This window comes from Drosophila innubila (genome assembly GCF_004354385.1).
Source record: "Drosophila innubila isolate TH190305 chromosome 3R unlocalized genomic scaffold, UK_Dinn_1.0 2_E_3R, whole genome shotgun sequence".
NCBI lineage: Eukaryota > Metazoa > Arthropoda > Insecta > Diptera > Drosophilidae > Drosophila > Drosophila innubila.
Genome location: NW_022995380.1, coordinates 26,536,262 through 26,679,611, shown reverse-complemented (window position 1 = coordinate 26,679,611; position 143,350 = coordinate 26,536,262). Strand labels below are relative to the sequence as shown.

The following is a 143,350-nucleotide window of genomic DNA, read 5'->3' as shown; positions in this document are numbered from 1 at the left end:
AAAAACTCCAGTATTTAAAAATTTATTTATATCTAAAATAACAGGTGCTGACTAAAATATTTAATCAGTATTTCCAGCCCTGATGATTATCATAAATTATCACATAGCTCAAATATAAATTTGGATGATTTTACCTATTCCGCACCTGTTCATCGAGAAGTAATTTTTATGAACCAAATCACTTGACCGCCAATCTTTCAACAGAAAACAAAACAAAATCGGAATCGGAATGATCTGCCCTGACAGGCAGCAAATCTTGCTTATCTCAAGAGGCTTTCGAAAATATCAATAGGTTGTCGACAACTTCAAACAAGGGACGCGTTGCTCATTACGAGAATATAAAATGTTGTTGTTGTTAATCGACAGATAAATACTTACTCGCAGCAGAGCAGAGGGGGGAGGTAGGGGAAAGGCAAGCAAAGCTTAGCTGGACCAGAGTTAATTGTCTTGACACAGAACAGCTACCGATTGATCTTGCACTTGAGTTTAAGATACTCGTAGAGCAGTCTACACAGAGAGCTGAAGCAATTGAGAAAAACTTGCATATAATTAGTTTTTTATATGAATTTATATTTATTTATGAATGAGATGCCGAGTAATTACGTAACTCGGATAAGCGCATCTTTGCCAAGTTCGTGAATTTATTGCTATTAATTCGCCAGATAGTTCATTTTTAATATCGCACCAACAGTCGAGCGTGGATCTTGAAGGGGCAACAACGTGACGGATCAACGGTTAAACAGATTAACGGACTCAACAATGAGTCAAAGTATAAACAATCATCAGATTTAAACAGATTCTGACAGAAGTGGAAGCAATGCATTGGCAGTTTTTGCTTATATTCAATTGCTGGCCAGGACTGGAAGTGTTGGCCCTTGTAAGGCTCGCTGAGTTGGCCAACACGACTTGGAGAAGTGTCCAACTATTCCCTCAACTGCAATGGCAGCCAAGGAATCATACCACATTGAAACCCATAACAATTACACAATACGTGCAGCTGGAGTTGGTGAATGTCATGAATCCCAATGCATATTGTGAGGCAGAGGATTTTCAACATGGCTACGAAATGGAAGCTGCGAATGGAAGTCGCTTTATCAAGTTGCATGTGAATCACTTTAGACGTACGAAAATAGGAGAGTTGGCGACAATGCGGGACATGTGCTTGGACAACAATGGAATGCCAGTGCGGAGATTATGCGAAGCCAACAATGCAACTGCCACCTGGAGGCAGCTCGTCAATGTGACTTGTCGAGCGGGGAGCAAGCTGAGCAGAGGGCTCAACCAGCTGCGCGAAGAGATGCTCGGGGAAGTGCACAAACCGGTCATCTTGACCAAGGTCACAGACTTATTGAGTCAGGCTCTTGGCCAGCTGGCTCCCGTTGATGTCTACACTACGGCGCAAATAATTGTTTTGCTCGTGGATCAGCGGGTGAATGATGCAGCATTGAGTGCGGATTTGGTCAACATTTGTAGCCAGCTAATGTCCAGTGATAAGCATGTGCTGCTCTTATCAGCAGAGCTTAATGCGACCAACACACTGCTCAACAAATTTGAGGATTATATGGATGCACTGCCGCAACAATTCGTGCCCAGGGAGAGCTGTGGCAAGACGATTCTCCATGAAGGTATTGAATCAGCTAATGTTGCTGTGCAAATTGTCAACTATGCGAATATTGGCGTACAAGCTCTGATAAGCAGCAATCTGAGCGTATTCTATGTGAATCCCACGTGTGATAACATTACTGGAATGGCCATTTACTCAGCGACATCTAAGGACCGAAGATCTGCGGGTGGCGACTTCTGGTATCGCTTTCTATATGCCAACGAGAGTGTGCATAGGTTAAGGAGTGAGTCGGATCTGGAGACTGCCACATATCTGCCAGAGCAGCTGTGGCGCCAGTTGCGAAACAGAGGCGCCTCCTATTTGGTCTTCAAGATCTATGCCCACGATGCGCTGTTTGTGGAGACTTCAGAGCAGCGCATTCGACGACCAGGTGGTAAAGTGTTATCCATAACAATTCCCGGATTTGAGGGTGAGTTGAAGCAGTTGAATCTCTGTTGTTCTTTCGATACACTCAAAAAAATATGCCATCCTAAAGTTAGCTACGACCGTACTTGAATTTATACCGTTTCTTGCTTAAAATTTTAAGATTTCTGTGTACTAAAAATCTTGAATTAAGTATGAATCGATCTTAAATTTAGAATTCTGACATCACATTCCTATGGCAGCTATAAGAAATAGTAGTTCGATTTTATCCAAACTTAGTCAGTATATATAAGACCATGGCTAATATCTAATCCGTGAGTCTCGTAAAGTTGCCTCCAGAAACAACTGAGTTATTTGTACTAAACGAGTCTAAGATTTTTTTGTACTTAAAATAGTTTTTTATTAAAATTTAAAGAAAGTTAAAAATAAGAACGTTTCGTATTAAAAACAAGTACGTTTTGGGATATTTCTTTTTCATTGTCGAACTTTAGAATTCTCAACTGGTTCTAGCGACGCAAATATGACGTTAAGCTTGGATCGCTGCTAAAATCAGCACCTATTTCAAAAGGTCGCTAAACAAGAAAATACACAATAATTTAATGGTATTTAATTTTGGTATATTGCTTAATTTTAGTGGACATACTAGTGTATGTTTAAGATTAAAATTAATTAACTATGACAATGTTTTGTACTAGAAACAGGTACGTTTTGGGTTTAGTTCCAGATTTTTCTGTACTTAAAGTAGTATGTAAATTTTTTCAGACTTGAATTAAACCCAAAACGTACTTAACGTATCCCCGAAAAATCTCATTTTAAGATTTACGTACTTGCGAAAACGGAACTTGAAATAAGATTTTTGTTCTCAACTTAAGAAATTCCGAACTTAGACAGCTTTTGAGATCGATTGTAATTGTAAATGGCCTGTTTAAGTACGGAAATCTTGATTTTTTTTCTGAGTGTACGATTTATGCGTTCTTTTAGCAGGTGAATTACCCGGTGCGTTGCCTTTTGTGCTACGTAAGCCAGAGCAGTTGGACGCAGTTGGTGGCTGTGGCTACTGGAACTATGAGACGTGGTTGGACAACGGCATCACGACTTGCAACGACAGCAATGAGTGGGACACCACTGTGCTCTGTCAAGCCCAACATCTGACGCAATTCTCCTTTTTAATTGGCGGCAGTTACTGGCAACAGGAGCAACAGGATGATGTCCAGCTTCAGTCACATGAGCAGCTGCTGGACATGCTCACACTTGTGGGCTGTGGTCTTTCGCTCTTTGGCCTGCTGGGAATCTTTTTAACTGCGGCACTGGTCAAGAAGTGGCGGGATCAAGCCTCTACGAAGGTGCTACTACATCTATGCCTAGCACTCTCCCTGCAATTGTCATTGTTTGGAGTTCTCAGTGTTGACGATTGGACGGCGCAAATTTCACTGGAACAGGACTGGAATCGCTGTTTGATTTCGGGAGCAGCTCTACAATACTCAGTCCTGGTCATCTTCAGCTGGATGCTCATCATAGCCTTTCTGCAGTTCCAGCGCTATGTCACGGTAATAGGCGTGGCCCGCCCACAACATTATATTCTCATATCAGCGATTGTAGCCTGGACTCTTCCACTACTGCCCACATTGTTGGTCGTGCTGCTGGACGATAAATCGTACAAGCCAACGGAGTATCAGCTGAATTCCCACACAGCCATGTGCTATCCCTCGGGCTATGGCTTGGCCTTTGGTGTTGTATTGCCCATCGCTCTGATAACTATTGTCAATTGCTTTATGATGATCTGCATTGTGTATAGCATTTATCAGGCTTTGAATCCCCGGCGCCAGTTAATTGTTCAACAGCTGCGTCTCTCAGTGTTGCTCTTCTTCTTATTGGGACTTAGCTGGATTTTTGGTCTTTGCAGTTATCTGCACCTTGGCATAATATTTTCATATCTCTTCTGCCTCACGGCTACACTTCAGGGATTTGTGCTCTTTGTCTATTTTGTACTATTAAATACGGCTAACAGACACGCTTGGCTAAAACTCTTCTGTCCCAATCAGATGAGGATGGACGTGCCGAGGCGTTCAACGGAATTAAAGTCGATGACCACATCTTCAACTAATTTCTCAAGAAGAACTCAGTCATAATAGAGTTGTACCGAATCGTTCGGACTAAGGATCTATTGAACTAATCCCCAAAGTGAACTAATCCCCTTAAGCCGAATGTTGCCACTCCATTAAAAACTTCGTTCTGATATGATTTTTTTTACCTAAAAAAGTTAAGTAAATTTCCCAAAAGAGGTATTCGGAATAAACCTTTAGTAAAATGTTTACTTAATTCTGTCTAATTTCGAATTTTTAATTTTCATAGAGTTTATTAATTTTTTTTGGGATTTTTTCGTTTTTAAATTTTAAATTTGCAAGCAGCGCACTGCTTTCTGCTGCATTCAAACTGCTTGCACTGTGAGCCTGGAAACTTAGCAAAGACACAAATCCAAGCGCACAGTTCATGAGTCACTGTATGCTAAAGCGTGGACACAAACCAGTTTGCGATTTAGTTATAGCTTCAACGTTATTTACTTATTAAGCAAAGACACAAGCGTTTGAACCGGTTTGAAGTTTAGAAATCACTGTGATAAGAATATGTAAGAAAAATTTTGTTTAACCAGTAATTTTTAAAATAAAATTTACGCAATTCCCATCTGAAAGTAATTAATTAAGCCCAGTTTTCTCGGGAGAAAGAAGTTTTAAGCTCTTGGAAGTAAAATCAATTGCTTACATCTTGAGTTCGTTTGGAAATAAAAGAAAGTCTAGCATAAAACTGAATAAAAATAGAAAATTCCATTTAGGTAAAGCACTTAATGATAAATTAATGCTGCTGGTCTTTGCGTATGTTGCCAAGCACGACCTTATATGGCAATTTACTGCAATTCTGTGCCGGGCTTGTTTTGCCGCTTGTCCGGTTGTCGTATCGTTGTCCGTGCCTTTTAATTTATAGCTTCTAAATTATGTAAATGATATGACAAAGTTAATTTTTGGTGAATGTGTTTCTGTATTTTTGAATAGTCTGTGAACATTACGCGTGGTGCGTGGCTTCGCCTTTTTATTATTATTTCTCATTCCGTTGCTTCGAGGCTGAAAACTAAAAAGGCCGTAACTCATGATTATTTTACGTGTATTTTCGTACATTTGTATTTGTGGGGCACAAATTAGTTTCGACTTAAATTAGAATACCGACTGTTAAGCTAAGACTTTACTGTATAATGAAGAATTAAAATATCATTAAATTATATTATATAACCAGCAGTAGGATTCGAGCAAATTAAACTCATTTACTGGTTGCCGCTGCTCAGAACCGAGAACGGCATTCCGCAAACTGAAGCCTCATTTGAATAACAGACGATGCCGACGCCGCTGCTGCTGCCGACGTCGCAGCCGCTGCCGGTTGACGTCTCCGAGTCAGCGTATCAACAGCAGCCGCAGCGGTATGTATGAGGTTCCGGGTACCACATCCCTGCCCTCCGGCAAGAAATTCATTGCATAGTTCTTTGGCGTGGGTGTATTGGGTGGCACAGCATAGTCCAAGCTATTCAGCGAAGCGGCAATCACTGGCTGCCAATAAGGTTGTCGCTGCACTTCCGCTTTTCCCTGCATCATCAGCGTTCTGGCGTTCTGTCTATCCGCCTCCTGAAAGCGCTGCAGATGTCCCAATACGATGCGACGCAATGCCGCCATAGTGTTAGCACTGGGCGCATTATAATAATATGCCTGTCCCTGTGCCTGTGTCTGGCGGTGTAAGTAGCTCAGATTGGCGGCAGAGACGACGCTCAGCACAGATATCAGCTAAAAGACAAATGACAGTCCATACAATGACAAATTGCTGCCAAACTGTTATACAACTTACACAGAAGCACGTCCTATACATGACTCACTCAATGCCGTTTGTTATGATTCACAAAATTCTGGAGCACTCGACACTCAACGCTCAACACTCAAATCTCAACTCCCGACACTCGACAATCGGCAGACGTTCTCCCAGCCGCAGACTAGTTGGCTCAAACGCCGTTAGGTGACTGAAACATTCGCTCCGGATGCCAACGCGTTTCAAGTTCAGGGGCTCCGAGCAGCGGCAAATGCATTTACATAAATTTCTAAACTGGCCAGTGCCAGACAACAACCATCTCCATCTTCATCTTCATCTCCAACTTTATCTACTTCGCCAGCTCCATGTTCGCATCAAAGTTGTTCAGATAGTTGCTGTCGCTTTATTTTTAAAAGTTAATTCTTTTTTTTTTTGGGCTGCCAACGCGTCACGTGATTTATGCAAATATTCCTCTCAAGATCAGTTTTTAATGTTGCTTTTTATATTTCATTTAGCTAGCTTCCATTTCAGCTTGATCTTGTTTTGCCATTGTTTTTGTTTTGGTTTTTATAACTTTGACTTTATCAATTGAATTTAATGGATCAATGCGCGTAGCTAATTCCCAGGTCTCAAAACAAAGCCCGCATAAAAACACAATGACAATCACTGAAAATTTCACAGCTAACGTGTTCAGATTTGAGACAGATTTGTATTATCTGCAGATCTATTTTGGAAATACTCGCAACTATGATCTTTCAGTGAGCTTAGACATCGAGGCGACGGCATTATAATTATGCAAATAGCACTTAATGTCTCTGCATATATCATTTTTGTGGCTCTGTGCCTTTAACACGCCCATGTAGGTATTAATTTTCAACATTTAATTTACATAATTTTTGATTTCTTTTCATATTTCAAAAGACGTGTGTCTACAGGTTAACACTCCCTTTGTAGAGCTACAATAGCGATCAATCGATGAACAAACATATGTATTTTTATATTGATTTTTAATCGCTGCCTCTTTATATTGTCCAACAAACAAAGAGATTTGATTCGACATCTATATCTAGAGCTGAATTCGCTGCACATTATTCACTATTCACTCATCGACTAAATTGTTAGTCGAGAAGTGTGTTTGACAACTTAACCATATTAAGATTGTTATTATTTTTTTTTTTTTTGCCATTTTTGGCTATAGTTTGCTCATAATTATATTCATATGCCCAATAATAATAATAGATACTCGTATTTATTCATTTCGAAGTTTTTATTTCAAATATTATGGGTGTATTTACTTTAAAGTAGACTAAATATGGCAACATATAGACATACTAAGTTGTTCTATGGAAATTAATGATGAAATTTGATATTTATTGTCTATGCTATTGTTATTGATTTCTATAAAAGCTTATTAAACTTAATGTGAATCAATTTTAAGTTTAATATCCATTTATATGCAATCAATAGTTAGTTTTGTGCTAATGATGATGCTCTTAACGATTTTATATGATGCAAATAAAATTGTAATTTTAGTTTTCATATGAAATATGTGCTGAAATTCAAGTAATCGGATTTTGGCATTTAAATTGCATTTATTGATATCGCACATTACAAAATACAATTACCTAATGGCATTTGTCTGAATTGTAAGCAATCTCTTCAATTGTTTCCCCTTGTTACCGCAAATGAATACGTGGGTATTGTGGCAGGCACTTTGTCTGTCTGTCTGTCTGTCTGTCTGTCTGTCTGTCTGTCTGTCTGTCCGTCTGTCCGCCTGTCTGTCAGTCTATTTGTCCGTTCATCGATCCATTATTCTAGTCTTTCTCCGCAACTCATTAACTGCTACAGACGCAGTTTCTGCTGGAGGTGTGAATCCTTGACGCAGTTGAAAATCAGTTGGAAAAAAAAGGCAAGGAAAATAAGGAAAACGGAAAGCGGAAAGCGGGTAACGGGTAACGGGAAACGGAAATGATGCGCAACGATGGCGTCAGCCATGACACTTAATTAAAGCGCTGCATTGGAATTGATTTAAGCGAGTGTATTACGTCGTAATTAGAATTTGCCATCATCTAGATTGTGTTTCGTTAAACATGCCAACTACTCGTCTCGTCAGCTGCTCGTCTGCTCGTAAGTATGCAATGAATTGTGGAAAGTGTTATGAAAGCGATCAAACGCACTTAATTGCTATGTAAATTATTTGTGCAATTAATTTAACAGCTACCTCTCATCCTGGCATACATGATGATGTATTCTCGCATCCTTCGACGCGTTCTTGTGTGTGTCATATTGATGAGGGTCCTGTCTGCACAGACGCCCAGCAAATAACCGAGGCAATACTCATATATATTTCATATGATACACAAAGCGCAAATCATAATTATCGTAAAGCTGAAGCTGTCTGCTTTTTTTATGCATCCATTTCAAGGGAAACTCCTTTAAATGGGCTGACTGACTGTGCTGTAATGAGTTAAATGGGCTTTTGAACTAAAGCCAATTGAAGAGAGGCATTTTATTTGATAGGGATACGGATTTGCCAGAACTGATGAGGGCCTTAAACATGATGTGGCGAATGGAATGGCAAAAAATTGAGGCGGCCTTAGCACGCTCATATTTTATGCATGACCAGTTCTTGCTGGAATGTGGAGTGGGCGAAATGCTTTCCAATTGACTGAGCACACTACTACTCATCCAAGTACTCACGTGCAAGGACTCAGACGCAAAATGTTGGCCATGTTGGACAGTCGACCATCTCTGGGTGCGGTCAAGTTGCGATTGCCATTTGTTGGGCGCGTCCAGGACGCGTTCCAATAAACTTCAAGTTATCGGGTTAATCAAATGGATCATCGATTTTATGTTACAGCGACACGAAATCCTGCACAGACAAAAACTCATTACTCTCCAAGGCTCTGACGTATTTGACTGCGAAAAGGTAGACAAAAACCAAAGAAGACCCAAATAAGCAGTGAATCAACACTGAAAAGCTAATTAAAATAGTTGCAACGACTCAATCGGATAGCTGACAAAGGCAGATTTACCTTTGACCTTTCGACCTGCGAATAATTAATGGTGTGCACAGGTAAACATCATTCATCATAATGTGAATTTTAAGTCAAACTCTTGACGTTTTCATTTCAATTGTTTGGCGAATTGCGAGAGTATCTTTCACTTAATGTAGTATATATAGATATATAAATATGAATATATGCTGCTCATTTGACATAGTTCCCAAGAGTCACGTTAATGCGGCATTTGTTTACCGGCTCAAAGCACTCACTTGGCTTTTAGCGACTCTCGTCTCTCGGCTTATACATAAATACATTAAATATGCAAATTCTGAATATATAGCGACTCACTGCTGTGTTTATCTATGTGTTGTATGTATATCATGTACTATTTGGCAATTTTGTGTTGGCACACTTAAAGCTTGAATCAAATTGCGGGGCAGCTATTGCACCACCTTTTTGCTTTTCAGGATTTCCACTGGTTGATGACCCTCTTGTGTATTTGGATTCTGTTTTAGTTTGCTGCAAACTTGTCCATCTGAAATTGCTAAAGTTTTGCACTGAATGTAAAAAAGTTTTTCATGTGTATTAATCTATGTGTATTGTTGTGCACACCTCAGATAGTTTAAGCTTAGCTGAGAAAATCATATGCTTGAATTTTAAAATATCTATTTAGTTGTAAATGAAAAACAGTTTTTGAAATTAAATAATGCATTTAGATGCATAAAAAATAATAATAATTAATTCAAAAATAGTGATAAATCTAGATAAATAATTCAGGGGTCCAATTCTATTGAACAAATGTGATTTGTATAGGATAAAAATATGACTTAATTAAATTTGTTTCATGCTATTGCCAATTAAACATTGTTTGAATTTCAATTGAGCTTCAACTTTTAGAGCAATGCTCTTTGACACATTGAAATAAGTCTGAGTAGAAAGTTAATATTTATTATTTATATACTACTGCGTCAAAGTTTGATTAAAGAACAAAGTTCGTAAATTTACATAAAATGCCAACGACAACATTCTAGCCAACTGTTTCACTTGGTCATAATCATCATACAGTGCCGCATAAAAGTAGGCAACTTGGTCGCTAGTCCAACGCCTGAGGACTCGAGTGTAATCAAATTAATATCATGCTCGCACTTAAGCAAATAAAAGTAATATGCTCTTGCTCTCTCGAAATTATAGCACTTATGAAGCACCACTTTGGCAGACAGCTGGGAGACAGAGAAAGGGAGACTGAGAGAGCGAAAGGGAAACAGAATGCAGCAGTTGTTTCTCTTATTTTTTTTGTCGTATGTATTTATCTTGTGTTGAAAACCTCATCAGGCTTAAGCACAGCGCTTAATTACCCAGCAGCAGTGTGTCCTTTCAGTGTGTGTGATGTGTGTTAGTGTGTCTCTGTCTCTGTCTCACCATCCTTTCCATCTTCCGTGTCTGTGCGTGCTGTATTACTTAATTTGCCTACCCATCCGTCACGTAGACAAACAAAAGCAAGTGTTGCCGCAGAAACCGCAACGACACGAGCGTAAGACTCGAGAAAAATATATAAATAAAAACAGCGAATCAAACCGAAACAAATCTAAATTACGGTTTCGGTCCGGTGCGTACCAAAATATGAAAGGTCTCAGGTCTTAGCATCGAAATCAATATTTGGTAGAATATAGACGATAATATTTTTTTTTAAGAATTTAATAAAATTTAAATGAAGAATGATTTAAAATGCCAAATCAACACCAAAATGACATTCCGCTTGAAAATCGGTTCAGTTTTGATCAAGTTATGACAGTATGAAATTGGTCAGACTGCGGACTTAGCCAATTTACAAGTCAAAATTTTTGTTCAATTTCACATGATTTTTTACAAAAAAATGAAAGGTCTCAGAATCAAGTTTAAAGTGTTGTTTTATACTAATAACGATATAAGGAGTTGATTAAAAGTGAAAACTTGAGATTTAAAATTTTGAATTTTCGAAATATCAAAGGGGGGACCCTTAGCATCGAAATCAATATCTAGTAGAATCTAAAGGAAAATATTTTTTTTTTAAGAATTTGATAAAATTTGAATGCAGAATAATTTAAAATCCCAAATCAAGAACAAAATGGTATTCCACTTGAAAATCGGTTCAGTTTTGATCAAGTTATGACAGTTTGAAGTTGGTCAGACTGTGGATTTAGCCACTTTACAAGTCAAAATTTTTGTTCAATTTCACATGATTTTTTACAAAAAAATGAAAGGTCTCAGAATCAAGTTTGAAGTGTTGTTTTATACTAATAACGATATAAGGAGTTGATTAAAAGTGAAAACTTGAGATTTAAAATTTTCAATTTTCAAAATTTCAAAGGGGGGACCCTTAGCATCAAAATCGAATCTTGGTCGAAAATAATAAAATTTTCTAAATGAACAAAAATTGAATACAGAATGAATTTAGAGGCCAAATCATGATTAAAATGACATTCCGTTTGAAAACCTAATCAGTTTGATTAAGTTATGACAGTTGGAAGTTGGACAATTCTTTGACCTAGCAACTTTACCACAACCATACCGGTACGAACGATTCGGTATTCGGTTCTTGACTGAGAATTTTTATTCGGTTAAGGTTTTAGTTCCAGTACTAGAAATGAAACGGTTAGTTTCGGTTAACGTTCCAATGTTATTCCATGAATAAAATATATAAAATAATAAATGTTTAATATATACCGTATTACCTAAGTTAAGTTAGGCTTACGGGTCACGTGTACGTAGCTCATTAAAAGTCAAGGTTTATTCTGGTTAATAGTTAAACCGTTGACCTTTTGGACGACAGGTGCCAAACAAAGCCTTCACCATAATTCTATTTGCAGTATCAACTTTAAGCTATTTTTAGGAATCCAAACGGGAGGTCAATGTGTGTTTTTTTTTTTGCTCTTCTCAAGGTATTTAAATGGTGCTGCTGAGTTTCCCTTTCCTCTTACAGCCTGTCAATAAAACATTTTTATACGAATTCCCTGCCGTAATTCTTTCCAAGTCATTTACCTTGGTTAAGCTTTAACTTTTTAATTAATGCACCAGCTGGCGAGCAACTTCTTTCTTTAATAACGTTTTTATACTAAAGGCGAATAAATTCAAGCTTACAAATTGAACAAACATACATACATATAGAAAATTGGAATTTCTTATAATTATTCCCAATAACTTTGCTCTGCACAGATTTCAATGTAGAATCTTCCTTTGACTTGTTCAATGGATCCCTACAGGTTCCATTTTAATGAATACGTCTACCTGTGATTTTGCCTTTGTCTGTGTATCTGTAGCTGTGTATGTGGGTGTTTGTCTGTGTTACTTTTTTTTTATTCAATAAAAGCAAATGGGACAAACCCATTTTGAACGCATTCCCATAAAGTCCTTATGGTTGACGAGGCGTTTAAGTACTTAAAAGTCAGCGTAACTTTTCCAATTTTTATCGAGCAAATATAATGCGTGTGCTTAAATATAAATGGTGTGTGTGTGTATGTGTGTGTGTGTGTGTGTGTCACAGTCGTTAAAAGTGCTTAAATATCGATACGGATCATTGAATGGCAGTGACAGTTAAATTTGATCCGTGTTCAGGCTTTACAACACTGGAGTTTTGTTGAACTTTGTTATTGCTGTTGTTGTTGTTCCTGTTGTTGGCTGGCACTGAGTACCCGACACTCGAAACGGGGCACTCTTACTTATTTGTAGCCCCAAGTTCTGTTGAAAATCAACCCTAATCACATTTACTCGGCCATCTAGCCGAGCTGTTAACCTTGTCAAGCGGCAATGCAACAATGCAGTAACTCAGTCAACGTTGTGGTTAAGCGCTCTGGGAAATTTATTACTTACGCTGGTCGCTCGATCCCCGTGACCTTTCCCTCGAACTTGCAACAGTTGAAGGCTTGCTGAGTGATTTCCTTGGCCGCGTAACATCAACTTGTTTGCGCAACGTAAATGAACAGGCTGTCGGATTGCCGGATTGCCGGACTGTCGGTTACTTGTTGCTCCCACTGTCTGGTCTGGGTTATGGTTATGGGTTATGGGTCATAGTCAATGGAATGGTATGAAAGGAGCTCGACATAGTTTATTGACTTGGTGGCTTTGCAATATAGAAATCTTAGCCGATTGTTGAAGTCACTAATTGGCATTTGGTTTCATTAATTAAATACGATTTCAACACTTTATTAGACGCTTTTGAAATCCGGTCCTATTCATATATATACACTAAATAAAAAAATAACCAACTTCTATAATCAAGAACATTCATCTTAAGTATTTTGTTTTTAAAATAAAAACATTTTAAGACCATTTTTACTATTACTTGGAATATTAATCTAAAAAATCAAAGTTCTTAATACAAGTATAAAAATCTTAAATTATTAGGAAAGTATAAATATGTACTATTTCATATAAAAACAAATGTTGATGCTCTGGTTAGAGAAACTGGTTCGAATTTCACTCGTACCAAATTAAAATAACATTTATTAAATTACCAAGACAGAATAAAATATATAAAAGTCTAAAAAAAATAAAAATACATATAAATTTAAAAAATCATTTTTATTTATTCATTATTATAAGAATAGGAACTTGATCTTGTTTAAAATGTTGTCAAAAACAATATGTGTTTTCTTAATCTAAGAGTTTTATGTTCTTCACGCATTTTTTAGACCAAAATTCTTAGTTCTGAGACCAAAATCTTGATTGTAAAACAGTTTTTTTTTTATCAGTGTATGGCCTTATCCGTGTATATTAAAAATATTAAGATTCATGGACATGCCTATGCTTTGAAGACATTTGAAGCGAGTGAAGCCACAGAATTGGATAATTCGCTTCGCTTTTGCACGTCTGACACATGGATAAATTTTCTCTATGTCAGCAATAAAGAAAAGTGAAAATGCCGAGCAATAAGTGTGACACTTTTGATTGAAAGCAAGGACATGTGTACATAACCATATGTGAGTGGGAACGTGAATTGTTCTGACTGCAACTCAATCAAATTCATACCGACAATAATGTATATAAATAAGAGTTTGTACAAATAAAGCATAGAATCGTCAAACTCGTGGGCGTCTAGTCAAAAGCTTTTGACTGATAATTGAAAACGTGTCAACAACTTAACAAGTTCCGCATATAGAAAACTCTGCGCACAGCTTTTATGTCCTTGAGAAATACGTGCCATGAGACGCTGCTATAAAGATTATTGAGAGAATGCTCCTGCTACCTACAAGGATTAGCCAAAGGCATTGAACAGTGGATTTTCTTGTCGCACAAAATGCTAAAATCTAATTTTGTGATTTTGTAAAAAATTATATCTTAACATAAAACAACGACGATTTAACATTTAAATATAATGAATGTAATATTACAATATATATAACTGAACTTGTCATGTGTGAATTGATTATTTAATAAAGCTTTTGTGTAAATACCCCCCTCGGTGGGGAGCAATTACAAACGTGTAGTTTCCTCTTTTGTTGAAATTTGCAGTTTTGTGCTAATGACAAATCAAACAATCGATTCGAACTCGTTTGAAGTTCGCACCAAACGTTATCAGGGGCAAAGATAATACCAGAAACCGCGAAATTTGTGGAATTGAATTAGTAATGTTCGAAAGTATTAACGTTCGAATGCGATAAGCGATCGGGCCGGCAAGAGATAACAACAAAACGAAAACGATCCACAACCGACTGAATGACTCTGAGTTACAATTGTTTGACAGTTTTGCGTGATATTCACAGAGAGTCGGACGCGGTAGAAGCTCGTTTATTGGTGACTGTAACTACCAGACAGTTGTGCATTTATCGGTACCTGAGTCACACTTGGACAATGAATTTTGTGTTTGCCGCGACGCTGTTGGCATTGGCCATGACCTTGACAATCACAATCGGAAGCACCGAGAGCAGTGAAAGCGACGAGGAACTGGACGACTGTCCAAAGCAACAACTGCTCTGCCGGCTACAAGGAAACAGAAGTAAACCAGAGCGTTGTCTCGACAAGCGATTCAGATCAGACACAGCTGGTCTGGTCTACTGCAATTCAATGCACTGTAAGCCAGAAGAATTCCAGCATGATTATATTGTGCGCAATCACGACCAGACGCCGCACAAAAACAAATGGAAACGGGCCAGGATTGGCGAGTCAGCCACTCTACACGATGTCTGTCTGCGTCGGAACGGTCTTCCCGTGACCCGCAAGTGTCAGGTGAAGGATATGCGTGCCCAGTGGGAGCCCATTGATCAATGGTCGCGAGTGGTTTGTATGCGACGCTTCCGACAGCATTCAATCAGTGTTGATCTAAATAGTCTACATGATGACATCTTGGAGGGCAAGCGACTTACCAACAATACTCAGGGACGTCGCAGTACGACGGCTCTTATGAGAAACATGTTTCAACAGCATGATAGGACAGTTCTTCCAGCTGATATCCATTTGACTGGCCAGGTGTTCAGTGAACTCATGGAGCAGCCCAAAGATGGAGCTTTAAGTGTTGATCTGGTCTGCATTTGTCGCGAGATCATGTCCAGTGATGAAAAAGTTCTACGTTTATCAGCAGAACTCAATGCGACCAACTCCCTACTCAATAAATTTGAGGACTATATGGATGCACTATCTCAACAATTCGTGCCCAGAGAGAGCTGTGGCAAATCGGCTATTCAAGCGGCAAGTATATTTGGTGAATCAGCTGAAGCCGGTGTGGAAATTGTCAACTATGCGAATATTGGCGTGCGAGCTTTGATAAGCAGCAATCTGAGTGTATTCTATGTGAATCCCTCATGTGAAAACATTACTGGCTTGGCTATTTACTCCGTGCCAGCTCCAGACCGAAAGCATTCCGACAGTGGCTTCTGGTATCGGTTTCTTTACTCCAGCGAGAGCGTGGATAAGTTAAGACGGGAGTGGGATCTAGAGGTAGCGACTTACTTGCCAGATCAGTTGTGGCGACAGTTAAAGAACAAAGGCGCCTCCTACCTCATTCTCAAGATCTATGGCCATGATGGGCTCTTTGTGGAGACTTCACAGCAGCGTAGTCGACGACCACGCAGTAAAGTACTATCCATATCAATTCCCGGACTTGAAGGTGAGTAAATCGATGATTTATTCCTGTTTCTGGGCTAACAATCAATTATTGCTGCTCCTGCCAGCTGTGACTTTGCCCCAAGCACTTCCCATTCTGCTTCGCAATGAAAATCATCGACAGCCGGATGAGAGGGCGAGAATATCAGGCAGTGGCTGTGGCTATTGGAACTATCAGACCTGGCTGAGTGATGGAATAACGACCAGTGATGCAGCGGATATGCTACGGGATCCAATTATAGTCTGTCAAACGCGGCATCTGACGCAGTTCTCATTTCTGGTGGGCGGAAGCTATCGCACCGATGACCTGGGCAATGAGGTGCTGGTTAGTCCAATCAAAGAGCGAGTTCTCGATATCATATCCATTGTGGGCTGTTCCTTGTCCCTCTTTGGGGTGTTTGGCATCTTTCTGACGGCGGCTGTGTTCAAGAGTTTTCGCAGTCAGGCCTCCACCAAGGTTCTGATGCATCTCTGCCTGGCAATGACCCTGCAAATGGTGCTCTTTGTCTTCATCAACACGGACGACATTTCGGAGCAACTGGTTACGCAGGGTTATATCACTCCCTGTGTAGTACTAGGAGCTTTACTTCAGTACTCTATACTGGTACTATTCTGCTGGATGCTTATCATCGCCTTTCTGCAGTTCCAGCGCTATGTAACTGTGATTGGCATTGAGAGACCAAAGCACTATATACTGAAAGCAGCTTTAGTAGCTTGGTTGTTGCCTCTATTTCCCACTTTGCTGGTGGCCTGCATCGATCCGCAATCGTATCTGCCATCTAAGTTCCAACTTGATACAGACACGGGCATTTGTTATCCCTCTGGCTATGGACTCACTTTCGGGGTCGTACTACCAGTTACGCTTATAACGGTTGCCAACCTCGTCATCTTCGTCTATGTTTTCTACAGCATTTCCCATTCTCTCAGTCAGAGCATTCATCGAGCCGAGCGCAAGTTGGTCAGCAAGCAGATTCGCCTCTCAATTTTACTCTTCTTCCTGCTGGGTCTCTCCTGGATCTTTGGCATTTTTGCCTTCATGCAGGCAGGCGTCGCATTCTCCTATCTCTTCTGCCTCACGGCCACAATGCAGGGATTTGTTCTGTTCATCTACTTTGTTGTGCTTGATGAGGTCAATCGCAAGGCTTGGCTGGGACTGATTTGGCCAACCAAGATGAAAATGGATGTGCAGAAGCGTACGACGGAGCTGCAGTCGATGACTACAAGCTCAACCAACTACTCAGGCAGATCGGTGCATTAGGAACTGGTGCCTGCTTCATCAACATATCGAACAAATTGTCATTTGTAAAGTATTAGTAAATTAAAATTTATGTTAATATTAAATGTTATTTCTATTGCAACGAAAATGGCAGCCTTGACATAGCACCCCAACGTTGCCACTGTAGTTAAGAGTTGCCACACAAGTTAAGCTAAGAAGCGACTCTGCAAGCTGGCAATATGGCCTCCTTCTTTTTATTCTTCCTCTTGCCGGTGTTCTAAATAAGTGAAATCTTGAGAAATAAACGACATTCTGACTTAAACATTACCATTTGTGTACTTTTTGATTTTTCAGGACCCTTGGAAGTAGGTTTTGTGTTTTTGCCTGCTGGAACTTTTTACTTTTACATTATTACTTTTGTTACATTATTATTATTCTAAGTGTTGACCATTAGTTTCCACTTATCAGCTTGATTAAGCCTAAAAGATTGTAGATTACAGATGAAAAAGGAATTTTAATAGGAACCAATTTTAAATATATATTTACCGTATATTAAGAAAAACCTCGGCATACTTTCAGACTGATTAGTTAAATGAGAAATATTTTACACAAAGCTCGTCATACTTAAGGCCTATGCACTTTTGTTATATTACCTGATATTAAATGTTATTATTAAATGTAATTGTAGATTACAGGTGAAATGGAAATCTTAATGAAAAGCACTTTAAAATATATATTCACCATTTATAGAAAATGAGCTCGTCTTGCTTTCTGAGTGCTTAGTCAAATGAGAAATGTTTAACCCGAAGCCGTTCAATAGTTCAGCGTTATATATATATTTTTTTTTTGTATTTTTATCTGAAAGTGCACACATAACAACAGGAAAATTTTATGTATCACTCTTAACATATTTTCTTTTTTGGTGTTTGAGATGACGACATTTGCTTTATGGGCGACAGAAAAAACACACATCCTGTTAGCATAACATGAAATGTACATTTACTGCACTTTCGCAAACTTTACTTTTTGACAAATGGGCAGCTCCTATCTTGATGGCAAAGACAGCATATGTGAAGCTGAAAGCAGCAGACAGTCTGTTAAATGTTTATATTAATGTGTGTCTTAAAATAACCTGTGTTTTGGGTTTAAAAATCCAATAAAATTTTTGTATGTTGAAATAATGCTTTTGTGGAATTTTTGAAGCCAGCAAAGTCAATGAACTCGACTGCAAAAGCGAGCCAATACCTAAGTCAAGTTGAGCAAAAATTGGCAACAAGTCAACAATGTACAAACAATGTCTTAGATGTGTGCATTAAAGTCAACGACTCGGCAAATGAATTGCAGGCCAAACAAATTAAATTCACCCTGACATAGCAACAAGGCAACAAACATTCTCAGAAGTCACAATCTTTTGCTATCTAATTACATTACATTTTGATGGCGACCCCTGTTAAACGCTGCGTATGAGTTATATTTGACGACAAGGCTCATTTTATTATCGGACTTAGTTGTGACTTGCCTTTTCCTTGGCTTTTCAGGTTATTCCTTGGCGTTCGTTGACATTAATTTTGCTCATTATGCGATTTATACGTAATTTCGGGTTGGATCAACACTTTGATTGCCTCTCTACCTAAGTCTGGGACTATATTTATAGCTATTTCGTGCAACGCTTGAATTAGCCAATTAATATAAATAATGTTGCAGATACCTTTACGTAGCCAATTATATGTATTATATAGTTTTAGCTATAAACTCATGGCATTAAAATTCATATAAATTTGTTTCTAGTTAGTTAAAACTTTTTTTAACCGTGTTTAATCTCAGGGACAGCTTGAAGTTTGACTGATGCTGCTCTGGGTTCACAAAAGTCTTTGTTTCAATAGGAATTTATTTTGTAAAAAGAAAAGCACATGTTCAGTGTTTTTATTCCCAGTCTCAGAGGCAGCCTCGAATCGCACAGTTATCTAAGCATCTTAATTGCACCTTTGAGTTTAAGTGTGCCTGCTCACGTATGAAAATGTGGCACTTGCCCGCAAAGTTGGCCTTACGCTTGTTGTTCTATTAAAATCAACTGATTACAATTTCAAATTTTTAAAGAGTGCCATTAAGAGAGAAATCTTATATGGCAGGCGATGTTTTAGATTTAATGCGCATGCGTTACACTCTCTTAGAGTCTTATGCCCCGCCTGCATTTAATAACGTCAAAGTTATACGTTAAGTATACGACACGTTGCCGGCCCTCGAAAGGACAGACAACAGTTTGTGAAGCCCAACGCATTTCCACGGTGTTTAGACGGAAGTGCGAGCTTCAAAAGTCCAATCAAGGAAAGAGAGAGTTGAGGAAAATAGGGAAGTAGGGAAACGGCGACTTAGAATCTTAAGATAAAGTGACTGATTCCGCTTATGCACTAAGGTCAGCTAATGGCACGACTTAATCGACTTTTATGTTATATATTATATACTAAAACGCAATTATTTTACATGAAAGTCAAAAGAAGAGCATGAATTATGTCTAGTCGTCCTTCTTTTAACCTTATAAATTGCTCTAGACGTCGCTTTAATGTGCATACAAATTCTTCAATTAGTCCCTTCTGCTCAGGTTAAAAAACCACACAATACCAAATTTTGTTGCTCTTACCATGCCAGCTGCAGTTAAGGAATTCGTTTTACCCTGCGGCTCAAATAAATTGAAATCTTTTGGCTGCGTCGCTTTAGGTGCCTTCTCAGACAACAGGTTGCTGAAATTTAATGAAATTGGGCATCTTCTCAGCAGTAGCAGCTGCTCTCGTCTCAATTCGGCTTAAATGCTTACAGGGTTATGCATAAGTAAGCAGATAAACAGCCACATGAGCTTACTTTTATAGTCTTGAGTTCAGACATATGATACTTAAAATTTTAAGTAGCCTTTTGATTTACTTTTGACGAGACAAGCATCTCTTCCGACAGGTTTTCTATTCAAATATTAACAACTTCTTATACCCATTTATATAAATAATAAATTGGTTTGATACTATAACTTTGCAGTTTATTTATATCAGGGAATAACATTGTAGCCGGTGTCGGAGCCCCTTAACCGGAACTAACCGTTTCATTTTTAGTACCGGAACTAAATCGGTACCGGTACGGTTGTGGTAAAGTTAATATGTCATAGAGTTGACAAACTTCCAACTGTCATAACTCGAAGAAAACTGACCCGATTTTCATTCGGAATGCCATTTTAATCATGATTCGGTCTCTAAATTCATATTGCATTTAAAATTTTTGCATTTAGAAAATTTTATTAATTTTCGATCATCATAGCCATGGCTCCACGTTAATGGTAAGGGTCCCCCCTTTGATATTTTGAAAATTCAAAATTTTAAATCTCAAGTTTTTACCTTTAATCAACTCCTTATATCGTAATTACTATAAAACCACCATTTAAACTTGATTCTGAGGCCTTTCATTTTTTTGTAAAAAATCATGTAAAAATTACGAAATATTTTGACTTGTAAAGTTGCTAGGTCAGAGCTGTGACCATCTTCGAACTATCATAACTTTAGTAAAACTGTACCGATTTTCTAGCGGAATGTCATTTTGTTCATGGTTTGGCCCCTTTATTCATTCTGTATTCAACTCTTGAACATTTTAAACATTTTATTATTTTCCGACAGTCGAGGCCATGGTTCTAACTTGATGGTAAGGGTCCCCCCTTTGAAATTTTGAAAATTCAAAATTTTAAATCTAAATTTTTCCCTTTTAATCAACTCCTTATATCGTAATTAGTATAAAACGACACTTTAAACTTGATTCTGAGGCCTTTAATTTTTTTGTAAAAAATCATGTCAAAATTAAGAAATTTTTTTACTTGTAAAGTTGCTAGATCAGATGCTTGAGCAACTTCGAACTGTCATAACTTTGGCAAAACTGTACCGATTTTCAAGCGGAATGTCGTTTTGAACATGATTTGGCATCTTCATTTATTTAGCATTAAAATTTTATTAAATTCGTTCAAAAAATTTAATTTCTCTGAAATAAAAAACGAAAACTGAAATATAACCTTTTACAGAAATAGTTGTTTCGAAACGTACCGAAACCGAAACCTTAATCTTTATTGGTTTCGTTTTGATTCTCTGATTCATATGTATTCTAGTGAAAATATGCTTATAACCTGGCTTCAATCAACAGTGATGGTTAATTTTAAATAACACAGACAAGACTTTATGAAGAATATAAAACAAAAGGGATTATCAAACAAAATATGATATTCGGTGGTATCATAAGCCAATTATGTGTCGAATGCTGCTCACTGAGGCTCTACCATTTACATTGTTGGTTAATATAAATTCCGCTGAGATTGTGGAGCAAAAGAGAAGCTGGAGCTAATAACCACACAGGTGGTACCATCAGTTAACTCTAATTGGATTTCTGCTGGATATGGACCACCCTGTATGAATGCCGGATTAATCTCATATGGGTTTTACAATTTTTAGCTGCCTTAATTTCACACAATTTGCATGGCAGCAGACATTATTTACACACATGAAACGCGAACTTTGACACAGAAGCAACGGCAGGAGGTCGAACTAGAAGGGGATACCAAAGGTGGCATATAGCTCGAAAGCACACATGCGGCCAGTCAGACAGTCAGCTTGTCTTAAATCTGTGTGTGTGTGTGTGTGTGTTTTTGGTAAGAGTTGGGCCAACTTTACACAGTTTAATTTAATTAGAGCGTGTGTCAGTCATGGCTGCTTCAGCTCCGACAGAATCTAATTTCATTTGATGAAGAGGCCAGGCCCAGCAGTTGCCATGCTTCGACTGACTGACATATGATGCTGTTTGCATAAAGTCTTAACTATATTAGCTAGCTTATTTCAAGTGCAGAGACTGTACGCCACAACATTTGCATAGACTTGACTGCAGCTTTTGATTTATGAGCTGATTCAGTTACATTTGATAGTTGAAGTTTATCATTTTAGCTTGAACTTTTCAAGACACACTTCTTTAACTAACCGCAATCCCATTGGCATTTGTGGAACTGGGATAGTGGCTGATTGAAATGGGAATTAAAATCCTTGACGCTTGTTTCACTCGCTGCAATTTTAATTAATTTCTAAAAGCTCTGAATGGTTCGTGAGCCACTCGCATATCACATGCTCTACAACCTAAACAAAAAGATTCAATTACAAATTCGTTTTGCTTGTTTTTTGTACCAATTTTCCACTGAGTGGGAACTTTTCCATGTACGCAGACTGCAAAACAAAGTTGCTCAAAAAACAAAAAGTTCGACAATAGAACGCTCTGATAATGCAGCTCAAACATTTCAAATGAAAAACCACTTAGAATAAGACAAAGAATTCTACTTGGAAATACAGCAATGACGGACGATAAGTTCAACATCCGTTTAGGGGTTGGCTTTCTAATGGCACAATAAAAGCTTTCCAGCCTTTAAGCCCAGCATAAACTTTGATGGCTGCACATGCATTTTGTAGCTTGTTTAACGACGGAAAAATAGGTAAATCGAGCGACTGAAGATTGATACGTGCGGTCACGTGGCCGGATTTACAATTTGTTGTACCCGCAAAGCGTAATCCATGGACATCAAGTTGTCAACACAGTTGTACATCAAATAGTTTGATTTTAAACCTGAAAACATTTTAGCTTGATGCTACAACTTTTAATTTCTCTTCATTTTGAATACCTTAAATGGGCACAATTGGGTTGAGTTAAGTTGGTAGCTCAACAACTCGTTCAAGGCAGGTAATACTGTACATCGTTTTCCTCTTTTGCCTACGTGACGCTGTTTAACGATGTTGCTTTACTTGTTCTACACGTTCTTTGTTTAACTTATTTTTACATGGCGTACATGTCGTATGTGTAATGCGATTCCTGTTGCATATAAGTAAGTAGATAAGTTCAACAATCATTTGACTCTTTTATGACTGCTGATGGCCAATTAAATTTCAATGATATACCGTAAATACAATTACATATACGCAACTCTGATCAATTGCATTTACTTATGAACAATTTTTTAATTACAATACATTATGCTTCCAGCGCATTCAGCGTAAAGGCAAACAAAATGTCCAACAGCGAAGCACAATAATCGACACGTGGCGCAACCGTAATTGCCACAGAATAAAATGTTTAATGACAGGGAATACTCAAGGGCTATTAATCTTCCAAATAAGGTGAACTCTTTCCTCTTGAAGTAGCAAAATTCTAATTAGACCCAAAAAAGATAGCTATAGCATAATACTTTCGTGGAAATTTGTTCTTTTTATAGCTTCTGCTCGTCCTTTTCAGTCATAGGGAATAACATAGGCGACTATATTTTTCTATACTCAATTTATTTAAGGTTTTTCATGCATAAATGTTAAATGTTGCAAATTGTCAATGTTTCTGGTTAATTCCGAGAGGCCACATTTACGTTGCTTTTAACAAGTGTACAATCCGAAAATTAATTTATATGAGTCCCTGAAAGGCCCTTTAAATGAAATGCCATTTTAACGGTTGAAAATGTTGGAAACATACTCGTAATGTCTTAAGAGCCTTTCGCACTCTGGATGAACTTTGAGTGTGCTGCAACACTACCAAACAGCTGATGCATTTTTGATGTTAAATCATTTCATAGTATATGTCTGCAGCTTTTATCACTTGCTTGTTTCACATTTTACTGCCATTTAAATACAATGAAAATGAACGATGAGAGATGCAAAAGTAAAGCAGATAGCGAAATATAATACGACTACGGGAAAGGGCAAGGAAAGGCACTCATGCTAGTAAAGTTGACTTCAAGGTTACGCAGCACCTTCTTCCCTCCACCCCTCTCTCATTAACTGCTGTTTGCGGTAGCTGATGCTGCACTAATTAGGGCCTGGCTCTGTCTTCTAATTAGAAGAGTAGCAATCAGATGCCAACTATGTTTATTCTAAAAATGGGATGACAAATTAAAGTAAATACAACTTTTTATCGGATTCTGAAACGTATAAAAATTGGACACTTTTATTACTAGTTCATGCTTAAATACCACCAACAACACAGCAGTTACTTAATCAAATGAAGTACTATTTGCAAATTTGTAACAGCACACAGTGCACACATCAGTTCATAGGTCAAAATAGCACTCATGCCATACCACATGTGTACTCTGATCTGGTGTTGTATATGTATGTGTATGTGCTGCACATAACACGCTTAGTTTGCCGCCCAAAGTTTTTCATATTAAAGCTTTTAATACAATTTATTTATGCCATGGAAATATTTACTAAATTGTTTGAATGCTTTGCTACTGCTGAAAATTCGCTAACGACAATCTAATATATATTTATCAAGAATTTCAAACATAACACGATCTAAATTAGCAAGTGCTCTTCTGAATAAACGAACAATTTTAGTTTAAATATTTAAGAGCAAATTCCATTGAAGTAAATGTGCATATTTAACTGAATAACATAATGAAGCTAATGGAAGATACAAGAAGTTTAAAGCATAGACAGACATAAATATTGTGTCTGTAGCAAGTTGAATTCAAATTTGCCAACATTGCCCAAATGCTAATGACAACAGTCGGCAAACACATTTATCTCACAGACAGAACTCTGAAATGTCAATCCTTTTTATGTACGAGGACATTCTCAAATGAAACAACAGTTGGTTCATTAATTTTTGAGCACTTTTTTGCCTTTTGACTTGCTACATGACAATACAAGCTCAAAAAAAAAAACAAACAAAAAATGCTTTGCCAACATACACTTCAGTTTCTGTTCCCAAATTGACTCAAAATCAGAAGGTCTTTTTGGCACCGAACTGTTTGATAAGGGTGTAATAAAAATGGAATAAATACAGACAAAGCATAATTTAAAAATAACATATAGTCAAATATGAATTTCGATCAATAAATATAAGTTTAAAGAAATCGTTTATTATGTGGTACAGGGTGTCTTTGCGGCCAGCTCGCTCTGCATTATTTGCATGTTTTTTTTACAGCTTTTGTACTTACATTACGTATACGCCATGTATGCTAAGTTCTTTTTCTCGCTCTGTGCATTCGACTTTGTTTTTGCCTGCCTGCAGCCAAAAAACCAAAATAACGTTGGCTTTCATTTTTTTACTTTACTCCTGTGGCTGTTTTGGCCAAACAATTCAGAGTGAGTTGCTGTTGAATCTGTTTTACTTTTTTATGTTGTTTTTGTATTCGGTTCTGTGTTCTATTTACTGTGTTCTGGAGCATTCATTACAGTTTCGACATTTGCTTATTTAACTGCAAGCCAGAGCAGCCTGTAAATATTGATTTTCCTTGTATGACTGAGTAAAATAATTTAGCAGAAAGAGGTGCAGCCTGTGTAGTGTAGACTGTTCAGCAATTGAACAGTTAAATCCTGTCAAGTCGCATGCCAATGCCAAGCTGAATTTGCGGCAGGCCGAGTTACACAATGTGAATTCAATTCACTTTTGTTTGTGCTCTGTATTCTACACCCACACACACAAACACACACACACCCACTTTTACACAACACAAATGAACTCTGCTGACAATGCGAATGACAATACGAAAGACGCAATATGCAGCATGCATTATTCAAACAATACAGGTGACTGCAGCCGGATGCTGAAGCGGATATGTAACCGGATATGGCGTACACTTAACCTGATTGCACTCAATCCGTAAGCGGCTGAGCTTGGATTTGTGGCTGACCACAGGCAGCTTTGCAAATTTGCTCAACACTACAATATTCAACTCAAATTTGTCACCAAGTTCTAATTGCCTTTTAACACTATGAGCAAGTGGACCTACCAACATGCTTGTTTTGTATAAAAAAAAAGCTATATTTGTAGCAAATATTTAACATTTAAACGCAACTGTCACAGGTCACGAAAGCGATTGCTCAGCTGTTGTCTGTTTGGTCAATAATCAATTGTGCCAGCTGCTCAACTGCTAAATATACAAATTTGGTGCCTTTCGTGTCTGTCAAATGAGCGACACGCCCAAAGGTTAAGCTGCAAATCTGTCACCTGGCAATGTTGTTGTCGAAATAACTTGTGGTATTTTATTTTTATTTATTCTATTTATTTTTGCTTTTATTATTATTGCGTTCGCAGAGGTGGAATAAGCTTAATGTTGCGTGAAAAGCGCGTGCAAGAAAATGAATGGGAGAAAAATCAACTTGAAAATGGCTTTGACAGCTTCATTTGCACATTTCAGTGAGCCCCATCAATAATTCAGTCAGTAATTTGTATTTTTTTCGCTTTTTGCTTTCACGATTTTCCCACTTCTCGTTCTATAGAAAATTGCCTTTTAATTTGACATGGCAACTTTTTCCCAAATGAATTTGTTGCCTCCTTACCTTACTGAATAAATCAACAATTTGCTGACCAACTAGCACGAAATTCCAATTAATATGCAAATGATAATGCGACATTCCGGCAGAAAAAAACGTATTTTGCTTTTCTCTCAGCTCATTTCATAATTAGAAATATTATACATTATATATGTGTTTCGATTGCTGCAAGCTAGTTGTTGATCAAAAAATTACGTATACGTAATACAGCTATGAAGCTGCCAATGATCCCATGGCATTTTGTGAAATCAATTTGACAGCTATTGGATGTAAATTCAACTGTCAATTATGATGTCATTTTGACACTGATTCTTAGCCTTGACTTTTAAGCAAATTGCCTGCATTGATGAGCAATTGTTTGGCCTCGAATTGTCCCCGAATAGGCTTTGTGTGACCAAATTTCTAATTTGAATGCAATGTGACATTGATTTAAATGAACTGCATAGAGCAATTAGCATTATAGTTTTGAAGGACAACCAATCAGATGGCACGACAAGAAAATTTCTGTCAATCAAGTTAAAAGAGATTCATGATGAACCATTTCTTTTATCGCCCACATTTTCAATTACGTCGAGTGGCAAAAACAGGCAAGATTTAGGCTCTGTTGAAATCTTTATTTGCCAAAAGTCTCCGCAACCCCAAAATCGAAGTCGTGACAAATGTCTGTGGTGGCACAAAAATAGATTTCCATGGTCGTTTATCAAAAACAAAAGTCGCTGAGCTGGATCCTGGTACCTGAAATGACATGGCGATAATCCGCCCCTCTCTCCATAGAGCTGAAGCCCAGCACCCGGAATTTAATGTAGCCATTTTGTTGGGCTCCTTTGTGGCAGCTTTATGCTGACTGTCGAAACCACGTAGGTCATTTTATTGTAGTCCATTTTAGTCCGCCGAAATCAGTGTGTTGTGCATATTTAATGTATTATGCAAATGCGAAGGGACCCATGTGAAAGGCTTATTTATTTATTTACATGTTGGTGAACAAGTACGAGTGTTATCCACAGTAACATCAGGATGACAAAACCAAAATATTCTTAACTGCGCATTTTGTACGCATTTTTGGGTCCAAAGCAAAGTTGAAAGTTCGTCCTGATTGGAAGCATATTTGTGGTCTTCTATTAGTACAAATATTAAAAGAGAGGCAACCTTTTTGTCCCAGCCATTTATTTTACATTGATTAGGAATAAGGCTAAACTTAAAGACTTGAGCCTTTGAATCGAATTGCGCATTTGGATTGAAAAGCGAAATGGCCCATCTCATAATAGATGGATGGGCTTCTTAGTGGCGTGTTTGATATCAAAGCGAGTCTCAGTTTCAGCATGGGATAAGCCGACATTTTGCCAGGGTCAACTGTCTGTTTCTCATTTGAAATGCGAATGTGAATTAATATCAAATTACTTGTATATTGCCTGTGGCAGATAGTGGATATTTTGTCGATATGAATTCGCATTATTCGGTTCACTTGCAATTAAGTCAAGTGTTCCAAATTCAAAAGCCCAACAACTGTAGACCACGAACAGTTGCTCTTTAAATCAATCGATACGGAGTTAGCAGTTAAAATAAATTAATTGATTTTTCTCTACTTTGCTAGCACTCAACATACAGACTCACACATACACAAAAGCATTTCAATCGCAATCAATCAAGATATTGAAAACCCACTCAGGTCCTGGCAACTAAAAAGTTTGCATCCTGAGACAAAACCCCAAGGCCATGTCCAGGGTAACTGCAGAAGCAATACGGGTAAAATGCAATTTGAGTGCTTCGATATCTTGCAAGTTCGTCTCGCTTCTTTGCCTGCACTTGATGCAATAAATTCTATTGACATTGAGTCTTGTTAAAGTGCATAAAGTACTATATGCCACTGAATAATGCTGGGCACCTGGTCGCTTTCAGCAGCCATTAAAACTTGAAGTGAAAGTTAAGTCTTGACATAGAATTTAAGTCAAATATTTGTATTCTAAAAGGGCAATTTTCAGCTTTATTTCGTTACTTATTTATTTGGTTGAAGGTTAAGCTGCAATTGAAATGAAGTGAACGAGTGCTAGTTGTTATTTGACCCCTTGGTGTGCTGGTTTAGTGGCAAGTGCTGTTCGACAATCCTAATCCATTTGCAACAGCAAATTGCACTCCCAGTTGAGCTCTTAAGCCGCTTACAACAAGCACAAAACCGTAGCATATTTTTCAGCGAACGCCATTTTATGTTTTTCGGTTGAGAGTAGCGGCAAATAAGCGCAAGTTGAGAATTGAATCATTGCCTTCTTCAAAGCAATAACAATAAAATAATACAAAAACTTTCTGATATCAAATAAGAAAAAAGTATTTTCTTGTGTGTGTAAAATATTTTTTCACAGTTAAAAACGTGAAAAATGTTAGCAATACATAGGTGTAGGTAAGGATTCGTTTGCCAGATATTCGGTACGTGCTCTCACAGGATAAACTCATAAATATGTATTGATTTTTCATTCGCCTATTTCTTTTCATGTTCCATACAAACGAACTCACATCGGAGCGAATGCAGTAAGTGCTTTCACGTGCTGGGTTTATCAGCAAGAAGCATATGAAATTGAACACAGCGTGAAATGCCAGACAATGGAAATAAATAATGGCAAAAGACGACAGAGTTATGATTATGAAAAGTTTATAATGCTACAGAATTGTTACAATACTCGTGCGCGTTTTGTAAATATGGAAATTCAGAATAAATACGAAGGATTTGCTGCAATTTGCGACGCATTTCAGAGTCATTGAACTGTATAAATGTTATTCCTAAAATTATTTATCAGTAGTCTCAAAGCAAACTCTGCTAGCACTTATCACCCCAAGTGGCAAATTGCATCGAAACATGCTAACCGAATGCAGTAAACTGTGGAAACTTTTGCCAGAAGAAAAAGAAAAACACAACCAAGAATAATGGCCTTCAATGAAACACAGACTTGTTTACATCATGAGTTCATTAATTTACCACAATGAATATATATAGTATACTCTGCTCAGTTTGTTTGAAAAACATATTCCTATATACGTTATTGTTACATTTATTCTGAGTAATGAGCAGCGAGTTGTGCGTGTACAATCTGAGTAAAATTGTGAAAGCACTCATAACAAATATGTTAAATGTGCGGAAATTTGTCAGGCTAAAAAGCTGCCAGCAACGAGTACTAGATATGCTATAGCATTTTGATGCAGAAACCAAGTAAATTATAAACCGTGATCCATGAGAATACTTCAATTATTTGATTATGTGTTTAACTTTGTGTATGTTATTCACTTTAATATACTACTGCTAACAATTTCCATTAGTTTAAAGTCACTCGTCGCTGCCATTAATAATGCCCAAGCCACCGCAAAATGCAGCTGGCCATTTGGTGCTGTCATTTATAGGCTTACTGGCCGCATTTCGTGGCCCATTTCAACAATTAGCTAACAAAATGAAAAACAGCAAACAAAAATAAATAGAAGCTCGTGGCAAATTCTCGTGCAGCAACAAAAAGCCGATGTCCCAATTAAAAAGGCAACCGATGATTCAAAAGGTTTGGGTGCTGAATTGAAATTTATAATTTAATGGTACCGGAACAGCTGCAATGGCTTAAAGCGGCTTAAAAACTTTGAGTCTGTTGATCCCATTGCGCTAATTGCAAATATTCGCTGAAAAAAAAACTCATTTCCAAAGGGTTCTTAATATTTCAAAATATGAAAAGGACAACGATAAATTGGGATTGCTGTCAACGACAATTTAATTATTTAATGTATCCTTAAAAGTTTTTTGTACACATAATACAAAAAAAAATTGAGCAACAATGAATATAAATAATAATTATTTTGTTTGATAAACTGCTAAGCAAACTTTCCCATTTAACAATTCTTCTAATTTGATCTAATTAGTACTCGTACCAGAATCCAATTGACAAAGCCGAAATAGAACCTTTAACCGAAATAGTTGATTCGGGACAACAATTAGATAGAAAGGCCTATTGTCTTAAAATCTTGTTAAAAGAAAATAATGTTTACATTGTTTTTGACTTTGCAGGCTTAAGTTAAGTATAAATCAGCAGCATGAGAAAATGATAAAAATGTGAATGTTAAAAAAAGTGTATGTATAATACATATATAAACCGAAAAGGGTCCAGTGTTATTTACGGTCTTTTCAGAAGGAAGGGGAATTTAATTTAAATTCTAAAGCAGGTACCCAACCAAGTTAAGAAAAAAGTAAAAACTAAACAATTGTCGCCCACTTTTTTGCACTTCTGGCCTTTTCGTCATTTCAGTTCGAAATAATTAAGGCTCACAAAAATGAGTTTAGGCACGTGCTGAGCTAAAGAAATTGCTTTTTCTTCGTCCCTTTCGACACTTGACTCGTTTTGTCTTTGAACTTTTATGTGTTTCGTTGCTTTTTTCTTTTAATACTCTATGTGCTTGGAATGGAGCAAAGAGGTATCTGAAGGATTGCTTTAATGATTACTTTTAGTTGATAATAGGCGTAGAAGTTATTAGTTTAAAAAATTTTAATATTACACTAGTCGGCAGTAAGGACTTTCAACATAGATTTGTTACTGCAGGGTATTTTTCAGTACACTTCCACCCATTTGCTTGTTTTGTTTAATTTACTCAGGCCGGCTTGACTGTTTCTGTTGTCGTCTTGTGTCAACAGCACAAAAGCCACACACAGGGCAAACATTTGCCATGGCACATTCCTGTTTCATGTTGCTCGACGCCATCTCGACGACAAGAAGTACTCGTTAGACAATGGCTGCTGCATGAACTTGTTTCATATCTGCATCATATACTTTGCTTAAATACCGAGAATATCTTTTAAACTGCCAACTTGGCCCAAGTGGGCTCTCTCTCTTTTGTTAGTCAGATACAATGAAACGCTGGCGGAAAAGTTTACAATTAGCTTGTCAACAAATGGGGGCAGCATACGCTGCGTATGCGTAATGTGCGCCTTGTGGCAGACAATCTAGCATATTATTACAACTATGCAAAGCAGTTCATAAAAACCTCAATTCAGCGTTGTGATCTCTTCATCATACAATCCCAAACCTCATCCGCAAAACCAAGCTGGAATTCCAGAAGAAAAAAATAGTTACAAAATCATTTTGGTAAACTTTTAACCACTGCGCAAGTGGAAAATTAAAGCTGCTGAAAAAAACACTTAAAGTCTTTAACTTATATTTTATACTTTGTTGCATAGAAATAGGTAAAATAGTCGAGAGGGTTGTAGTTGCTTGTGCTGTAAATTGTGCTCAAATTGAAAGCTTACAAAAAAAGAAACCCCAAAGTTGTGGAACTGAAACAAATATGCAAAGCAGTTAACAGCTTTGGATTTTTAATTGCTTCATTTTAGCAAGCACTAATGAATGATAATTACCATTCAAAAGGTATCATTAAGTTAATCCAACATATCTTTATAACTGACAAATGGTGATTTTAATAATACTATATTTGCAGCATCTCTACAAGTATGTAAATACAATATATATATGATATATTGCGGAGAGTTCTTTTCACAAATGCACGATTATATAAACCCGTTTAATTGTTCAAAATTACAACTAAATTCACTTGCAATGAACCAATAAAAGCTTATAGAAAACGTTTATCAGCTACAGTTGATAGACGTGATCATGTGTTTAATTTGCTATTATTTGAATAGCTCAACAAAATCTACACAATTGATAAAATTAATTAATATATGATGTGCTCGTCGTATTTGTATTACTACTGTTAGATACATTTATTATAATTCCTACTATAATGACAAACAGTTTTACTGTGAGGTAGCAGCGAACTTTCAATAAAACTTTCCTGATAAATTAACAACTAAAATACCGACAGAATTTTACTATAAATAGAAACCGAGCTTTAGCTGTAGCTGTTCATTCCGTGATTTCAACTGCATCGAGTTCGTTGTTGAGTTGTATTCTGTACTTGGTTCGTGTCAGCTCAGTGATTAGTTGAACTAGCGAAGCGATAACACAATTATAGAGCTTGAATATTAAATATTCGCAAAATTATAACAATTACTTTGCAGATGAAAATCAGTCAAGGTCAAAATACAGATCGATTCGAAAACAAATCATATTAAAACTGTAACAAAAAACTGGAATACGACTATAAAATAAATTTAAATGGTGGAAAAAGCTTTATTTTCTGGTGCCATCGAGCGTCTGACAACTTTACCATGGCGACAATTATTCTATATGTTTTATATAGAACCAATTGTATTTACACTGATATTTTCGCACCTGCTGTCAGGTAAGACAACATTAAAAAGAATGCATGTGTTATGAGAACTATTTGATTCTTTTGGATTATAGGCACTATTATGCGAAATGAGATTATGTATCAAACGTGCAAGGTTATCTTTCATTACAATGAAACCGATTGCAGACAGTTGGATAATAAAGAAGCGGGCCCTGAGATACACGTATGTAATTTGTTGGCAGATGGAAAATTATTTAAATTTCATTAGGATTGCAGGCCATTGAAACTGATATACAGTCATATGTCGCCGATATGTTTCTGAGTCGCACGTTGCTGGAGAGCATTGTTCCAGCCATATGTGGATTGTTTTCCGGATCGTGGTCGGATCACTATGGCCGCAAGCCGTTGCTCATTGTCTCAATGATTGGTACTTAGAAATGAATTCTTTATAATTTTTAATATATTAATATCAATTTAAAAATTATCTCACAGGTTTTACAGGCTCTGCTGTGATAACGACCATCATTTGTGCTCTATCCAGATCTTATGATATCAATCCCTGGTGGTATACACTGGCAGCAGTTCCTCACTCTTTCCTGGGTGGCATGTGCGTCTTTTCAGTGGCCGCCTTTTGTTTCTTATCGGACATAACAGATATTAAAACAAGACCATACAGGTGGGCAGTTACTATTTAAGGGACTCTCTCCCATATTAACGATTTAGCCATGTCTTTCAGAATGATATTCATGGAAATGCTGATCTTTGTAGCCATCAGCAGTGGTTCCTTACTATCCAGTTACGTGTATGCAGCTACAAATGCTGCTATAACCCAGGGAATTTCTGCATCCCTTATTACAATAGTTACAGTGTATATCGTATGCTATTTGCCAGAGAGCTTGCACATTCGACTGGAACAGGATGTGCGGGAGAAGGACGAGAATAAAGTACACAGTTCAGTCTGCGATAACCAACTGAAATGTGTTACTAGTGATTGTTCTAATAAACTGACGAGCGATGAAAAGATTGAGTTGGGAAAAGTGCATTTGGATGAGAAAATAGAAACTAAACAAAGGAGTCCTGAGGAGTCAAAAGAGAAGACTGAGACGGAGACGGATTCAAATAAGGCTACGCTCTTTAGCCTGACACACTTAAAGGAAATGTTGGTAACTTGCTGCAAGCCACGTGAACATCAAGCACGTGGCATCATTTGGCTTGTGACTTTGACCATGTTTATGACCATGTTCGTATTGGGTAAGTTTAACAGATGTCACATATGATGGGCTTATATATTTTTAATGCCAATTTCTATAGATGGTGTTATGACAGTGATGTATTTGTTTGTGCGTCAAAAGTTCCATTGGTCCGTCAGAGAGTTTACATTCTTTGAAACTGTTGGTCAGCTGGTGCCCATGCTGGGGGCTTTAATAGGTTTTCTTATATTACGCAAGGTAATTGTAAATTACACACCTAAACTTTTAAAAAATCATGCTTATTAAATATATATTTATAGGTATTTGGCTTATCTGTAGTCGTGTTGGCATTATTGTCGCTACTCTCGGAAATATTAAGCAATCTCGTTAAGGGTTTTGCCGAGTTACCTTGGCACATGTATCTATCGATTGCTTTGGGAGTATTCCGATCTATCGGAGGGCCAATGTGTCGCACCATTGTCTCCAACATAGTTCCTGCTTCGGATTTGGGTAAGCATTACAAATCAAGTTCATTAGAGCTCTATATAATTATTAATTAATTATTTGCAGGTAAAATATTCTCCATCAAAAATGTGCTACAATCATTTGCGCCTTTTGGTATGCTAACTTTTCATATGATTAATGCTTAAAATATTAAGTTAAAATGTGTTTTATTTCTATAGTTGCTGCACCGCTTTATACTTTTATCTACCAACGTTCTTTGACCTTTTGTCCGGGTCTATTCAACTTTCTTAGTGCGGCACTGTTTTTAGTGGCATTCGTGGCCATTGGGTGAGTTATTGACACATTTTTGAGCATAATACAAATATTGACTCATTTTTATCAAATTTTACAGCTGCGTTCTGCGCATTAAACTTAAACACAAGCAGCATTATGCCGATTTACTAAAGTGATTAGATCTATTTTACATCTATACTTATGAAAAAGTACAAATAAATTTGAATACGGAAATTTTAAAACAAAAAAGTAAGAAATTCAAGGCTAATCTAACACAAAGGAAACTGTAGTGCTCAAACCGTGCAAGATTTATTGAAGTGCTTCAAATTGACAATATGAGTATATAATAAATGTTGCCGAATTACGCTTATACTATGAGAACATTGTTAGGATTCATCCGACGCAAGTGCCACTGTATATAGAGACCTTCAATGAGCAGGACGAACAGACTCAACAATATACCCGTTGCATAGAATTGAAAGGGCACAGTAAAGTATTCCAGAGGCAATGTCACTTGGGTTGGAGGCTCATATGGCGTTTGTCGTATTAACTTGGCTCTCTTCAATTGCTGTAATCCCAGTCGCATCCATTTCTCCTGGAGACCTGTTTCGCGTGCTTGACCGATGAACCTTTTTAAAGCAAATGTATAGGGAATATCCGGATGTATAGGTAGCCTTAAATGAAGCTCCACGCTGCACAACGGTTCGGATGCCAATTTTAGTTTGGGTTGCCGCAGACGCTTCTGAATAAACTCGAATTGGACCCATCTGTGAGTTTCTAATATGTAGACATAGCTGTCGTTTAGGCTGTTCAAATGATGATCGAGTGTACTCTGGTCTACAAAAATCATGCGATCAAATAAAGCACGAGGCAGCGAGTCAATTTGCAAAACTTTTTCAATCTGAACTGTAGAAGTCATGATGCTTATGTTATTGGCCACAAACGAGTCAATGTCAACAATCTCAGGCATATTAAAGCCAAGAGTAATAGCCGTTGTAACAGCGCTTCCAAATATGCTTATGGTCAACAAACTGTAGAGTAACGAACAAATCATCATGATCTTTTCTGATCGGCTCATGCGACGAATCACTCTATTATGGACTGCCAGTCCCCAGGAAAGTTCAAATGCTTCGAAAATAAGTAGGCACAGTGGCATACGGGGATTAGTTAATCGCTTGATCACAGCATTGACCATAAAGTAAAAAATAAAAAACCCTGTCATGGACAAATTTCCCCAGAGACGTGGTACATAATTCCGAAAGGACACTTTACGTTCATAAGGCACGACCAGACAAAATTTTGTTGATGTTACCCAGGGACTATAAAGGCTCAGATTAGTATTCGATACCAGATTCGCGCCGATATCAATACTTTTCTCGCCTATACGGCACTGTGTGCTATCGGGACAATAATCTTCACTTGACATCTGTAGAATTTGCATAGTTCCTTTGGCAAAGCGCAAAAATTCGCATATCATTATGCCCGTTTGACCACCAAGGCTAACATTGTCTCCGGTTAAGTCACGCTGCTCCGTAGAATTGTACTGAAAACAGTGCTTTACAATTGATGGAAGTTAGACAATGATTTAAAACAGAACTTACCACAAATGCATATGGTGGACTCTGGAAAACAGCAATTGATGCTTGATACTCATTCAAAAATCCGATTTTGGCGTACTTTAAAGTGTTTATATGCCATTCTGTAATTCGAAATATGAGCATAGTAGATCTGACCACATAACCCCATAGTTCATAGTCATTGTTGCGTTTGAAAAACAGTATTGGGTTAAGTAATTTGATTTTCGAGCACCAGCTAAAAAAGGCTTCTATTGAATCAGTTGTTGGTGAAAAGCCATCTTTTGACTTGTATACAAACAGTACCGGAAGTAGATTTTTTTCACTCAATGTTTTCTGAACCACCCTGAGTATAGGATCTTGTATGCCACTGAAGAGAACCACCGCTAAATTGCGTATTCCAATAATATTATGAAATACACCTGTTTCGGAGCCTGCAACAATCACCGGACGTCCAAAAGTCTCCATTATGCGATGCTCAATCGAAGGGGTAATTTTAGATTCTCCTTCTCCAACATCCAAGTCTCCAACGAATGTGATAAAGCTCTTGTAGTGCATGAAATCATCATATTTCGATATTATTCGAAGTATATGTTCATGCTCGTTATTTTTTTCCACTACGGGTTTTAGCTGGCCAATAACCGCGGCCAGATTCCAGCAGCACCAAAGATAGAGGCTAACACACCTCATGGTCACAGTTGCTCAACTGTTATCCTGGCCATGCAGGTTACCTGGTTTTATGCCCTGCCTTCCTTGTTTGCTCAGTTATTAAATGACATTAATGTGAGAGTCCAACTTATCCCCAGCGTGGCATCAAATATTGTAGGCCATAAAATGTAATTGTTCACTCAGTCAGAATGTGACGTACAAGATTCACAAACTGACCTTGTCATCGAAAACCTAACATTTAAAGCTTCCACATTTATCCTAATGGTTTTGCTAACAGCATATATATTAGAGTGAGTTTTTTTTCGCGACAAAGCGGGTATGAAAATCGTAATCTACAATAAATTCTAAGATGAATTACCCAAGAAACTATGGGTCTAAAATCAATATTGAGCTTTGTGCATTTTTTTACTCCATACAAATTGACCATATGTAATTTATTATGGCATACAAAGACTTAAATAGTATTGAAAATAGGCGTTGTAGTTGAAAATTCCATTATGGACAATTTGAGCCAAATAAAACAAATGGCAAAAGAGTGTTTACGGCAAGATTAAATTTTGCTCACTGGCTTGTATCTTTTAAAGTTATAAAATATTCAAAACTAAATATTGATTGCCCTGGGGCTCACTATTTGGCTTTTGCCCATATGTTATTAAATTAATATTTAATATGCCCAATGCCAAAAGCTGTAAGCTTAATTTGGTAATTTGAATCGCCAATTTACAAATGCTTTAATTGATAATTAATGAACAATTTCTATGTTTGAAATAAATCAATTGATAATACTAGGCAACAAATTCAAAAGAAAAAAGTCCAAATTATTTGCCTAGTGAAATTGTTTGATATTGCAATACAAATTAATGAAATTGATGCATGCTGCAAAATCAGGTAATATTATTAATGTACTCTAACAATTTCATAACAAAACAGGCATACAAATTAAAGGCACTAACAAATCTCTAACTGCTAAAATGTTATTTGTTTATTGTGTATGTATTTACATATATTTCAGTCGAATATTCGATGGACTTTCTAGGTCGTTAACCGCTTTCCCAAACCGCGAATCATAATTTCGAAATATCAAATTACGCATTGAATATTCGTATACTCGTAGGAGTGGAAGTTCAAACAAACCGCACAAATAAGCACAGTCTATGTCATCAGAATGCTTTTCATAGGTTGCTTTAAATTGTTTGTGATATTAAAGTTGCGACAACTTGCAGGACATGAACATTTGGTTGAACTTGTTTTGGGCAAATATATGACTGCATGGCGAGTGTGTGGTGCCATGGTTTGAGTACTACGAGGACCTGGTTCTGGACCTTAGAGACTTTATGGGCGTGACATGGTGCGTGCCAATGTGGCAAGCAAACAGACAACTTTAAACGCTGTTGACGGAAGTATCCGATCTTCCGGGTCAAGATTGATGGCTGTTTTAGTGCAACAGTTGAGTTTAAAGCTCCATTAAACGAATTGTCAACCCAGCGCGCATACACCATCATTTACGGGAATTAAGGATTAACAGTAAAAAAAAAGCGAATACCCAAAGAACATGCAATTGTTGGCGAAGGTCAAGTTCAGCATTTAGCATTTAGCATACGAGCACAAGTTGCAGCAAATGACAGAAGTGGCGACCGCGGCATAAAATGAGCAGTCCTTAGTATAACGTTACGTAGTGTAACGTTAACATAGGACGTAAGGTACGCTCTCTCACTCTCGCTCGCTCTCTTTTTCTTGCTCTCTTTTTGCTGTGGTATAAAATGGCAGTGGCTGTGTCAGTGACAGTCAGTTTGCTGCAGACAACGCGACGATTCGGAACAGTTGCCGAGCAGCTTTTGAGCAGCGCTTTTCATCCTTGTCGCTCGTTCGCATTCACATTCACGTTCGCGTTATCGTTTGCTCCTTCGCTTAACGGTTATTTGTGCATTTTTTGGAAACTGCTTTTTAGCAGTGACGCTAAAATGCCGTCGCTGCGTTTCGCATAGTTTACAGAGTTAAAAAACCAAAATTAATAAAACTTAACATATCAGATATCAAAGAACAACAACAATTTGAACATGTTTTGGATTTTACGTCGCACGGGCGCTGCCAATTTTTTCAATTCCTTGAACAACAATTGCAGCTTCAGCAAAAACAATGGAAATGGAGGCGCCGGCGGCAATGGCAACCACAGCAACAACACACAGGGTAAGTTCAGCCTGCAGGTGGCAATTACATTATTATATTTCGACACAAGACCATAATTGATTAGGTTGCCTAATTAGTGAAACATGACTCGACACAAATGTGCTCAAATTGACGTTGAACTTCTCTAATCACAGTGGACCAAGAAACATAAGACTTGAATTGACCAGACGCCATTGTGCTCGAAAATCCATATAAATTAAAAATGTTGTTTGTACGAATACTCAGACTGCCATGTTAAATGATTTCGACATACAAGGATAAGCCATTTTATTTTCATAAACTTTACTACAGACTAGGGCTGCAAAAACATCGATACTCTTAAGCATCGACATGTATAATTATAATTAAAAATATACACATACAGTGATTGCAAAACACACATTTGCGACTAACTGTATATCTATTTTAATTACTCACTGAATTTATAAAAATCAGTGAATCGGCTTTTGATATTTCTAAAGTCAATTTTCAAAATAATCGATGTTTTTGCACCTCTTCTACAGATGCCAAAAATATACCTTTGGCATCTAATAGCCTATTTCCACGACAGCACATTTGGCACATTCGACGCCATTTTCATCATTCGGCCCGAATGTTGACTTCATTTCAGTACAAAATCCGAATGATCATTTTGGCTCATTCATAATGAATGTTAAGATTTTTTGACATCCGCCCAGACGAATTTCAGTATTTTTTATCGAGCAAGCCATGTTTATCGATAAGCTCGTTAAAAAAGCAATTATCACCTTATCAAGCTGTTTTCTTCAATAAAAGCCAAATAAATCCAATTATAATATCAAAATAAATATTGAAATGTTGTTATTGTCAGCATTTTATAATTTTTGCACAGAAACCGAACAGCTTATGAATGTCAAAAAGTTTCACATTTGGTCGTGGAAAGCCAAAAATGTGCCACATTCAAATGTGAGCAAATGTGGCAAATGTGAATTGTCGTGGAAATAGCCTATAACATAATACTCCACCTTGTGGACTTTTATCAGAATCAGTTAATTAAAATTCCCATAATGGTCTGAGCATTACATAATATATAACAATATATTTTATATATACACTCATATACTCAAGTACGCACTTATTCGTATTGTTTGCACAAAATCCTCTGGCATATGGCGAGCTGTCGATGCCCGATGGAAAAATGCTAGGATGCTGAAGTAAAGCAAATACGAGTAACCTATCTTAATAATAAGCTCGTCCTTATGGCTGTTGTTACGTACGTATGCATGTGTGCCTATGTGTATATGTGTGTATGTGTCCATGTGTGAGCGTCTTAAACGTGCCACGGATGCGACTGTCGAAAAAAACACTTTAGGCGTTGTCCCAAGATGCTTTTGTCTAAGCGCTAAGACTTGCGCCAGTTTCAACGCCAGGAAATCGTGATAAAGTGAAAAGCAAAAGGATGCCCAGGAAAGCAAAGGCTCGTGATAACAGTACTACTGTTGTTGTAGCTAACAATTGGTATTCATACACATGTCTCCGCATAGAAATGTACTACAGTTCGACAGACAAACGACTTAAATTATCTATTTAATTAACAAATGGCTTTATTTATTGAGTGACAGCTTGCAAGTCTAAATTTAATGGAAACGCAATAATTAAAGAAATTGTTTCTACAAATATTTGAGTTCTTTAATCAAGTCAAAAAAAAATCAATTGCATTAAAATTTAGTTGCAGTTGGCTATAACAATTTTAAATCCAAAAAAAAAAACGTTTAAAAAATGTATATTGAATTACTAATTAGTTTGCTTAAAAAACAAAAGCGAATTGCTAATTTATTCAGTTCGTAATGGAATTAATGGATAAAATTGATTCCACTCTTTTGGCATAAAAAATTCCACAAAAATATTTACATTTCCGCTCAATCAAAAAAAAATAGCTGAACTAATTAGTAAAAAATATTTGATTAACGTGGAATTTTTAAAATATTAAATATTTACATTTTATTAATTTAATTTGGTGAGCACATGTTCACTAATTAAACCAATATTTTAATGGGAATCCTTTTAGCCATTTACACACACTGGCAGACAGTTACAGATACTTGCAAAATTTATTATGCAAATGTAACATATGTCAGCAGCATTAACCGATAATTATGACAGCCATTTGTCAACGATAATTATATGGGAAGAACATAAGTGTGTGTGTGTACTGTTTGCAATTCAACGCAATTCTATAAAAGCAAATTAACACACAATTATGCGTGTGTGTATGTGTGTGTTGGTTGTGTATATGTTTCTAGGCAATTAGTTTTGACTCACTTAAAAACTGCAAACATTTAAAGGCTATTCCACTTTTGCGCTTTTATTAGTTGCTAATGCGAAAAACTTTAGTTGCAGACAGAGAAGAAAGAATGCTGTAAAACTATAATAATAAATCATATTTTTGGCGCATTTCGATTTGGCACGCTATGGTTGAAAAAATGGCCAATATTCTATATGGCATGGCAAATTATTGCGCGTTTATCTGGCGTATTAATAAGCCCGCCCGACGGGTCGGCCAGACTGACTGCCTGCTGTTGGCCATGATTTATGTTTATGTAGCCCAACAAGTTGTCAGCCGCCAGCGCATCATTTGTAATAATTTGTGTTCGTAATCCGCAAGTACATTGCGAAAACTTTATCTTTGAATTTTTGTTTGAATCCTGAGTCGAAACTAAACTAAATGTTCCTTGGTCTGCGCTTTATTTTTATTACTTTTGATGCCATAAATTTCAATCTGTGCATAGAAAAGGCAGGAGGCACATCCACAAAAACACACCCACATATCATATAGTTAAATGCCTGGGCGCAGGATTTCTTGTTGCATACTTTTTGGCGCGTTGCACACACATTTTAGCTATAAAATTCAGTTTTATTTCGCTTTACGGGCTGGCGCGCCTTTTCACAGCAATACATACATATTTTTTGCATTCGCCCGCAGCTTATAGAATGTGACATTTGTGTGTGTGAGTGTGTGGGTGTGTGTGTTTGGGTGTGAGTGTGTTAAAGTGGGTGGGTGCTAACATGCTTTGTTTTTAATATTCATGCTCGCCTTTATTTGCCTCGCTTTGCTTTGGCTGCAACATCAGAGCGTAGCACAAACAAACAAAGTGAATAACCTTTGGCCTTTTCATTTTATCTATGTACATGTACATACGCATACAATGTCGTGATTAACTTGCTAATCAAACAGTGTCGGCTTGTGTGCTTTTAGTTCTCGTTTAATCTAATGTACTTCGATAAATTCATGGTAACACACGATTGAATGTATCTTAATCAATTTTTCGAAATGCCATTAACAATTTGAGAGCCATTTGATATTACAAGTCTACCTTTTCATTTGGTAATGAAAGCTTGAAAGTAAACTTGGCCAAATAAATTGCGGTTATGGGCAAACGTTATGCCATAAATTTGGATCGTAAATAAAGCCTTTATAGAACTTTATAGGCAGCGACTATTTGTTGTAATCCTTAACACACACACACACACTGATACACACTCACACACACATACATATTGACAATGGGCACAATAAATCTTATTTTATCACTTCACGGCTCAAGGACTGTCGGCAAAACTTTTGTATTGCACGGACGTAAGATAAAACCTGAGCATCAAAACAAAAGCTGAAGGCTGAACACAAAGGCAGCCATAAATTGTCAGCTGCAGTGGAAAAACACATTTTTTAATTTCGATGTTGCAAAAAGTTTTCTAAAGAAAGGACACACACACATTGTGACATGTCTGCGATATTGAAAGAAAGCAGGCGAAAGTGTGAGGCAGTAAATTAAAGCTGTGGCAATTATGGCCCCCAAAATGTTTCCCCAAATTGGTGGCACTAATGAAATTCCTCTTTGTATTGTTATTCACACAGACAAATACGTAAAACGGCCGCCCCGCAAGGCGTATGGCAGACTTAGTGCCGAGGCCGATGATGCCGTGTCACTGGGCCATAAAATCGATGATCCATTCGATGAGCTAGACGATTTTGAAATGATGGCACCTGGTGCCAGCAACAGCAACGGCAATGGTAACCACAACCACAACAGCAACACGAGCACGAACACGAACACCAACGGCAACAAGAACAGCAACAACCGTAACAACCATAACTCCAACGCCAACGCCAACAACAACAGCAATAGCAATAGCAACAACAACGGCAATGACGAGGCCAATGGCAATGAGAAGAGCCTGGAGCTGTTGCCATGTACGAACGATGATTGCCAGGGTAACTTTGTGGTGGAGAATGCATTATGTGAGCTGGGACTGTGCCAGGTTAAAGCCAAATCATCAAAGGAGCTGTCAGCGGGCAACATGTCCACATCCAAGCAGATTAACGAGAGCACAATAAGTCGCCTACACGCATTGGCCATGGCCGACGATGACGATGACTATGGTGAGTAGAAAATTGTTTCACCTGACATCCGGAGTACACTGAAAAAAAAGACCAACACCTAAAATCAAGAAAATTCATCTTAAATACTTTGTTTTTAAAATAAGAACATTTCAAAACCATATAACTAAGACTAAGAATATAATTCGAAAAAAATCAGAGTTCTTTATACAACAATAAAAATTTTGAATTGTTAGTAAAGTAAATATATGTTCTATTTCATATAAAACAAACAGTGGACAATTGGCGCCGGCTCAAATCCCACTCGTAAGAAATCAAAAATAACAATTATAAAATTAACAAGACAATAAAATATATATAAATCAAATTTTTAAAAAAGAAAATATATTTTAAAAATCATTTTTGACTTTTTTTATTTTTTGATTTTAGTTTAAAGAACATTTATTCTTAAAATAAGAACTTGATCTAATTTAAAATGTTTTAAAAACCAAGATGTGTTTGCTTAATAAAAGAATTTTATGTTCTAGACGCATTTTTTAGACAAAAATTCTTAGTTAGACCAAAATCTTGAATTTAAAACATTTTTTTTATCAGTGTAGTCATGATGTTGATGTTGCTGTTGATGCTGGTGTTGTTTCTTGCTCATGAGCATGTTCAAATTTCAGATGAATCGCTTACCTGTAATGTTTGTGATCGGTCCTTTCATTGCCATCGGCAGTTGGCTTCACATCAGCAAAAGAAACGACATTTTGGGTAATGAATTGTGCTTAATTTTGTAGTGAAATACTACTAACTAAAACTACTTACTGCCGTTTGTTGTCACACACACACAGCTGCAGTGGCTGCGATAGTTTGTTTCCCTCGCTGATGCTGCTGGAACATCACAAGGAGGAGTTTGAGCACTGGAGCGATGAGGAGATTGGCAGGCGAGTTTGTTGCCGTCGTAATCGATGCGATGACGACTACTTCACGGACACGGACTCCTACATCAGCGATGCGGAGAGCGAGGACCTGGAAAGGTTGTTGTAAACTTACAACAGCTGCACCTGAAGAGCAGCACAGCTGTGGCTGTCAGAGGGAAAGCGTGTGATGATGGTGCGTATACTTAACAACATTTCAACAGCCTCACAATTTTCACTGTACTTTAAATTGTTGCTTAAATCACCGAATATTTAACAATAACATATTGCAAAAATGTTGAACGAATTTCCATTGTGTTGCAGCCAAAGGCAAAGCCTTTGAAAGCTGGCATATTTGTGGCAACGTGCGGCGTCAATTGTAAGGACTTACGCTGACTGGATAACGACGTACCGGAAATAGCCGAGAGTACCGGGTACCGAGTGAATGTGGCCATAATGAAAATAGATTAAACCGGTTGACAAAAGCAGCTCCGCATAACAATGAAAAATGAGTGCTCGACCAGTCGCAAAAAGCTGCTGCAAAGTCAAGTTGACTTTGCTTCGACCCAGTATTAAATTGTATAAATGAGAAACCAAGCATATTGAACTTCTAGAGTTTTACAGCAGACCTTAAGCAATGGTCTTAAAACAATAAAAAAAAAAAAATACAAACACAAATTCATAGACAAGCATATATACAAATACTTGTACTTGTTTTTGTCTGTATATTTATAACAAATATTTGTGTAAAAAGAGCTATAACGAGAGCCGCAAAATGAATTCATATCATACAATGCATATGTGTCAACCAAAGTGAAACTATTATATTTATGTACGAATCTAAATGTGCATGTGACTAAGAAAACATGTATTTTTAAGTACTCAAATAAATACGTGTAAATCTTTCAATGTTTCCTTTTAATTTGTGTTAATATTTCAGCCAGAGTTTTATTCGCGTTTTCACTGTATTTTTGGCATTTATGTGCTCACGCCTAAATAAATAGAATAGAACGAGACACAATCAACAAGGGAAGGAACAGCACATAAAATATATAAAATCCCTAAGGACATTTGTTAAATTATTCAACGGGGCGAGCTAACTGTCCCCGTCATTAAAACTTGATTGACTTCATAAACTTGTCAGAGGAGCAAATCAACGTTGAGCACTGGCAAAACTTTTTCACTCCTTGAGGCTATTTTTCAATGTGAACAAACGCAAATGCAAATTGCTATCCGCTTCTAAATTATTTGCGAGAATCGACTTCAAAATGCGTCAGGTAAGTCAATTTACCAACTAAGGTAAGTTCATTGTGCTTTTATGGATAGCGTCGAGTCTATTTTCACAAAATGATAATTTATTCGTCTTAAATATGCAACTATATTAATAGATGGGAAAGGCATTTCATTACTATAAAAATTATGCAAATTGACATTAATTGACAAAAGGTTTAATTACAAATAAAGTAAAAATAATGGTTAGCCAACAAATGTTAAGAAAGATTGGCAATGTCTATAGAACAAGTTGTAAGTCATTATCCAAATAGTAAAACGTAAATGTTGACTCTCTTTGTCCTGTTGGCAAATATAAATAACCGGAAACATAGATTGAGATGGAGGGATAAATGTTTATCTCAGTTTTTTTTAGCTTTTTTTTTAGCTTTTTTTTAATAAATGTGTAAACATATTTGGGTGTAAGTAAACATCCGGTTTCATAAGCTAGATAAATTTAAAATGTCAGCGATGCAAGCTGTTACATGGATTAGTCAAAGCTTTCAGGACAAAAAGGACTAGAACTGGCATATTCATTTGACGTAATTCATATCCTGATTGCACAAAGGGACTGGCTGACATGTTTTTGATTGATGCGTGTAATACCAGCAAAGTCCCTCTCGGTTGATATGCAAAACGGGCGCTGTATGAGCTGGCTCCAAATTCAGGAACAGACGGATCCAACCAAGTGTCCTGCTGCGGACAGCTCATTTGACAATTTGATAGATGCAGGCGCATAAAAACCTTATGCGATTTACTTGTTCTCTCGTAACGGACACACAAAAACATTGAGTGACAAACTGGCCAGAGAGGACAGAGCAAAAGCGTTGTACATTAAATTTCGTTTTGATTTTATTATGGCACTCGTAAACGCAGACATTTTATGCGTACATCATACGCACTGTTGGCCAGCCGGGCATTTACATAAATGTAAAAGCACAGCCAGTGGGCAACGGGACAGACAGTCAATTGTTTATGTATATCCGCATTTAAAGCAGCAATTCAAAAGCCAATTTACATATTTTGCATTAAATTGCCTTTTATTTTGGTCAACATATGCTCGACTGAAGTCTTTTAAGGACAGCTGTTCAGCTGCTGAAAACAATTTATTTGATATGTTGGAAAATATTTTAATCAAAAAATCAAACCGAAGCCAATAAAGGTTACGGTTTCGGTTCCGGTACGTTTCGAAACAACTATTTCGGTAATTGGTCATATTTCAGAATTCTTCTTTCGGTTTCGGTATCAGTACCGGTAAATAACGGTACACCAAATCAATCTTGAAACATTTTAAAATGATAAGGTGTCGATTTATAATAATTATGACATAAAAGTAAATATCTAGATCCAGAGGAATGACATTTTTTTATTGAATTTAATTAAATTTGAATGCAGAATAAATTAAGATGCCAATCCATGAACAAAATTACATTCCGCTTGAAAATCGGTACAGTTTTGCCAAAGTTATGACAGTTCGAAGTTGCTCAAGCCTTTGATCTAGCAACTTTACAAGCCAAAATATTTCTTAATTTTGACATGATTTTTTACAAAAAAATTAAAGGCCTCAGCATCAAGTTTAAAGTGTCGTTTTATACTAATAACGATATAAGGAGTTGATTAAAGGTAAAAACTTGAGATTTAAAATTTTGAATTTTCAAAATTTCAAAGGGGGGACCCTTACCACAATCGTGGAACCATGGCTATGATGGTCGAAAAATAATAAAATTTTCTAAATGCCAAAAATTTTAAATGCGATATGAATTTAGAGACCGAATCATGATCAAAATGGCATTTCGATTGAAAATCGGGTCAGTTTTCTTCGAGTTATGACAGTTGGAAGTTTGTCGACTCTATGACCTAGCAACTTTAGCACAACCGTACCGGTACCGGTTCAGTTCCGGTACTGAAAATGAAACGGTTAGTTTCGGCTAACGTTTCCGATACCGGTTACGTTGTCATTCCCTGATTTAAATTGTTGATTTTCATTCTAATATGATATGTCGTGATGTTATGTTACTGTAGACTCAGGGACAAGGTCAAGACGAGGTAAGGCTGACAGCTTGTGGCCGATTTCTGAGCCGCCCATTGTGGCAGGTTCTTACGGAAAATATATTAAAACCGCTGAAAAGAAAATCAGTCGGTAGACAGCCCGGAAAATGTTGCATTATTAAAATGCAGGTAAGTGATGAAAATGCAGGAGGCTCAAATGGCATTAAGCCGCTGACATGCTGCAAGGTGAATGCTGCATGTTGCATGCCAATCAGGCCACTTTGACAGCACGAAGCACGGTCAAAATTAAGTTTTCTTATTTGCCTGCAGAACGAGCAGAGACTGAGCCCTGTTTCGTGACTGGCGAACGGTGCTACAGCTATTTGCCATTAGCTAATTAAGCCCATGGCATCACAAAATTCTCTTCTTGCCACAAAAGAAAAAAAATAATAGTAATAATTACCATAGACAGAAGCCTCGACAAGCACCAGCAAAAAACTGCTGTAAAAGATGCAAAATATTTCACACTTAACACATAACACTTGGCAACATGAAAGGAAAAAGCTTAAAAGCTTTTCTCAAACCGCTAAAGGTTTATAAAAAATTCATTGTCGAGCAATTTATTAAACTGTAATATAGCCAACTCTTAAGTTAACGCATAGTTGTTGGCATAGTTTATACTTTGTACTTGAGGGAAATAACAAAGGGTTTGATTTTAGCATACTAGGGCAAAAGGTTATTTATATCAGTTTTTGTGAGTTAAATCCACTTTAATCTGTGCTTTAGAATTTAATAAATTTAATTGTAATGAATACCTTAATAAATTTCATTCTCTCTATGTTGTAAATAAACCCACAAGTTCTCTGGATATTTAATTAATGTTTTAATTAAATTTCAAGCACTGTAGGACTTAATGAGTTAATTAAAAAGTTGCTGACGAATCTCGACACAAACCACAGTCTACTTATAATATTTATAATAATGTCAATGATTATATTATATGCATATAATAAATTAGCAACTGAGTCGACAATTCCCAATTGAATAAATTGAAGAAAATTGTCTGAATTTAAACCGATGTACCTGGCAGGTTGTCAGTAAGAGTTTTAGTTTTTTTCGCTCTGTTTTTCCTTTATTGACATAGACAATCTGATAAAAAATTTCTAGATTTACTTCCACAGGAACTGACAAGCTGTTTTCTCTACCAAATATCTACGATTCCATGTGGGTGAGCAGTTCATATACCCATTATTTTGTACAAAAGTGAGCATATCACAAACACATATGATAGAAAAGTTAATCTTAATTAATTAGAAAATATATTTAATTATTTAGCTTTTATTATTATTTAATGTAAGTAGTTCTATCAATGGATCTTAATGTATCTCAAACAGAAACAGGGTATTTTTGAAGTTATTTACATTATTCGGCATTCATGACTGACAAATGCAGACGTGCTTCAAAGTTTAGACACATGGAGAACAACTTTGCCCAATCCATTACAAGCAAAAGTTAGTCAACGTTCATTGATGAACCCAACACACACACACACAGTCACACACACACAATCACACACGCACACACAATCACACCACCCACTCAAATGAGGAGCTGTGCGTGCTTCGACGTAGTTGTCGGATAATTGAAAACAAGGTAGCAAACCAGCTGCAAAAAATCGGTCAGGCAGTCGCTTTTACAGCTGATGAAATAGTTGATAACGATAAAGTTAACTTTACATTTTCATACGTATTTTCATTTAACAGTTTCTCTTGTCTACTTTACAAACTATAGTTTACGCTTAAGAAAGCACTTTTTATTAAATTTCTTTGTTCACGCTTTCATCAATAATAAAGTTGAAGTGTAATTTTTAACAAAGTCCTTTATTTAAGTTAAACTGACTTAAACTATTATCGTTTATCACAAAAGCTAAAGACATGAGATAAACGATAAGAAAAGTGATAAATCTTAACGATCCAACAATAATATTAAAATATAAAACTCCCAAAATCACAATGCGTACACTGATTTCATAGTTTTTTTTTTAATTATGAATTTTACAGCAAACCGCTTTCACAGCCTTTAACTATCATTGTATCATTAATAATATTAAGTATTTTACACGCGGAACTAATTAATTTGACATTTACAAGCTGTTTGTCCAGCTGGTAACTGACCGAACGAAGGACAGGAAGGAAAATGTGCATTTTTCAGCTCTTTTGTTATGGTTAATTTTCCGCTTATGCGTCAATTTTCCATTACGTAATTTGTGGCAAATGAGGTTAATTTTTTATCATTAAAATAACAACGGAGTTAAAACAATTAAAATTCCGATGCACTTTTAAGCATTTCCGTTTAATTAATGCGCATTTTAAACGGGATTATTTTAAGAAAGTTCTCAATTTCATTTTCTACTATGAAAATGTAAAATAAAATGATTGAGGAAGAGTAGTTGAAAACAATTATAAATTCTATTGACTGTATTAAATTGAAAAAATATATGTGGCACAATAAGTCCGTATTTATAAATACCTCCAGGGTATGTGCTGGTCTATACAATGGCATTTCTTCATTTGCATGTTTTTGGTTCGTTATTCAGCAGCCACATTACATATTTTGTCATTTTACTTTGCGCTTAGCGCATGACAGCAAAGTTATTGACAAATATCAATTTGATCCATGGCAACACCAAGGAGAGTAATGTTTTGGCCACAAGCAGTATTATATGATATAAGGATGGATAAGCACACAGTTGACTCTGACTGATGCTGATGGATGACAGGAGTCGAATCTCTGAGTTGACTTAGTTGATGGCAACAAGCTACAATGCCAAACAGCATTTAAATACTTAGTACGGATTAGAAAATTTTTTTTTAAATTTTAAATTTAAGAATATTAAATTTTTACGTATTAGCTACTTGTATTCGCTTATTAATTTCACTCGACTGAGGCATCGTCATGACACACAAGTACTCTCTCTAGTCTAATATTTATTAGTGCAATTTAGCTTAGCAGAAAGTTACTATAAATTTTCAAAGTGTGCTGCGAGCATTTATGGCAACACTCAGACCTTTAATGCGGCCGCCTGAAAGTATGCTGTAGTTATTTTAGGGGATGCCAAAGCGCAGCCACAAATTAACCAAATTTTGAAATTCAAATGAAATATCTGATTTTAGTTGTATTTCAAACTTTAATAACATGTCACCTTGTAAAATATTTAAAAACTTAATTAATAGAAAATTTGTCATAGAAATCGCCGGCACATTAAACATTTTGAATGTTGCCTATTACTGAACAAAATTTAAATTACGAATTTTTGTTGCATCCGTGCTAGTCGTATAATTTCAGTTGCTTTTTGCGCTTTCCCTTTTAAGTCATATTAAAAAATTGTAATACTTAAATTATCTCGACTCTGTTTTGGCCAACACAGCAGGCGTAAAACAACAAGCGAGCTTGTAACGAATCCAAAATACTCTTACTAGTTATTTAAGCCACACTTAACTTAAGTAGCGTAGTTGGATATGATCAAAGAGTAGCTGAACTAAAATGATTGCTAAGCATATTCGTTATTAAATCACAGATTCTCCATTGAAGAGCTTTTACGAGTCTGTCGCAGCTTTACAATCTTTGCAACTGTTTCATCTTATGAATTTTGCCATACACTCGAGTGGGTTGTAGAGTATACAAAAGGCAAGCGAAATTTCAATTTAGCCGAGACGTAGCGTAGCTGCTGTGGCTTTTACATTACATTTAACTTTTCTCGCCTTATATTTTATTCAAATGTTTTTCCCACAGATAAGTTGCCGCTGCTTGAGTGTCTGACGTTTTCACTTTGCTGCCGTAAAAATGCCAAAGAAAAAAGAGGAAAATTGTATGTTCCATTACCAAACGCCCGAATGCCCCGTCATTGTCCAAGGACCAACTTGACACGCTGTTTGTGCCATCGTTGTCCTGCCTCGTCCTGCCTCATCCTGCCTCGTCGCTTCTCCAATTTGAATTTTTATGCTTCACTATTTATGGGTCAACGACGTTGCGCAGCGCATCAAATGTGCGGCGTAAAATTCTCAATGACCATTAGGAGCATCTTCTAAACCCAATTTGAAATTTGCAAATATTTTTTCCTTTGTCTAAGTCCTGGGCAGGTGCTAGGTCCAAGCTGCTGGTCAGCCTAATGAGCAACCGAAATGCCATCAGTAAAGGGAAACCTTTAAGTGAATTTAAAGCGAGCTCACAAAAAGTTTTGACCTGGTTTAAGAGTCTAGAACTGTGTTCATTAATTGAGTTATTAAAGCACAAAGCACACTAAATTCCATTACGCATACGACCCGTTGCATGACCAGCAATATTAATACGGATGAGGATGAAACTGTGAATGAAGCTGACAAAAAGCCAAGCAAAGTTTTCCGTAAACATCGTTAGTTTTAATAACATTTACACAAAACCACAAAGTTCGCACGCAGTCAACAATATGGACTATGTTTGTCACGGCATAAATTAATCCAACCAAAACATTTGTTGCCCTCCTTCCACAATATTGCTCTGGCGTCACTTTAATCGGGATCTAGCACCTCCTAATTGACTTAAAGATGAACCAAGCTGCTCATTAAATAATAACTTGAAGACGCAAAACAACTGAAAATTATATAATCTTTGTTAAAGAAAAATTTTCCAAATCATTAAGAAAGCGTGAAGAAAATAAAGCAAATAATATAAGTAAATGTTGTATACAAATTATATATATATAAATAAACAAAGGCTTGGAAATGTGTTAATTTGACTTAGCAAAAGCGTTTGCCCAATTTGTTTTTTAACTTTCTAATTGTGTACACATTCACATGTACTTATTTCTTAAAAGTACTTTAAATTTTTTACACTCTTGCCAAAGTTAGTCCTATTTTAACTTTGTTAAAATATTTGTCACTCATTTACCAATTACAAAATTTTCTTGGCTTCATATAAAAATCTATTAAAATAATTTATCTCAGCATTTATTTAAGAGTCAAATGTAATGAGAGATTTCTTAGTCAATTTATGGTTAGAGTATTTGATAGCCAACATAAAAGCTGTACTTCAGCATCGGCCATTTTGTGTCTTGGCCATTTGCCATTGGTTTGGTTTGCTAATTCCCGTTTTCATTTGTTTTCTCGCTGTTTGGCCTGTTTGCGTTTCAATTAACAATAACTTGTTACATGCGCAAATTGAACTAAGCTTTAAAGAAGAAAAAAAAATGGAATATACATAAATAAATAAATAAATAAACGCGCTAAATGAAAAAAAAATCTGTCGACGTCGCCAGAGCTGCGTAAGATTTACATTTTGCGGCTTTATTTCCTTTTTCATTTGGTAAAAAAAAAAATGACTAAAAGAAAACAGTAAATGGCCCATTTGGGGGCTGGTGTTAATTTCATTGGAATTTATTTTGTTTTTTATGAAATTTGCAGGTGCTGTTACTGGCACACACACATGGCCAGATGTCAATATGTGTTGTGGTTTTGTGGGAAAATATATAAAAGGCATTCAAGAATTATTCGAAATATTTACCATAAACAAGGAAAATTAAATTTAAATACAGTTTAACAAAAGCAGCAAGTCATAAGATATTTTATAATTTATTAAATAGCTTTAAAATACAGTTTAACAGAAAATATTTAAAGTACAATATAATACATATAAGTTTAAGTATTGCATGAAATATAAATTTGCACAAAGAAAATACAGAATTTTAAATATTATTAAACTAAGTTCATCTAAAATAACTAACTTAAGTTTAGGTAAACTAACTAATTTAAATTGTTTACGCTTCAGATCAGCCAATAATTTATACTATAAGCGAATACTCATGTGTCTTTCTAAAGGAATTGAATTTGGGATTTGCAATTTGTGTCTATTCTAAGGAATAATTTAACAATATACACAAAGCATGGAAATGTTGCTTGTGGCGAAACTTAACAATCGTTTCAATCTATTCAATATAAAGTGTTCTCCCTCCGTTATCTCAATTGGAAATGTTTTCCATGTCATTGTGTTATTGTCGAATATTGCTTGTGCATTGCAAATGGATTGCTGAATTCGATAGAAGCTGCATTGATGATTCGCCCATAAACGAAAATCGCAGCGATTAGCTTAAATTGCACAATATGAACAAGTGACCCTGAAGCGGACACACAGATACACACACACACACAAATACGCACACACACAGGAGGTTAGTCCTAACAGACAATAAACCAATAAACGAAAGACATCGACTGTTCTATAAAGGTCAACAAGAAGGGAGAGAGTGGAGGACAAATGCGCCAATTTAAGTAGCTTAGGGATTCACATAAGTGCCCCAAAGATGATGATGCTGTTGCTGGTGCGTCAGCTGTTGTTGCTGCTGTGGATGTTGCTGCTGCGGATGTTGCTGTTGCTGCTGTTGTTGATGTTGTGAATGGGAATGAGAATGTGAATGCACCTGCAGCTCCTGTTGCGATGACGTCTCAGCCAGATTGGCATACTGTGCTGTGGCTGGATACCCGGCACTGTTCTGTGCCTGCGACGGGTAGCTCAGGTGGTCGTAGTAGGCGTTGGTAGGCGAGGCCAAGCAGTCAACGGGCTGGGAGCTGGCACTGGAGCAGGCCGAGGAGAGCGAGGCAGATGAGTTGAGTGGTGGCGAGTGGTGAGCACTCACAATCGTCGGCACATGATGCGTTATGGGCAACATTTGATCCATGAGATACTGGTCGATTTCCTTGGGATCAATGTCGGCGGCCGCCTTGCCCGGCGTGCCCAAGTAATTTAGCGCTCCATTGGCGTGTGACGCCGTTGCTGCCACAGATGTTGCAGCAGCCGAGGAAGCTGAAGTTGCAGCTGAAGTTGAAGCTGAAAAGTTGCCCGTCGCCATTGCATAGCCATAGTTGGAGTAGCTGCCACGTGTGGCACTGCTGCCATAACCATAGCCATTGATGCTCTCCAGAAAATCCATCTCCTGCACACTGCCTGCCACCGCCCCCGCCCCCGCTGCCTGCGCATTATAGTTAAGCTCGCCGAGCGCTATATATTCCCGTCCAGCATCCAGCAGTACGCCGTAATCATTGCTGCCGGACACGGCCACGGTGACACTGCTCGGCTCGCTCAGCTGGCGCAGCAGCAGGCTGGAGTTGGGCAGCGACGCCAGCGGCTGCTTGGTGGCGCCACTGTAGGGCGTGGCAGGCGGCGTCAGCGAGGACAGTGAACTGGCCGTGGAGCAGGGCGAGTCGAGCAGTCCGCGCTCCGTCTCGCTGCCCAAGGACAGACCCTGCTCCAATAAGCTGGCTGCGCAGGCGCTGTTCAAGGACTTCATGAATGCCTCATTGCTGAACACATCCGGACTGGAGCTGCTGGCGTGGCAGAGTTGCCCATTGGCGCTGCTTGCAACATTGTTGCTGCTGTTGTTGTTGTTGTTATTGGCCTTTGTCGCTCGCCGCTGTCCATTTGTAGAGGAGGAGGAGGAGGAGACATTGCTGCGTCTTTGGGCTGTGCTTGTTGCTGTTGCATCTGTTGATGTTGCAGCTGCTGCAGCTGCCTCCGTTTGTTGCATGATGCGCGCCTTTTTGCGCCTCGGCTGATACTTGTAGTCGGGATGCTCCTGCTTATGCGTCATGCGCAACTTTTCCGCAAACTCCATGAACGGCTTCTTATCACTATCCTTCAGATTTCTGCGAAGCATAAGTAAACAAAATGAAGACGCAAAAACGCTTTAATTTATTGTCTGTGCCAGTGAAATGTTCAGTTATTTATTGGCCTACAAATTGCTTAAAGTCATTGGCAACCAACTGACTGACAAGCGGTGCGGCCTTCTAATTAAACTGAGGCGGATGCTTCGCATCTTCTTATCAGCTCATTCTCAACACACAAGCTCTTATCTCTTGATGCTTCTTGCGCTGAACTGTGAATTTTTAATTTCAAAACTCACAATATTTTATTACAAACAATATGAAGTTGCCGACGCAACGGCGACTTAAAATTCTTCTCTTAAGTTGAAGTTGAAATGCGCAGTGAAAACAGAGTTTCTTTTAGATAAAGTACAAAATCATCAGAAAGTAAATGGAAGTTGAAAATGTTTTACAAAGTTTTGGAAATGGTACCATACAAATGTCCATGTTTAACTTTTTAAAGCTGTCAAAACAGTTACTTCTGTAATATATACTATACATTAAATAATGGTATATTATCCAATAGATAGTGTACACGTATATACTTTTAAAATTTCAAGACTATGGCAAAAATAAAATTTGTGAGTCTCTTAAAAAAAACCTCAAGTAACAACAAAGTTATTTATACTAAACAAGTTGAAGATATTTCTGAAATTGATATAAATTTTTTTCAAGTTTGAAATAAAATTAAATATGACAATGTTTTGTACTAGAAACAAGTACATTTTGAGATTAGTTCAAGATTTTTGATGTTGCGGTTCTTCACATAAAAAAACTTAAAGAATCCCAGAAAAATCACATTTTAAGATTTGCAAATTGGAAATAAGATTTTTAAAACCGTTTGTGCACAGAAAAAAAAAATCATTTTAAATTTAAAGTTAAAAATTCTTGATTTTAGCAATTAAAATGGCAACGATATTAAAATGTCAATATTAAAAAAGATAAAGAAGCTTAAATTATAATGTTTGATCTAACTGAAAAACAAATTTCACAGAACCCCAAAAATTCGAATAATGTTGAGAAAAATCAAGCTTGATTTAAGTATTTTTTACTTGGTTTAAAAGAATTCGGGATTACCGTACTTCTGACACCGCATTAAATTAATTAATGAATCCCGGATTTTTTTTTATATATCAAATTAAATACGGACAACTTGTTTTTTTTTTTTTTGAGTGTATCCATATTTGTGAACCTAAATAAATGTGATCTTAATTACAATCGTATACTCACTTCCATAGCTTTCCCAATGACTTGCTCAGCTCGGAGTTCTGCAGGTGAGGATATTGCTTTGACATGACCCGACGAGCTGCCTGAGCCCAGACCATAAATGCATTCATTGGCCGCTTGATGTGCTCCTTTTTGCGATCGGAGGGCGCTCTGGAAGCAAACAACAAATGAAATATTTAAATGAATTTTTCCATAAACTGAAATCCTGCTGCTAGTCCGTTGTGTTGACCACTTTTCACTTGACATTAATTACGAACAGGCGTTGGAGCACTTTGCTGCTGCTGTTACCAGCCGCCGGCAATGTGAAATTCGCGAATTATGTCAAACTGAAAATTGCAATTAAAACTTTTATTTGTCAGGGGGAAAAATACCGACAACTTTACCGAAGGCTAAAAAAGTTCAAGATTGCAGACGAAACTTTTTATGAAAAAAATTTAACAAAAGAAAAAAAACATCAAAAGAAACAGGAAGATATCAAGTGGATCCTTTTTCTGGACTCCAAAACGATTAAACATGAATCTGAAAAAATTGTTCAGTATTCATATCAACAGAAAATCCAAGAAATGTTTTTTAATGTCTTTGATTGTTATCTGCTCATAACTAATTACAATTTATTGATATTGTGTATCCTGTGTGCATTTGCAGTTATGTTCAATTAATGATAAAGTTTTGATATGCTTTTAATAATTTATTACTAGGAAAATCAGAATATTACTATCTCATGTTCCATTGCTGACACTATAGCAGAAAAATGACAGTCAGCTTTCATTTCTCATACCTTTCCTGTCTTGTTCTTCAGAAATTCAAATGAATAGACTAGGCACATGATAATTTCATGCCCCTTGAGTCTACAAAACGTTCTCTGTCTCTTATGGCAATCAAACATTGGCACACATACAAACAAGGACACATATCCAATCGGCACTGCGCAAAATGTAATTTGTATGTACAAAGGAGCTCACAATTTTTGCTCACAGTGCACAATGCAAATTTTCGTTTTTTTTATATTAATTTATATTTTTATTTAAAATTTTTAGATAAAACTCAATTTTGTTCGTCACAAAATTGGATATCAGAAAATTTGGGGCTAGAAATTGCTTTCGTCACTAGACTTTTACCTCGTGTAGAGGTTTTTTTTTGTGGGATCATATATATATTTATAAAATCAATACATTTATTTTACTTAATTATATACACAATATACAATTTTACAGAGATTCTATCAATTCTCAATATAGTTCTCCAAATTATAATATTTTTGGTTTATTTTGCAGTCTAAAGGGTATCTAATCGTCGCGCACTCTGAAGTGCATTGCCCTTATTGTGATTTAGCATGTTAACAAAAAATAAAAAAAAAACACTCAGACACAAATTCAATCAAAGACAAGGGCGTGGCAATTGGGCGTTAGATAAAGGTTTCTTCCATTCGGATTACTTTTATACATCTACTCGTTTCTTGTACGAGTATATTGAATTATTTATCCTAAATAAACATGAACTGGTAACAGATTTCCTAGCTACGGCAATGAATTTCGATTGAAGTAAAAGTAAAATGGTGTCAAAATAAGTGAATATGTGTGTGTGTGTGTGTGTGTTTGTGTGTGTGTGTTTGTCTTTTCTCATTCAGTTGCCAATGAATACCTTAGAACATCTATTGTCTGTCTCAATTGGCTTCACTCCAAGCAAATTTAATATGAAAACAATACTTAGCATAAAATCTTTGTTAGGAAATAACAAAATTAAGAGTTTAAAACACATTTGCCATTTGATGGTGATTGTTTTAATGCAGACTTAAATGTTATAACAAGTTACTAAATAAAATAAAGCTGAAACTAATGCAATGTGATGAGAAATTTGCTTTAATTAAATAATTTCTTTTAAATCGTATAACAAGCTCTTTAAAAATTTTGCAGAAAATTGTAATACAATAGTTTGAAAAAGTTTCTTGTGCTAAGCAGGCTCATCTAATGAATTTAAGTACTTTCTAACTAGAAACATGTAACGTGCTCATAATATTAATCAAAAAAAAAAAAAAAAAGAAAAACTTCTAAAAGTTTTCTAATTATTTTGTAACAAGAGTGGCAAAATCTCTTGTAATGGATATGTGATATTTAAAGAAGAAGCAGCAGCCATTTAGTGGAAATTTAAAGGATTTTCGTGTTAATCGAGCATAAAATAGTGCAGAATTCACGTTCATTCATGCAACTCATTTGGCAATTTAGCAGCAGCAAAACTTAAATCCTTTAATACAGCTTAAATTCGAACAACTAATTAATATTTATCAGTTGTTTATTTCGATTTGTCTTTATGGTTAATCCTCTTTGTAGTTTATTTCTGCCCTTTGGGGTGTATGGTTGTGTATATAAAATCTCCGCCTGCGCCTAATTACAACTCGAGCTCGAGTTTTGAGCTTATTAAGCGATTAAAACCGCGACCACAGGGTAAAATGCTAAATGGCGGATCGTCAACGGACATCGGACATTGGACATGGGACATGGGACATTAAGTTGGTGCGTCGCAAGCTGCTTATCTCAATGTTGGTATCGTCGCTTCGTGGGGCAGGTTTCCAATTCAACGTCAAACATGACGCACAACAAGTGCATATATGCATGGCTGTGTGTGTGTGTGTACGTGTGTGTGTGTGTGTGTGTGTGTGTGTGTGTTTGTTGCCAGCTCTCACGCTTGACAGCACGCTAATCAGAATCAAGTGATGTTCGTTTTGCAGCAAGAAGGCGAAGCAGGAAGAGGAGGAGGAGGAGGAGGAAGAGGGGTAGAGGGGTAGAGGGGTACATGGGGCAGGGGCAGCGAGGCAACCCCCAATGGCAGTTGCAAGCACTTGGCAACTCGAGCACGTCTTCATTATTTGTTGCTGTTGTTGTTGTCGTTCTTGTTGCTGTCTTCATTGTTGTAGTTGTTGTTGTTGCATTGAGAGATGCGCAAATCTCATTAAGTGATATCTTCAAGTGGCCGTTAGCTACGACTTGTACGAGTACGAGTATATGAAAAATGAGCATTTTTTTCATTTATTTTTTTTTAAATATTTTTTTTTTTTTGCAATTTTTTGCATATGCCAAAGTGTTTGTGGCAGTTGTTGTTGTTGTTGCTGTTGCTGTTGCACATCGTTTTTATCAGCAATGGGCCATTTGGCGCTTTTGTTATTAAATAAAGGCAATCACTTTGCTTGGCTGCAATCCCAAATATTTACGGTCTCCCCTCCCCTCCCCTGCCCCCATAAAAAATCAGTAAACACAAATTTCCATTTCCATTTTCACATTTTCAATTTGTAAGCGCATGTAAAGTTGACTACAAATGCAGCCAATTAGCAGCGGCAACGTCTCAATGATTTTCACAAGTTCATTTCACAAATATGAAATGTATCTTACAGATGCGCGTGTAAACAAATTACTAAACAGTCACCTCGTCCGTCTCAAGTTGCGGTTGCAGTCGACGTCGCAGTCGCAGTCGCGTGTTTGCTTAGGCAGCGCTGCCCACAAAATTTCCCACGCAACCGATTTTTACGACACTTTTCATTTGGATGCCGGAATATTTCTCACTTTTGGCCACATTCAAGTGGCTCCTCTCGTTTCCCCCTTTCCAACTTGCCGCATTGTCTATTTGCTTTGTCTGCTGCTCTTTTTTTCGCTCGAAAACGAAAACAGCTCAACAGAAAAAAAAAAGACGAGAAGAAGAAGTTGGTCAAACATGGCGAGTCACTGATAAGCCGATAAGAAAACAGTTGCCTATGTGGTGGTGCAGTGGTTCAGTGGCTCATCTGCTACCGTGAGAGTTGCATGCGGGATGTGGCACTCTAAATTTGCTCAGCTTTTGTTGTGACAACAACCGCAACAACAACAACTTAACAGCCGCTGTCAAGGCCTTTGTTGTTGGCGCTCCTTATTGACATTGAATGATATATTCCACGAACTTTGTTGACGTTTTTTGAGGCAGGTTGAGGAAGTCGACAAATTCATTTGAAATTTAAAACAATATACAAATTTTCCACTTTCCTGAAAATTTCATTACATTGCAGTCTAAAATATCTTGAAAGAAATAAATAACCATTTTTTAACTGGAATGTTAACACTAAGTGAATTTAGTGAGATTTTAAATTGAAAAACTTGTTTATCTGATGAAAATCGGCTGCAGCTGACCTTGAATCAGTCCTTTCCATATCATTGAGTCAAAAGCCAATATTCTTAGATTTAATTCCAGCAGCTTTTACTTTTCATACACTCGAAGTTAAGCCCCTCTCAGGTCCCCACTCCAACGGCTCTTCATACGCACTTCATGGACCGCTTTTTTCGCTTTTTCGCCGCTTCTGATTTCATTTTTACCCTGTATATTGAGTATATTAAGTTTGTGGATATTTATGTAACATTCAGATATTTTGAAATACAAATCTATATTTTTTATCAGCATCAACAGCCAAGTCAATATTGCCATTTTTGTATATATATGTGAACCAACAGATCTCAAAGATTGTAAGAGCCAGGAGCATCAAATTTGGTATACAGAGTCTATAGTATATACCCATGTAGGTTAAGTTTATTTAACCTTTTTAGTATTTTCTAATTTAAAAAAAGCCATTCCGTGCTGTAAATTATCTGACATTCAAATTTGTGACGAACGATATGAAATTTACTATTATAAATAAATAAATTGCGAATATTCTTAAACAAAAAAACGTAGAAAGAAATCGGTGCCTTTAATCATTTAAATATTGGCTTTTACTGCTGACGGCAGTCCGCGCTAGTGACGAAAGCAACACGCAGGGTGCTAAAGAGGACTATAATATATGTAGTTCGTCACAAAATTGGATATCAGCAATTTTGGGACATGGAAATAGTGTATTGCAAACTTCGTGATGCTTTCGTCACTAGCGTGGACTGATTAACAAAATATATTATCAAACTAGAAAAACAAAATTGACTAGAAAATTGTCAAAGTGTTTTTATTCGCCGGTTATCGCGTTGTCGAGCACTTTCCACTAAAGCTCTCATACTTGTTTTCAATTTCCAAGTCAATTTATTTTTACAGCCCGACTCGACAAAGAGCCCGAGTGCCGAGCCGGAGAGGAGCCCAAGAGGATGCGGCCAACAGTGTCCAGAGCAGAGCAGAACACGCCAGAGAAGGGGAAGGGGGCAGTAGGAGTCGGGGGTGGAAAGCACTCTCGATGTGCCACACTCAACCACGCAATGAAGAGCGACACTTTAAGTGCCCGGGTTCAGGCCGAAAGCCGAGCAAACTTGTTAAATGTTTTTGTTGCTGCAGTGGCTTCAATCATTTGGCCGAGTACAACCAATGATATGTGATATGGCCAGATATGTCTCTGACATCGATGTTTGCTCGAGCTGCTGCTGCTGCAAGGACAACACTACACAACAAAACACTTTTCATTGCCACCATTTGCATATACTTAGATATTTATTACATAAGTTTGTTCAACAAACTCTAAGAAAAAAAAAAATTTTAGACATCAGAATATTTTTAAATGATGACACGTTTTTGTAGCATAGTGTGACATAGGTAGAATGTGAAATGGAACTTTATCTTTGGTAACAGGAATGGCATTCGCATGTTTTGGGTTGGACTTGGACTTGAACAGGACATAGGACATGGCCATGTCATTTGAAACGGCGACATGGCCAATATTTGATGTTAACCAAATCTCCCCCATCTTTCCCCATGACTCGAACTTTGCCCTTTTCAAATGGCGGATTGACAGGATTTTCGGGGCATGTGCTTAATGCAAAAACCTTTTGCCTTAAAAAAATGATACGCCCCAAAATTTTATGTGCAAATTTTGTAAAACATTTTATTAAATGGCAATAGCGGGAGGAGGTAAAAATAAAAAAAGGAAATTTCTTGTCAACTCGATATTTCACTTCATTTCCTGACGTGTAGCAGCTGGATTTACTTAAGAATCCTGTCAATGTGCGCGCCTGCTTTAACCCAATATATATGTATATATACACTGAAAAAAAAGAACAACGTATAAAGTCAAAAACACTCATCCTAAATATTTTGTTGTTAAAATAAAACCATTTTAAGACCATATTACTAATACTAAGAATATAAATCTAAAAGGTCCAAGTTCTTATTACAAGAAGAAAAATCTGAAGTTGTTTGGTAAGTATTGATATGTCATATTTTAGAAATTGGCAATATTGGTCCCGTTGCGCCGTTCGCGGGTTCGAGTCCTAAAAAAACACGATAAATGACTTTTTTTAAATTTACCAAGCCAGATTCAATTTTTGTATTAAAAAAAAAAAAATTTTAATAATAAATAAAATATAATAAATTAAAAATAAATTTTCAAATTTGTATTTATTTTTTTATTTGTTGATTTTTTTTTTCTTAATACAACATTTGTTTTTTTCTCATAATAAGAACTTGTTATTATTTAAGAATTTTATGTTCTTAGTTTTGAGACCAAAATTTTGATTTTAGAACATTTATTCTCTCTGTGTATAAGTCTACATACGTTTACGTTTATTGCCAGATTTCGACCATTGTCTCGCATCTGTACCTGGTCATAAAACCGCCAAGACTTTGGCAGGCTATCCACGGGTCGAGTGCGACCATCGCAACTCAAATGACAAGGCAGCCAAGGGGAGGATTTTTGTAAATTTACGGACGACTTTTTTGTGGGGGGTGGGGCACTTCTATGCCTCGGGGGTCGTTTAGATGGGGTCCAGTTGGAGGCGAACCGTTAAGTATGCAAAATCTAAACAGACACGACGAACGTGGGCTCGAAACTTTTGCCGACTGTTGTGGTTATGGGCACCGCAACAGCATCAACAGCGACGCCAACATTCTTAGCACCACCAACAACAACAAACGACAACCGACAACATCAGCAACAACAACACGGCAACAACAACAACTGCAATAAAATCAATATTTGTCTTGTAAACCGCACGTGTGTCTCTTTTTGTTGTTGTTGTTGTTTGTATGTAGTACAAAGTGGAAGAACGAACTTGCGAGCATCAGACATGAACATTAGGGTGCATCGATTTTTTCGAAAAAAAAAAAAAAAATGGTAGCCCAAATGCGTAATCTACGTTCAATTGTAAAATGTTTTTACCAAGAAATCATAGTTCAAAACTACTAGTCGCCGTTTTTTTAAGTTGAAAATTTTGGTGTTTTTATCTCGAAATTATTTTTTAAGGTCAATTAGTCTTTTGATTCTATATCCTATTATATAATTTTATATAATTTTAATCCTAACAAGAGCATTGATGCCAATTTTGTCAGGATGGGACTAAAAATACGAAAGATATTTTATTATTATTTATTATTTATTAATATTATTATTAGCAAATACATTTTTTGATTTTTAAACCATGGTTTCTTGGTAAAAAAAAAAAACTTAAAATTTACCGCAGATTACGAATTTGGGTAGTCAGTTTTAATTTTTTTTTTTTTTGTTCCATACAAATTGATGCACCCTAATGACTCTTATTTGACTTGTCGGGATTGGCAGGACCCAAGCACACACTGCATTTAATATTCTAACTTAATGGATGGAAATTTGAATAATTTAATTAAACATTAAACAATATTATAAAACAACATTTTCAAGGACTGCTCTTTAATTTCAGTTTCTAAATAAAATTATTTATAATTCCCTTATAGGTGCTATTCTGTGGCCGTTTTAGAGTTGGTGCCAAAGATTTTTTTTTGACTCATTAGCTATCTAGGAACTCAAGATTTGTTATTTGATTTTTATTTAACATTCTTTGCTTTATAGTTTACTAGCTTTCAATTAATTTATTAAATACTTCTCTTAAATTTTCTTGATCGCTTTCACTTGCTATGCCTATTTCCCTTTATTTTTCTTTTCGGAGAGCATTCCTGATTATTGTTTGTGTCGTATTCTTAAACATTTTTCTACACTGAAATTGAAATAGGTGTAAACTTTTCAACGAAAGATTGATTATATTACAGAAAATATGGTAAATTGGAGCATTTTTGAATGATAACTGTGTCAATGTACGTTGGATTGAATTGAGTATTGATGGGACATGTTGGTCGCTCCCATTTTTGGGTCACACACTCGCTCGAGTGTTGGTTTAGGCAACTGAGATCCGATGTTGGGCATGTAAATTGTCTGGTCGACTAAGCGCACCCCAAAAAAAGAAAGAAAAAAAAAGGAAAACTTTAGTCCACCTTCGATGATATCAGAGTTGACACCCCACCTGGTGGTTGCTTTGATAACCAACAGAGCCAGAAACAGAACCAGATAAGCAATAAATTATTTATAACGTCGAATGCCGATGTCTTCTCGCAGTCGACAACTTATGTCTTATCTAATCGTCGAGTAAATACTTAGAGCAGCGCATAAAATAAGTTGAAGCTATTCCCTCCGAATGGGGTTCAAATCCAACACACGAGTGTGTACAAATGGGGTGTATGGGGTGATATGCTACATATAGTATAGTATATTCAAAGACCACCATAAAGCTATGCATATATAGGGGAAGAAGAAATTGCGCTTCTGTGATAACCGAAAGCGCCAATCGACGAGCTCCTCAAGTGATTGTTGCATTTGTTGTTGTTTTTCACTATTTATTATTCGTTTTATTATTTTTGTTTATATGTTTTCATATGGTTGAGTCATGCTTAATTGATTCAACTAAATTGAATAAATATTTTTTGACATAAATTTGCGGTTTTTGCTCGCAAAGCAATAAAAATCAATGAAGCGTATATTTTTTTAGCATTTACATTTTAAGTATCCACAAAAAAGTTTACCATTGAATAATTTAAAGAAAATAATAAATAAATGTTTAAGTTTTTAGTTGCAGATTTTAAATTGGGATTGTCTAGAGACTAAATAATATCGCATTGTTTTCACCGAATCTAAGAGACATTTTTAGCTTCTAAAAGCACCTGATTCCATGTAATCATCTAAGGAAACTGTTCGTCTATTAGGCTATAGAAAGTTAAAACACTTCGGGCAAAAATGTTGTAATTTGATGTATTCTTTTTAGTTGAGTCTCAAGTTTGAAAAAGTCTCAAGTTGCAAAATCCTTTATGAATTAAAATCTAGTCGAAAAGGCTATAGCTGAGATCCCGACTATAGAATACCCGTTACTTATTTCAATATATATATAAATACCTCATAGAAGATTCTATCTAATAAAAACTACTGCATACTTTTGGTTGCTTGTATTGCTTTAATTATTAATAACTTTGGTTAGCTATTACTGACGTTCTACTTGTCCGACCTTGCTGTAATTAAGTGAGATAATAGATAATATTAATGTATAACGTAAATAGCCTTAAGAACTGCGGATATGGTGATTCTTCGCGATTCGCGGGGGCGGAAGGGGGGAGGCAGAAATTTTAAACAAACTTGATTTTTGTGGTGCTTTTAGAAGTCTGTGTGCCAAATTTGGTTGCTCTATCTCGAAAAGTCCCCGAGATCCTTCTGCTCATACAAACAGAGAGGCAGACTGACGTACATTGATCAAGAATATATATACTTTACAGGGTCAGAGATATCTCCATCTCCCCATCTACTCTTTTACTCATTTTTTAATTAACGGATATAAAAAAATTTAATAAAATTTCTATGCTTAAAGTTTATTTCAACAAACACTTAATTAAGAAACTTTTAGAAGATTACATAAATTTTTGAAAATTTTGCCTCGAGTATGCATGTGATTCTGGCCGGATATACGTCACCCCCCTGATTTCCCCTTGATTCTCACTCTGTAAGGAGGGTGTAGGGTTATTTTCAAGCGATTTAAAGCAACAATAAACTGGCACATAAAGCGCTGAGTAAACAGGGTCTAGTGTTTATGTACATAGACGAGTGGGCAAAGCAAATGAAGGGGTTGGTTGGGGGTTGTAGGGGCTTGTAGGGGCGTTGTGAAGATAAAGGAAACGGTGCTCATATCCTTGTGCAAACACACACGTGTTCTTGACAGCGATTGCGCTTTTTGCAACAATAAACACAACACGGTCCAAGGATGTTTGTCTGTTTGTCTGTGCACAGCTGAGCGCCTTCTTCCTTGATAAGCCGCCGAAGGAGGGAAGAACTGGGGGAGGAGGAATAGTTAACACAGCAGATAAATAAACAGTGATAAGCTGCAGCTTCGATAATCGCTGGGCAAATATTCAAAAGCTGATGATGATGCTGGCCGTTGGTTAAAGGATCACAGGGATCAGCAGAGTTGCCGCCGCACCGTTGTCTTTCTCACGACTCGCAGGCAACTGTGGCGCCAACCAGTCAACTTGTCAACTTATGGATTCGGTTGCACTTGCCACAAGTCAAGTGTCAACGAGCTGCGAGGTCTCTTGCTGAGTAATGCTGGTATTTTAACTGGATTTCGATTTTCTTTTTCACACACGTCTACACCTGTAAGACTCCCCCACCCCTCCCTCTCACGCTCCCAATTCCCCTCCCTTTCCTTCCCTCTTTAAGCCAACTGTCTACGCAGCTTGTTAGCAGTTAACATCTTTATGCTAAAAACATATTTATTCGCTTTTTATGCCTGAATTGATTTGTCGTCGTCTTCATTTTGAGCGTGTTTCTCCGCACATTTATTGTAGCTTGTCCTATGCACTCGTATTTGTTGTATCTTGTTTCTTGTATCTTTGTCTCGCACTTTATACTTCACACTCGACAATATGCGTGTATCTAGATACATGCAAGCACACAAATGTATCTTATAGGTTCGCATATTTGTCCAAATGTGTAAATTCTGTTATATTTACACATTCGCTGTATTACCAATCGCCCTCTATTCTTCTCTCGCTTCGTTCATTCTTATTATTTTTATTTTCATTTCGTTGTGCGCTTTTGCGGTTTGCCAAGTTTGTTTATCCATTTAAATAAAACAACAAACAACAAAATCAAATTGTGTTAATCAGCGCGGGGAGGGAGGGAGGTGGGAAGGCGCCACTCTTAGTCATTCAGAAATAAAGTGCGAAGACCCGTAGAAATCTCTAAGGATTAGCAATTCTTACAATATTACGAATCCAGTTAATATAACTTTTTAAATTGTATTTTTATTAAAGTTTTCCATAAAATAAACTATCTTTTAAGGCTCGTAGGCGATTTTTACAGATAAAATCTATTGTTGTTATAGAATTTATATTTAATTTTATTTGTATTTGTAATCTTTAACTTCATTTTTATACTTGGTAAATTATTCTTAGCCGACTGCTTTTAGTGGTTCATAAATAAATGAATAAATAAATAGTATCTAAAAAAACTAATAATCAAATGTAGCTTTTTATTTGGCACATTTAAATTGCACAGATTAAATGTTAAATTTTTAATTTAGATTTATTTTGAAGCCTTGTCTATTTGGTTATTTAAAAAATAAAGAAAAACTTCAATATAGTTCTTTTTAGAGAAAATTAAATATGTATTGCAAATTAAATTTAAAAAATAGTCACATTTATAAAAATTGTGGTCATATCGAATAGGAGATATTAAATGGTTTAATCAAGTATATATTGGTTTGATAATCAAGAAAGTATTTATGTATATGAATATATGATAAGGCTTTACTTTCTGTCTCTGAGATCAATGAATTGCAACTGGCAGACAAATATTTATATAGAAAGATTGAAGAGTCGGATTTTAAAGTTGCTTATGGTTTATAAAACTAATTCCTTTTGCCACTGATAATTAGTTTAAAAAATATGCATTTCTTAAATATTAGAACCAAACCTAATAAATAAAATAATGTTTATTCATAAATAGGGCTGCAAATCAACTAAATTTAGATTTATGTACCCCTGAAACTTCGGTTCGGATTCGAACCTGGTTCAATTTAATACAAAAATATATTTTTACTGTTTTAATTTTTTTTTTTTCTTGACATTAAAAATCCAATTATGTTATTAAAAATTTTTTGAATTTTCACAATAGCGTAAATATATTTGGAGATTTATATATGACTTTATTAATATATCCGAAAACTATGTCATTTATTATTATCTTATTTTCGAACCGACCCTTTTTTTTAAGAAAGTGGTTTGGTTCAGGTTTTGTAAGTGTTCGGCTCATGATCCAGTTCGGGTTGCTTAAAAGTCCAAAACGAACCGGTGCTGCGGGGTTCGGTTCACAGCCGGTTTGTAGCCTTGTTTTTAAAAAAAGGGCCATGAGAAGTTTATTCTATACTCTAATGAAAATAGCTTCTTAATATGGATTGATCTTTCATTAATTAGATCTTCGTTTTGTGGGCTTATTGCCCTCTGCACTTATTCTACATTTGTTCTTACTTGGCAGATGCTTGCACCAAATTCCAGTCATAGCCCTCCAGGACCTTCATCACGGCACTCGTGATCCGCTCATCCTCCTTGCGACCTCCTTGACCTGCGGCACGCTTCTGTTCCGCTTTGAGGGCATAGTTGGCCAACACCAAAGTCTCAACGGGTTTGGCTCGCTCCGTATTTAAATTAGCGCTCATTTTAATACACAATGTGGCTTAGTCTAAATACCGACGGTAAATCGGTTAGTCAGCGAATCGAAACTTAGATACAGATACTGTTGCAGTTGCAGATACAGATACAGATACACCAAAAATGAAGAATTGAAACACCCACACAGCTGTCGAGGCGACGCGACGAGGCTGACAGACAAACTGCGACTGATCTCGAACTGCGACAGTTGCTCGGCTTTGGATTGTGGACGGTCGGTTTCTTAGTTCGGCGGATACACTGAAAAAAAACAAGGCCAACATCTAAAATTAAGAACATTCATCTTAAATATTTTGTTCTTAAAATAAGAATATTTTTAAACCATATTACTAATCGTAAGAAATTAAAATAACATTTATAAAATTACCGAGACGGAATAAAATGTATATAATTCAAAATTCAAAAAATTCCAAAATTATAAGTTTAAAAATTATTTTTTATTTTGTTGATTTTAATTTTAAGAACATTTATTCTTAAAATAAGAACTTGGTCTTATTTGAAATGTTCTCAAAGATGTGTTTTCTTTTGGGACCAAAATCTTGATGTTAGTACATTTTATTTTTATCAGTGTAGTTGGGTCGCCTAAACGATCGGCAAGATAAGCTCAAGACGTCGTTGGTTGGCTGTTCGTCTATCTGCAACTGGGGCTGACGATCCGCGGCGGGGGCGCACATAAAAATCGCGGTACGCGTGTAAACATTAACATGTTCATGTGAAATTGGGTGCCCCCAGTAACGGGGATAACGGGGGCACCGATCGAGTGACAGTCGCGGCGACCGTGCAACACAGAAAAAGACAGCGAGCGAGAGAGAGAGAGAAAGACTAAGAGAGACTGAAAAAAAATGAAAACAAAATAGAAAACTAAAATCAGTAACACTTTACAGCCACATGTGGATTTATTACACCTCGACAAACGGGGGTGGAATCGGGAGAAACGAAAGGAACTTGCAACAGCGATCAGTGGCCACTTGTTGCAGCTGTATTTAGATGAGGATCGATAAGACCCTCATGATTCTAATGGGAGTAACAACGGCAACGATAAAGGAGCAGGAATAAATAAAGAGTCAAAATAATGAATAATGAATAATAAGAATAAAAAATTGAATGAAAATGATCGAGAAGAACGAACAATTGATAGTTTGCATTAAAACTAAAAGTATCTGTGCTTTCAATATAATTTTCAAAGTGTTGAAAATATTCGAAATAATGCGGCAGGATTTGTTTCTAAATTTAATGTAAAAAAATTGTACAAATTGAACAATTATTATAATAAAGTTAAAGCTTCAAGATCGTTTTTATTTTATAATAAATTGGAATTGGAACGTAGAACGTGGGATCGTAAAAATTGAAATATTAAATCTAAAGAAAAACTTCACCGAAACTAGAGGCTATTCATTTCATGGTCATAAAAAAAATCGATGCGTATTTATGTTTGGCTTTTGTTTCTTTCTTTTAGCTGGTTTCAACTGGCTGTAATTGGAAAACACAAAATGTGACTTTTACCCGGCATTTGTGCTGCTTATTCTTCTTCTTCTTCTATTTCATTGTCGTCCACCGCTTGTTGATTTTTACAACTTTATAATTTTTACAACTCAATTAACTTTTAACTCAAACGCCGCCGGCTCACATACTATGTTAGAAAAAATCGTTGAAATGATCAAAAATTCAAACAATAAAACACGAAAAATGCATAAACGGAATCATAAATACCTACCATATAGGTACTAAGATCGAAGACGTTTGCCAGATGAGCGTTTTATGCGATAAAAACAGAAAAACGAACAAAACAAAATAAAAACAAAACTGAAGTGTCATAAAAGACATCAAAATGGAAATTATTCTCAATACCCCCCCTACACTCTATTGCTGTCTCTGTCTCTCACACACACACACACACTCGAACTAATTCTCGCAATGCTCTCACTTCAGAAATTCGAATCGAGTCTAGCAATTTAATAGCAGCTTCTAACAAGTTGCCCGCGCCTCTTCTTCTACCCCTCTCCTCCGTAATTTCCCCCGTTCCTCCCTCCACTCCCCTGAACAATTTTCCTTGTCGGCAGACATCAAAGTGGCAACTTGTTGATAAACAAAACGGGCAATGCAAAAAATGCAAATAAAAAAATAAGTATTTAATTAATTAAAAATATTTGTTGTTGCGTTTTATAGAAAAAGTCGAATGAAAATTGTTTTTTCGCTGATTTCGATTTTTGTCATCGTTTTTTTCTTTTTGTTTGTTTGATTCTTGTGTCGTAATCAAACTGGAGCAGCGCCGAAAGGTCGCGGAAAAATGCAACAGGCAACGGATGCGACGACCGCTTGACAATTTGCGACTTGCCATGAAATCAAATTATTTGATCTAAGCCGCCGCCAAGCAAGGGGAAGGGGCAGGGGACGCCTCTTGCTGCTCAGCTCGTTCTTAAACGAAACCAAATGGTGCGTTCTTCGTCGAAGTCGACGCAGACGCTGACGCTGACGCCGACGCCGACGATGACGATGCTTTGCCGATGTTAGAAAAACGCCACGCCCCGTCCGCCCCCCCACCGCTGGGCTACAACTCAAAGCGTAGCCTGAAGTCAGCGCCAGCCGTGCGACATGTGTTGCGGAAATATTTAGCAAACAAAAGTCAGGAAATACTTTTATATCCATCTCGCTCGCACGCAACTCATTTGCATGCACGCGCTGATTACGCGTCTCACACTCACACTCACGCTCGCACAAGCAGGCAAAGCAAGAGCATAAAAACAATAACAAAGCACTCGCTGCTCCGGCATTTTGTTTTATTGTTTCTCACCTGATTCACGTTCGTGTTGTCGTTCGTTTGACCATCGGCTCGGGCTGCTATTCGCCGATCGTTAATTGCTTCAGTGTGTATGTGTGTGTGTTTGGGTGTGTGTGAGTGTGTGTGTGTGTGCATGTTTAGTGTAGATCGCAACCGCTGTATGTTTGCTATCGCCGTTGTTTTTTCTTTGTTTTCTCTCAACCAATCGGTGTGAGAGGGGCGTGAGTTGATTAATTAGTTTTAAAGCTCGCATTTGAAAATTAATATCAAATGTCCACCGCTAAAATGTTTAGCTTCAAAACAAATATTTCTCCTATTTAAAGTAATTTAATTGCATTTTATCAAGTGAAATGTCTTCTTAGGTTATTTCGTGATTATTGGATTTCGTCAAAAACTCGTTTAAATTCACAAACGGCTAGACAATGAAAAAATTATAAAAAATCCTGTGTTGCGCTAAAAACTTTTGGGCCAACTTAAATTTTAATTTTCATCAAATTTATTAATTTTTTTATTGAGTTTTTGCGTTTTTCACGATTTTCACGTCTTGTGTAAGACTGTCATTGAAACTTATGGTTCACGTCTCAGCTAATGCTGTCTTTGAAAGCTGAATGCTATGAACATCTCGATATACGTCGACCGACCACCACAATCGGAAAAAATTAGATGAAAATATTAAATTTATAAATGCAAATAAAAATTGAAATAAATTAATAATTTAATGGAAATTTAAAATTGGAAATTAGACAAAATTCAGGTTAACATTTTAATCAAGATTTGAAGCTCGTCAGTCCTCGGGAAGAGAAGCTAGAATATTTAATTTAAAAAAAAAAAATAGATCAAAAAATCAAGAAAATTCTAAAAAAAATTATTCAAAATTTTAAAAAATTCTAGCACAAAAGTTTTTTAAAATATGTACAAAAATGAGGAATACGCATTTTCGTAAATGTACTTAATTTGCTAAGTACAAAAAATCAAACCAGATAGGAAAATTTTGCAGGGTGGCAACCTTTGGGTCGGGTGGCAGCCTTTTACACCTTTCAGCTATAAAATAGCTAAGTTGGCAACAGTGGCAACAAAGATTTATTCTAGCAAATTTTATCAAAGAAATTTAAAATTAATGTAAAATTGCTACGCAATACTTCAAATGAAAGCATAAAAAGTAAGTTAATGATGTATATGTATAAATTTGCAATGTGCGCGTGCTAAATTGTGAAAATTGTGCGTAACAAAAAGGCAAAGAGACTGCTGTGGACAGTGCCAGCAGTGGTGGCTACTTTTTTCGTCTCGCTTTATGTGTGCTTCGTCGTCGTATTCGTATTGTTTCTCTGGTTAATGGTATTGGTGTGAAAACGCTGAAACAGTCAGGCTAGCAACGTGTTTGCTGTAAAACCAACGGCCGTGCAAGCAAGACGACTATATTAATGACTGCATGCAAATGTGTGTGTGTGTATGAGTGCCAGGGCAAACGACTCGCTTGTATTTTTTATATGTCGCTGTCGACGACGTCGTCGTTGTCGTCTCTGTTGTCTCTGTTTAAGTTTATCTCAACAAAATCTTAACAATTTAAAACCCATATTTGTGTGTGTTTTTTTGGCGGTTCTCGTTGTCGTAAATACAAATGTTGGATAGTGCCAAATAACTGTTTTCGTGCGTGGTCAGAAAACGCGTCTGGCAAACAAACGAGAAAAATAAAAATCTTAAAACAATACAACAATTACCAAATGGCTCAAGGTGTTAACTAATAATGTGTCTGATCAGGTGAACGTGAGTGAGCGTGTGTTTTAATAACAACAATAATAGAAACAAAAGAACGAAATTTTATACAACAATTGTTTCCCTTGTTTGCTCTTATCATTGTTGTTCTTGTGAAATTGCAATCCAATTAAACGATGGGCATTATGTATGTTTCAGTTGGAAAATTAAGCAAAAGCAAGCAGTGCAATCAGCAGCGACGCCAGCAGCGACGGCAGCAGCAGCGGAGCAGCCTGGTCAAACAGTGACTCCCGAACCCGCCAAGGTAGGAAAAACAGTCTTCCCTCTCCCTCCCTCTCGCTCCTCCTCCCTCTCTAACAATCAGACTACATCCAGACAGCCATTATACAAAAAGTACAAAATGTAACAAAAACATAACGAATGAAATTTAACGTTAGGTCGCCTCGTCCTCGACAGCGAGGCCAATGACTGCAGCAGCGACGTCGATGTAGTTGACTTCTAAATTAATTGCATAGATTGTTTTATTATCCACGCATATACACTTGGTCAAGAAAGGGTTTTGACAACATAAAAGTGCATTATTCATCTCGTTTGACTTTTGTTCTATACATAAAAAATATATATGTATATATATATATATTTTATTTTGCAAGAGAAATTGTTTTTAGTCAAAATACTTTCTTGACTCACTGTACGCACATAGCAATATACTTATTGGGCTGATGTTTGAGCAACTGTTTTTAGTTTTTCTTGTGTTTTATTTCTTCGTGTTTTGTGGTTTCTTTTCTTTGTTCGTTGTTTCTGTTTCTGTTTTACGGAAGTCTTTTTAGCGCCCGCCAACGCAACGTGACTCTGTTTAGCAATTGCGAAAACGCAACAGAAAACTTTGCACGTACATACATACATACATATCCATATCTATAAATATACATACTTACACATGCTTGTACATGTGCATATGACTTGTTCCGGAACAAGGAGCTCGAACAGGAACAACAACAACAACGACGACAATAAGAAGCCGATGACTGAACTCCCACCACGATCAGCTGTTGCTCTCACACAACAACAAACGCCCACACATACATACATACGAATGTCTCGCTTGCGCACCTGCCAAACGACGAGAGCAACAAAACTAGAACGTGCATTAAAATTGACAGCAAAAACAAACGGTAAACGTTACTCTTTTCTTTTTTTGAGTATGGCGACATGAGCAGAGTGTTAAATAAATCAGCATAAGTGAAGAAAGCGCAGAACAATTACAAAGTAACTGCTTACACACATTCGTGCACACTTGCATACATATGTATGTATGTATTTAAAAAGCCCAACCAGTTTGAGGTTAGAATTGGCCCAGCTTCATAGGTCAAAAGCACACACACACATTCGCAGACTCTTATGCATGAAAATATGTATGTATGTATTGCGTTGTTAAAGGTGCGTGTGTGAGTTACCCACTCACGCACACGAACACGGTATCAAAAGAAAGCGCAGCAAAATAGAGAGAAGAAGCAGACAAGACATGACAAAACATAGAAAGAATAATGCATAGCAGCAGCGACAACAACAACAACAGTCGCCATCATAATAATAGGTACAATAATACATAATTATCTAGTATTTGAAGAAAGCAAAACCAACAACAACAAGAACAACAAAACAATATTTTGTCATTTATCTCGATTCGGAAGGCAAACAAGTGAAAATTTCTATCGCGTTGTTGCTGTGCGTTTTTTGCTTAACCGCTTCAAGATTCGTCTGTTTTGGAGAGAGAGGAAGAGAGAGAGAGAGACTCCATTTTGTGTTGTGCTTTTCACCACTGAAAGTGTCATTTAAATGACACTTTTTGTTGTTTGTTTGCTGCCTATTTTTCCTTTGCCTGTTAACATCTCTAATTGTTTACCTACACACACATACACTGACTCACACACACACACACACACATATATATACATATATATATATATATATATAAAGATATCTCTATCGACGCTTATTGTAGCTGTTAGGGTTTTGTGTTTTGCCGCCTTGCAACTTTTTGAGCTGATTCATCGCTTAATGCTAATGTCGTCATGTCGTCATGTTTGTGTTATTTTTAGATAGCATGTATTTACGCAGAAAGCCAAGCTAAAAGTGCTTGAATCTTCAAAATTGTTGCAAACTGCACTTATAATAGACTTTGTTGTTGTTACAGTTACATAAATGAGCGATTCTTATCTAATTGTCACAAGGCCTCTTATCAGCATCTTTCTTTCATTGTTGTTCACAAATTTACAGCTGTTCTGCAGTGAAATCGATAACTGTCAACTGGCTTATCGATAAGCATACAACAATGCAAAAATAAATATATTTTTCAATATTTGTTATGAGTGACATTTGCAGATTGCTAACTAACGGTAAAGCAGAATGCCGAAGAAGCAAACAGGCAAAAATTAAATGAACCAGAAGAATAACTAATTGAAAGTTTCTTTCTTTCTTTCTTTTCTTTATTTCATTTCAGCAGCCGCAGCTCCCGCGACTGGCCTTAAAATCGAATTCGAACTCGAATTGGAATCTGAATTGGAATCAGCATAAAGAGATATAAGAGATAAAGGCAAATCGAGTACAGATAAAAGGACAGCGCAAGGTTTTTACATTTGCTCATTTGTTTATACACATATTAATGAGTGTTTATTTCTATGTCGAATATATTTAATTAATATGGTTTCTTTACTACAGGGACAGAGACACACACACGCACACTCATAGAGAGAGAGAGAGAGAAAGAGAGAGCGAAAGTATCATCCTAGAAATAAACAAACAAACAGACAACAACAAAATGGAGCTGCGTGTTGGGAACAAATATCGACTTGGCCGCAAGATTGGATCGGGTTCATTCGGCGACATCTATTTGGGCACAACGATCAACACCGGGGAGGAAGTGGCAATCAAACTGGAGTGCATACGCACCAAACATCCACAGCTGCACATCGAGTCCAAGTTCTACAAGACAATGCAGGGCGGGATCGGCATACCCAACATCATCTGGTGCGGCAGCGAGGGTGACTACAATGTGATGGTCATGGAGCTGCTCGGTCCGTCGCTGGAGGATCTGTTTAACTTTTGCTCGCGTCGCTTTTCGCTGAAAACTGTGCTATTGCTGGCCGATCAGATGATATCGCGCATTGACTATATACACTCGCGCGACTTCATCCATCGCGACATTAAGCCGGACAACTTCCTCATGGGTCTCGGCAAGAAGGGTAATCTCGTCTACATCATTGACTTTGGCCTGGCCAAGAAGTTCCGAGATGGCCGCTCTCTCAAGCACATACCGTATCGGGAAAACAAGAATCTAACGGGCACCGCACGCTACGCCTCGATTAATACACATCTGGGCATCGAGCAGTCGCGACGCGACGATCTGGAATCCCTGGGATATGTGCTCATGTACTTCAATCTGGGTGCGCTGCCCTGGCAGGGACTGAAGGCGGCCAACAAGCGACAGAAATACGAGCGCATATCCGAGAAGAAGCTGTCCACATCGATTGTGGTGCTCTGCAAGGGATTCCCCAGCGAGTTTGTCAACTATCTGAACTTCTGCCGACAGATGCACTTTGACCAGCGCCCCGACTACTGCCACTTGCGTAAGCTCTTCCGCAATCTATTCCATCGCCTGGGCTTCACCTATGACTATGTCTTCGACTGGAATTTGCTCAAGTTTGGCGGTCCACGCAACCCTCAGGTGATTCAACAGGCCCAGGACGGCACCGATGGCCAGGGACAGGGTCAGGATGCGGCTGCCGTTGCAGCCGTTGCCGCCGCCACGTCGCACCAGCAGCAACATCAACAGCACAAGGTTAACACGACAATGGCCACCGCCGGTGGCAGCACACAACAAATGCTGGGCAACAGCTCGGCAGCCGGACAAACGCTCGCAATGCTGGGTGGCGGCAACGGCGGCGGCGGCGCCGGTGGACAGCTGATTGGCAACGGCGGACTCAACATGGATGACTCAATGGCGGCCACCAATTCGTCGCGACAGCCGTACGATACGCCCGAGCGGCGTCCCTCGATACGGATGCGTCAGGGCGGTGGATTACAGGCTGGCGGAGTTGTTGGGGATGTACGAAATGCTAAATAATATTTTATTGTTTAGATGCTGTGTGTGTGTGTGATGCATAAATACATACACCAGCAGCAGCTAACCCAGCCACTCTATATATATACACACACACACACACACACTCCCACTCACACACCCACAACCACATTTAGTATATTACGCTGTATAGTTCATATCTAGATACATATATAGATATCTATATCTATATAAATATATGTAATTACATAACATGTTATATGTAAAGTATCGTCAGCGACCTGGTCGCTGGCAACATGTTGCAAGTAGCATACACAGATCGACCATACACACCACACACACACACAGACACACACACGCAATATGAAGCCAATAGCTGCGCTTTTCTTTTGTATATTTTTTGTTTTTTTTTATTATTATTATTTGCGTTCTCTTTGATGCTTCTGATGGATGTTGCAAACAAAAAAAAGAAAAAACCTATGATTAACTTATGCTTAATTTAACTTATAATTTTAGTTGATAAACAATTGCAAGTCGGCGGCAAAAAAGAAATATTATGCACTACAACTAAGTGAAGCCACAGGTCGAACTGCAAGATATCGTAATGCGTTAATTTTAAGCAGAGAGGATGATGACAAACGACAGATGACAATGACAATGACAGACGAAAGGTTCATGTCTTGCATCGCAGAGAAAGCTGTACAATTTTTGGGATGCAAGAAAATGCGACAACATCAATAAAAATACAAGATTATAAACATAAACACAACAAAAAGAATGATGAGTCACACTCTCAGTCGCTCTCTTGCTTGCTATGTGTGTGTTTTGCATTTACACTGCTCAACAAGAACATTATCAACTCGATAAATTACACATTTTGGGGTTACAAGCATTTCGTTAAACCTAACTTTGTATCACAAGCAAAGTAGAAACAACAACAAATATAGGATGAAAAAGAAAAACTTAACAACATCAACTCAACTGAACAAAGGGCAAATTTATATTAAATGAAGGGTATATAAAATATTTAAATATTACATTAAAATAATCTGAATGTACGTTGTAAGCTTCAGTGTAAAGTAAACAAAGGACACATTGTGTGCCAGTGTCTCTAACTTTTAGTGTAGAAACTTAGCATTAATACAAATTACCGAGTAATGAAACGGACATTGAAGAGTTTTTTTTTTTTTGCCACCAACAATTTAAATGGAAAAACTCACAGCATATAAACACACAAAAACACACACAGCCTCAAATAAAATCCACAATCAACCCACATTTATGATTAAGTGTAGAATTCATTTTTAAATGGGAGGCGAAAGTACATTTTTAATACAGCGTAGAAAATGTCCCCAATCGTTTCTCCTCCTCCACCCCCTTAGCTTTAATCGTATGTCGAACAGTTAAAGGAATTATTTATAATTTGTAACTTTGCTTCATTTATATTAAATTCGCGATTAGCGATTTCGATGATAATCTATGTATGTGTTCATTATGATTTGCATTCTTTGTTTCTTCACAATAAAATAAAAAAAAAACAGAAAATTATTATATGTAACTAATAACTTACTGAATAGCATATAACATATACAACACGCTACATAACAAATGTACTTTGCATTGAACATTATATATGTTTTCAATTAGTTTGTAAAGTTGTTAAGGGGCGTGAGCTGCGAGCGCGCATTAAAATTAACGCTAGCTAATAAATTGTAGCTATAATATGAAATTTGTTTATAAGTAATACCAAACCGTAAAGAATAAAAATAACAAAATAAAAACAAACAATATACTTCTAATTGTAAAAGTCAAGAATATGAATTATGAAACAAAAAATTAAAAACAAAACAAAAAAAAAATAAAGAAATGTGCAAAAATACAAAAGTTTATCTTATGAAATGCATATAAAACACATACAATTATGTAAAACTCTACGAAATGCGCCGATATGCCGTTTATATAGCAGTAAAAAACTATGAATAATAAAAAATAAATCGTATAACATATATCTATATGTTTAAATGCCGGCGAGTAAAAGTAAATCAGAAAGTTAAATAAAAATGCATTACGTGATATTTCTTACAAATTGTTTCATTTCTTTTTGTTTATTAGTTTACTTTTTACTTATGTTTGTTCCCATTCTAATATCAATTGGAGCGGAGTTTCGATATTCAATACAAATAACCTAAGGACCATCGAGTGGGACTTTCTTAAGTTGGTTCCAAAAGCGCACGCCTTGTACTTTGACCAAATACAAGTACTTATATACTATATACACGACAAACACAAGAACAATGAACAACAACTAAATAAGGATTGCAACAGTTCCATAGATAGAGCGTAAATCCGTTAAGCTGAGCTGTTCAAATGTAGTTTTCAAGTTTCAAAATGACAACAAATTTTAAGAAAACCAAATGATCAGATAACTTAATGTACATAAAAAATTATAAAAATAACCTCGTGTGATTTTCCTTTTAACATATAAAATGCAGTAAGCGATTTACTAATGAACTAATTAAAATATGATAATAACTTTAAAATGAAACTAAACTACATAATTGATAATGAACAATATGTGTATGTATGCGAAGTCCATGCGCCATAAGCAAATAGAACATGTAACAAATTAAAAATAAAAACAAGTAAAAGAAGTTTTGAAAATTTTGTAAAATTAAATATATATGTATAAGAGAATAAAAGTTTTGACTTAATTAACACTAAATCGAACAATAATCGATATGTATGTATATGCGATATGAACATTAACAAACCACCAACAGTGATATAGATACAAAATAACCACGATAAAGTTCATCATAATAATAACAAATTTAAAATTGAATCGTAAATTCGTAAATCGCACGCGCCACTAACACAAGCAACCATAATAAGAAGAATAAAAGTTTCCCCAACATCCGAAATATTTATTCTAAATGTATATTATTCTTATTATTAGAATTATTATCATATTGAAAATGTCGAAACTAGACAGACGATCAACAAATTTTCAAAATCAAATATTTACGAAAATGTAGAACTTCATTTTTTAAAAACACAATTTGACACACAATATGTTCAATAAAAACCTTCAAGTCATTTCACAAATACAACTCATAAACTCAAATGAATAATATGGAAAATCACAATGAATGTACTTAAGTCGTACTAGAAGCAAAAAGGGTAACAGTATAAATAATTAGTAATCCGAAAAGTAACAAATTGCAACAATATTAGATACAACAAATAACAAATAATAGCAATGAAACAATAAAATGAGCAAAGGACATTTACTCGTAATTGTATGTAATTAATTGTCTACGAAACAAAAAACACGAGAAAACGCTAAAATGAATAAAATCTATGATTTTGAAAACAGTTTAACATGGCTTTTATTTTGTCTCAGCCCTTTTTCTAGGTATATATAGTATATGTAAGAAGTATCAGATCTGGAATATCTGTAAATAAATTAAAATGGAAAATGGATTAATCTTGGATTCTTTTAGATATAGCTAATACATTTAGTATATTTGATCGAAATTAAGGTAATGAATAAACCAGTAATTAGCTAGAAATGGACAACATTATTAACTTACAGAAAATTATTGTGTCATAGCAGATGTTTCTCATAAAAAGGAATAAATAATTGGAAACACAATCAAAACTTGCAGCAGTCATTTTGAATGCAAAAACTTTGTCCGACTTTGATTTCCCCAAGAATATATTTAGGAAAGAAAGAAGGGGAGTCCTGCATTTCTCCCTGCTAATAGACATGACAAAGAACGTAAATCAATTGTATTCAAAAGGTATAAATAGGGATTTTTCATTTAAATTTGCACAATTGTTATTCGGAATTCTATTTATTCAGTCATTGCGATGCGGTATCAACCACGCCTAGGAAACGGAGAGCTTGTGAAATTATCCTGGTCATTAGCTTTGTTCAGGTGGACTAATCCTGGAATGTGGCCGTTGGACGATAATACAACTGAAAGAGATTGTTATTTAGATCAAGCAATAGTTGTCTCCGGATTTCTGGCTTTTTGCATCCAGGTTCAAGGGGGCATACATTATTTGTTCAATAATTACCGGGACATGGACAACTTCTTTGCAGCTTTATCACCCGCTTTACTTCAAACTGAGCTGATCATACGCTTTATTCATCTGGCAATGCACAAGGATCCGTTGAAGAAGCTTCTTAAGTATTTCTACTCGGAGATCTATGTGTCACAGGAATCAGACCAGCGTAGTTTCAGACGGATCAATCGACAATTGCTTGGACCGAAATTGATAACAATATTTTATATGGCGACATTGTTAAACTATTTCTATGAATTCGGGATGAACATCATGGCCGGTCGTCGAGAAATGCTCTTTAAGCAAGCCTATTTCTTCGATCATAGGAAACTTCCCATATACATAATACTGATTAGTATCAACTTCTGGGCGAGTTTGTTAATCGTCACGATGGTCTTTGTAGATCTCAACTTACTTGGAGAGCTTTTAATGCATCTAAATGTTTGCTATCTGCAACTGGAAAAGGATTTGCGATCTGCGGCTGAGCTTTTATTGGGATCGAATAAAACCAAAAATATTGCAGCAAAATATGGTGAAGAGCTTATAAAAGTGCTAAGTCGCAATATTAGTCTTAATCATTTTGCAAAAGAGATCGAGAAACAATTTACTTTTCGACTCTTTATTACATTCAGCTTCAGTTCCGTTATTCTCTGTGTATTACTTTTCAAATCTTACCAAGTGAGTCCACTTAAGCATATTCAGGTTCATTATTTTTCCTTGTTCAGCCTGTATATTTTCATAGAATCCGGCAGAAAACATGATCTTCATCTTTTGGTTCATAGCCAAGTTTATTGAACAACTCTCCTTTGGTTATATCGGTTCAATCCTATATCAAACAGTGAGTGATTCTTACTTTTTTGGGTTAATCTGTATATTTTGCCACTTCGATAGACGAATGCGTTGGATATGATGTACTATTGCGGAGAATGGGAGCAGATTATTTATAGTTCGCATAATATCGAGGAAAATGTGAAGCTCATGAAGCTTATCGTATTATCCATGCAGTTAAACTCGAAGCCCTTTTCCCTCACAGGTCTGAATTACTTTCGTGTCACCCTACAAGCTATCGTAAAAGTGAGTTATAATTATTCACAATTTGTTCGAATGTTATATAAACGAAATGTTTTTCACTAGATTTTACAGGGCGCATTTTCGTATTTCACTTTCCTGGCTTCAATGCGTTAAATTCTAAGAACAGTAAGTCCACACGAGACGAAACAGGCATGAGATGCCTTTGAAATGCTTGGATTATTTTATCTCGAGGAAATTAATGATTTCATATTTAAGAATATAAAAAATAAATCACTTTAAGTAGTTAAAAAACTCACAATTTTCCATATTGTTTTATATTAATAAAATAGGGCTACATTTGAAATTTGATCATTTTTACTCTCGATATTATCGAATGTCACAACTATTGATTGGTTTGCAGCTTTGACCGTTACAGTTCTAAGTCAAGCTTAAGACTCTGCACTAAGCATGGTGGTGAATTGGCTAAGACTAAAATATATATGAACAATAGTCAAATTTTTTAAAATTAGTTAATTAAGAATTATTATGCTATCTGTTAAAAATAAAAATGTTGATAAATATTTACAAATATTTATACAATGAACTAGCTAAGCGACATACAGGAATTTAATTCGCTCATTTAGTTCAGTGACTCGATCAATCGAACTGATTCGGAATGACGTAAACGTGCGATAGTTTTCTCTCGAAACTGTTTCCGGTGAGAAATAGTGACGGCGCGCCGCACAATTCAAATGCTTAATTATTTTTTTGCAATAAATGAAAAAAAAAAAATAAATATAAAAAATTGAGGTAGATGAGGATTGAATTAGACAAATACCTGAAAAAACTGATGTCGCATCGCGACTTTAGCTATTTTTTCGATGCTTCCAGCTATTTTTTTTGTCTAGAAAGTTGGCAGCACTGCTGATTCCGAACGATTGATTCGATAGAAAAGAACTCTGCGAACGAAAAGGTTTATATATTTATAATTATTTAACAAATGCGAATTGTGCATTGCAAAATATATAAATAATGACACGGAATTGTAATTTTGTATCCGTTATGCAGGCTTCGACATAAAAAGGGCCAACAACGACAACAGAGCAGCATAAACAACATGGGCGCAAAACAGTCGCGTGAGCCACGTTCCGTCTCAATGGAGAATCCTGCAGGCGTCCTGGATATATCCGATGATGTGGTGAAGCGCCTGAAGCAGGGTATCACACAGCAGGGTAAAGTTTAAACCACATACAAGCACTTGTGTGGCACTGGCCCAGTTAAGAAAACTGTTTGGCCAAGTGTTATGCAACAATTGTCAAATGGCAATTTATTTATATGTTTAATATGTAAAATAACAACAACTCTGTTGTTTTGCAGCTCGCGAAAATGCCGCCGTTGCAGAGGAGTCGCAACCGGCGTCGAAGCCACAACAGCCGGCCAAGAAGGCGCCTGTAAAAGCCGCTGACGGTGCTGCTGCTGCAGTTGCTCCTCCTCCAACAGTTGTGTATCAGAGTGCCACGCCCATTTATGTGCAGGGAGGCGGACAAACCATTAGCGCTGCCGATGTGCAGCGTCAAATGAACCAGGAGCTGCTAAAGAACGATGAGCTGTGGAAACAGCGCATGACGAAGCTGGAGGAGAATCTAAAGAAGACAAACACCATCATGGAGACGGAATATGCGAATGCTGTCGAGGGTGTACATAAGCGTTTTGTGAGCACTGCTGCAGCGCATAAGACGCCACCATGCCAAGATCTGAAAGCACAGCTCCTAGCCTGCTATCGTGCGAATCCCGGCGAGACACTCAGGTGCATTGATGAAGTGGCCCAGTTCAAGCAATGCGTGGACATGCATCGCATCAAGAAGCTCGACAGTCAACCGGAAGCGCCCAAGGCGACAGTGCCAGTTGCCAAAGCTGGTTAAAGACTTGTGTGTGTTGACTTATCATTTGTTTTATTATTTGATTGCTCCTGTGCATCTAAAAGCCTTCTGGGATCTGTATAAAGAACGGAACTTGCTATGAAACGAGCGTGTAATTGTGAACAATAGTGAATTAATTTAATATATATAAAGAAGATGTAATTAACTATTGCCTATTTTTAATTGTATCTGAAAATGGTATGTAAATCAGGTAATAACACCAGAAACGTTAACCGAAACTAACCGTTTCATTTTCAGTACCGGAACTGAAACCGGAACTGAAACCGTAACCGAATGAAACTTGTTTGTCAAGAAACGAATACCGAAACGTACCGGTACGGTTGTGGTTGAAGAGTTGACCGACTTTCAGCTGTCATAACTTGATCAAAACTGAACCGATTTTTAAACGGAATGTCATTTTGGTCATGAGTTGGCCGCTAAATTCATTCTGTATTAAAATTTTGTTCATTTAGAAAAATTAATTATTTTCGACCAAGATTCGATTTTGATGCTAAGGGTCCCCCCTTTGAAATTTTGAAAATTCAAAATTTTAAATCTCAAGTTTTCACTTTTAATCAACTCCTTATATCGTAATTAGTATAAAACAACACTTTAAACTTGATTCTGAGACCTTTCATTTTTTTGTAAAAAATCATGTGAAATTGAACCAAAATTTGGACTTGTAAGGTGGCTAAATCCGCAGTCTGGTCAACTTCAAACTGTCATAACTTGATCAAAACTGAACCGATTTTCAAACGGGATGTCATTTTGATTATGATTTAGACTCTAAATTCATTCTGCATTCAAATTTTGTTCATTTGGAAAATTTAATTATTTTCCACCAAGATTCGATATCGATGCTAAGGGTCCCCCCTTTGATATTTTGAAAATTCAAAATTTTAAATCTCAAGTTTTCACTCTAAATCAACTCCCTATATCGTAATTAGTATAAAACAACACTTTAAACTTGATTCTGAGACCTTTCAAATTTTTGTAAAAAATCATGTGAAATTGAACCAAAATTTGGACTTGTAAAGTGGCTAAATCCACAGTCTGGCCAACTTCAAACTGTCATAACTTGATCAAAACTGAACCGATTTTTAAGCGGAATGACATTTTCATCATGATTTGGCCTCTACATTCATTCTACATTCAATGATTTTTAAATTCGTTATATAATAATTTTATTCCTCTGGATCTAGATATTTATTTCGATGTCATATTTATTATAAAACGACATCTTTACATTTTAAAATGTTTCAAAATTGATTTGATTTGATTTTTTCTGATACCGCAACCGAAAGACATAAACTGAAATAGACATTTTACCGAAATAGTTATTTCGGGACGTACCGGAACCGAAACCGTAACATATATTTGTTTTGGTTTGATTCCCGGATGTAAATACTTCCCTTTAAAAGAGTAGGTTCCATTTAAAAAGCATCATTTGTATAACTAAGTAATTTTATTATGTTTAGCAAGTTAACTACAAACCCGTAAATACTATACAACAACATACATGCACTCATACACATATGCCTAAGGAATTGTGGAAGCTCAAAGCGTGTTAGCGATCAGGAATGCGACCAGAGAGAACATTTCGAGTGTCATTGTGGCGGCGTTGCTTTCCACATTGTTGCCGTGCTCTGGCATTAAGCGATGCTTGCAGGAGTCATCAAAGTTCTTGGCAGGACCCATGCAGCCGGCATAGCTCATCACATAGGCCAAGTAGTTCTGCTCGAAGGCGCCGCGCACTAAACTGGAACCAGGACCGCTGGCAAAGACAATGACATCCTCACCGCCATGAGTCTCATCCTTGAGTGCCAGCGTGGCCAGGTGACGGTATGTGGGCGACTCCACATCTTCCTTGCTGAACTGCTTCAATGGCCTCCATACGTTGGAGCTGTTCTCTGGTTTCGTGTCATTCGCCAGATGAGCAAAGTAGCCGGGTCCGTTGGCATAGGTAATCGTCTCATAGACCATGGGATCTTTGGGCTTGTGAAGATTGGCAGCGCCCAATATGTCGGAGCCGCGTTCGGGATAGCCATTGAAGGTCACCGAATGCGAATGATCAGCCGTGACCAAGATGAGGGTCTCCTCCGAGCTCGTCATCTTGAGCGCCGCCTGCACAGCCAGATCCAGTTCGTACACCTCGTGCAGAGCAGCGCGAGCGTAGTTCTGATGATGACCCTGATCGATGCGTCCACCCTCCACCATGAGCACATATCCCGCCGACTGGGAACCGCGTTCCAGCACACCAATGGCCGTCTCGGTCATCTCCTGCAGCGACGGCTCGCCCTCCTCCCGTGCAATCGAGTAGGTGATGTGATTGTTGCGGAACAGACCCATCAGATGATCCACCTCCTTGACATTCACTTGCAACAGATCCTCGCGAGTCTTCACCAGTGCTGCAGGTGTACTGTCATTGGCATGTCGCTGCAGCCATTCCTGTGCCAGATTCCGTTGATCACCCCTCGCACAAATGGTCTCGGTGGCGCCCTCGAAGCGCACAGTTCGCACCTCGCTTTGGTTGAGGGCTCCCATGGGTGACAGACCGCCGCCGAGGATCACATTGAGCCTATTGCCAGGTGCATTCTCGACCAGCTGACGTGCAATGTCCGCGTGTATACCGACGGACGCCTTGGGCACCTCCGTATCGCATTCCCAGTCACGGTGATAGATGCGGGCATAGGTGGCTGCTGGCGTTGCGTGTGTTATCCGGGTGGTGGTCACAACTCCAGTGCGTTTGCCCTCGCTCTGTGCCCAGTCCATGATGGACTCGAGCCGTCCCTGGCTGGCGTTCACCTTGGATCGCGTCGTATCCATGCCAATGGCTCCGTAGTCGCTCTTAGCACCCGTAAATATCGCTGTGGCCGTGCCCGCCGAATCCGGCACCTGTTTATCCACATTGTAGGTCTGTCGAGTAAACAGTTGGTTGAGAATCGAACCGAGTCGAACTTGTTATCAGCGGATTGCTTACCTTGGCCAAACCGGTGTAGGGGAAGTCATCGAACGAGAGCGTTTCCTCCTCTCCATGGCCATGTTTCAGGTACTGTCCCTTGTAGATGCGTCCAGCGCTGATCGTTGACAATCCCATGCCATCACCTATAAAGATGATAATGTTCTTTGCCTTCCGTTGATACGAGTTTTCCTTTGCGGACTTCGCCTGTCCAATGATCTTCTCCAGCTGCTTTAGACCCACTTTTCGCCAGAATTGTGCATCTATGGATATGGAATTGAGTAAGTCACGGTCAAATTTACTACAACGTACTAAAGTATTTATAACTACCCATAATTTTTAATTATTTCTAGTGAGACCTACTTGGCACTCGCCTCTACTACAGATCATTTCTAGTCTCAACCGCTATTACTAATTATTTAGATTTATTTTGCTATATAGTCATCGTAAATATCTGGAAGTCGCTCGTTGAGCACACAAGGCCCATTAGAAGCGTTTCCCCATTTCAGTTTCAGTTGGGACCCATAAGTCAACCTCCCCGATGTTAACTTAAATATATTCCATCTCTATTCTATTTGTAATCTGGGGTTTACTTGGATTTAATTTGATGCAATTAACTAAGTTTGCCGCACTTAAATTTATTTATTACGGTGGGCTATTTATACACTTTAACATGTCTGACAAATCTAATTTCCATATACAAATTTATTGCTGTTTTATTTATTTTATTTTCAAAAAAAAAAAAGACTAGACAACTTATTAATAGAACTAAATGAAGAAATCCCTAACTTCAATTTTAATTAGAGTTTTCTTAATTTCAAAAATTATTTTGATCAAAGTTCATAGAATAAGTTTTATTCCACAAAAAAAACCTCTACACGAGGTAAGAGTCTAGTGACGAAAGCAATTTCTAGCCCCAAAATTTCTGATATCCAATTTTGTGACGAACAAAATTCAATTTAATCTAAAAATTTTAAATAAAAATATAAATTAATAAAAATTCATAGAATAAGTTTTATAAAAGAATTAAAAAAATTGTATAAAGCTTCAACTTTAAAGTGTAAGTTGTATGGAAACTCCTAGTCGATCACTTTATAACCTATGCTTAATATATTTTTGTTTATTATTTAGTATTTTGTTTTGCTGATTATAACAATTCTTCATTAGTATTCGGTTGGTTTTGTCTGAGACCCATACGTCACGCCCCCTCCGCCCAAAAACCTCGACACTGACGCACGTTACAGTTAAGTCGCGTTGTCGGACTGTTAATTTGCATTGTCAATGAAATCGAAATAATAATAATTAGAGGCTTTCGGGCATACCTATTATAGTGTTAGGTTCTATCTGCAATTAACACTAAAATTGTTAAAATGTGACGTTACCCGACTGAATCTAACACCTGTGAAACTGTTTAAAGTGTTCTAATTAATTGCTATTTGTACTATTTGATTGCCAAATGTTTGGCATTTGGTTAACACGCTTTTCGCTTTTTTGTATCTCAATTAAAAATTGTTGTTGCCAAATTGAAATGCTGTCAGCTCTAAATTGTGACAAGATTTGAGAATATTTGATATATAATCTGTGAATGCCACTGTAATTGGAGTTTGAGTATCTATTTGATTTTTAAATGACATATAATTAATTCTCTATTTGATTTTATAATGCAGGTAGTTTTTTTTTTATAATCATATGATAACAGGGTTTTCCTATACATTTGAATAATTTCATTCGGAACTGCACTTCGTACATTTTTAATTGTCTATTAAAAATGACACTGGCTTTTTTTAATAAGAATGCAACATGTGAATAAAATACTGAGATATTCGGCGAGATTATAACGAATCTTGTTGCATTAAAGTAACTGTCAATTGTATCAACAATCATTAATAGCGATTGTATTTTTAAGTAGATATTGAAATAATTAAAGATCTGTACTTGACACAAGTTTTACACTCAAAATAGACCTTGAAATTGTATGTAAATAGAAACATTTTTGTTGCGGTTGGGCAAATAATATTTTTTGTACAATTGCATAATTGAATGCGAGTAGTTAAAGTAGAACTAACACGTAGTAAATATGACAGTTGAATGCGCCATTAGCTCAGCTTGTAGAAGTTCTATTTTCGTAATACTCGATGCGGAATGTGAATATATCGTATTAAAGGAAAGTACCTTCCAACACGCTGCCTTTGTCCTGTTCAGCCTGATCGAGCTTAAACTCCGGTCCAATATCACCGCCAGCACTGAGTGTCTGGATCAGCGGAGGAGGCTGCACGGTTGCCGTCCAGGTGCCGAGAAAGAGGCCACTGAGAATCAAGAGAACAAGTGGCTGCATCTTGATTTTAGTTGAATTGAGAAGGCGACCGAATTAAGTTTATTTATATCACAGATATGATTTGTGGATTCGTTGAAAGTGCTGGACACTTTTTAGCAGTCCATTAAACTGTGTTTCTTTATTCTTCAGAATTTGAGAATTTGTGAATTTGAGAATTAGCGACTTATCACCGAGCTCCCGTCTACTGTGGATTGTCACAACTGGCGACTGACGACTCAGTAAGCCCTGAAGCGCCGTTATATGGAAGCACGATCTATTGACTACCGCCTACGATCATCGGCTGTGCACGAAGTTGACACACGACGACGATTCGAATCGGTAGTACGAGTACTCGTGTATATACTTATATTTTGCGCACATGCAATAGGTTTACCTCCATTTCCAATTGCAGCTCAGATAAACCCATTAAACAGAAACTTATCGTCTGGTCCCCTCCATAAAGCATCGTTCATTTCGACACATAAATCTTTATACGATGTTTACACAGTTTACAACTTAAGTTAAGCATGTGCCAATCCGTTGAATTACGGCTTCAATAGCACGTGAATCTTTTGCCGTCGGCTGCTGCCCGTTGACTGATTTCTGTTGTTTTTATCAGTTGCTTAACGGATGTCGTATCTCACATTCGTGATGCAGATGAATTTATTACGAGTTAGCTGTCACTTGTTTAGTTCTTGAATTGATAATACTTTTCTATATGACGGAAGCAACACAGTGCGTATGCGTATTGTTTGCATTCTTCGAAAATTAAGCAACATTTGTGTATCTTTGGCTTATCTCTGTCTGCAGACCAAAATCACCAAAATACAGAATGCCAGTTCAACCTCGGTCAATGTCAACTACAATAATTTTCATTCGTTTATGGGGCGCCAAGTATAAATTAGTATTACACGACTTTGACTTCAATCTTAATAATACAATAAAATTGCACGTCTATTTAGCTTGATTATACTCGCAATATTCTTATAAAATTGAATCTATTGTAGTTCTTTTTTGACTAAACTTTCAGAACCAAATACAAATTTAGTTCAACTCTTTTGTACTAATTCATAAATCGCTCAGCTTTTGAATATTTGGTTAGTTTGTTTATAAACGTGATAGTTTGGGCTTAATATACTAAAATTTAGTTGTGTCTCAGTCTTATCTTAATAGTCGGAATTTTACATTTAAAGTACGTAAATCAGTAATCATTTTGTTTCTTTATTTGTTGTGCAGTCTCCGCACATAATTGAAAATATTTATGCATATTTTCATCATTTATTTTTATATTTATATCTCACAGCTAGGATCCGTGTTTAGCTTTGATTAATGACTAAGTTAAAATTTTTAATGATTTAAGCTAAAATTTGTCTTCTTTATTCAACATAGATTTTAGCTGATTTTAATTTTATAATAGCTGTATTATTGGCATAATGATTGTTGAAATAAAAAAGTTTCTATTGTTTTAATTTAATCAGGTACATGCTTTCTAGTGCTTACTGTAGCTTTTAAGGGCTTAGCACTTACTATCTGCATTCTGGCTGCTCAGGTTTTTAATGGACACTGTAAAAGCGAGGCAAACAGAAAAGCGAAAAAGAAAAACTTCAATTCGAATTGACGCTAAGTAATGATAATAGAATTATTATGATTGCCGTTTACTCTTGGTTAATTATTACAGTGTACTTTTTTTTTATGACTCGCGTTTTTTTCTTGTTGATATGTTACGCTTGACTTGAGCTGCTGCTCTGGCTGCTAACTGTTAAGTTGACAGCTGTATTTGGCATTGGATTGTCTCCCTGCCCTCCCCCAACCCTGGAGCATTCAATTCAAATATTAAGCACAACCCTCTCCGCTATTGTATCTTTTGGTGCGGGTCTGGCTAAGAGCTGTATAAATATTTTTTGCGCTATTTGCCGTCAGGTTTATTAAAAATTATTCATGTCACGTATAAATTTTCACTAGTATATATATATATGTATTACATATGACTTTGGTTCTACAGATAGAAATTTGACGAAAGGTTTACACTTTTGACTATAAAAATTGCAAGTGAATTTGGGGTATGAAATTTGAGCTAAAACCAAAAACAATTATGGGAAATACAGTAAATAAATCAGATAATTTAAACTAAACTGAAAACGAACTGAAAACAATGACTAAGATTATCCTCTCCAGTCTTCAATCCTTTCAATTGACTATGAGAACCGCTTCGATGTGTAACCGCTGCGAACATTACTCGTGGTTGCCGATCTAACGGTGGTTCGGGTCGATTTTGTCAGGGTGGCATCGCTGTCAGCGGTGCTGCCATTGCTGTTGTTGTTTTTAGCTGCTGTGTTGTTGTTGTTGTTGTTGTTGCTGGTGCTTGTGCTGGTGATGGTTGTGATGCTGCTGCTGCTGGCACTCATTGTTAGGGGTCGACGTGGTGGCATTCGTTCATTGACTGCATCCAAACCCTTTGCCTCGGCAAACGAGTGAATTTGTGAGGACGCAGTCAGTCCTTGCAGAGCTGCCAAAAAAAGCATATTTATAACGATTTTAATATCCTTACAGCTCTGAGAATAACTTACCCTCCTTGAGGGAATCACGTCCACCAGAGAGAGCGCCCATTGGCAAGGCGCCCGTTGGCGTCAGTCCCTTCAGTTGCAGCACACTCTCCGACTCTTCCCTGCAAGGTGTTCAACAATTGAATTGCTTTTTTTATCTCATAAAGTGTCTTTTATATATAATGTACGAACTTTCAGCGTTTAGAAATCAGTTGAAAAATTGCTAGCCCTTACTGCGAAAAAGTTGACAAATTTCCAATTGTCATAACTTAAAGAAAACTGACCCGATTTTCAATCGGAATGCCATTTTGATTATGATTCGGTCTCTTAGTTTATACTGCATTTAAATTTTTTGCATTTAGAAAATATTATTATTTTTCGACCATCATAGCCATGGTTCCACGTAAATGGTAAGGGTCCCCCCTTTGAAATTTTGAAAATTCAAAATTTTAAATCTCAAGTTTTTACTTTTAATCAACTCCTTATATCGAAATTTGTATAAAACGACACTTTAAACTTGATTCTTAGGCCTTTCATTTTTTTGTAAAAAATCATGTCAAAATATGGAAATATTTTGACTTGTAAAGTTGCTAAAGCAGAAGTGTGACCAACTTCAAACTATCATAGCTTTGGCAAAACTGTACCGATTTTCAAGCGGAATGTCATTTTGATCATGGGTTGGCCTCTTTATTCATTCTGTATTCAAATTTTGTTCATTAAGAAAATTTAATTATTTCTCGACTATCGAAGCCATGGTTCTATGTTGATGCTAAGGGTCCCCCCTTTGAAAATTCAAAATTTTAAATCTCAAGTTTTTTCTTTTATTCAACTCCTTATATCTTAAATAGTATAAAAGGACACTTTAAACTTGATTCTGAAGCCTTTCATTTTCTTGTAAAAATTCATGTAAAAATTAAGATATATTTTGACTTGTAATGTTGCTAGGTCAAAGGTGTGACCAACTTCAAACTATCATAACTTTGGCAAAACTTTACCGATTTTCAAGCGAAATGTCATCTTAATCATGGTTTGGCTTCTAAATTTATTCTGCAATCAATTTTATTAAATTTGTTAAAAAAATTTTATTGCTCTTGATCTAGATATTTACTTCAATGTCATAATTATGATAAAACGACACCTTATCATTTTATAATGTTTCAAAATTGATTTGGTGTACCGTTACGTACGTTACGATACAGAAACCGAAAGAAGAAAACTTAAATAGAACCTTTTACCGAAATAGTTGTATCGAAACGTACCGAAATCTTAACCTTTATTGGTTTTGGTTTGATTTCTTAGAAATAACTTTAATTTCAAAATAATGATAAATAAACTGGCTAAAGTAAAGCAAATGCAAGGCGCGGATGGTAAACTTCAAGCACTTTTGTTTTTAAAATTTTAAAGTTCGTACACGCCTTATCAATGACCCAATATTGTGTTGAATCTCTGCTTACCTTAGTACAGAAAAGACACGCGACATTTTGCCAATTGCCCGTATTTTGTTACGAATTATCTCCTTGCGTAGCGCCGACATGGAAGCTGTGAATTCAAAGAGCTCAATTAGTTTCTTGTCATTATTGTGGGCTTATGTGTTTATGTATAACTAGGTGGCAACTCTGGCTGCTGCTCAGGCAAAGCTTTATTGCGGCAAAGCTGATCAAAGCTATGCAAAGCTCTCGTTAAGCTCTTGCAGCGTCGGCAACGGCAGCGGCAACGGCAACGGCGTCGGTTCAACACTGAGCTTACCTGGCTTACTGGGCGTATTATTGTTATTGTTATTATTCACGTTCGCCGGCACGAGCACAATTTTCTTTCGCAGTTCTATTACGCTCCAGCAGATGGGGGCGTGGTTTTGTTTGAGTGGGTGGTAGTGTAGGTAGGTTTGTTGTAGTTATAGTTGTTGTTGTTGTTGTACATACATAGTTGTTGTTGTTTTTTGTTATTACATAGTTTGTGTACAGATTTAGAAAATAGTAAGTCGTTTTAATATAAGATTAAGTTGTAATTTTGTGTGTTGTACTTTTGTTACGTATACGACACTCATACACCCACAAACACACACACATACACATACACATACAAACAGAGGAAGAATCAATACATACCTTCCTCCAGTTCATCATCGGGACCAGCGACGAGTTCGTCATCTGAGCAAATGTTGAGCACATTGACCAACATCTCAGTCACCTTAAGAAAGTCAGAGGGGAGGTGGAAGATTAGTTATAATACACTTTAGTTATTGGGGGTTAGGGGTTACCTTCTCGCCGACAAAGGGCAACGACCAGGTGAATACATCCATGAAATTGGGCAGCCAGTAGGGATGTGGCGAGCAGTTGAATTGTCTTATGTTCATCACGTTGTTCTCATACTTGAGCACAGCTGCCTTTTGTCAAATGTTTGACAATGGATTTTGACAATATTTCGTGCGCGTCGCATTGCGGCATCAAAAGTATGAAAAAAATAGGTAAAAAGAAATATTTACGGAAAGCACTCGTGTATTGAAAGCCATAGAAGAATCGTGCAGTTTATGCAGCAACAGATTTGCGTATGCATTTTAAAAATAGACCATCGAGAATATATTTCAATATACAAATGCAAAAAGTAAAGTAGATCGTATTGGCCAACTCATACCTTGTTGTTGTAAACATCCAAATAGTTTGGCGCCGAAAAGATGGTGATCAGTGAGGGAAAGCCGGTTACCTGATTTTTTCGATACATGCGATAGCTACAAATGAAATATACATTTTTTTAAAAACCTGAATACTGATAAGGGTATAAATTAGAGTGCCTGTATTTAAAAAAGAAATGGTAAACAAAATTCGTATTCTACGGAAAATTCTCAGATGTTCTTACCAAGAAGCCATAGTTCTAAATCTAATTATAATTTAATTTTTTTTCTTTACAGTTCATAATTTATATTTTATTTAATTTTATTTTTAATCTTTAACTTGATTTTTATACTTGTTATTTTTTTTCTTTGCCGACTGCTTTTAGTCGTGCATAAATAAATAAATAAATAAATAAAATAAATTTGTAGTCCCCGAATTTTGAGTTAAACAATTTTGTGTTTTTGAGTTTAAAAATATGACTCTATGTAATATGATTTTAAATAATTTTGAAAGTCCTGATCCTTACGTGAGTTTTAATACTGATCTTATCAGTAAAAAACATTAAAGATATGTTAATAATAACATGATAACAATTTCGAAATAATACATTTATCAACTCAAAAAGCGGGAACGAGGAATTGATTTTAGAACTATGATTTCTAGGTGAAAACATCTTAAAATTGACCCAAAATTACTAGCTTGGTTTACAATTTTTCAAAGTTTTTTTTGGACCATAAAAAACGAAGCACCCTAGTATATACATATACATTTTTACGTACCCTGCATCCTGCGCCTCATGCGCCCGCACAATAGACAACAGATTGTTCTTTTGGAGAAACTCACAGCATGCCGAGTAGCTGAAGAAGTAGGAACAGCCACGCACCGAGTTGTGGGTAAAGAATTCGTTACTCTTCTCATTACCAAAATCCTCCAGCGGATCGGACCACAGCAGATCACACATGGGCCCATAGGCGGGTGGCTCCCTGAAGCGATTCAGCTGCCAGCAACAGAGCCAAAAATGAAAACCAAAACAAAAATTGACAGACAATTGTAAACATTTCATCTCGACATTCGCCTGCCAAATTTATTACCGTCTTGATGTCGTCGAGTGTGAAAATCTCTGGCGATAACCCGCCGTGAATGCACAGAAACTGTTGGTTGAGCAGCGCGGCGAGGGGCAGGCAGTCGAAGGCTTCCATGCAAGCATCGTAAATACTTTCCGAGTATTTAATAATGCCTGCAACAGACACACAAACAGTGGGGCAACAAATGCATATATAGTAAATCAAAATAATGAAACCGAAAAAGGTGGTTGCATTTTATGCACTTGTGGTTTTAAAAAGAGCCTTAAACCAATAATTATCAAGTGGCGAATTGTGAAGTGGAAAGCTCAATTATATCTTCTTTTTTGTTACTAAATATTTTAAATTATTTGAAGCTGCTGTTCAACTTTTGATTAAATAAAAAAGCTAAAAAAAAGTGGCTACGCTTCTTCTACTTGTTGCAGCTTTTTAAGGAACATTATTTAAAGCTATCGAGTGGCAGATTTTGAAGTGTGTACTAAAAATATAATAGGTGAAACATATGATACATCGATTATATTTTCTAATAAAAACGATCATAAATGTTTTGAATTATTTAACATTGAAATTTAAATAATTTTGTTTGAAAAAAATGCTTCCCTCTGGATCGTGGTTTCTATTTAAATACAAAGTCTCCTCCCTTTAAAATTTCGAAAATTCCAAATTTTTAATCTGAAGTTGCAACTTTTAATCAACTTTTTTGTCACAATAAGCATAAAACAAAAATTTTAATTTGATTTTGAGACCTTCCTTTTTTTTTTAAATATCAAAAATTTTGACTAAAGTTACTAGGTCATAAGTTGGACCAACTTCAAACTGTCATAACTTTACGAAAACTGAACCGGTTTTTAGGAGGAATGTCATTTTGATCATGTTTTGGCCTCTTATGTTATTCTGCATTTAAATTTATGCAAAGAAAATATGTTTTTAGAATATTCAAAACGAAATGGTTATTTCGGAACGTACCGGAACCGCAACCGGAACCGATATTTGTTCCAGTTGAATTCCCTGATATGAGGCTTTTTTCATTTTCATTCTCCAAACTTGTTGCTATTTGTTTAGTATTTCAAAATTATAACTTCTTACTGTTATCTTATACTTAATACGACAATAATTGTAAAGGCATCTTACACTCTTGTTTAAAGGTAAAGTATTCCGTTAGGTGACGACACTCGTGATTGCCGCGCAGCAGGGACAACGTATCGGGATATGTGATCTTCAGGGACCACAGATAGAGTACACACTAAACATCGGATGGGAGAGAAGTAAGAGTACATGTAAGTCAGTCGTACAACTCAGCTGGCACACTCACTTACCTCTATGCTGAAGTAGCCTCTGTCCACGTAGTCGCCCAGAAAGAGATAACGTGTCGTGGCTGGCGGTCCGCCCACTTCAAAGAGCTTGACCAGATCAAAGAACTGTCCGTGAATGTCGCCACATACCGTGATGGGTGCCTCCACATCGATCATGTTCTTCTCCTCGCGCAGCAGGTCAGCACCCTCCTCGATGATGCGCAGGGCGACAGATTCCTCGATGCGACCCTCGAGCAGAAAGTGCTGACGCAGTACATCAAAGTTGGGCTTACCCGTCTTGGGATCGTCGTATACCTCGGACATGGTCAATTTATGTGTGGGCGGCAGTGGCACATCTAAAGCGACAATGCAACAACTTCATTTTCATATTAAAATAAAAATTGCGTATACGCAACGTGTGTAACGGCAATATCTGTGTAACAGCAAATTATCGCCAATATTTGACTTGGCCTAGCTGCCAGATTTATGAGGTACGCAAATACTCGTATGCCCCATGTGGATTCTGCCAGCGAATGCACATGAATTTTCTACGCTAATTACGAAAATTTTGAATGAGTGAATATAAAAGTCGAAAATTGATTGGCACACACAAATACAAACACACACACACACACACATGCACACACAGAGGCAGACACGACGGCTTGCACACATTTGGATTGTCATAATCTCAGGGAAAATGTTCGAATTTTAGCGCAATGCGCCAATAAAAGTGTAATATATAAGGCATATGATGTTTATTATGGCTGCTTAAATATAAATTAATTCAATTTTATCTATCAATAAACCGCGATTTAACAATCAACGCATCCGTATAATTGGATAAATAGCGAATCCCCTTAATATCCAATTATATAAAAATATATTTATCAACTGGGTCAAGGTCATAAGTAGCTGCAATTCAAATGGGAACAAATTGAGGAAGGACTTTTGTTCGGAATACTAAAATTAGGAATAAGCTGGAAATAAGTAAAGAATATATTTTGATATGGGCCAACTATGTGGCTAAGAATATAAGAAACAGATCTGTAATATATTTAGATAATATCCTATGTAGCATAAAAGTGTCTACAATTCTAAAAGGAACAAGTTGAGGTGGAAGTGTGATCTGGCATTTGTATATAATAAAGAAACTTCCTTATGAAAATGAATTTGAGATAGAATGATTTATGAGATGAAGATTTTATCGCGAACTTTCTTTTATTATACTTATACTCAATAAATGTAAAAGCCAATATATAAGAGATATAAGGGCTTCTAGACTGATTAGTAAGTTCGGTAAAAATGAATAAAAATTTTGAATTTATCTGCAATCTGATGTGAGAAAATTGAATTCAATAAAGGAACGACAATTTTATTATGAAAAAAAGTTTCATAAAAGGAAGATGCTAAGGAAATTGATTTGATAAGAGTAATGTAAGTACTAAGTTCTAATATAGACATCAAACTGTACCATCGACAATGCGCTCCCTGGTTTTTGAGTATTGCATTTTCTGTTTGTTCCCGCTCCCCGTCGCATCTGGTTTCGTTGTTGCAGCTATGCTGGAGACCTTTTTGGTTGCTGTTGTTGTTTCTGTTGATGTTGCAGATGATTTGGATGCTGCTTTATCCGAGCTGCCACTTTTGGCCAGCGACGATTTTCTCGTGAGCGAACTTCGCGTCGATGTGGACATGTTGTTGTTCTATTATTTGTCTGGCTTCTGTTTTTATTAATTTGTGTTTTTTTTTTAGATTCCTATGTATATGTACTTAACTGGCCGCTGATATAATTTTTGTATATTTTTTATTTTGGCAATTTTGTCGAATTTTTATTTTTTTGCTTTTTTTTATCACTTTTTTAATATAAATTTTATGAGACGAAATTCTTGTTGTTGTGCTTTGGTGCTTTGGTGCTGCAGACAAAAGTTAGTAGCGCTAAAAATTAGAAAATTATTTGCCTTTGGCTGAGACAGCAAGACAAACGTACAAACATGTGTGTAAGTATATATTGGGCAATAAATAAAATTTGTTGTTATTTGGCATATGTAGCTTTTTATTTATTTATTTTTAGCCAGGCACTAGCAATACTAATAGAGACAGCTCCTCGACAATGTGTATTAACACACACACAAAAACATACACAGACACACACACACACACTGAATATAAATGCCAAGCAATTAAATTTTCAATTTTGTGCAATTATTCACAAATTTATTAACTTTTCACTTGGCAAAGGGCAACATTTTAGTTGAGCCGTAAAACTTGTTGACACTTTGTACTAATTAGAAAGACACCAAAAAAGATATAAAACACAATTCTAATATTAATTATATAATATATATTTGAAATTTATGTATATCTTTTATTTATTTATTTATGCGTTTCGTCACACACTTATCGCCGTTGCAGCAGCTTATCCTTGTGGGCTTTTTATTTGACGCGAACGCGGACTGGCATTTCCACCAAGTTGGCGCGTCGTGATTTCCCTCGATACTGAAAAACTGAGCGAAAATTTCGGGCACAAATATTTGCAAAACGACTCGCCAAAGGCAGACAACATCAAAGACACATTAAAAACAACGATCAACGCATCGACAATCGGCGAGCAGGCACTCGGCTTTTTGCTCTGCGATTTCCGATCTACGATCTGTGATCTCCGATCTGACGAGATCTCTGCCCCGAGTCCAGTCTCTCCCTTTGCAGCTGCCCTTGACTGGCTGCCTGATCTCAGTCCCTGTTAAAAATAAAATATTCTCGCCAGTCTTTAGCATAAGAATTTCATGTACCAACTGTTTATTTATTGGGTTAATGTGACACACGCGGTTTAGGTTTGTTGTTGTTGCCTTGTTAACTTGGCCTCCATAAACATGTCCCCCCGCCCTCCTCTCCACTCTTCTCCAAAGCAACATCCGTTGCAAACAGTCGACGCTCTCAATTGTTTTTCAACTTGACCGTGAGTAAGATATCTCCGGCAACGTCGTCCGTCGCTCTTTGTCCAATGTCCGTTGTCCGTTGTCTGTTGTCCGTGATATTGTGTATGCCTGCTCGCTCAGAAATTAGGCGCCAATAGGTGGGTGTCGCTATAATTATAAAAAGTCTTGACTTTGTGCGCGCCTCGTGCAAAAATATATATCCTATATGCATACATACATGCTCGTACTAAGACTTTGCTGCCTCTCGTCTTTTCTCAAACAGATCACTTGAAATCTGTGGGTTAAATGTTTGACGAGCTTTTGAAACGCGGGTCGTATAATTGAAAAGCCCAGTTAATTTAGAATTAAACAATACAATCGGTTTTCTAGGAATATATAAATGTATTATTTCAAAATTAAAAAAAAATATATTTAAAACATATTAAATCTAAGACATTAGGGGTGCTTAGAGTGATAGTTAAATTTATGGTTGAATTTTAAGAATCAACAAAATTACAAAGAAAGATTTAACAGCTTAAACTATATTACCCAAAATTTGAAAAACCATTTAAAATGAAATTAAAGTTTAAAGAGAAAAAATTATTAAAACGTGTAATTTTAGATCAAAAGTAAATAAATTAAATTAAAAAATAGAATCTACGTGATCTCCATATAATTTAAAAATTAGAAAAAATATATAAAACATATTAAATCTAAGACAATAGAAGTGTTAAGAGTGATGGTAAAATTTATGGTTTAATTTTAAGAGTCAACAAAATTACAAATTACAATTACTCAAAATTTTAAAATCCATTTAAATTAAAATTAAAGATTGAATAGAAAAAATTATTAAAACGTGAAATTTAGATCAAAAGTAAATAAATTAAATTGAAAAATATAAACTACGTGATATCCATATAATTAATATTATTGCTTCGGCTTTTTATTTAATTTTATTAGAATAGAGCTATGCAACTTTTACGAAGAGAAACAACATAAGCCGAAAAAGCGTGGCAATATTTTAATAACAATTTGTGAGGGGAACTTGTTGTTGAGGTTGTTGTTGTTATTTTTGTTGTTGCTGTTGCTGTTGACAGATCTTGATGGTCAATTAATATGTATTTATCTTAAATGAATATATTTTGCTCACGATATATGTATTCATTTCAGCGATATTTGCTGACAACCGCAAAGCTGGCACCTGCTCAGATCTGAAGAAAATGCGCTTAGACTGTTTGTGCATTGCAAGGGTCCGAACCTGAACATGGCATTGGGATTTGGCCAAGACCACGCCCACAGCACAATCGATATCGAGACAAAAGCAAGTCACCCGACCAAAAAAAAAAAAATACTAGATATTAAGATGGAGATGGAAACATTCCGGAGAGATGCATCGACACTTTTTTTTTTGGCACTGCGCTGACAGCAATGTCTGTCCGTCTGTCCGTCTGTCCGACTGTCCGTTCGTTGTCTGTTGTCTGTTGTCCGTAGTCCGTTGTCCATTTTGGCTTTGTCTACACATCTGCACTTATTATTATTCGTTATATCGATGAACAGTGAAATTCGCGTAAAGAGAGGTGGGGAAAAAGAGGGTGCTGGGTGCTTTGGCAATGTTCACTGTTTTTATATACTTTACTTATTTATAAGTATTTATTTTTATAACCGCAAAATCGTTGCCAGCATTTCTTAAAGGCAATTAGAAGGGGCCCCCAATGCCGTTGTCGTTTGTTTTTGTTTTTTCGTTGTTGTAGTTGTAGTTGTTGCTATTATTATTGTTGTCGTTGTTGGGTACTGACCAATGGTCAACGCTGCGCACTTGAAGATTCATCTTGAAGTCATCTGTATGTGATTAATTTGAACACGCGCTAAATTGATTAGAAAAATGTTTTGTTTGGGCTGCTGCCATTTGCTGTACGAGTACTCTGATGGCACTGGGTGCTAATTTTGTTGCCTAATTTTGTGCAAAATTGTTGCTGAAATATTTCTAGTCAAGTTGAGTCAAGTCGCTCGCATATCAAAGTTGACACTTGAACATTCATTTCGGCACATGTTTGCATTTCAATTTTAATTTCAATTTGTATTATATTTTTAAAACCCCCTCAAAAAAATAAATATACAATGAACAGAACGTACGCTAAACGAGAGTGTATATTCACTTATTTATAAAACAATGTTTTTTACGGTTTTGCCGCTTATTCACTTTTGGCTTCCTGGCCTATAAACAAACGCAAAGCGAAAACCAAACAAATAGCAAATAGAAGAAACCATAATATTGATACGTAGCAAAAACAATTCATTCATTTGTTGAACTCTTTTGTTGTGGTTCACATATGTCTATTCTTTTTGGCAGTTGAATTACGTAGCTGATTTTCTGCATTTCATGCAGTATTTGTATGTGTGTATTTGTTAGTAAAACAAGACAAAAACAAGATAGATATTTTGTTAAAGTGTCTAAAATATGATCAGCTAATTTCTTGCATATAGTTAGCTATTTATATTTCGACTTCATCTGCGCGGCAAACTTAAATTAAAGCTTTGCGCTTAGCAAATGCTACAACCCACCAAGCGAGCTTTCTGTTAAGATAACAGCCCGCTGTTATATTAACATTTTCATGTTAGCGTGCGATTTGCTTGTGTGTTTTGTTCTTCATTTTGTGCTGCCTGTCTGCGGCAGCCATTTTACAAATTGATAAACTTTACAGTTATCATTGTTTATGTATCTTTTGCCAATCTCTTGACTTGCTATCATTGTTTTTTTCCCTCCTTGCTGCCTTTACTGCCGCTGCCAAACATTTGGTAAATGTTTTTCTTTCCCTTCTGTTTGTTTGGGATTTGCCGAGCATCCAAAAACAATAAGAAAATGCTTCAGATTACATATAAAAAAAAAATCATCGTAAAATTATGTCGAATTGATTTATTGACTTAGTTATTTAGGCTATGTTCTTTTGCCCTCATAGGCAGACGTTGTAGTTGTTGTTGGCATTGTCGAGGACAGAATGAGTTGGGAAAACCTTTTCTTGTGTTTTTGCTTTTGTTTGGCTGTTGTCAGTTGCCAGCTATAACAAGGCCCAAAAAAAAGGCAGTGCAAATATTTAGTTTTCAATTATGCGTTTTTCTATTGAATGTTTTCCTTGTTAGGCGCATTTGAGTTTAACTCGATTTGAACTGCCAGCAAATACCCGTAGATATCAAAATGCTTCTAATTGAATAGAATCTGAGGGCTAAGGAGAGATTTAGGGTTTTTCAGTCCATAAAAGTATGCAAGTCTTTGTTTTTATTTATTTTTTAAAGTGCTTAAGAAATTGCACAGCCGTCTGTTTCGATATTTACTAATGGAAGTGTATTTTCCTTAACGATATTAATGGAAAAAGTGAATATAAATCTTAGAAAGCAGTTGTTTTAAAATCTAACCAGTTTCAAACGTCGAATTCCCAAGAGAGCTTATACACTGAAAAAAGACCAACTACTAAAATCAATAACATTCATCTTGTTCTTAAAATAAGAACATGTTAAGAATATATTACTAATTTTAAGAATATTAATCTAAAAAACCAAAGTTCTTTATGAAAGAATAAATATCTTAAATTTTTAAGATATGTTTGTTAATATGTACAATTTCATATAAAATTTATAAAAGTCAAAACAAAAAAAAAAAAAAGAAATTTGAATTTATAAAATAATATTTAATTTTTTTTAATTTTTTGACTTTAATTTAAGAAAATTTACTCTTAAAATAATAACTTGGTCTTATTTAAAATGTTTTTAAATCCAAGATGTGTTTTCAGTAATCAGAATTCAAGTATGCTTTTATCTGTTCTGATACAATGTACAATTATCAAGTGACCAGTTCAAATTTCAGCAGAAATCTGATGACTTGTTTTTGATTTTCTTTAGATTCATTATGCACTGCACGTCGCCGCTTTAATTGACACACACGCGATTCACTGGCTTGTGCTGTCTGACACCTCCCTCTCTGCTTCTGATTTGCTTTCTGCCGCCTTTCATCAAGCTCCCCTTGGCCATACAGCGTGTGTATATATGCTGTGTATATATTTCTGCTAGATTTGATTTATATGGCCTACAAATTGACGGTGCGCTATCGACGCACGTAAATGATTTTCATTTTCCAATCATAACATTACGCGTGCTTGCACTGCTAATGCTAATGCTAAGCTGGTAATGTGCCTCATGCCCCATGCCCCTTCAACTGCGACTCGCTGGTAAAATCTAAAACAAACTTGTGGCTGGCTTTATGCTGCCCTTACCTATTTATTTGCGTATTTTTTTTTATTGCAATCAAGCAAATTGAATTAACATATTGGGAATTTAAGGGTGTAGAGAGGATGTGGCAGGATGTGGCATGTATACGCTGTTGTTGTTTGCGTTGTCATTGCTATTGTTGTAGCTGTCGCTTAAATTGTTGTGGCAGACGGGGCGTCATTTCAATTATTTATGGCCTCATGCGCGACTTGTTTGACTTTGTTAATGACGGAGGAGAAAGTAAAAAGCACAAACTGCCATCAATTGGCAACTGCATTCGAGAATGGCAGCAGCAACAGCAGCGGCTGTTGCCACAGCAGCAACAGCAGCCAGCTCGCAAAAAAGTTAATTAAAAGTGCAATCAAGCAATGATGAGGATCTCAGCCAGAAACAGGACGACGACGACGACGACGACGACGACGACGACGACATTTTGCTTGCAACTACAAAAAGGTCATTCAAGGCTGAACCTCAAAACGGGCCAAAACTTTGTACAGTCTCGTCTTGACTCCTGCTTCACCCACAAGTCCCCACATATTAGCAATAGCTTAGTGTGCAGTATAAGCCGTTGAGCAAATATTGGACAGCTTTTACTTAAACACAGTGACACATACTCACACTCACACACACACACACTCACACATAAATTGCTGCAATTATAGGCGTCATAAATTATAAACGTCGACAGCAAACGGCGATTGAAAGCGAAAAAAGGGCAAAGATTCCTGCAAGATGGGAAATGCTTTTAATTGATTTCCTTGGCTGCTGCCCTTGTACCTTTGTTTCCTTGCCAAGATAAGTATTTCTTATCTTTCCTATTTTTCAACTTGATGGGTTTTTCATTTTGCTGCTGCAAATTCATCATTGATTATGTTTAGTCTTTATTCTTTTCATATTTGATAAGGTGCTTTGCAAAGTTAAAAGAATTTGTAAGAATAATTTAATAAAAAAAAAAAATGTGTTTAATAGTTTTCTTTTCTAAAGTTTTGCATCGCTAATGATGATTTTGATTGACGCTGTAGAAACTTTGCTAACTATGGCCAAAACTATTTTTTTTTATAAGCTGAGCTGTTGGGATTCGCCATCTTGACCTGTTATTAAGTAGCTTACGCTAAGTGACAGATTTATGAAGAAGCTACAAGTTTAAAATATGTTATTTATTAAAAATTGCCTACTTAATCATTCAGTTAACTCTGGCTCTTTTTACTTGAAACCTAGGCAATTAAATTTAAATTGCAACTTTCGACCACAATAAATTATTGTTTGGGTTTCTACTCAGCTGTCAATACTTTAATTAATTACTTGTTGAAGTTTTCGAAATTGATTCATCATCAAAATAATTGTGGTTGTCGATGATTTTGACGTTGACAACATCAGTCAAATAATATCAAAGTCTACACTTGAACAAGGTGAAGGGTCGACGACAAGCAAATTTGAGTCCAATATTCAGTAATTAGGAACTATAATCTGTTGCCTTTTGACAGTTGCTTGCGACCTGACGCCCACGTTTGCTGTCATGACCTTTGACATGGTCGGGGCAAACATTCTGAAGGCGCGTGCGTTGAGCGTGCTTTTCAAATTTTGATTTAATTTCACCTCCGGGTGCCTGAAGCCACCTTGCGCTTCAGCCAATTAAAAATAACTTAAATGCGCGTTATATAAATTTAATTTGAAGTTCTTGGCCCGACAAATTTAATAGCCACGTTTTACAATTACTTTTCCTCGGCTTACTCAACCAATTTATATCTATTTGCTTTGCTCTCGTTTGCGGTTTGCTGTTAGTTGCCAAATCATATTTATTTATTAATTGTAATTACATTGGACAGCTGGAATAAGTGCGTTAGCAGTCGACAGATGTCAAGTAATAGATACCACTGTTTGTATATTTCTAAATCGTTTGCTTGGCTTGTTTGTGAGTCCCCCCAATCTACACTTTTCCTTCTAAACGTATTCCATGTTCAGCTCAAGTCGAGAAACCCTTACTCATACTTGAGAGATGGCATGATGTTGGTCTGGGAGTGAGATACAGCTTGGGCTCGAATGACAGCACAGCTTAAATGGTAGCTACAATTTCTAGCAGTACTTGACCAGGCTAAGAATGAGTTTTCCTCAAGTACTCTTACTTTTCTACTCTTACACTTTTTCACTCATTTCTCTCACTTTTTACAACAAACTTATCTGATATCATATGGAACTTTTAGTATATTCTAATTGCATCTTATTTACACATTTAAAATTTATCTAATCCTCAAATTTGACAGCTAACCAAACTACTTAATTGACATAATTAATGAATTAATTTATTTATATATTTATTTATTTTTTATTTATTTTTTTTATTTATTTATTTATTTATTTATTTATTTATTTATTTATTTATATATTTATTTATTTATTTATTTATTTATTTATTTATTTATTTATTTATTTATTTATTTATTTATTTATTTATTTATTTATTTATTTATTTATTTATTTCTATATTTATTTATGCACGACTAAAAGCAGTCGGCAAAGAAAAAATTACTGAGTGTAAAAATTAAGCTAAGAATTCAAATTAAAATTAATATTAAATATAAATTATAAAGGTAACATAACTTTAATATTTTTTAATATTTCACTTTCTTTGATTATTTTACATTTTAACTTGATTTGGAAAGAGTCGAGTAAATAAAAATACAAATATTTGTTTAAATTACATTATTTAAAAAGCAGAAACGAACGAAACTTGGAAAAGAGTTGTATGGAATTAAGCCAATGTTTATTTGTAGAGCTGTAGAGATACAAAATTAATATGGATATTGTATTGTTGTTTTCTTTTTAACAATTTGATAAGAGTCAGATGATAAGAAAAGTGTATCCAGACTTCGTAGCAATGCAATTAAAAATGCCTCATGTTTTTGCAATTTCGTTTTGGTGTACTTAAACGTATCTGTGTGAGCTACGCTGGTATGTGTGTCTGTATGTGTGCCGTGCACTCAAGTAACAGCTGCAGATGAAAATTGCAAATGAAACTCAGCAACTCGGCAGGGTCAGAGTGTAGGCTAAGCAATTGGCAAGTGCTGCTCGACTGGTCTGCTCTGGTTGGGAGACATGAGGTTGCTCGGTCGTTGCGCAAATCAACATTAAGTACATGTAACTTCTGTAACTCACACACACATACAAACACACGCACACACACATACCCTGTCGTAACACTTGCAAGTGTCAAAGTCGCATGTTATTGCATCAACATTATTTGTTCTATCTCTAACCCTATTTCCATCATTCTGTATATCTAGTTATGCATGTGTGTGTGTGTGTGTGTGTGTGTGTGTGTGTGTGTGTGTGTGCCATAAAAGTGTCAAACTTGAGTTGTGCGTGTGTGTGTCAGTCCATTGCGGTACATTTTGTTATAGTCTCGCAAAGCTGCAGCCTGCAATTTACACTGATTAATTGCATTTCAAATGCTTTGCCCTTGGAGTTGGCAGCTGTTTAAAGTGTGGTTAAGGGGAGGGCAGGAGGGGCTGTGGCTTTGGCGTTGGCTTTGCGGCTCAACCACAGAGTGCAAACAAGCAGATTCGTTAGCAAGGCTTAAAACAAAAACGAAACGAATTATCGAAATCTAAAACGCCCTTCGGATTAGTCAAAATGTGAGCTAGTTGCATAAATGGAACTCCAACTCAAAAACTAAACTTTTTCAATTTCGTATCCGTTTTCGAAACAAAGTAAAAGTAAAAGAAAAAGAAAAATTCAATGGCTTGCGTGGAAAATGCACACATAACCCACATGGAACACATTGAAGTGCTTGGAAGTGGTTTGTTGGATTCGTCGAGTTGATTGCTGGGTTTGTTTGGGGCTGACAAAGTGTAACTTTTGCCACTGTGTTCAGTGTACATTGAAACAATTTTATGCGCTCTGCGTGCCCTGGCTACATGAAAAGCAAATCGAAGATGAAGTCGAATTGCTGGCCAAAAACGACCCCCAGACTTTGGCTGTCAGGAAGCAAACACTTGGGGCACAACAGAAGTTAACCACTGGCCACATCGAGCGTCCCCTCTAACAACAAAAAGTTGAGCTTGCACAGTGGCAAGTTGGGGGCAAGACAAAAGTCAATTGGCCCAATCTCTGGCACCACCATCATCAGCAGCAGACCTTGGGATGAGCTGCACCGTCATTGAAACCTGATTTGTACAGACATTGTTTGAGCTGACCACAAAAGTTGCAAATAGTTATTTGCTTGTTAAAGGAAAATTTAAGAGGGAATTTTATTAAATGAAAAATATTTTATAAAGCATAAATTTATTGGTTATTTCCATTTTAATTTGCTTGTAATTGCCATAGAATTCAAGTTGACATTTATATTTTTCTTTACTTTTACAATGACATTTTATTAAATATGAAATTCATATTTTCAATAAAATTTGCAATAATTGTATTGTGGTTAAGGTGTCTGCATTGAATTTAATATTTTGTTCAATTATCAATATTCAATCTATGAAAAGACAGATATATAAAATATTCATTACATTTCTACAATGTTCTTTCACAATTTCATTGAAGTTTAGCCAACAATTTAGACAGTGTTCGATTTCAATTGCTCTATTGCTGATCAGCCTGATTGCAAAATCATTTTGGCCGTCGCTGAAGTTTGTGGCAGACTTTGGAAACGTACTCGTATATGAATATATATAGCCTGATAACCTACTCAGAGTGGAGTCTATGATGTCGTTGCAAGTAACCTTAATGCTCCACACCTTTACCATGTGCCACATCCTGTGCTTTTGATGGGAAAAGTTTAATAGCTTTCGACAATAAAACTTCAACTATTATGTAACAAAGCACCAACATTTGCTACTTGATCGAGTCGACGAGGCAAGTGGGGCGACTGACTGAATACTGTGTATTGTTGAAGATAGAGAGACGATTGTAGGAGAGCCCCAACCCAGTGTGAACATTATTGGCAGTCAGAGTTGGTCATACACTGAAAAAAAAGAACAACTTCTAAAATCAAGAACATTAATCTTAAATATTTTGTTCTTAAAATGAAACTACTTTAAGAAAATATTACTTATACTAAGAATATTAATCTAAAAAATTGCAGTTCTTAATACAAGAATAAAATTCTTAAATTGTTAGGAAAGTATAAATATGTCAAATTTTAACTGAAGCCATTAGTAGTATAGTGGCGGTTAGAGACGCCGCTTCAGTTGAAAGCAGCAGTCGCCGGTTCGAGTCCCACTCGGTACAAGTAAAAACCCACAATAAAATTACATTTTTAAATTTACCAAGCCGAAAAAAAATGTATATATATAAAAAAAATCAAAATATCAAAATAAAAAACAATAATTCTAAATTATAAAATGAAAAAATTTCCATTTTTTTATTTTTAGACTTACATTTTTAAGACATTTATTATAATAATAAGAACTTGGTCATATTTGATTTGTTCTCAAAATCAAGGTGTGTTTTCTTACTTTAAGAATTTTATCTTGATATCAAAAAATGTATTATAATAATCAGAACTTGGTCTTATTTAATATGTTCTCAAAACCAACGTGTGTTTTTTTACTTTAAGAATTTTATCTTGAAATCAAAATCTTGATTTTATAACGTTATTGTCTTTATCAGTGTACAGACGAAGATGGCCAACAACATTGCTGGGCACATTACGAAAGCGGCACATGAGGCAACGGCCTGTGGTACAATGCCGAGTTTTGGGCCCTAGTCATGGTACTCGCCCTTAGCCCCGCACCCAGCGATACCCTAGGGGTTTTGGCTTTTATTGCGCCCTGGCTCATTGCCTTCCAATATTAAATTTCAGCTTAGCTGTTGCTGGGTTAAGGTTCCCTTTTCCTTTGAGTGTGTGTGTGTGCGTGTGTGTGTGTGTGAGCTGATGTCTACTTATCTGACTTTGCATCTGGTTATGTTTATTTTGCGCCTTTTCGATGGCTCTATTTCCCATAATACTTTCACTGAATGCCCCCATGCATATAATTAAATTTTCGAGCATGTTTATTAAAATTGCTTAGTCAAACTTTCGAAACTCTTAGCGCAAAATATTTGTTGGACTTGTAATACACCTTAAGTGCTTCTTTCAGCTCGCTTTTGCTGCTGTTTTAATGAAAAAATTGTTCATGGCAAATGAAAAAGATAGTCGAAAGAAAACTTTTTTTGTTTTGCAACGTCACTACCGTTACGTTTCATATTCTTATTTTTTATTCACGCTTTTTTCCTTACATTAAAATACTTTTGCATTACTTTTGTGCAACAGAGAAACAGCAACAATTTACAATGCAAAGAAAAACGCGGCCAGCAAAACGTCAAATTGATTATAATTGTAAATTGTTTCAAATGGCAATTTCGCAAATATTCTTGCAAACTCATTCTCTTTAATTTCTACATTTAATGTGAACTGTATTCCTACTGAATATGTGAATAACGTCATTATGTGTAATTACCAGACTATTGATTCTGACTTGAAATTTACTATACTCAATTTTCCACATTAAAATCACTAATCTTTCAGTTATATTAATTATTATAATTAATGAAATTATATAGAACAGAAGACTTCGTGAGGTATTTTAGTCAGTAGCACAGATTGATTAAAGTAATTCAATTATTTAAATGGCCAACGTAAAGGAGAAACTGATATTAGGAACTCCCAAGCTCAGGCCACAAAAGGGTTTCTATTTTTCGCGGGGCTCCTTTGTTGCAATGCTGCAGCCAGTGTCATTTCAATTTTGCTGTCACTTTGAGTCGAGCATTGTTGTTGACATAAAATATGCAGCGAGCGTTGCCAGAATCCTCGGCAAGCAGCCAGAAAATCGCACAAAGCACTGCAGCAGCATCAGCCGGAACAGGAGCACGAACAGCCGTACGGACATATCCTTTTAACCCATTTAAGTTATCCATAGCTCGCAGCTGTCACAGTCTAGCAATTTGGTGCCTTTGTGACTTTGCATCCCCGAATCCCGGCAATGTCGAAGGTCATTTACTGTCGGACGTGCACACACTGAGAAATGTAGACGCCCACACAGCATAACACACACACACACACTTATTGCTGTAAAATTTATTGTTTCCCAATATATGCAAAAATTTTGGCAGCTTCTACAATCCTCCAGTTCAAAATGGCACTGCGGTTGCTTCAATTGAATGTCTTCGTGTGTGTGGGTATGTGTGAGTATATGTGTGTATGTGTGTGTGTGCTGTATGTGTTGCCACATTTGTTGGCTGATCGTCTGTCAGTCACTGGGGAAATTTCACTTGTGTTATTCAGTTTACAAACAAACGTACAGACAGACAAACAATCGGACAGACGGACGGGGGAACAGGAGCTCTGTGTGTGCCACAAGTGTGATGTCGATGCCGATGTTTGTAATAATGTTTTGCGCATTGCTGCTTCTACAATGACAAACATATTCAAAACAAGCTGCCCCACACACACTCACACACACACACACACACTCGTACAAACTCACACGCATACTAAAAAAAACAAGGGAGAGCGGGTAAACTTTACACATTTGCCATTTTATTTATAGCGCTTGCAAACGTAACATCAGCAAAAGTCTGTTTATTTATTTATGTATATTTTTTATACCCTGAGCCCTGAGGGTATAATGTGCTTGGCAGAATGTATGTAACAGGCAGAAGGGGGCGTTGCAGACCTACAAAAGTATATATATTCTTGATTAGGATCAACAGCCGAGTCGATTGAGCCATGTCCGTCTGTCTGTCTGTCCGTTTGTCCGTCTGTTTAAGCGCGTCGATCTCAGAGACCATAAAAGCTAGAAACTTAAATCTTGGAAAGTAGGTTCCTGGATATCATATGCAGATCAAGTTTGTTTTAATTTTTGGATCGGACCATATAATAAAGCTGCCATAGGAACGATACATCGAAAATAAAGCTTTGGTAAGAAAAAGTTTTTTGTTTGTTGAGATATCAGAACCAATCGGACACAATATACATCTGGGGTGATATTATACATCCTGTCCAAATTTGGTTAAAATCGGTATACTATATCATATAGCTGCAATAGAGACACTCAATCGAAAATTAAGTCTTAGTATGAAAAAGTTTTTTGTTTTTCGAGATATCTTAATAAAACTAATAGAATATGCGTTTAACTTGGTTTTGTCCATCTTGGCTGAAGTACGTTCAAATCGGTCAACTACATCATATAGCTATCATAGGACCGATCGGTGAAACATCAACTTTTAGTAAGAAAAAGTTTTTTGTTTTTTGAGATATCTTAACCAAACTGTTAGAATATGCATTAAAGTTTTTTTGGTACATTCTATCCAAATTTGGTTTAATTCGGTTCCATATATTATATAGCTGCCATTGAAACAATCGGTCGAAAATCAACTTTCCGTACAGAGTACCTGGGCACAGGGTATCCTACTGTCGAGCTCGCTCGACTGTAACCGCCCACTAGTTTTTATTTTCAGCTTCGCTCATGCGTCCAGAATTTCATGATGAATGTAATTTCGCGGTGAGTTATCCACTATATTGGGAAGGCAGACAATTAAACTGCAGCTTAGCATGGCTTAAACGAAATCCATAGTCGTATTGGGCAAATACACTGATAAAAATACTCGTTTTCTTAATTCTTATATTGTTTTTCTTAAACAAAAATTTGTTTTTATAAATATGATAATTTAAAAAGACATACACAAAAAAAATACAATTTTTCAATCAAAATGTTTTCTTTTATTAAAAAATGGATTATTTAAAATGGATTGAGCTGAAATTTATTCATCAGAGCTCATAAATAGATTTGCTTAAGTAAACAGACTTAAGCCAAGTTTTAATCCATGTGTGTATGTTCGGACTTAATAAATTAAGTGTAAACTGACTATAATTTGTTTTGCAATATTTGTGTAGCAATGCGAATTCAGATACGAATGGCAATTGACAAATGGTGGAATGTGATATGGTTTAAGATGAATAAAAACACATGTGCTTTGTGGTGTGTTGCTTTTACCATTGCTCGGCAAAGTGGCAATCGTTATATGTAAATGGAAATGATGGGCGAGTGCTTCAATGGCCATCGACTCTGCGCGTGTGTCTGGTATTGGCTTACTAATTGTTGATTTTGGCCATGAACTGGACAAGACACTCACTGTGTTAATAGGAAGGGTATAGATTTGGAAAAAAGCCATGTCAGTTACTGCTAACAAAGTGACAGTCAGACAGTCAGACAGTCAGTTGGCCGAACCTTTTGTCTTAAGTAACTTTTAAAGTATTTTGCCAGAAAATGTCAAAGCCGTGCAGGAAAACGAAATCCAATTTATTTTCAGACAATTGAAAGCTGGTCAAAAGGATCAATTGTCATATATGTGTAAGTGTATGTATGTGTTAATGTGAATGTGTGTATATGCTCTGAATTTAAATTGCAGCTGGGTATTTTTCGTTCAATCGGCGAATTGTTATTTTAAATTTTCCAGCTATCCTTTGAGAGGAACTTCATTTTATGCTTTGTCAACTACAATTTGCCTATCTATTTGATTATCCACTTTGTTGCTTCTTGCAGTGTACCCATGAACAAATTTGTTATTCAATTTAAGCGCTCTGCACTTAAAAGTTAAAATCATTTTCTATTATGACACCAATTTTATTATTGTTAGCGCACATTTGGCTAAGCGGCTTAAATGAATTTTCCAACACTTTGCCTCTGCCTTTGTACCGAACGCCTCACCTTCTCCTTCATCCCCTCACGCATACAAAACAAATTCAAACTATGTATTTACTTATGGTATCAAGCCATTGTTATTTGTTAGCCCTCCTTTACAAAGAAATAAGTTGACACATTTTCTGATTGTTTACAAATTTGGGCAGCCATTCAGGTCAGAACAAAATCCAGTCTCCCAGCGTATGCTTGGCCCTGTCTGGCCTGGTCTGGTCTTAGCTTGGCAACAGGAGCGCCAAACTTAATCCAAACTTTGCATAAAAGGCATGTGGCTGGGATTTATATGCCCCTTTCAGTACAAGTATGTAGGTTTTTGTGTTATGTGAGAAAATGTTGTCCCACTCCCAGTTTTAGTTTTTCGACCCTGCCAAACAAAAAGCTCAACATGAAAGCAAAGATTTAGTGCGTGCCGGCATGAACTTGGATCCTATACAGACTTAGAGCATTGTTGCAGCACCACCTAAAGATTTGGGCCATGATATGGCAAAGAGTTAACCAAACACAACATTTCAGCTTGCGTTGAAAATTGACGTCAGCACCAATGAATTTTGCTGCTTGTGAATAAATCTCAGGGCTTATATACTTAATAGGTATTTAGATTTATCAGAGAATTTAAAGCAGCTATTACCTAACAGATATTGGCATATTGAATAGCCTTGACAGTACTCTCAATTTGCATCTATTAAAGTCATACTTGCCGCATTTACATAAGCCAACTACAAAACGATTCGATTTCGAAGATTATCAGAGATTGTTCAGGATTAGGCCAACCTATTTATATACATATAATGCCGCTCAAGCTGTAGCCCAGACTGGTATCATGTAATCAAATATCAATTTGTATTTAATTGCAAATTGAAGGCGACCCCAAAAAGTAGGCAACACATTTTGCTGCGAAGGCAACGAACTCATGCGAGAACGCAATCAAGGCATCCATTTTCGCACCTACGTTTATGACATTGATTGCCAGCACGCACAAGTGTATACTGTAATCACGCACACACACACACACAGACACACTCATGATGGTGTTGAGAGTGTGCAGCCAATAAACCCAAAAGGGATTAATTAAATAATTTATATGTGCTTTTGTTTTGTCGTAAGTTGATTAAGCAATGCCACCACACACTACACACAAACACACACACACACACACATACATACATACACGCACTCTTAAAAGCGCATTAAACGTGCGTGTGACAGACTCCGCCGTAGGGATTCGGTGGATGCCTTTTATGTTGTCCTGACACAAATTGTTTAGCTCTTAATGATAGACAAACGTTGACGCCACGCCTGACATCAGCGGCTTTTGACAGGGCAACAGCGACAAAGCGTTGCACAAAGATGGGGCATGATTATGGGGCATGATGTGCCAACACTTTTGAGCAACTGACAGCTCAGTAGACAGCATACAGAGTGGAGACAGAGGAGCATACCCGACTTGAATGCTCGATTTGGCGCGATAACAATTACCAATTAGCAGATCATTGCACCTGTCCTTCTCTCTGTGTGTTTGATGTGTGTTTGTGTGTCTGTGTGTATTCAGGTATTGTTTTGAGACTAACTAATTGACTTAAATTGGCCAAAGAGACATGGCCAAATAAGTACAAACGGCAGTTTACATTAACTCGTCGACAAACCTCGGCCACCTGTTCAATTTAAATTAAATGCCTCTAATTAACAGCAATTGAATTTGTCTATGATTTCAACTTGGCTGTTTGTCCTCTTGACGTGCTTATGTTTAACCATTTTCCTTGTAATTGGTGTCATTAGTTTACTTAATCTGAGAGTGTCAAGTCAATGTATTGACCCATATATTCCAATAAAACGTACGTCCCGAGATAACTATTTCGGTAAAAGGTTCTATTTTAGGTTTTTTCTTTCGTTTCCTGAATGGTCTCAGAATCAAGTTTAAAGTGTTGTTGTATACTAATGACGATATAGGGAGTTGACTAAAAGTGAAAACTTGAGATTTAAAATTTGGAATTTTCGAAATTTCAAAGGGGGGACCCTTAGAATCGATATCGAATCTTGGTCAAAAATAATTAAATTTTCTAAATGAATAAAATTTAAATGCAGAATGAATTCACAGGCCAAATCATGATCAAAATGACATTCTGCTTGAAAATAGGTTCAGTTTTGATTAAGTTATGACAGTTTGAAGTTGGTCAGACTGCGTATTTAGCCACTTTACAGGTGCAAATTTTTGTTCAATTAGGCATGATTTTTTACAAAATAATGAAAGGTCTCAGAATCAATTTTAAAGTGTTGTTTTATACTAATTACGATATAGGGAGTTGATTAAAAGTGAAAACTTGAGATTTAAAATTTTGAATTTTCGAAATTTCAAAGGGGGGACCCTTAGAATCGAAATCAACATCTAGTAGAATTTAGGAAAAAATATTTTTTTCTAAGAATTTAATAAAATTTGAATGCAAATTGAATTAAGAGGCCGAATCATGATCAAAATGGCATTCCGTTTGAAAATCGGTTCAGCTTTGATTTAGTTATGACTGTTTAAAGTTGGTCAACTCTTTAACCGTATCGGTATAAACGTTTTGGTATTCGGTTTTGAACAGAGAATTTATTTCGGTTACGGTCTCAGATCTGGTACTAAAAATGAAACGGTTAGTTTCGGCTTACGGTTCCGGTTTTATTCCCTGGCCGTTATCATTTATGAATTCTCTTTACTTCTAATTTTTGCTTGGGCTAAGTGCAAGGTATCCTCTAGTCGAGCAATGTGTAGCCTTTGAAGCTTTGTTGTTGCTGGGACATTAGTGAAACGTTGTGTTAATTAAATTTTCATCAATTTGAATGCTCAAATCAACAGCTGACACTAAGTTCGACATCGTCAGCAGTGCTACAAGAACCTAATTGAGAGGCACAATGTGACATTGAAATGTTTAGAAATAGTCAGTGAAGTGGCGAAACAATTGTTACAGTGTCTATTCGTAAGTGCGACAAACGGATATCCGCTTGCCACGCAATGGAACAAGGCAAACAACGAAGGCAAATACAAATACAAAAAGTGGGCCGGGAAAATGTCAGACCAGTCAACGATTGAAGTACCTTACTGAATGAAAATGACAAAAGACGAATTGAAATTTGATGCAGCCCTCGTCTCATCCTCGTTCCCTTGCTAAGCCTCGTACTTTGCCTCGTCTCTGCCTCGTCTCCTTTCTCATCTCCATTTCCTAAACAACAAGAATCCTCACAGAGGCAACATTGTTTTTAATATCCGCTAAAATTGTTGTTTATACAATGTCGCTTGGAATGGGCGGCATAGCTAGCGGTACTCCTCCATTTGTGGTTAGTAATAGTTGTGGCAACGTTGCCTGTTGCCCTTGATGCTGCAACATGCTCTGCTGCTGGTATTTGGTGCTTGCTGCTTAGTTGCAATAATGCAAATTGTAATTTATTGCATGGTTTGGACAGCGTAGCAGCTTGTAATATAAAGCATTGCATTTGTTTTTATATAGCAATAACAATGCATGTGTCACAAGAGTCTAGATAGATTTAAATATCTTAACACTAACGTATCCCAACGTTATTTACATTACTAAAATTAGCTTAGCGTTTGTGTAATGCATCCTAAAAGTCAACCAACCGAATGGCCACAACTGTCTTCAGCTCTGGGAATACTTTGGTGCCACTTAAAGCTGACTTTTGGCCCAGCTCGGCAAAATCTGTTCTCCTTTTCTTCCAGTCGACCCAAGGAAGTTCCTTAAACAGCTGCTGTTAGTTGTAAAACTTTTGATTTTCGGTTTCCTCTTTTTGTCGACGCTGCAGTGCGGGCGGTTTCTAGGGAAAACTCAACGGTGATTTATATGCAAGTTGCTCGGTAATTGAGTATAATGTTGCTTTAATTATTTACAGTTGTTTTCAATTCAAGAGCTACAGCAACAACAGCAATCAGAATAGTAGTAGTGGAACAAGTACAAACAAAAGTTATAAATACTTTTAAGATTAATTAGAAGCCGCGGCATCAACACAGCAACCCTCTGAAACTCTTATTCTCTGAGGGATGTTGGAGGGAAAAGGGGAAGCAAAGCAGCCATCGACAGCTGACTTTGAAAGTTGCCAAGTTTTTGTGCCAGTAAAGTGATTTTTCACTGCTATAACAAAGGGAATGCAAAGGAGAACTTCTTTCAATTGTATGTTAATTTAATAAAATTTTCATGGCGTTAATGAGTTTTCCAGTTGCTTTTCATAAGAAATCTATCAATTTGTAATAACCCCCTTAACGAGAATACTCGTCTTGCTGATTTTGAAAGAGGAAATCAGACAACGGATGTTATACTTCAAGTTTCTTCAATTACGAATGGTTAGTCAAAGACAGAGCAACCGAATTTTAATGTTTTGTTTTCTTTATGTCAATTAAAGTTCATTTTACAATATGCAATAAATGCTTTACAGATTCTAAAATTTATTACAATTTTATTTCTATTATTTACAGAGGAAAGCTCAACCATTTTAAAATAAGTTTGGTATTTATAGTTTACTAGAGACGGAGTTTCATATGCGATTGTATGGTTTATTCTTAATTTAATGGTATGTTGTGGTACCATATAAAAGTAATTAAATAGTACAATACAGTCAACATTTCTAAGGCGGCTCCTGTGATGTAAGAGAAGTAAAAATAAATTCAAATATAATTTACATATGTTGGAAACTAATTTTGCCCATTTCGTTAACTTGAAATATTTTTTGCCCAACAACTTTATATGCAGGATGAAGGCGAAGGAGAAGCTCAAATAAAGCAAAAGCTTCTGGCAATTTATGCAAAGTCAGCAAAAACTAAACGAGTTGAGTAAATTGGCAGCGAAGCGTGCGGAGGTTTCGGTGCGTATACTTAATTAACTACAAGTTGAACATGTGCACAAAGGTCCAAAAGTTGGGATCGTTCTGAGGGCTAATTTTTGTAAATATTTAATTAGGTTCAGTATTGAGTTGCGAGGCATTTGGATTTACTTGAACTTATTCAATATGCAGTTTGTTTTGAGAGTTGAAGACCTCAAAATTGATCAAATATTGAAATAGTCCCCTTGAAATGCAATTTCTTGGGAATACCAAAATAGTACACACCATCAAACAAGAGCTTTCTTTATTTACTAACATTTGAGGAGCTTAAGTACAAAAGCGCAATGCACAAACACATACAAATAGGAAACTTGACTGCAAAGAACTGAGAATACAATTGAATTCACCTGAATACTTTGCCTCTGGCCAAATACTCACACCGACCACAAAGTAATCAAATTTAACAGGCAACACCAGACAAACATCGACTGATAGAGCTTACAACGAGAGTCCTATTTGTCACTTGTCTGCCCAAAGCCTGCTCTACAATGTTTCTATAATTCTATCTCTGTGTTTGCCTGCCCAACACGACGCATACGTAATATTGATTTACAGCACATTTGCATGTAAATATAAACGGGCTATTATTGCATGCAACGTGCTCTGTGCCACTGAAAATATCAATTTATTTGAATTTCCTCATCGCCTTTAGGTGCAACGTTTAATTATGTCCAGCATCCTGTAAGTCTTTTTAATTAATATTGATGATGATCAGCGTTGATTTCTTTTCCTCCATTCTCCATTTACATTTACATTTTCATTTTCATTTTCATTTTAATTTGTTGTTTTGTTTTTCATTTCACCGTTCGATGTGCATGCTAATGCATATGGAGATTAATTACCACATAAATGTTGATAATATGAGCAGCCGTGTTGAATGAAGTACCAGAACATCAAATTATTTCGGCTATTAGCCTTTCGAATTTTTGGTTAGCTAATCATAATTTATGAATTTAAATAGTTCTCAACAGTTCAATTTCAAGGCAATATCTATAAACTATAAGAGTACTTAAATATTTAATGAATATTTGCAAGTATTGGCTAATTAATGCCATACTCAGTGAATAGCCTAAACAAACTAGAATGCCTTTTTCAGCTAAGTAAACTAGCATTTCATTTGGTTTTGTGCAATCTGTGGAATTTCTCAGCTCTCCGTTTTTTCAAAAGTTCGTTGTACAAACATACATATTGGTAAGAATGTGTGTGCTTATGTGTGTTTGTGTGTGTTTGGTGTTTGCTATTTTGGCATCATGTGGCCAGCTGTCCAATGACTCATTTTTCATGATTTGCAGCTTGTTTGAATAGCGTCCCATTTGGCTTCCATTTTTGGGGCAGTTTTTTTTTGGTTTTCGTCTCAGCACCGTGTTTGATAATTTGAATGGAAAATCATGTCGGTTGGAGAGTGTTTTCTTAGTCATGTGATTTGTTCAAATAACTTATTCGATATGTTGCTGTGTGCAATTCAATAAAATGTCCTTTTGCATTTTATTGCCCGTATTTGGAGTACATGGAGCGTCATTTGAGATCGATTGCTGACTGTTGCCAACGGCCGTTAAACGAATGGGCCTCAATTTGCCACAGGATACAGGATACAATTTGCATTGGGTCCGGCAAGCAGCCGGCTAATTAACTTGCTCATTAAAGCCATAAATCGGCAACTCAGCATGACATGACATGCAACACCTGAATTTTTTGTTGTGACTTTCTGCTTGCCGATCGAAAATGCCAGCAAATTCGGACGGACACATGAAATGTGTCATTAGGCAGCCTTGGCAGCCACACCTCTGTTATTGCCTTGTCATAGACCTGGCTTTTTGGCCACAAATGTAAGGCAATTTTACTGATTGGCTGTGAAAATTGGAAGCTTGCTTTAAAGTGATTTTTGAGCTACAATTTTGAATATATGTTACCTGATAGTCGAGTTTCGTAAGTTCTGGCTATATTTTGGTTAGCTTTTTAGCAAAATTGAAATCGGCATCAGTAAAACTAAATGTAAGATATCTGAAGCATACTTTTTGGGGCACATTCAACATATTCAACATTGCGCTTAAATGGCATCAATTGATGTCAATTCGATTTGCCAACTGACTTTCAATGAGAACGGCCAAAGCAAACCAATTTCATAATATTTGCTGGAATTTGCGCTGCTCGTTTTATCGACTGTTATTATGGCTCTTGTTGTTGTTGTTGTCCATGTTGTTGTTGTGTCTATTGATGCGCGAAAATTCAATCACTATGCGGCTGTTGCTGCTGCTGCTGCTTTGATGGTTGCCTCAATTTGTGTTTTCTTTTTCTTCTGTTTAGTTACAGTTTCTTATAACTTGAATATGTATTTTTTATACGCTCTCTATAAATGGCTTTGCTGTGGTATTTGCAACAATGTAATAAATTTGCGCTGATTGTTGAAAATGTGACAAATTGTATTAATTGGATATATTTATAGTTAAATAATAGGCTAAAAATAGTTTCATTATTTTTATTTAGCAAATTTATTTATTTTTCCATTTTTCTGGTATAAAAATTAAAAACTTTCGTTTGCACATACTTTAGTTTCTATATTAATAAATTTAGAGTATTTGACGGTCGATTATTTGGACAGTAGCAATAAAGTTTGCTCTCCGTTTGATTTGCGCGCGATTTATGTCTGTTGCTGTCTGATTACACTACACAATCCGACTTATAATAATACTCGTAAAAATTGTTCAAACTCAATTTAATAAATGTGATGAAGCTCAGTGTAAAAATGAATTTTAATCATTTATGGTGTATTGAACTGAGTCTCACGCAATATCTTTACTTGGGTAGCGTATAAGATATGACAGTGTTGCCGACCATAATATTTGCGTATTTCTGTTTTTTTTTCCTCTTTTATTTTTACTACTGTCGCAATTTTCTCCATCTCTGCCCGAGGCGATTGCGGTTGGCCAACGTTATGAATGTTTTTTATTCAATTTGCGCTGCGTGTTTTTTTTTTTTGCTTTTGCATTGACGGCTGCGTGGGCGTTAACACCCAACTGGAATGTGGGCAGTTAGTGTAGTTGGTTTTGGAGGTTTTAAGGTAGTAAATTAACTTGTGCAGAATTCAAAAAGCGGCTGACTAGATACGCGTGCGTTGCCACGCTTGTGGCACGGAGCGTTGCGGCTTAAACTTTAACTCAACTGAAAAGTTTTTTATGGCTGCCGAATGAACAAGTGTGGAGCAGCGCATAAAAGGCGTCATTCAAATTCAAGCCATTATATCTGCAAGAGCACTCCACACTGATTCCCTTGCCCTTTCCACTTTTACTTTTATGTCTATCTGCCTTTACCTTCAATTCACGTGTTGTTTAAAATGTGCTGATTCTTTCTCTCTCTCCCCTTTCCCTCTCTGTCTTTCTCTCTCTCTGTCTTTCTCTCCCTCTATCTTTCTGACGCATTAATTGTCTTTTCAGCTTTGCAACTCATATGTGACTATGTGCGTCTGTGTGTGTGTGTTGTTGCGATTTTACATTTGGCACTTTTATCTTATTTTTTATACTTCCTACTTATGCAATTCGTTCATTTTCATTTATCGCCGACCTTTTTGTATGCTAAATGCGCTTGGCATTTGCATTTTGTTGTGCCTTTTAGTGTTCCCTCGTCTGTTTATTGGCGCTGTCACGTTTGCTTTGCATACTTTGTCGTATACGTAATGTTTAGCATACGCCGCGTTGTCGTTTCCTTTTTGCCTCGTTTCGCATTTGTTTAATTGAATTGGCATGAGTTGGCACATTTTTCGTCTTGAGTCTTTAATTCTTTAAAAGTAAAGGTGCGCACAATCCAAAAAGATCTACTTTGATCTGTCACTCACAGTCTGTCTGCCTGCCTGCCTGCCTACCCATTTGTAGTTTGTGCCTGTTTTTCTTATCAATTGGCAGCAATCAAGCAAGTGAGTAGGTGCCGTGTCAGCAACTGTCGACAGTGAAAACAACATTTCAACGTTTTGGCCAAGTTGACGATATGGTAGAGCTCACAGCTTCGCGTAAAATTTAATCAAATAAATTAGCTATAAAGTTTTATTTTAGCTGTCACCAGCTCGACTTGAACACGTCGTGTTGCGTATACGCAGTGTGCTTTTATTGCTGCCAGCCTTTGGGGCATTATAGAACTTCTTCTTATTTTTTTTTTACTTTGCTGCGCATCAATTAACATTGACAGCTTGATGTGTTGCCTTAAATAAAATAAAACAGAGACCTGAAAGCAACATAGAATCGATTTAAAAAAGCCGTGGACAAACCCCACATGCTCTTTGCACTCGGTTCAATTAAATTAGGCTGGATTTGTGACGTGATACGTTATGTGGATGTGGGTGTTCAATCGGCCGTTTTTTAGCTAACAAGACTATTCTATTAATGTTACTTTTTCAGGATTACGAGTTCACATACATGTGTGCTAGTGTGTGTGAGTTTGTGTGTGTGTGTGCTATCACATATTTGGTACTTAATTAAATGGCAACTCCCTTGACATTTTACAATGTCAACCAAGGCAAGGAATAGAAGTTAATTAAAATTTGTTTTGCTTTACTTTTGACTTATGCTGCGGGCTCTTCTATGATAAAACTTCTGATTGTGTTGATACTACATTCACTTTAATCCTTATTGTGTGAATAATTTTTGACACTGCCTAAAGAAAGGTCTCTGCCTGGGGCATTAACTGACAATAGGTCCCAAATCACAGAAGCAAATCAAATTCAGTTAATTTGTTAATCGAAACAAGGGACGGAATTCGGTTCCAGCCCCCTTTCCATTTATTGATGAATGTCTGACAATATTCATCGATTAAGGATACAGTTTAGCAGCTTTTCAAGTCAAAATTTGTTTAATATACAAACCACAGTACAGTAAGTAGCATATTTATCATGAATGGCTGTGAAACTAACATGTGAAAATATGCAAAGAGGAAAAGGTTTATCATATTTTTTGCAAACGCTTGCAAAAAAAATAAATAAACAAATACAAAGAAACCTTAAGAATATAAAAATACATAACAACAACTTGCAAATGGGACCCCCAAAAGTAGGCAGCAGATTTTAAGCTCATGACGTGGGCAATTTATATGCACGAAAGGGGAATCGACAAAAAATTGAATTCTTTGCGTTTGACGCTTATATTCCAGCAAACCCAAAAGTATTTTAGATAAATAAAAAATTGAATAATGCCAAATGCGATTCCTCGATTTGCGGTCGCCGACGATGCTGATCAGCTTAGACTCTGGACACCATGAAAAAATGTGCGTTCAAAGGGCATAAATCATTGCGAATTTATCATAAATCAATTTCAATTTTGTTCAGCTGCCAATGCCACGCCTTTAACCGCCCAATCGACCAGTTTGTGAATGCTTGGTTCTTCTGTTGCCGTTTCTGGTATGTATTTGTTTAGCGTAAATATTTTATTTATGATTGTTTCCAGTTGACTAGAGAATCAAATCTGTCTCAATGGCGCCTTCGAATTGCTCGGCGATTGACATTTTACCGATATTTGGGCGCTCTTACTTATTCATCGCACGATTCTTCTTCTTACAAACAAGTTGAAGAGATAAAAGAAAAATTGGCAAAACTTATGGGGACAAACGTTTAATAAAAGCTTGCTGTGAACTATTATACTAAAAGGTGTTAAGGTAAAAAGCTCGTAATTGTTTTCTTCAAATGACAAATGCCAGTGTTCGACAGAGGTCAAAGGTCGAACACATTGTAGGCTAATAAACACAATTAATTGAATTAATTATTGGACTGCTCACTCGTCATGCTTTTGATCTCTTAAGCTTGAAGATTAATTTCAATGCAATCGAAAACTTGAACTATTACTTAGTCATGAGTTAGCCATGTTGCAATTCGCATCCCGTAAAATCAGTCCTCATCACATGTTTCAGATATCAACTCTACGAGAATAATCGCTTATCTCTTCATGCGCTATTACGGGATACGTGCAAATGGGTCATAACAGGGGAAGGAGCAGGAGCTGGAGGAAAAGAAGGAGGAGGATTTAATAGTCCTTGGTAAGCCCACAATATGTCATCTGGTCTATTGACCATTTCCATTTCTATTTCCATTCCATCAGCAAAACTGACAACCTTTCGGAATCATAAAAAACTTTTATGCGCTGTTCGGTTGATTGTGCATTTTGGTTCAACGTATCTGCTAATTGAATCGCCTGTGTCGGGCTAATAAAGAGGACAAGTGCTAAAACATAATTCCTTGCAGCGAGCTACGACTATGCCAAGTTGATTTCATCCATCATCCAAACATTCACAGGTATATAAAATTATTAATATATTTGATTTGGATAAAGTACATGTATTTCTTATTGAATATTTTGCCAGTTTCATTGCAATTTTTATTGCCTGTTGTTACCTAACAGCGAATGCGTAAGCGGGTATATACAATCATTTTTATTGTCTTCGAATTGCAATATTTATGGACTAGATTTATAAACTTAAATTTTTACGCATCGCAATTTACGGTAATTTTGGCTAAGATTGCTTGTGGGCAGGATACCCTGTGTTGACTTTTAATGGGGAGATTCGTTTTCAGAAGTTGTTCCTTTAAGTGTATAACTAATTTGATATTCAAATTAATTTTACACAAACATGTGAATCTATCTGAGACATTTCTTATGATTTTTGGGGAAACACATAAAATGTGTCTTCTGCTGGGTATTCTACTTGTCGAGCATAGTCTCCCCTCAACATTCCCATTTGTTTCTTTTTCGATGTATTTTCACTTGTGGCACTTTCATTGAACACGAGCCTGCATTAAAAAAACATATTTTATCGCACCAAGTGTTCTTGTTGCGACTCGTACATTTGCTGTTATTGTTGTTTTTGATGCTTTAAATACCCTATACCCATTAACATATAAAGAATATTAGCGGTAAACAACTGCATAAATCATATCTAATAAAGTGGTTGGATAGATTAGGTCGTTTAAAGAGAAACCCATTTTTAAGCATACAAATTTCTTGACTTTTGTTCTCGCATGGAAAGCAGAGTGAAAAAAAATCTTGACTACCTCTTTATCAGATACGCGTTGTGGGTATTTCCTGGTCGACAGTACTTTTGTGCGAAAACAAACATTTGTTTTATATGTATAGTCTGTGAGTTCGTCCGTGTATGGATTGCATTCTGTCTGGCCATCCGGCAAGTTGTTCTATGAATGTTTTTTTGAGCGTTCGTCTATTCAATGAAATTTTATTTTTAATGAATGAACAACATTTTTTTCGTTGGCGTTTTTTTTTTTATTATTTTACTATTGGTGTTCGGTGTTCGCATATGAGCTTTTATTAGTTTATTTTTCCCAATTGATTGGAAATATTTCTTTTCATGTTTTCCAAATTGAAAAGCCACAAATAAAAACAAAGAAAAATGCTCGATAAATACACAGAACCATGCACTCAATACACTTACAGCACTATACTACAAGTGCTTTTCGGCGATGGCATATGAATATCCCTCTGTTTAGATAATAATAATTCCAAGCATTTTATTCGAGTCCGGCGCTCGTGTATTTTAGCCAAAAGATTTATGTATGTGCTATTGCCCTCTGACAGCCGATGTTTAGCTTATAAAGCTTTAATTTATTTTGTTTTGATTATTGGTTATTATTATGCGCAAATCCATATGGGATATGAAACATGTTGAAAGTACGAGTCTTTCGGCAAGAAAACGATTTAAGATTTCTTTATTTATTGCATAGCAAAGTTTATCTCTTTGCTCTTATATATATTTAGGTTATAGGTTTTGAAAGTTAGGCTATGAAAGTAAAGTTTTAGCTTACTTTTTATCATTAAACATTCAAGATAATTATTATAAGTTGACTATACTAAAATTGTTATATCTTATAAAAGAGCTGATTCAAAATTTAATGCGTTTTTTAGCTTTTGCATCGTATTAATTTTTAATCAAGTGTTTGACTGAAATCCCAGTGTTTGTGTTAAGTAATAACATTGCCCATGTTAGCGCTAGTCTCTCTCCGCTTGGCACTGTTAACCTAATGACTTAACAGAGCTTTCGTTCGCTCTTGTCATGTTATAGTAGCCAGCACTGTGCTTACACATTTGGGCGCAATTTTTAATTTTAAAAGAAATGTATGTTTTTATATATTTTGTTGGTAGATTTTATTTACTTTGTTTACATGCAGACACTCTAATGTAAGCTATGGAATATTATTCTTTTTAAATTAAAATTTAAGCTTTAAAATTCATTTATATCGCATGCGATATATAGACATACGAGTCAGGCGCTTTGTGTGCGTAACGCTGAATAGAAAATTGAGAGAGAGAGAGAATGAGAGAAAGGCTATAGAACACGAAGTAAGCTTGCTCTCAAAATTTAACAGCAGTGGCAGGGGTCCGAGCGACCCACTGACACACTGATACTGTTACACAGACGACAATAACGTGACTTCGGGCGCTGATAACAGTGCGCATCTGTGTGAGTGAGAGAGCGGCCACCTCTTTGACGCTGTTAATGTTAATGCTAATGTTATGCTACTGCTGTTGTTGTTGATTGGGCTACTGCTGTTACGCTGTTACGCTGTTACGCTGACACAGGTACGAGGCGTACTGGCGCCTCTGTTGCTCCCCATCTTTGCCTTGGCTGCTGCTCGCCTGCTGTTGGCTGCCGACGCTGTTGTCGCCTGCTATCTGCTGCTGCTGCTTCTGCCGCTGTCGCTGCTGCTGTTGCTCGCTCACTCGCTCGGTCGGTTGGGTTCCGAATTTACAGTTAAACTTTCAACGTGCGCGCATCAGGGCAGCGACAAGTGAATAGGCGGACGGGAACTGCGACGCGTCCGCAATTTCCACGCGCTCAACACACGTTCCTCTGGATTTTGAAATTTTTCGACTGCGCGTAACGGTCAGTAAAATAAAAAATTCTCACAACAAAAAATAAATAAAGTTAGAGAGACGATAAAACCGAAAATTAAGTGCGTGAGAATTTCAAATTGCCGAATTAAATAAATATAAAGTAGAAAAAAGAATTCGAACGGAAAAAACGGAAATTATTAAAACCAAAACAATTTTGCCGTCTACAAATTGTTTGTGCTACTTCCAAATCCAAATGAAACAAAATTAAAGGTTATTGTTGTTTTTGCTGCTGCTGGATCGCGTCATAAATTCAAAAATATCGAAACACAAATATGTTTCATGAAAAAGTGCTCTGTACAAATACATACCAAGTTAATTGAACAAAAAACAAGAAAAATCATTGCAAAACAAAAAAAGAAAATGCTTAAAAAATAAACTATTAATAATACTGTAAGTGTATAATACAAAGAAATGATTGTTAAGTGCTGATTTGTTCATAAACGCGTTAAACGAACTGGACAAACTTTGACACACCTTTACAGATAGTCTTGGGCTACTTTTTCTATTATATTTTATTTTTTTTTAATTTTCCGGCGTATCTTTATTATGTGTGCTTTAAGCGAGGCGTGACAGTTGGCACCTGTTCAGCAACTTTTTGAAAAAGCATTTAAAAAATCGTTTCAAGTTATTTATGCAAACGACGCCGAGCAGCCGAGAACGAGTGAGACAAATACGTGGATAGATAGAGATAGTAGGGAAAGAGGAGGGAGCAGGGTTTCCACAAGCAGCCGTTGACCTAATGTAAGTATTTGTATGCTCTTTATTAGATTAAGATTTGATTGTCTAGCACTTAAGAGTTTCCTCTTCTTCTTTCCTTGTATTTCACTCAACCGTTGCCTTTGTCGCTGTCGCTGTCGCTGTCTCTGTTCGTAATCAAATCGTTTGACAACTTGAGATCCACACTGAGAGTGTTGGCACCTCAGCTTATCGTGGCATTTTCTATCTCTCACTTAGAAATTTCCATCACACAAGCACAAGTGCTGATGCTCATTCACACTTATCAGCTCTTCAAGAATGGCGCAGTATCTACAAGTATGCAGATAAAGTCTTGATCCTTGAGTAACTGCAGTTTGCTCTCAGATTTGTAATGGTCCTTTATAAAATGTATTTTATAACTCAACTTGTACCACTGCGGATGCTGCAGTGTGAATCACATTAAGGGTATTTCTACCCCTAAAAAGCTGAAGTAACTTGTCATGTAGTTTCTGATCTCAAAGCGGTTTATTAAGTAGCAGCATTTGTGAAATGAACTGAATATTTGCTTGATTTATGCTTATATATGAGACTATTGCCAGTCAATTGCTACGCTTCGTTTGTCTGACAATTGCAGATACAATTGTATCTTTGAAGTTGCAGAAATTACTCACACAACTGCACTTAGTGCGTTTGTGTGTGTGTGTTTAATTTACACTTAACTGCAAAACAACAAACTTAATTGCCCAAAAACCAAATAAAACTCATAATGGCGGCAACTGCGCCTCACTCGCTGCTCTGTCTGGCTGTCTGTCTGGTTGGCTGACTGTCTGACTCACTGAAAGAAATGTGGGGGCTCGTGCTGTCTTGAAATGATGCCAACAATAATAATGGCAACAACGGCACAACAGCCTTGAACATGAAAAGTGAAATGAACGCTGCCAAGAGATGTAAAACAATTCATGTGGGCATTTACACTAATTGCAGCTGATGTGCAGATTATTATTGCTGGGAGTGTCGCTCGTACCTGCAACTCTTTTTCTCTCGTTTTCGCTTATATGAGGCGTCACATGTGTGCTTAAGTGGTGCAATACCATTTAGCTGTCCTCCCAAACCGCTTTAACGATTATTTTGGCATAATACTGGTACATGCCATTTATGCATGCTCAAGCTGTGACAAAGTTTGGAAATTACTTTACCGAATAATTTGTTGCCAAATAAACTGCCAAAAATGTTGAAAATTTGTTAAAGCTATATCTAATTGAATACCGAATTTACTGAACGAAATCAAATGAAATTCACATTTTCGAAAATTCCATTTATAATTAAAGCTCAGCTTGTATTGCCATCAATATATTTCTTTGACATATAATCCGACAGTGAAATAAATGAAATTTTAGCTTTTATTTCGGTTCTGTTTTGAATTTCAAAGCGAATTCAAAAGTGGCAGCAATTGCTAACAAAATGCTTATTAAAAAGAGCCAACAGCTACAACTATGACTACAATCCCTTTGCCAATTGTAAATTGAGCGCAAAGACAAAAGGACAAAGGTAAAAAGACAATGGGGCGTATGCGTGATATAGTTGACTGACACCTCTGACATACTTCAGTCTTGCATTGTTTGCTTTCTGCTGTGATTTCATAGAGAACACCGCATGTAGTGCTGTTACCCCCCATTATCACCATGTGTTTTCCACGGACAAAAGGTGCGCAAATGAAGAACAGAACATAGAAAAAAATGAAAAATGAAAATTGTGAAACAAAACCACTGCATGAAGTGGCAGCAATATGACGGAAATGTAATTGAAGCGTGGGCTTGGCTCAGTGTTTGCTTTGCCAAATATTGCGCATACGCCACCGAATTTCGAGCCCCCAGCTTAACGGTTGCCAAATGAGCAAAATAAACGTTTTGCTAATCGAAAAACAAAAAAAAAGAAACGTAATGACAAGTAAGCTCCGAAAAGCTCTTAATTAATTAATAATTAATCACTGCAAAGCTGCCGTGCAAAACCATAAAAATAGATATCGAAATTGCTAGAAACTTAACAGCCTTAACCGCCATTCAATTGCTCAGAATCAAGCTTCAAATATTGAGCGAGGTCAATAAAGTGTCCCGTGTCATTCACATGCTCATGCTCAAGCTTATGAGTATACTCACATTCATTCTCATGCTCATGCTCGGTCTCATTGTCATTGCCAATGTCCAGGCGAGCTGCCAGTTAGCCACGGCGCTTATCATAATGACCGAAATGCTCTAATCGGGGGCAATTAACGTGACCAAATTTAATTTCCGTCCAGGTCGCTATCATGACGACGTCGACTGCGACGCCAACGTAGACAGCAAAGTTGTTGCTTGCAGAGGCGTCGCTATATTATTTACAAAATATCATTTGCTGGATGGCATCTAATGCCATTGGAAATCCATCATGTAAGCCAGCGGTTTTTATTATTTTCTTCTTCATTGTGTTGGGTTTGTGTTTGTGTTTGCTTTTGCGTTTTGTGCGCTTGACATTTGCGGCTTTCTTTTGTGTTTATTCGCGCCAAAAGATAAATGAGTAAACCACACGAACCACCCACCTATCGTACTTGGCTGTGATTAGCTGTGGCAGCCAGGTATAATATTGTTGTGCAGCCGGATGAGGTTTCCATTCGAGTCTTTAAACTGTTTGGCATCTGTGTCCGTCGCCGGGTCGCGCCTCCATTTGTAGCTCGTGAAATGTGCGCTTTGGGTACAATAATTCTTGTTACACCCAAAAGTCCTTGTAATGACAGAAGACAGTAGACAGTTTCTGGGCGCACATCAAGCAAATTACTTATGTTAATTAGTTGCCGCTGCTAATGAGAAATCGTCCAGATCTCCAGCAATCCATCTATCAAGATTCCAATAAACCGAACGCCTGCAGTCATAATTTCAGTTTAAGGTCCAATCCTTGATTATACACAAACATATTTATTCACCCTCACCCTTGTTGATTTCTGGCCGGAAAATTAGTCAAGTAATATTCGAAGTCAATTAAAATGCTACACTTGAGCTTCCATCTGCCTCCTAGCTCCAAATGTAAATACAATGTCTATTCGAAATAAATTGTTCTTGCATTCAAAATAGGAATACTGCATATTCCTATATGTATATCTATATGTATTCGCAAATTTTAATAATTTTATTGGAAAATTTCAAATATTATATTATAATCAATATATTAATTGCATTAATGAAATTGCCACAGCAGTCTAAAATTGTTGTACTTGTTCTTGTGAACTTAATTAAAAGTTAATCAGAAAAGCAAATTCCAGCTCGGTCAAGTTAAAAAGAAAGGGTATGAGCTCATTAGTTTAATTAACTCCTTTTAAATGAGAAATTGGAGCCAGTGTGAGATATTCTATACTTACTTTATCATTCACAAAAAAAATGTATTTCAATCAGAATTCATAAAAGTTAATAATGTTTGCATAAACTGGACGTACATTTATATATTTCCGTAGAATTAAAATCAGTTAAGCTGCTTTCGATTAAATGCATCATTAGATTTGCTCTTTAAGCCATCAAATAATTAAATTTTAATTCGCTTTGTGCAATTTTCATAATTAATACAAAAAACAAACAAAAATATAACCACCCAAAGGCAAGCAATTTAACCAATTCATTTAAATTAACTTAAATTGATTGGGAAAAACTGCATCAACGATGGCTCCGCCCTAGGGCGTGGCATTAAGGCAAGCTTAATAATGACTTTATGCCAAGAGTGAGAATACATCAGTAAGCGGCTGGTTAATTGAAACATTGGCATTTTTAAATTCAATATTGACATAATGTAATGAAAAAAGTAAAATTTGTATAGATATTATTATGAAAAACCAATTATGCCAGCACTTTATCAGTTACATTTTAAATTGATTAATTCAAATTACAGCGCTTGCTGAGGTTTTCTGGCCGCGGGCATAATCAACTTTCCACCGTTCATAATATATCTTAATTTTGTGCATAATTAATGCCTGCCATTAAGCCTCTTGGAATGGACTGGCTGACTTGCTCATTGAATAGCTTTGCGGCTTCTGCGAGTAGCAGGCGTCCGCAAAGGGCATAATTAAAACGGCACACGCATAATAAGAAGCAGAAGGACACGTAAACACACTCGACTAGGACTTAACATGCTGCGTTAAACCATTTGATCCTGCTATCAATCTCAAAACTTGAGCACATTGCGTATACGCAACGTAATGCACACGCCATTCGATGTGCGAGCTATCACACATTGCGTATACGAAGCGTGAACGCTTTCGGCAACAATGTGTCACATACCCAGACAATATTGATGGCCTGGTGAAATTTTGAAATCTACCACTGCCACAGCAACTGTCTACACGCAGTAGACAACATTCAGAAGGCAGACGGCAGAAGGCAGAAGGCACTGGGCAAGAGGCAGCAGTTACAGAATTGCCAATTACGTCTCGTCAGTGTATTAAAATGTCATAATTGCGAATTTAAGCGCTGTTCTCTGCGGTCGCCACGACGACTGCTCATCATCAGTCCCGCCAGCTGACAAAGTTGAACATTATCTGCTGTGGTAATTCTCATGCAACTCTTGGATCTGCCGTCCTGCTCGTTGCCAAAGAGTTAAGTGTTTGGCAAAAGTTTACTTCAAGCCATACTGTTAAATCAGCTTTAAAAGTTTTGCCTATTGAGTTAGCTTAAAAAGTGCGGTAATTGAGCGCAGCTGAACAGCTGACATACTTATCTACCAAACGAACTTGCAAGTATTCCTAAACAATTATGTTAATTTATCTGTTTAATAGTAACTTTAAAGTATAGACTATTTTAAACTGAGCACTTGTCTACTTCCCATGATTTAAATGTCAATCGAACACTTCAGCAATTTAGACAGTTATATCATAAAATGCATGGAATTATCTAAGCAATTTCTGATTGTTTGTAATTGCAATCAGTTTAATATTTAAATGTCTCTTGTCACTTTGTGGGCGTTTAATCTATGGATGTCTTTTTCTAGACCTTAGGCACATTAACTTTAATTTAACTATTTGCAGAAGAATTATGTAAGAACTATGTATATATTTTATGTATTCTTGGCACTGTACTAGCATTCGTATTATTCAAGTGTTTGCATTCTCATTAATTAAATTGCAAATTGACAGAACACAACCTTAACTTGACCACTGTGCTCTGGATTGTTAATGTTTTGATTAGACATTTGCAGAGACCAAAACCAAACCGAAACATGTTGGAATTAAGTGCTCAGACATCCCTGGCTGCAATAATCCCCCTCCACCTTTCCACTACCTTCTAGGCTTTTGAATGAATTGGCCAAGTCTCAAGGGTGCATTATACATGCTAAACTGTTCATGTGTGTGTGTGTGTGTCGGGCTTTTAATGTTCGCCTAACCGCCTGAGTGGCCATACAATGTACATGCTCCTTATGTGTGTGTGTGTAAGTAGGTGTGCCTGTGTGTATGAATGTTTCAGTGTCTGTCTGTGCATGTGTATACTTCAGCTGCCTGTTGCCATTAATCAAAGCCAATGTCTGGCCAGACATTCGCGAGTGCCGCTATTCCATTCTGTTGGCTAATTGCATATATGGCCGTAAGCCATGGATTGTGGGCGGTGGACGGTGGACGATGGGCGGGGTCGCACTAATTGCAGACATTTCTTACCTGATTGTATAATTGGCATGCCCAATGCAAAAGTTGAAGCACCCGCTAATTGAATGTAATCAGCTTTAGCTATTAATTAGCGGCTTGTAAACAAACTGAAGTCAAAGTCAAATTCTTATATTCATATATGGAAATACTTCACATAGATTATAGACTTACAACTATTAAGAGCACTCGTATATTTATTTCATACTTTTTTTTCAAGTACTTTGCTTCCTTATATTGGCTATGATTGAGTTTAAGTTGAGTTACGATAAGTTGTTCTCATAGCATATCAGCTCTCGATGGCAGTGTGATAGCTGGGCAAATATTTATTAAACGCATATATTGTTGTTTGCACAACAGACTAATCAAATGCAGCAGGCAATTAAAAGCTTTTCCGTTATTATGATGATTAGCAATACTTGTTGTTTCATATCGTTTTTATTATTGACCACTTGTTAAAACAAAATGCCCGGGCAACGTTTTCCCATTAGAGTATATTCTTTGCATGAAAACAATTGCAGCTGCTGTTGTCTGTTGTCTGGCATTGACACTGACACAATTCAATACGAGTATGGATTATAATTCGAATTTGAATCTAAACTGCAGACATGCAACCACTCACAGCAAGAACAACGACTTCAATTAGATTAAATCGGTGTGTGACAGTTTAGACAGAGATGGACATTGCCTGGTTAACCTTTGAGTGGATTATGTTCTCATTTTGTACTGTGTCCAACGGGGCGTATGCGTAATCCACACTGGGGAATTCTAATTAAAGCCCTTTTAATTAAGCAGCTGTAGAAATTCTATGGCTGCAGATGCTATTGATTAATTTAGTTCATGCCAACTGTTAACAATGGTAATCCGGATTCATATTGTCTGGTTAAACTTTGCAATATTCACTTAGTTACTGCAAGAAGATTCATATCATTTGGCCAAGTTTTGTTTAAGTAAACAGTTTTCCAAAGTAGAACCTATTTGTCATATGCATCAGCTGGTTAGTCACCTTCTGAATGAAATGATTCAGTCATTTGATTTTTTATTCATTGACTCGCCGACTTAAATAAACATTTGGTCGTCTTTCATATATATTCTGGCAGTGTAAATAAATTAAATTCAAATCTAAATTGATATAACCATCGGACATATCATAGTGTATGTGTACATATACATAAGAACGGTCTGCACTTATCAGTACACACACACACTCACACACACACACACACATAGATACCAAATAGCGGCGCCGCTTGGCGGTTTAAGGTGTAGGGACTGGACGAAGGGGGGGAGGGGGCGTGGTCGTGACTTTATCACTTCTTAATTATGTTACTGATAAGCTGATTTCACTTTTTCTTTTGTTTTGGCTGCCTCGTCGCTGGCCGTGTCTTGATATCAGAAGTCAACTGGCCTTTGTTTTTGGTTTTTTTTTTCTTTCTTTCCTTTGGTTGCGTGGAGCCAACTCGTTGAGGCCCTCTGAAAGTGCACAGTTGAGATTTAGTTAATAAAAAGTAATAGCCATGTGATTTGTTTGGCCTTTAGTGCCAAAGAAAACACATTTTGTGCTGTGTTTTATGAGGACCTGGTCGAGATTGTGTACAAAATACGAGTATCTCGATTGTAAATTGATGTGTTATTCCACGCATAATGTGTACATCGGGATGTACGAGTACTTCTATTGTATATGTGTAGTACACCCACCACGTCATTGGAATGTTTGTCTAATTAATTTTTTGACGCTTTAATTACGCATTTATTGCCTGCGGCTAACAGTGCGTATACGTAATATCAACAATGCCTGCCGCACGGTAACAACTAGCGCCTCAGCCAGCGCGACCGCAATTCATAAAAGTCATTGACACGGTAACAAAATGATAAAAATAAATTCCATATATTCATTTATTAGTCCACACTTATATTTTATGAATAAAATTTGACTTTTCTGCAGCTGCTGTTCAGAATATTAAAATATTAATTACATATGCCTATCGCAATTTATTTTTTGCTTACTTTTCCTGACCTAGCCGGACCTGATCCGTAATCTCAACTATTTAAGATACTCTACTATCGCTCACTTGTCACTGATAAAACTGCTGTCCATTTATAATTTTCCAAGGCCGTCTTTGAATGAGTATATCATTAAAAGTACATTTTTATTTATAATTTTAAAGTGAAATCAATCAAAATAAGTAATTAACTATTGTTATGACTTTAGGATTTAATGCAACAAACTTATACAGCACTTGTTGTATTTATATACAGCATAAAACAGGTCAAAAATATTAAAAAAGTTATCCCATTTTATTATTTTATATGCAGTTTTGAGAGACAACAACCAAACTCAGTTAAATTTTCATTTAATGAAAATGATGCACGAATTTTTGGGATGCAGTAACAGATACATAAATTTATCCTTGCTTTGTATTCTACACGCTGCAATTCTAATAATTTTCTAATTGCCATTTAACATTAGTTTTTAATAATGTATTACAAAATAATAATAAATGTGCATTTACAATAATGTAAAACTCTATAAAATATGTTCATTTAAAACTTTTGTTAACTAGCTGTGTGTATTCACATGAATGATTGATACTCTTCACAAATGGCCAACTGTATACACAATTAAAATCCATATTTAAATACATTTCACTAACGAGCATTGCTTATTGGCCTTAATTATTTATTATACAATGAATTTTGTGTATAGCAGTAGAAATATATTTTAGCCATTTATATTTAAAAGCACATGAAATATTTTCATATAAATTCTAAAGAAATATAAGTTGGATATTATCTAAAATTTATTCAAGAGCCAATAATTTGTTGCAAAAAGGAAATTGCTGATGACCTCGTTCTTTTGACGTCGCGACGTCTAATTGGACATTGCAGTGCTGTCTTAATACTTCGAGAGACATGCCAGTGCCTGCAGTGGCACCTCCAGCAATGAAATGCAGCTGGAGCTGCTCTCGTGGGTGGTGCAATCACATGCATACATACTTTCATACGTACACACTACCCACACACACACGAGTGGCTCACACTCAACGACACACGCTGTGTAATATGACTACAAATGTTTTTGGTGCCGGCAGCACCATTCACATAAATCTTATGGCGAATTTAGCATCAGATTTGCATTTATGTGTGGGTCGCCACACTTTCAACCATTTCTTCCACTCATGACATGTCATAAATTCGCGACATTTGTCCTCGACCTTGTTAAATAGCACGCGTTTTGGCATCGATCAGGAAACTAAACAACGACTTCACTAGTTACTATTTAGCCATGGTTTCTATTTATGGGCGTTATGGCTGTAATTTCTGTAATAGATGTAAGTGCAGCGCCTTAAACAAATCCGTGTCCTGCACGCAACTTCTATACTCGGCTACGAAAGGTCCTTTGAGTTGCTTTATAACCTTGCTGCTTGAACTTAACATTCCTTTGCATCAGTGCCTTCCATGCAATCAGCGTTTAGTACATAATATTTTATAGTTGTTGTTTTTCTGTGCTGCATTTTAATGGTCTTTATTGATTTTAGGTCTTTGTTTCACGCTGCAAAGCCATCACCATCTCAAAGACCCATTGCCTCACATGCTTCCTGCCCTGTTATGAGCAGTTTCCACCAATCGGGGCGTGCTAATGGCACCAGACCATGACATCCACCTAACCCAGAGGTCCAATGTTCTTCGCCTTTGCTGACATTTTACTCGCGGCATCTTCGCTACCTTCAACCTTGTCCCCTCTGAGTTCCTTTTGACCTTCTATGCATTTTCCGATACCTTTGAAAATATCAAAATTCAAATGATAATAATATATGTGAAGCAGCTTTCAGTTGACAAAGGCGAGCTTAGTTTTTTTTTACCTTATCTAGTTTCACACAGATTATGTGGAATATGCATTTATTTCAATTAAGTTGGAAATGTTACATTACCCTTTTAATTTCCAGTTAAACACAAAAGTAGAGTCCTACAAAAGGGCTTGTTTTATTTTCAATAAATCACAGACTGTCAGTTTTTTCGTATATTTAGGTTTGACATACTTCGATATCTATTCAATAAATTTTAAAGTAAGCTAGAATCTTTTTGATATTCTCAATTGCAAAATTGTAAAAATAGCAAATTTAAAATTAATAAAATAAATTCTTAATTGCATAAAATTTACTGAAAGCAAAAAAATGCAATCATTTTTACTTTAATAATAATATAATGTTAAAAAATGTTTAACTACTTTTTATCTTTTCATAGACTTTAATTTAATAGTTAATTTAGTTCTAGTGATTTTACTTTGATTTATTAACAATATTATTGTTGTATATTTTCTCTGTAGTGTATCAAATTGTCGAATAGTTTTAGCAGTTAGTCTTCCTCAGTTCCGTTTGCTGGTGTGCCACATTTTGTTTCCCGTGGGTTGTGTTTTTACTTCCGGTGTGCACGCCTCGCTTATCAGCGCATTTTCAGTTGCTGTTCGGGTTGCTCAATGCTCTCAGACTCTGACTAAGACTGAGACTGAAACTGCAACTGAGACTGGGACTTGGAAGGAGACTGAGAATGGGAATCAACTTGTGCTAGTCCCTGGGTTGTTAGGTTGTTTGCCTGTTATATTTTTATACCCTGAGCCCATTGAAAATGGGCAAAAAAGGGTATAATGTGTTTGGCAGAATGTATGTAACAGGCAGAAGGAGGGGTGGCAGACCCCATAAAGTATATATATTCTTGATCAGGATCAACAGCCGAGTCGATCTAGCCCTGTCCGTCTGTCTGTCCGTCTGTTCGTCTGTCCGTCTGTCCGTCTGTCCGTCTGTCCGTCTGTTTGAACGCGTCGATCTCAGAGACTGTAAGTGCTAGAGACTTCAAATTTGGAATGCAGGTTTGTGAATACCATACGCAGGTCAAGTTTGTTTCCAATTTTTGATGCCACGCCCCCTTCGCCCACAAATTGAAAAAAATCGATTTACAGGCGCAATTTTTGACATAGCACTCCTAACTGAACAATCAGTTGAGAAGTATGCGTATTAAACGACCCTGAAAATTTCAAAGCGATTGACCCATAAATAAAGAAGTTATTTCGGAATTTAGATTTAGTTGAATAATTACATTTGGATGGCAAATCAAACGTGCGAGCGAGACAGCATGTTCACGTTTGTATGCAAGGCGCGCACAAACACAGTAAGAAATAGTACCAATTTTCTTTTGGGCTTCGATTTTAAGTACTATATGACCTAGAGACTTCAAATTTGTTATGTAGGTTCCTGGATACCATACGCAGGTCAAGTTTGTTTCCAATTTTAGGTGCCACGCCCCCTTCGCCCACAAATTGCACAAAACGATTTACAGGCGCAATTTTTGACATAGCACTCCCTAACTGAACAATCAGTTGAGAAGTATGCGTATTAAACGACCCTGAAAATTTCAAAGCGATTGACCCAAAAATAAAGAAGTTATTTCGGAGTTTACATTTAATTCAATAATTACATTTGCATGGCAAATCAAACGTGCGAGCGAGACAGCATGTTCACGTTTGTATGCAAGGCGCGCACAAAGACAGAACGAATTAGTACCAATTTTTTTTTGGTACCAAATAAGAATTAAGCGATAAGCAAAAATATTATCGATATCATGTAATGAAAATGTTAATGTATAATTTATGTATATACAAATATACAATTTGATTAAAATATAATTGTGTTAATATATAAATATGTATTTTTGCATGGCAAAAATCAGCAGAAGCTGATAGCTATGTATGAAATTGCATGAGAGAAATAGCGATCATTTTGCAGCACTACTCTTGCATCTTTGCCGAGCACTGAAAGCTGCAAAATAATAATTTTAATTATTAATATTTTCGATTCCTTACACATATATATAATAAGTATCTGCTTATTATCGCTGTAAAAAAAAACTTAGCATTTTCCGCTTTAAGAATCTCATAAAATTAGACATTGCCTTTATTTCAAATTTCGCGCACTGCAGCAGCCTTTGGCAGGCTTGAATTTGTTGCGTAAGAGGAGAGAGTGAGAGAGGAAAATGGGTGCTGCCAGATTGCAGGCTGAGCAAAGTTGTAGTTGTGGCTACTTTGACACACGCTACATCGATTACGACTTATGATTTACCAATTTATCAATTTCTAATTAATTTTTTTAAATTTGTATTTAAGTAGATGAAAATATCAAATATAATTTGTTTTATTTATTTATTTTTTTTTTGCTTTGTAATTTTTTTTATACCTGAGCCCATTGAAAATGAGCAAAAAAAGTATACAATGTGTTTGGCAGAATGTATGTAACAGGCAGAAGGGGCGTGGCAGACCCCAAAGTATATATATTTTTGATCAGGATCAACAGCCGAGTCGATTGAGCTATGTCCGTCTGTTTGAACGCGTCGATTTCCGACCATAAGAGCTAGGGACTTCAAACTTGGTATGTAGGCTCCAGGATACCATATGCAGATCAAGTTTGTTTTTATTTTTGAATCGGACCGCTATATCATATAGCTGCCATAGAAACGATACATCGAAAAATTTGGATCAGATCGGTCTTTTATATCATAAAGCTGCCATAGGAACAATTGGTCGAAAATCAATCTCAGTATAGTATTTGGGCTCAGGGTATCCTACTGTCGAGCGTGCTAGACTGTAAACGCCTACTTGTTTTTTTTTGCATGTCATGCGCTTGTTTGTTTTGTGTTTCCTTCCGTTTTCAATTTCTTGTTACTTGCTGCTTTCCCTTTTCGTCTTGGTTCGTTTTCTTTATTTTTTTTACTTTTTTATTTTTATGCTTGAATATATTGTAGCTACATATTGTTCATGTGACATTTGTGCAGCTCTTCCTCTTCTCAGTTTTCAGTCGTTGTGCTCAGCTTGTTGTTGTCAGACAACTGCAATAAGGCTTCAGTTTCTGGTCCGTTCTATCGTCTTTATGTGTGCCAAGGCTTTGTCTTACGTTGCTTCCAATTACTTTTCACTAGCACAAGAAATTAATTTCTTAGTGATGCCCTGTGTTGCAACTATTTGTCAAATTGCAACAGAGTCTTCTTCTTCTACTCGATGGGCCTTTAAAATGCAAGAGACGTGTCCGTTGATTTATCTGTGTTTATCTGTGGCACATTTGTTTTACCATGGCTTAATTGAAATCTAATTTAATTTATGGCTATAACAATAACAATGTGTGGCTGCCCCGCAACACAGACACAATACAAATATTTGCTAGCTGCTCACCGTACATCCACGCAGTATACATATGGTACATATATAATATGTGTATATATGGCATTTTAATTGAAATGCCAAAGCGTATTGTCTACTTTAAGGCGGGGACTCCGCCAAGTCACCGCAAGTCATGCGGAAGTAACACGAAATCATTTAGGGTACATGTATTAAATACATTAACTTATTGATTTTCCATATATCAACAAATGTGGCCCATTCACACACACACACACACACAGACTAGGGATCAGAGCTCCCTTTCATGTGAATGTCTCGTTGACTTCCGCTTTGTTTGCGTTATGCTTGCCAGATCATATCAATAAAAAAAAATACATGCAAGCGACTTTGTTGTCCTCAGTTCATAGCAAAAAAAACACAACAAATTCATAATAATTGAAGCGACCATCAGGAGCAGGACACCCGCAGAGCAACCATACGAAAATAGGAACAATAACGTGATTTGCTACTTGAAGCAGAATCTAGTGAACTGAAATTTATATAAATAATAAATAAATATATAACAGAGTCTTTAATAAAATTTAATTTATTTGATTTATTACTATATGTTCTATAATCTGTCATTTTCATATTTTTCTACATACTTTTACCATCTCAGTTGCCACAGCTGTGGGTCAAGTCAAGTGATTGACGTAACCACAGGCGCCATCAACCACTGGAGAGGTTTAGGCCATTCAATGTCGCCTTAATGGACCATTGACAATTATAAGGCTACTAAATCGTGTGAATAGCAGGCACAGTTGGTAGAGGAGACGAAGGAAAAACAAACAAACATTGGAATGTCATGTGCACAAATTGTATTCATTGAGAAAGCTAGCAGCAAGTGAGGGGGTGGGGGGATGGATGGATAGGGGGATGGGTGGATTACAGGGATTGCTGTGGGTATAATGATTGCATGTTATTCAATTAAAATCGCACTATTAAGAGTATTAAACTTGTTGGGACAACTGTCAGACACACGCACAAGCACATTTACACGCACATGCAATCAATGTCAACAAAAGCAGAAGCAGACACACACGCACACACACACACACTCACACATGCATGCAGCTGTAGCCAAGAAAGTGTACATAGAAATATATATATATACATATGTCGACATCAGTTGGTGCCTCGTCCTTGGCTAGCACATTAAGACTTGCCGTAGTAAGACACACATAAATGTCAGCTACAAGATTTGATAGCCTCGGGTTAAGACTAAGCACTAAGCGTATGCGTGTCAAAGGTCTAGACAAGAGGGGCAAGCGAAAGCTGCAAAAGGGGCATACTTATGTGCGTGTCTCTATCTGTGTTTGTATAGGTTAATGCACAGACAGTTGCCAGGCATCTGACCATCTCTTAAAGTGTGTGCCGTTCTTTGTTTGCACTGTCTTGTGCCTTGCCCCTAAAAGTATGCCACAGAAAGTTGAAGTCGTTTATTGCCTTAAATACTCCGTTTCGAATGTTTGAAACTAATGCTTATTTTGCTCAATCACTCAAAAAAAAAAGAAAACACCTACAAATATAACAATTCTCAGCTTGACTTTATGCCATTTTATTACATTATTTAAGAGCAGTTTGCAGAGCAGCAGCAAAATTGCCTGGCAGTGTCCATGTGCTCAATGTCTGCTGCAAATTAGGCACTGTGCTACAAGAGTACACTCCAACACACTCACATACTGGATACTGGATACTCGTATCATACTTGTACTATGGTATGTACTATCGTATAATGGCAATTCTAGGCAGCTGGATGCTGACGTTGCCTCAGCTGGCACGATTCGAAGAGGTCCGCATGTGATGGCAAAAGTTGCTGCTACACAAAAGTTGCCCAAAACGAAAAATTGTTCTGCCCCCAATGAACTTTTGCATAGAATGTGGAGCTGCTGCAGCTGTGTGCCACTGGCGCTAAGTGGCATCCAGCCAAGGCGCAGCATCAGCAACTCGGTGTCTACG

General features: G+C 36.6%; 12 protein-coding genes and 1 long non-coding RNA gene across 18 annotated transcripts; 7 read left to right on the top strand and 6 right to left on the bottom strand.

The window, feature by feature from the left end:
* The first annotated feature begins 834 nt into the window (after window positions 1–834).
* Window positions 835–4,306, top strand: LOC117790915 (adhesion G-protein coupled receptor G2-like). Of its 2 annotated transcripts, none has more exons than XM_034630527.1 (2): window positions 835–2,033; window positions 2,972–4,306. In XM_034630527.1, exons 1-2 carry the CDS (start codon window positions 1,016–1,018, stop codon window positions 4,114–4,116), a joined length of 2,163 nt encoding a protein of 720 aa, XP_034486418.1. In that variant the 5' UTR covers window positions 835–1,015; the 3' UTR covers window positions 4,117–4,306. The 2 variants fall into 2 exon arrangements, with proteins under 2 accessions (XP_034486418.1, XP_034486417.1); XM_034630526.1 differs by having other exon boundaries at window positions 2,969–4,306.
* Window positions 4,307–5,126: 820 nt separating this feature from the next.
* Window positions 5,127–6,078, bottom strand: LOC117791439. The gene is made up of 2 exons (XM_034631193.1): window positions 5,873–6,078; window positions 5,127–5,811 (listed from the first exon to the last, which is right to left on the bottom strand). The coding sequence occupies exons 1-2, from the start codon at window positions 5,891–5,893 to the stop codon at window positions 5,428–5,430; spliced, it is 405 nt and encodes a 134-aa protein (XP_034487084.1). The 5' UTR covers window positions 5,894–6,078; the 3' UTR covers window positions 5,127–5,427.
* Window positions 6,079–14,559: 8,481 nt separating this feature from the next.
* Window positions 14,560–17,251, top strand: LOC117791980 (adhesion G-protein coupled receptor G7-like). Its single transcript, XM_034631926.1, has 2 exons — window positions 14,560–15,913; window positions 15,978–17,251. The coding sequence occupies exons 1-2, from the start codon at window positions 14,662–14,664 to the stop codon at window positions 17,165–17,167; spliced, it is 2,442 nt and encodes an 813-aa protein (XP_034487817.1). The 5' UTR covers window positions 14,560–14,661; the 3' UTR covers window positions 17,168–17,251.
* A 15,294-nt stretch (window positions 17,252–32,545) lies between these two features.
* On the top strand, window positions 32,546–34,815 carry LOC117791045. The gene is made up of 10 exons (XM_034630673.1): window positions 32,546–32,706; window positions 32,769–32,878; window positions 32,932–33,082; window positions 33,148–33,331; window positions 33,392–33,906; window positions 33,967–34,103; window positions 34,166–34,355; window positions 34,416–34,463; window positions 34,529–34,637; window positions 34,702–34,815. Exons 1-10 carry the CDS (start codon window positions 32,580–32,582, stop codon window positions 34,757–34,759), a joined length of 1,629 nt encoding a protein of 542 aa, XP_034486564.1. The 5' UTR covers window positions 32,546–32,579; the 3' UTR covers window positions 34,760–34,815.
* A 135-nt stretch (window positions 34,816–34,950) lies between these two features.
* Window positions 34,951–36,847, bottom strand: LOC117789494. Its single transcript, XM_034628524.1, has 3 exons — window positions 36,580–36,847; window positions 36,185–36,282; window positions 34,951–36,126 (listed from the first exon to the last, which is right to left on the bottom strand). The coding sequence occupies exons 1-3, from the start codon at window positions 36,845–36,847 to the stop codon at window positions 34,951–34,953; spliced, it is 1,542 nt and encodes a 513-aa protein (XP_034484415.1).
* Window positions 36,848–37,626: 779 nt separating this feature from the next.
* Window positions 37,627–69,055, bottom strand: LOC117789561 (transcription factor SOX-4). Its single transcript, XM_034628591.1, has 4 exons — window positions 68,671–69,055; window positions 56,428–56,574; window positions 53,756–55,200; window positions 37,627–37,658 (listed from the first exon to the last, which is right to left on the bottom strand). The coding sequence occupies exons 1-3, from the start codon at window positions 68,856–68,858 to the stop codon at window positions 53,835–53,837; spliced, it is 1,701 nt and encodes a 566-aa protein (XP_034484482.1). The 5' UTR covers window positions 68,859–69,055; the 3' UTR covers window positions 37,627–37,658; window positions 53,756–53,834.
* On the top strand, window positions 38,615–45,178 carry LOC117789563 (putative uncharacterized protein DDB_G0289263). Its single transcript, XM_034628595.1, has 5 exons — window positions 38,615–39,013; window positions 42,888–43,412; window positions 44,036–44,123; window positions 44,204–44,465; window positions 44,594–45,178. Exons 1-4 carry the CDS (start codon window positions 38,884–38,886, stop codon window positions 44,397–44,399), a joined length of 939 nt encoding a protein of 312 aa, XP_034484486.1. The 5' UTR covers window positions 38,615–38,883; the 3' UTR covers window positions 44,400–44,465; window positions 44,594–45,178.
* A 3,626-nt stretch (window positions 69,056–72,681) lies between the features above and the next one.
* LOC117789562 (discs overgrown protein kinase) lies at window positions 72,682–79,530 on the top strand. 3 transcript variants are annotated; one of them, XM_034628592.1, is made up of 5 exons: window positions 73,025–73,411; window positions 73,559–73,664; window positions 75,867–75,990; window positions 76,099–77,468; window positions 77,961–79,530. In XM_034628592.1, the coding sequence occupies exons 4-5, from the start codon at window positions 76,182–76,184 to the stop codon at window positions 78,183–78,185; spliced, it is 1,512 nt and encodes a 503-aa protein (XP_034484483.1). In that variant the 5' UTR covers window positions 73,025–73,411; window positions 73,559–73,664; window positions 75,867–75,990; window positions 76,099–76,181; the 3' UTR covers window positions 78,186–79,530. The 3 variants fall into 3 exon arrangements, with proteins under 3 accessions (XP_034484485.1, XP_034484484.1, XP_034484483.1); XM_034628594.1 differs by lacking the exon at window positions 73,025–73,411 and adding an exon at window positions 72,682–72,806 and having other exon boundaries at window positions 75,864–75,990; window positions 76,099–78,039; XM_034628593.1 differs by lacking the exons at window positions 73,025–73,411; window positions 73,559–73,664 and adding an exon at window positions 72,733–72,806 and having other exon boundaries at window positions 75,864–75,990.
* A 1,787-nt stretch (window positions 79,531–81,317) lies between these two features.
* LOC117789493 (odorant receptor 74a-like) lies at window positions 81,318–82,700 on the top strand. The gene is made up of 4 exons (XM_034628521.1): window positions 81,318–82,193; window positions 82,258–82,353; window positions 82,407–82,589; window positions 82,650–82,700. Exons 1-4 carry the CDS (start codon window positions 81,318–81,320, stop codon window positions 82,698–82,700), a joined length of 1,206 nt encoding a protein of 401 aa, XP_034484412.1.
* Window positions 82,701–83,445: 745 nt separating this feature from the next.
* Window positions 83,446–84,612, top strand: LOC117791628 (MICOS complex subunit MIC19). Its single transcript, XM_034631436.1, has 3 exons — window positions 83,446–83,499; window positions 83,595–83,758; window positions 83,904–84,612. Exons 2-3 carry the CDS (start codon window positions 83,644–83,646, stop codon window positions 84,446–84,448), a joined length of 660 nt encoding a protein of 219 aa, XP_034487327.1. The 5' UTR covers window positions 83,446–83,499; window positions 83,595–83,643; the 3' UTR covers window positions 84,449–84,612.
* Window positions 84,613–85,891: 1,279 nt separating this feature from the next.
* Window positions 85,892–90,029, bottom strand: LOC117790780 (alkaline phosphatase 4). Its single transcript, XM_034630337.1, has 3 exons — window positions 89,577–90,029; window positions 87,426–87,667; window positions 85,892–87,361 (listed from the first exon to the last, which is right to left on the bottom strand). The coding sequence occupies exons 1-3, from the start codon at window positions 89,737–89,739 to the stop codon at window positions 86,003–86,005; spliced, it is 1,764 nt and encodes a 587-aa protein (XP_034486228.1). The 5' UTR covers window positions 89,740–90,029; the 3' UTR covers window positions 85,892–86,002.
* A 1,584-nt stretch (window positions 90,030–91,613) lies between these two features.
* Window positions 91,614–99,154, bottom strand: LOC117791977 (serine/threonine-protein phosphatase 2B catalytic subunit 1). 3 transcript variants are annotated; one of them, XM_034631922.1, is made up of 12 exons: window positions 98,719–99,140; window positions 97,269–97,600; window positions 97,084–97,195; window positions 95,962–96,107; window positions 95,650–95,867; window positions 94,893–94,986; window positions 94,519–94,644; window positions 94,367–94,448; window positions 94,008–94,082; window positions 93,716–93,800; window positions 92,286–92,383; window positions 91,614–92,224 (listed from the first exon to the last, which is right to left on the bottom strand). In XM_034631922.1, the coding sequence occupies exons 1-12, from the start codon at window positions 98,936–98,938 to the stop codon at window positions 91,914–91,916; spliced, it is 1,899 nt and encodes a 632-aa protein (XP_034487813.1). In that variant the 5' UTR covers window positions 98,939–99,140; the 3' UTR covers window positions 91,614–91,913. The 3 variants fall into 3 exon arrangements, 2 of the variants coding, with proteins under 2 accessions (XP_034487813.1, XP_034487814.1); XM_034631923.1 differs by lacking the exon at window positions 94,008–94,082; XR_004618125.1 differs by lacking the exons at window positions 91,614–92,224; window positions 92,286–92,383; window positions 93,716–93,800; window positions 94,008–94,082 and having other exon boundaries at window positions 94,519–94,640; window positions 98,719–99,154.
* A 38,543-nt stretch (window positions 99,155–137,697) lies between these two features.
* Window positions 137,698–138,128, bottom strand: LOC117791548. Its single transcript, XR_004618073.1, has 2 exons — window positions 138,051–138,128; window positions 137,698–137,967 (listed from the first exon to the last, which is right to left on the bottom strand). It is a non-coding gene; the product is annotated as an uncharacterized LOC117791548 (long non-coding RNA).
* Between the last annotated feature and the right edge of the window lie 5,222 nt (window positions 138,129–143,350).

Bases quoted from the DNA above. Each gene is read 5' to 3' on its own strand.
- LOC117790915 (XM_034630526.1), top strand. From the start codon at position 1,016: ATGAATCCCAATGCATATTGTGAGGCAGAGGATTTTCAACATGGCTAC. The intron at 2,034-2,968 runs GTGAGTTGAAGC...GCGTTCTTTTAG, and splicing joins AACAATTCCCGGATTTGAGG to CAGGTGAATTACCCGGTGCG.
- LOC117791439 (XM_034631193.1), bottom strand. From the start codon at position 5,893: ATGTATAGGACGTGCTTCTGT. The intron at 5,812-5,872 runs GTAAGTTGTATA...TTTGTCTTTTAG, and splicing joins TGTATAGGACGTGCTTCTGT to CTGATATCTGTGCTGAGCGT.
- LOC117791980 (XM_034631926.1), top strand. From the start codon at position 14,662: ATGAATTTTGTGTTTGCCGCGACGCTGTTGGCATTGGCCATGACCTTG. The intron at 15,914-15,977 runs GTGAGTAAATCG...TGCTCCTGCCAG, and splicing joins ATCAATTCCCGGACTTGAAG to CTGTGACTTTGCCCCAAGCA.
- LOC117791045 (XM_034630673.1), top strand. From the start codon at position 32,580: ATGGTGGAAAAAGCTTTATTTTCTGGTGCCATCGAGCGTCTGACAACT. The intron at 33,332-33,391 runs GTGGGCAGTTAC...CATGTCTTTCAG, and splicing joins ATTAAAACAAGACCATACAG to AATGATATTCATGGAAATGC. The intron at 33,907-33,966 runs GTAAGTTTAACA...CAATTTCTATAG, and splicing joins TATGACCATGTTCGTATTGG to ATGGTGTTATGACAGTGATG.
- LOC117789494 (XM_034628524.1), bottom strand. From the start codon at position 36,847: ATGAGGTGTGTTAGCCTCTATCTTTGGTGCTGCTGGAATCTGGCCGCG. The intron at 36,283-36,579 runs GTGTATTTCATA...TTCGAATTACAG, and splicing joins TGTTGCAGGCTCCGAAACAG to AATGGCATATAAACACTTTA. The intron at 36,127-36,184 runs GTAAGTTCTGTT...CACTGTTTTCAG, and splicing joins GTCCACCATATGCATTTGTG to TACAATTCTACGGAGCAGCG.
- LOC117789563 (XM_034628595.1), top strand. From the start codon at position 38,884: ATGTTTTGGATTTTACGTCGCACGGGCGCTGCCAATTTTTTCAATTCC. The intron at 43,413-44,035 runs GTGAGTAGAAAA...TTCAAATTTCAG, and splicing joins CGACGATGACGATGACTATG to ATGAATCGCTTACCTGTAAT. The intron at 44,124-44,203 runs GTAATGAATTGT...ACACACACACAG, and splicing joins CAAAAGAAACGACATTTTGG to CTGCAGTGGCTGCGATAGTT.
- LOC117789561 (XM_034628591.1), bottom strand. From the start codon at position 68,858: ATGAGCGCTAATTTAAATACGGAGCGAGCCAAACCCGTTGAGACTTTG. The intron at 56,575-68,670 runs GTAAGAACAAAT...GTTTGCTTCCAG, and splicing joins TTGGTGCAAGCATCTGCCAA to AGCGCCCTCCGATCGCAAAA. The intron at 55,201-56,427 runs GTGAGTATACGA...TATGCTTCGCAG, and splicing joins TCATTGGGAAAGCTATGGAA to AAATCTGAAGGATAGTGATA.
- LOC117789562 (XM_034628593.1), top strand. From the start codon at position 76,182: ATGGAGCTGCGTGTTGGGAACAAATATCGACTTGGCCGCAAGATTGGA. The intron at 77,469-77,960 runs GTACGAAATGCT...TTATAATTTTAG, and splicing joins CTGGCGGAGTTGTTGGGGAT to TTGATAAACAATTGCAAGTC.
- LOC117789493 (XM_034628521.1), top strand. From the start codon at position 81,318: ATGCGGTATCAACCACGCCTAGGAAACGGAGAGCTTGTGAAATTATCC. The intron at 82,354-82,406 runs GTGAGTGATTCT...CCACTTCGATAG, and splicing joins GTTCAATCCTATATCAAACA to ACGAATGCGTTGGATATGAT. The intron at 82,590-82,649 runs GTGAGTTATAAT...GTTTTTCACTAG, and splicing joins CCCTACAAGCTATCGTAAAA to ATTTTACAGGGCGCATTTTC.
- LOC117791628 (XM_034631436.1), top strand. From the start codon at position 83,644: ATGGGCGCAAAACAGTCGCGTGAGCCACGTTCCGTCTCAATGGAGAAT. The intron at 83,759-83,903 runs GTAAAGTTTAAA...GTTGTTTTGCAG, and splicing joins GCAGGGTATCACACAGCAGG to CTCGCGAAAATGCCGCCGTT.
- LOC117790780 (XM_034630337.1), bottom strand. From the start codon at position 89,739: ATGCAGCCACTTGTTCTCTTGATTCTCAGTGGCCTCTTTCTCGGCACC. The intron at 87,668-89,576 runs GTACTTTCCTTT...CCATATCCATAG, and splicing joins CAAAGGCAGCGTGTTGGAAG to ATGCACAATTCTGGCGAAAA. The intron at 87,362-87,425 runs GTAAGCAATCCG...TTTACTCGACAG, and splicing joins CCTACACCGGTTTGGCCAAG to ACCTACAATGTGGATAAACA.
- LOC117791977 (XM_034631922.1), bottom strand. From the start codon at position 98,938: ATGTCCACATCGACGCGAAGTTCGCTCACGAGAAAATCGTCGCTGGCC. The intron at 94,987-95,649 runs GTACGTAAAAAT...TTTCATTTGTAG, and splicing joins CATGAGGCGCAGGATGCAGG to CTATCGCATGTATCGAAAAA. The intron at 92,225-92,285 runs GTAAGTTATTCT...TTTTTTTGGCAG, and splicing joins ACGTGATTCCCTCAAGGAGG to CTCTGCAAGGACTGACTGCG.